The sequence below is a fragment of the Heptranchias perlo genome, chromosome 26 (assembly GCF_035084215.1).
Source record: "Heptranchias perlo isolate sHepPer1 chromosome 26, sHepPer1.hap1, whole genome shotgun sequence".
Classification (NCBI taxonomy): Eukaryota; Metazoa; Chordata; class Chondrichthyes; order Hexanchiformes; family Hexanchidae; genus Heptranchias; species Heptranchias perlo.
In genome coordinates, this window is record NC_090350.1 from 40,567,009 (window position 1) to 40,677,337 (window position 110,329).

General features: G+C 46.8%; 1 protein-coding gene across 4 annotated transcripts; it reads right to left on the reverse strand.

The window, feature by feature from the left end:
* Nucleotides 1-7,105: 7,105 nt before the first annotated feature.
* Nucleotides 7,106-82,326, reverse strand: LOC137342725 (arf-GAP with SH3 domain, ANK repeat and PH domain-containing protein 2-like). Of its 4 annotated transcripts, XM_068006877.1 has the most exons (28): nt 82,069-82,326; nt 68,227-68,299; nt 65,628-65,773; nt 58,481-58,555; nt 55,767-55,816; nt 52,188-52,317; nt 50,927-51,012; nt 48,517-48,592; nt 46,766-46,852; nt 43,983-44,086; nt 42,271-42,340; nt 40,685-40,772; nt 40,115-40,163; nt 37,983-38,149; nt 37,101-37,234; nt 36,645-36,739; nt 35,081-35,261; nt 33,521-33,606; nt 32,102-32,217; nt 28,367-28,434; nt 28,107-28,214; nt 26,111-26,366; nt 23,231-23,335; nt 22,207-22,441; nt 19,742-19,803; nt 14,023-14,132; nt 12,084-12,206; nt 7,106-10,796 (listed from the first exon to the last, which is right to left on the reverse strand). In XM_068006877.1, the coding sequence occupies exons 1-28, from the start codon at nt 82,192-82,194 to the stop codon at nt 10,722-10,724; spliced, it is 3,081 nt and encodes a 1,026-aa protein (XP_067862978.1). In that variant the 5' UTR covers nt 82,195-82,326; the 3' UTR covers nt 7,106-10,721. The 4 variants fall into 4 exon arrangements, with proteins under 4 accessions (XP_067862978.1, XP_067862980.1, XP_067862981.1 ...); XM_068006879.1 differs by lacking the exons at nt 7,106-10,796; nt 14,023-14,132 and having other exon boundaries at nt 12,090-12,206; XM_068006880.1 differs by lacking the exons at nt 7,106-10,796; nt 12,084-12,206; nt 14,023-14,132 and adding an exon at nt 19,263-19,497.
* Nucleotides 82,327-110,329: the final 28,003 nt, after the last annotated feature.

Here is a 110,329-nt window from a genome sequence, read left to right on the forward strand (position 1 = left end):
TGCTGCCAACTGAAAGGCAGATGTTCAGATTGTCCACATTTAACACGCAGAGGATGAAAAAGTTTGATCAGGAATTGAGAGTGTGAGATGAGGAACTCCAGTTCAATAAGAGTGAAGACGTATTTTGTACATTGGAACAGGTGAATACTTTCGCCTCTAGTTTGTTCTTATTTCTGCCTTTGTTGGGGTTCAGTTCCACAGGCGCAGGGCACTGGGCATGGCCTTGCCCAAATGGCCATTCATGTGACCCTAGACAGCAAGCATCAATTGCCTATTCGACTGTGGACAGCATCACAGCCACGCCTGTGCTGCCCTTATCTGACATCTAGACATATGTTCTTATGAACTGGAAAATGCATAAGAACATAAGAAATAGGAGCAGGAGTAGGCCAATCGGCCCCTCGAGCCTGCTCCGCCATTCAATAAGATCATGGCTGATCTGATCCTAACCTCAAATCTAAATTAGTGTCCAATTTCCTGCCCGCTCCCCGTAACCCCTAATTCCCTTTACTTCTAGGAAACTGTCTATTTCTGTTTTAAATTTATTTAATGATGATGTAGCTTCCACAGCTTCCTGGGGCAGCAAATTCCACAGACCTACTACCCTCTGAGTGAAGAAGTTTCTCCTCATCTCAGTTTTGAAAGAGCAGCCCCTTATTCTAAGATTATGCCCCCTAGTTCTAGTTTCATCCATCCTTGGGAACATCCTTACCGCATCCACCCGATCAAGACCCTTCACAATCTTATATGTTTCAATAAGATCGCGCCTCATTCTTCTGAACTCCAATGAGTAGAGTCCCAATCTACTCAACCTCTCCTCATATGTCCGCCCCCTCATCCCTGGGATTAACCGAGTGAACCTTCTTTGTACTGTCTCGAGAGCAAGTATGTCTTTTCTTAAGTATGGAGACCAAAACTGTATGCAGTATTCCAGGTGCGGTCTCACCAATACCTTATATAACTGCGGCAATACCTCCCTGTTTTTATATTCTATCCCCCGAGCAATAAAAGCCAACAGTCCGTTGGCCTTCTTGATCACCTGCTGCACCTGCATACCAACTTTTTGATCTTCTTGCACTAGGACCCCCAGATCCCTTTGTACTGCAGTACTTTCCAGTTTCACGCCATTAAGATAATAACTTGCTCTCTGATTTTCCCTGCCAAAGTGCATAACCTCGCATTTTCCAATATTGTATTGCATCTGCCAAATCTCCGCCCACTCACCCAGCCTGTCTATATCCTCCTGTAGGTTTTTTATGTCCTCCTCACTCTCCACTTTCCCTCCCATCTTTGTATCATCTGCAAACTTTGATATGTTACACTCGGTCCCCTCCTCCAAATCGTTAATATAGATTATAAAGAGTTGGGGACCCAGCACCGACCCCTGTGGAACACCACTGGCGACTGGTTGCCAGTCCGAGAATGAACCATTTATCCCAACTCTCTGCTTCCTGTTAGATAACCAATCCTCCACCCATGCCAGAATATTACCCCCAATCCAGTGATTCTTTATCTTGAGCAATAATCTTTTATGTGGCACCTTGTCGAATGCCTTCTGGAAGTCTAAATACACTACGTCCACTGGTTCCCCTTTATCCACCCTGTACGTTATGTCCTCAAAGAACTCAAGCAAATTTGTCAGACATGACTTCCCCTTCGTAAAGCCATGCTGACTTTGTCCTATTAAATTATGTTTATCCAAATATTCTGCTACTGTCTCCTTAATAATAGACTCCAAAATTTTACCCACCACAGATGTTAGGCTAACTGGTCTATAATTTCCAGACTTCTGCCTACTACCCTTTTTAAATAAGGGTGTTACATTAGCAGTTTTCCAATCTGCCGGGACCTTTGCTGAGTCCAGAGAATTTTGGAAAATTATTACCAAAGCATCCACAATCCCTACTGCCATTTCCCTCAAGACCCTCGGATGTAAGCCATCGGGTCCAGGGGATTTATCCACCTTGAGTCCCATTAATTTACTGAGTACCAATTCCTTAGTGATTTTAATCGTATTTAGCTCCTCCCCCACTAGAGCCCCCTGTTTGTCCAGTGTTGGGATGTTCGTAAAGACTGAAACAAAATATTTGTTCAGCATTTTTGCCATCTCCATGTTTCCCACCATTAATTTCCCAGTCTCATCCTCTAAGGGACCTACGTTTGCCTTAGCCACCCTTTTTCTTTTTATATAACTGTAGAAACTCTTGCTATCTGTTTTTATATTTTTTGCTAATTTATTTTCATAATCTATCTTCCCTTTCTTAATCAATCCTTTAGTTACTTTTTGCTGTCTTTTGAAGACTTCCCAATCTTCTATCCTCCCACTAAGTTTGGCTACCTTATATGTCCTTGTTTTTAGTCGGATACTGTCCTTAATTTCTTTACTTAGCCACGGATGGCTGTCATTTCTTTTACACCCTTTTATCTTCAGTGGAATATATATTTTTTTGAAAGTTGTAAAATAACTCCTTGAATGAACACCACTGCTCATGTACCGTCTTACCCTTTAATCTATTTTCCCAGTCCACTTTAATCAATTCCGCTCTCATACCATCATAGTCTCCTTTATTCAAGCTCAGTACGCTTGTTTGAGAACCAACCTTCTCACCCTCTAATTAGATATGGAATGTAACCATGTTATGGTCACTCATTCCAAGGGGATCCTTAACTAGGACATTATTAATTAATCCTGGCTCATTACACAGGACCAGGTCCAAGGTTGCTTGCCCCCTTGTAGGATCAGTTACATACTGCTCAAGAAATCCATCCCTAATACACTCAATAAACTCTTCCTCAAGGCTGCCCTGCCCAATTTGATTTGTCCAGTTAAGATGATAGTTAAAATCCCCCATAATTATAGCTGTTCCCTTATTACATGCCCCGACTATTTCCTGATTAATACTTCTTCCAGCAGAGTTGCAACTATTAGGAGGCCTATATACTACGCCCACTAGTGTTTTTTTCCCCTTATTATTCCCTATCTCTATTCAAACTGTTTCATTATCCTGATCCTTTGTCCCAATATCATTTCTCTGTATTACAGTGATTCCTTCCTTTATTAACATAGCCACCCCACCTCCCCTTCCTTCCTGCCTGTCCTTCCTGATTGTTAAATACCCTGGCATATTTAATTCCCAGTCGTTGTCACTCTGCAGCCATGTTTCTGTAATGGCCACAAGATCATACCCATATGTAGTTATTTGTGCTGTTAACTCGTCCATTTTGTTACGAATGCTACGTGCATTCAGATAAAGAACTTTCAAATATGTCTTGTGACACTTAGTTCCTGCTTTTTCCTTTTTTAACACTTTACCTTTTACTCCATACCTTCAGTCCCTTCCTGACACGCTTTCCTCTGTCTCCCTGCTCAGGTTCCCAACCCCCTGCCACAGCTTTGATGCTGGGTTAATCGCCTTACGCCTTCTAGTTTTTATTTTATCTGTCGTGCCTAAAGTACACTTTCTTTCCACTGATCTACGCTTTTCCCTCTCACTTGTTCTTGAACAACTGTTTGTACTATTTGTATTGTAGATTTCCCCTGGGTCTTCCCCACTCTTCCTGCTCTCAATTTTATTCCCTTCTGACTCCCCGCTCAGGTGCCCATCCCCCTGCCACTCTAGTTTAAACCTTCCCCAACAGCACTAGCAAACACCCCCGCGAGGACATTGGTCCCGGTCCTGCTCGGGTGTAACCCGTCACGCTTGTACAGGTCCCACCTTCCCCAGAACCGGTCCCAATGTCCCAGGAATCTAAATCCCTCCCTCCTACACCATCCCTGCAGCCACGCATTCATCCTGTCTATTCTCCTGTTTCTATACTCACTAGCACGTGGCACCGGTAGTAATCCTGAGATCACTACCTTTGAAGTCCTGCTTTTTAATTTATCTCCTAACTCCTTAAATTTACCTTGCAGGACCTCATCCCTTTTTTTAACCTATGTCGTTGGTACCAATATCGACCATGACTACTGGCTGTTCACCCTCCCCCTCCAGAATGCCCTGCAGCCGCTCCGTGACATCCTTGACCCTAGCACCAGGGAGGCAACAAACCAGTTCGACCCCCCTCCCCCTTTAACCCAACGACACTGAGGCTAATTACAGCATTCTTGCTGCTACTCGAGGGTCAAAGCTGGAACTGTTCCCTTGGCACATAGAACGCCTCAAAAATTAAAACATTTGTTTCCTTGTTTTCAAATCCCTCCATGGCCTCACCCCCTCCCTATCTCGAACCTCCTCCAGCTCTGCAACCCTCCGAGATCTCTGTGCTCCTCCAATTCTGGCCTCTTGCACATCCCCGATTTTCATCACTCCATTGGCGGCCGTGCCTTCAGCTGCCTCGGCCCCAAGTTCTGGAATTCCCTCCCTAAACCCCTCTGCCTCTCTCCTCCTTTAAGACGCTCCTTAAAACTTGCCTCTTTGACCAAGCTTTTGGTCACCTGACCTGATACCTCCTTATTAGTTGTCAAATTTTATTTGGTAACACTCCTGTTTTGCTACATTAACAGGGCTATATAAATGCAAGTTGTTGTTGATGTCGATAGGCAGATCGGGTATGGCGGGGGAATTCCAGAGTAGGGGAGGCCCAAGGTTTCTGTGCGGGAGCCAGGAGGAGCACTCCCACTCTCTTGGCCCACATGGAAACTAAAAAAATGTTTTTAAACTTACCTGGCTGGGCCTCTTCTGTCCCTCGCTCTGGATCCCGGCAGGTTTGGCCTGCGGGCCGGGTTGGGGAGCCAGCACTGCTCTGCCCGCTCAGGCTACAGGTTAAAATTGCGGATCGGGCCCCGATGACACCAGCTTGGGGTGGGGGTGTGCTTGCCCCCCCCCCCACTGCAGAAAAGGAGTAGGTCCACCAGCTCCATTTTAACTGGCCACCACCCCCCTCCCCCTGCCCAACACTCCTCCCCCCCCACCCACGGCCTTGTTTCCGCCAAGTGGCGGGGAGGGCCAGTTAAAAATCTATCACTAGTCTCAGAACCTTCGAGTTTGTGTGTAAATATTAGCTCTTCTGTTGATGTCGAGTTTGTTTATTCTGTATCTACAGTTCTTAGAGGATCATGCAAAGTTTCCCGCCTATCTTTCAAATGATTGCCAGTAAGAACCATAGGAACAGGACTAGGCCGTTAACCCCCTCGAGTCTGTTCCACCGTTCAATGAGAGCATGACTGATCTGTACCCTAACTCCATTTACCCGCCTTGGCTCCATATCCCTTAATACCCTTGGCTAGCAAAAAAAAAACCTATCTATCTCAGATTTTAAATTATTAATTGAGCTAGCATCTACTGCTTTTTGTGCGAGAGCATTCCACATTCTACCACCCTGAATGTCCTGGCTCTGGTTAAGGTTATGTCCCCTTGACCCAGACTCCCCCTACCAGCAGAAAAAGTTTCTATCACTTAGCTGTCATACAATAGTCTAATTAGGATAAACTCTGATTGGGCGGGTAGCAGTGAATTGGAACGTACATCAGAGATGCTGCAGGAACGGTATCTTAAATTGCAACAGAAGCGGAGACTGTTAGTTCCACTCCTTCATTTGATCTCATGTCGTGCTTACAGTGGCTCTCGCACTATCTGGGCAACTCGATAGCTTTTCATTCCAGGACTTCGGTACATAGTCTGATCCAGCACTGCACTCTCAGAGGTGGCATCTCTTTGAGGAGATGTTAAACCGAGGCCCCATCTGCCCGTTCAGGTGGATGTAATAGATCCCAGGGCATTATTCTGAGAAACGCAGGGAGCTCTCCAGCCCTCAACCAAACGCCAAAAACAAAATAACTGGCTGTTCATCTCACTGCTGTTTGGGGGATCGTGCGGTGCACAAATTGACTGCCACATTTGCCTTCATAGCAAAAAAGTGAGTCGACTTTGAAATTAATTCATTGGTTGTGAAGTGCTTTCTAGGACACACGACGTGTCTAGCACAGGTGTTAAGTGGGTAGCACTCTCGCCTCGGAGTCAGATGGCGGTTGTTCAAGTTTCTCTCCGGACCATTACCCTGTCAAGGGTAATGGTTCTCCTTCCATCATAGAATCAGGATCATACAGAAGGAGGCCATTCAGCACATAATCCAGGCTGACACTCCGGTGCAGTACTGAGGGAGTGCTGCACCGTCGGAGGTGCCGTCTTGCGGATGAGATGTTAAACCGAGGCCCCGTCTGCCCTCTCAGTTGGACACAAAAAAAATCCCAAGGCACTATTCGAAAAAGAGCAGGAGAGTTCTCCCGGTGGCCTGGCCAACATTTATCCCTCGACCAACACCTAAATGGCCATGATCTGGTAATTAATTTCATTGCTGTTTGTGGGAGCTTGCTGTGCGCAAGTTGACTGCCACTTCTCCTACATTATAACAGTGACTCCACTTCAAGAAGTACTTCATTGGCTGTAAAGCGCTTTGGGACGTCCCGAGGTGGTGAAAGGCTCTATAGAAATGCAAGTTCTTCTTTATGCCAAAGTTCTCCCCTACTCTCTTGCAGGTGCTGATTTATACCCAGATATGGCTCCTTCGGTAACTCATCCAAGTGGCTAATCTTCACATTCGAACATAGACAACCTGGGACTGTGGAGAGCTGCACAGCCAAGTCCCAATTGTGGCATCACCCACTGCGCACAGACCCAATATCAGAACAGGTCATTGGGTGGCGATCAGGAGGTGGGTCCACGATTGATGTTTGACTCTCTCCAGCCCAGGGATAGGGAGGTGTATTGTCACTGCCAAAACGTGACCCTGGCTGACATCAGCTAATTCAGCATCGGCCAGAGATCGGAGCTGGAAACACATAAATCAAAGTTTTTAATGACATCATTACTACGAAAAGGGAAACTGCTTCTATACAATCGAGGCCTCCCTCGCAGCTTAACACGGACATAACTAGTCCCAATGGACCAACCCAAGACGGATGGAGACAAATTCACCCCCTTTCAAGGGTAATGGTTCTCCTTCCATCATAGAATCAGGATCATACAGAAGGAGGCCATTCAGCCCATTGTGTCTGTGCCGGCTCTTTTGAAAGAGCTATCCAATTAACCCCACTCACCCCCCACTGTTTCCCCATTAAATTGAGGAGCAACTTAGAGTATTTACAGAATCTCTCAGTACAACTTAAAAAGTGCGAACCAAATCCTTTTAATTAAAAGGGCATGGAAATCACTTCTCATCTTCAGTTCCTGAACATGTCTATTACTTAATTAACATTCTGCAAATATAGGTAACAAATGACTATACATTTAAACCTACCTCACATTCAGGACATGATCATATGTCAAAATAGAGTCACATAACCAGAACAATTTATATACAGCATCGTACAGACACAGGCCAGTTGGCAATTGCTGACAAACCATATCATGTACAGAACAGTATGGCCGGAGGGGGGGGGGGGGGGGGGGGAAGAAACAGTTACAAGGAGGCAGTAACTCACTTTGAAACAGGGCAGCCAGACAACTTGCTCCGAGGCCTCAGACACAGCGACTCAGAAACTCATCGTCGCTGGGTCAAAAATCCTGGAACTCCCTCCCTAATAGCACTGTGGGAGAACCTTCACCACACGGACTGCAGCGGTTCAAGGCGGCGGCTCACCACCACCTTCTCAAGGGCGACTTAGGGCAATAAATGCCAGCGATGCCCACATCCAGAGAATTAATTTTTTTTTAAAAACTCGCAGGATGATGGCAGGAATGGGCCAGGTCGACGTGCCTTATCCCTTCCCCTTTCTGCTCTTACAGTCTCCCCAGAAAGTCCAGCTCACAACACGTGGATACTGCGAGCAGGAAAGGGAGGAAAATTGAAACAAAACCTACATCCCAATCACCAGAGAGGGCAGTGGTAAGGCACGCAATGCACAAACTCCCAAGGTTATCCATTAGTCCCCCGTTTCACCAGCTTTGCAATATTTATTAAAAAAAGTGTAAAAAGCGCACATTAAATGTATCACTTAATACAGTCTGTGGAAGAAATTACAGCATAAAATAACTCTGGACCTAAATGTAATTTAAGCAACTCACTTTACAAATCCAGCGTTTAGTTTATATTCTAGTGCTGCAGAACACTGTGGGATTGGGTCCCCAAATCTTCCTCCGCAATATTCAACTTGCATTTATATAGCGCCTTTAACATAGAAAAACATCCCAAGGCGCTTCACAGGAGCGATTATCAGACAAAAATTTGACACTGAGCCACATGAGGAGATATTAGGACAGGTGACCAAAAGCTTGGTCAAAGAGGTAGGTTTTAAGGAGCGTCTTAAAGGAGGAGAGAGAGGTAGAGGGGTTTAGGGAGGGAATTCCAGAGCTTAGGGCCGAGGCAGCTGAAGGCACGGCCGCCAATGGTGGAGTGAAGGAAATCGGGGATGCGCAAGAGGCCAGAATTAAATACAGAATGAGTGTACGAGCAAACAAGTGCTATCCAGATAAATACTAGTTGCTAGTTTTAAGAAATAGGGAGTTACCTCATGCTGTGGTAACAATTTAATAGATTTTATTAAGTCATTACGTCAGTCTTTGTCAGCTCCCTCCCTGTGTCACTGGATTCAAACACTCTCCAATTCAGGCACATGGTGCATGGTATTGTATGTCTCAGCCCAGTACATGGCAGTGTTAAAATATTCTCCTGTTGCTTCCTTGTAAGATATTTTAACAACAGAGCTCATCAGAAAAAGATCACTTACCCGTGACCAGTTTTTCTCATTCTGTGTGTCAACACAGACGATAGCCCACTCCTCAAAACACCTTTGAACAGGGTTGTCCTTGGAAGGGAAATAGGCCAAAATTTAAACCATTCGCGACGGGGAGTGGCAAAATTACAAATGCCTTTACGATTTTGCTACAAACCGCACTCAGAGGAAATCTTGCCTCAGACCTGATTGTGATAATTTGCTCAACTTGGGGAGGAAAAGAAAGAGCTTTTACTGAGCAGCTCTCCCGATCATTGCCTGACCCTGACATTTAGGAATTGAGATTGCAAGAAGCTGGGTGACGACACTCCTCTGCTCCCACTCCACTCCACCCAACCCAACCCCCCATCCCATCCCATCAGCCAGACCTCCTCCCCCTCTTCACCCGTCATTTTATAACTCCACAGAAAGCAATATTTTGACAATATTTATTTAAATGTTGCCGATTTGATCTTTCTAGAACATTCTAAAAGGGAGACATTGCAGCGATTCCTTCAGTCACCTCTAGCTAGGTTCTTCAAATAGACATAAACAAAACTTATTGGATATAAAGATGACACTGGCATTCTCCCAAAGTCAAAATGATCAAAAAGTGTCCTTGTGTGTACAGCTGATGGGAATCAATCAGAAGGGTTCTATTTAAAAGCAGGATTTTTTTTTTAAAAAAGAGTGGTGTGTTTGCACATGTGTGCAGGTTAAGGGTGACCAACCCTCCAGGATTGCCAGGAATTGAAGATTAATCTCCAGGACACTGCTGGGAGCAACATCCAGGGAGAAAAATCACAGAGGCATTAAAAAAAAATCTTCTTTCAACACTTTTGTGTATTAGTCATAAAAATGTTGGCGTAAAGGAAAAATGGCTGTTTGGATGACTCTTGACATGTCAGTCAATCAGGTAACGAAGACGCTCTTCACATTTGATTGGCCATGGGAAGGCGGGGCACTGCGAGATTGGACATATCGGGCGACCAATTTGGGGGAGGGAGAAAGAGAGCAGTTGGAGATGGGAAGTCATGTGATGAAACCTCCAGGAATACCAGTCAGAAAGTGTGTGAGAAAGAGTGAGAGTGAGTTGGTGAGTATATATACACACATACGTGTGTGGCCGTCTCCTTGTCTTACTTTCTTACTAAGAAGCACTGAGCTGCTCCAAACACCTTTAACTTCTGTAAGGCTCCTATAGCTCGCAACAGACATTGATTGTAGTGTAGTTGAGATCTTCGATAAGTCAGTGGACAGTATTAAAAATGTGACTTTTAGATATATTTAGTTTTCCTATATTTCAGCCCCTCCTATTCTTACCGTGCAATAAACATTCAGTCCATATACTGCTAGACCCTCCCCCTTCCCCTCATCTAATACAGGGCCCCTATATTGTAATTCAATCTGTGCAATAAACATACCATCCCTACAATGTACGTTCCCCTGTCTAATCCAACCCTGGGTGCATGGAACCTGCATCTGTCCTACATTACTAAATGCACAAAGCGTGGGTCATCCTTCAGGGCCCTCACTCAATGCAAACTTCAAAGCTCCTGTATTCTAAAACATTCCCCATCATCCTTTGTTTAGTGCCTGGTCCACCCCTATGGAATGTATTGCTCAGACTAGACACTATATGGCCTGTTCAGCTGTGCCAACCCATAATCAATTGGCCCATGACCATTTCATAAAATCATGAAATTCAGATACACGAAAGGAATAGCTGAGAAATACTAAAACAAGACACGTTACTGCAGGGTCAGGAACATCCAGAACAGAAACAGTTCCAAAAGTCTGATTCAAACTCAGTTGGAATATCCATGAGTCTCCAATGATAGCAATAACAATGGGATCTTCCTGAAGACCCCAAGGGCGTCTTGCAATAAGACTGAAACTCAATAGCCAGGCTGGCATTCCGAGGAAGCTGAGGACGGACATCCAGTATTGTCCCAGTCTGACCCAAGAAACCCAAGCTTACAGAAGGGCTTTGGGTGCAGTTCACAAAGTCAACAGGTCTCAAAACTCCTTCCATTAGAGGCGGTTACGACTATTGGCTCCCACGAACCCGTCATTCGGATAAGAGGTGGACATAATCGACTGGGAAGGCGCCTGACCGTGACTTGTCTCCTTCAATGTGTCCAACCTGTGAAAAGGTGCAGATTCGAGCAATTAAAATTAGTTACAACTGCGAACGTGGAATTCATTACTGCCTTACGAAGAGTTGGAGAGTCACTGCCATGCTGCTTGTGTCTGTTGGCCTTTGCCTGAAATAGTTCCAATGACAGTAACTTCTGCACAATCTATCGGGATTAAAGCACGGTCTGGTTTAGCACGGAGTTATCCAGACCTAGAGGTTCAAGGCTCGGTTCCCAGTGCATGCTGGACTGACCATCCTCAACGAGGGCGGCAGTAGGGAGGGCAAAATTGGCCTCAGTGCCCTGAGCCTGGAAAGGTAAACAAAATGAGAAGAGGGGAAAAAAAAAACACCCAGGGGTCCTGCTCATGATCATTATCACATAGGTAGCTGTGAGCTGGTCTGTATTTCACAGTTGAATAGCCTGCTGACACTCGCCATCAAGGCTCACACATGAAGGAATGGCCACTTCGGCACATTGCAGTCACACCCCAGCTAAAGTCCAGGAGGGAGGAACTAACAATCCAGCTTTCGGATGAGACGTTAAACCGAGGCCCCATCTGCCCTCTTAGGTGGATGTAAAAGATCCCACGGCACTATTTCGAAGACGACTAGGGGAGTTCTCCCCGGTGTCCTGGCCAATATTTATCCCTCAACCAAAAATCACTAAAACAGATTATCTGGTCATTATCACATTGCTGTTTGTGGGATCTTGCTGTGCGCAAATTGGCTGCCATGTTTCCTACATTACAACAGTGACTACACTTCAAAAGTATTTCATTGGCTGTAAAGCACTTTGGAACATCCTGAGGTCATGAAAGGCGCTATAGAAATGCAAGTTCTTTCTTTCTAGTTACAAGATAATTAGCCTCCAATTCTTGCTTCTTGCACATCCCCGATTTTCATCGCTCCACCATTAACGGGCATGCCTTCAGCTGCCTGGGCCCTAAGCTCTGGACTATCTCCCCTAAACCTCTCCGCCTCTCTCTCCTCCTTTAATGCGCTCTTCAAAACCTACCTCTTTGACCGAGCTTTGTCCCAATACCTCCTTATGCGGCTCGGCGTCAAATTTTATTTCCCATTCACCCCCTTGAACGTTTCACCACGTTAAAGACGCTATATAAATGCAAGTTGTTGTAGTAAGGAAGCCAGGGTGAAAGGTGAACCTCCCTCAAATTAAGGGTATTTGCTCCCCCAGCTCAGATCTGTCCTGACTGTACGTGGGAAGCTGCAAAAGATTATTTAGCAGCAGGAAGAGTTTTTTTTTTAAAAAAGGTGATAAAACCAGATACTCACCCACCAAAATGAATCTTCTTCTCCCGTCACAACAATGACCTGCCCCTTGGTGAAAGTCAGCTCATCGGGTTTGTCCGCTCGACAGTCCAGGATCGCCTTAACTCTCCTCTGCTTTGGCTTCACCTGCGGATGCGAACACGGGCACTTTAAACAAGGCATCTCTCCCGCATCCAGAGATGCCACATCTTCTGCTACACAAGATCGTAAGGGTTTTTTTTTTGAAAATCAGAATTATTCGGTCTCGGGATATGGGCATCGTGGCATTTATTGCCCATCCTCTAGTTGCCCAGAGAAGGTGGTGATGGGTCTTCTTCTTGAACCATTGCAAGAAGTTTGATACAACTGAATGGTTTGCTGGGCCACTTCAGAGGGCAGTTAAGAGTCAACCATGTTGGTGTGGGACTGGAGTCACATATGGACCAGACCAGTTAAAGGCAGCAGGTTTCCTTCCCTAAAAGGACATTAGTGAACCAGTTAGGATCTTACGACAATCCAACAGCTTCATGGTCACTTTTACTGATACCAGTTTTTTTATTTCCAGTTTATTTTACTTTTAAAACTGAATTCAAACTCTCAAACTGCCCATGGTGGGATGTGAACTCACATTCCTCTGGATTATTAGTCCAGGCTTCTGCACTACGTAATCACTGCACTACCGCAACCGGACAGGTGTTCTTGCACTTCAGAGGGCTCCTAAACCCCATGCGCTGGAATTTGCTGGGCAAACAAGCAGGTGGCTTTACGATGACTTCAGCCATGCACATACTTGTGACCCTGTCGTGCCCTCGGGCTCCCTGCTTGTACGTTGATGTGCTGCTCAGGGAGAGAGAGGCGCCGTGTGCACTTTTGGGCATCCCAATGTGGGCCGGGGGGGTGGGGGAAGAGCGAGCGAGCGAGAAAGCAAGCAAGAAAAACAATTGGTGATAACGACCAGGTAATCTGTTTTCGCAAAGTTGGTTGAGGGATAAATATTGTCCAGAACACCGGGGAGAACTCCTTCTTCGAAATAGTATCATGGGATCTTTTACGTCCACCCGAGAGGGCAGACGGGACCTCGATTTAACGTCTCATCTTCAGAAATTCCTCCCCCTCTCTGCCCTTTACACTATTACTATCCCAGTCTATATTAGGATAGTTGAAGTCCCCCATTATCACTACTCTGTAGTTCTTGCACCTCTCTGTAATTTCCCTGCAAATTTGCTCCTCTATATCCTTCCCACTAGCTGGTGGCCTATAGAATACACTGAGTTGTATAATGGCACCTCTATTGTTTCTCAACTCTAACCAAATAGACAGTCCGACAGTGCAGCACTCCCTCAGTGCTGTACTGGAGAGTCAGCCTAGATTTTTGTGCTCAAGTCTCTGGAGTGAGGCTCGAACCCACTTTCCTTTGACTCAGAGGTGAGAATGCTACCCACTGAGCCACGGCTGACACATGCTGTGAAAGCAATGGAATAGCTGCAGCATGGGGTACCAGGGATGAGGGGTTAGAGCTGTGGAAAGACTTTGGGGTTTATTTCCATTAGAGGCAGGAAAGTTAAGATGTGACTGGTCTGGAGAGGTGTTCAAAACCATCAGGTAAATAGTGATGGACATTTCCACCGAGATGGTGAGGAGAGCACAAATTTAATGTAAAAATCACTAAAAGGATTAAAAAGATGTTACAAAAATATTTCTTTGAACTGAGCATGGTTCGAATGTGGAATTCTCTGCCACAAAAACAGAGTTCATGAATTCTGCTAAAACGGAATTAGTTGCTCGAAAAAAGAATAATATTGAAGGGTGCGGGGATGAGAATGGTATTAGACCACGTGGCTCATAGAGAGAAACACCAGCACAGACTCGATGGAACGAATGGCCTTGGTCTGTGCCAGGACATTATGATTTGACACTTCCTCTGCAGTCACACTTACACAGGACAAGACCGCCATCAACTCACCCCAACAGACTTCCTCGGCAGTGGCACGGGGATTGGTTTGGAGCTCACCGGGACAATGTAGACATCTTCTCTGCTTCCAGAAGATGAGTCTGTTGGCGAGGGGTTTTCTCCTGTTTTTGGAAAATGGGAATCTCATTTATTATCATAGAATCATACAGCACAGAAGGAGGCCATTCGTCCCATCCTGCCTCTTTTGAAAGAGCTATCCAAAGTAGTCCCACTCCCCCCCCCGACCTGCTCTTTCCTCGTACCCCCAGAATAGCTGACTGAACCTGGCATTCTCAGGTGGTCTCCCGTCAAAATACTAACCAGGCCTGACTCTGTTTACCTTCCGAGATCAGACGAGATTTAAACAACTAAATGGTGCATCATTGGTCAGGTGGTCTCTCGGACTGTGCTTACATCGAAACTACAGCACAGAAACAGGCCATTCGGCCCAACTGGTCTATGCCAGCGTTTATGCTCCACACAAGCCTCTTTCCACCCTACTTCATTTCACCCTACCAGGATGACCTTCTATTCCTTTCTCCCTCTTGTGCTTATTTAGCTTCCCCTTAAATGTATGTGCTATTTGCCGCAAATGCTCCTTGTGGTAGCGAGTTCCACATTCTCACCACTCTCTGGGTAAAGAAGTTTCTCCTGAATTCCCTATTGGATTTATTAGTGACTATCTTATATTTATGACCTCTAGTTTTGGTCTCCCCCACAAATGGAAACATTTTCTCTAAGTCTACCCTTGCGAACCCTTTCATTATCTTAAAGACCTCGATCAGGTCACCCCTCAGCCTTCCCTTTTCTAAAGAAAAGAGTCTCAGCCCGTTCAGCCTTTCCTGATAAGTATATCCTCTCAGTTCTGGTATCATCCTTGTGAATCTTTTTTGCACCTTCTCCAATGCCTCTATAATATGGAGACCAGAACTGTGCACAATACTCCAAGTGTGGTTCGAAAGTTTTTGCTTTTTTTCTCTGAGGGGGGGGGGGGAAGTCATTGAAGTCAAAGATTAATTTTTTTTTATTATAAAAAGGAATAAAACTTCACATAATGCATCTCCTGCCAGCTTACAAACGCCACCTCGTGGACTGCCCGATTCATCTGGACTGTATCTTACCAGCTCCCTACTTGATGCACTGTCTGATACTGATTGTTAAGGGAATGTCTCCAATTATTATTGGAGCCATGATGCGGAGATGCCGGTGATGGACTGGGGTTGACAATTGTAAATAATTTTACAACACCAAGTTATAGTCCAACAAGTTTATTTTAAAATCCACAAGCTTTCGGAGGCTTCCTCCTTCCTCAGGTGAATGTGGAACTGAAATCCTCGAACCCTTCGCATTTATAAAATCACAGAACTATGCCTGGTGATTACAGAGAGTCTTTTCAACTGCCCGTTGCCAAGGCAACCAAAGTGTTCAGGCAGATAGGTGTTACCTACAGGCCCACCGAATATACAAATGGCCAGAACTAAAAAGAAAACAGATGATGTGGAGATGCCAATTAAAAAAAAAGAGCGAGAGAGGTAGAAACATAGAAACATCCGGAAGGAAAAGACAGCAATTGACCCGTTATATTAAAAACGGATAACATTTGTTCGCTGGTGGGGTAACGTGTAGCGTGACATGAACCCAAGATCCCAGTTGAGGCTGTCCTCATGGGTGCAGAACTTGGCTATCAATTTCTGCTCGACGATTTTGCGTTGTCGAGTGTCTCGAAGGCCGCCTTGGAGTACGCTTACCCGAAGGTCGGTGGCTGAATGTCCTTGACTGCTGAAGTGTTCCCCGACTGGGAGGGAACCCTCCTGTCTGGCGATTATTGCGCGGTGTCCGTTCATCTGTTGTCGCAGTGTCTGCATGGTCTCGCCAATGTACCATACTCCGGGGCATCCTTTCCTGCAACGTATGAGGTAGACAACGTTGGCCGAGTCACAGGAGTATAAACCATGCACTTGGTGGGTGGTGTCCTCTCGTGTGATGGTGGTATCCGTGTCGATGATCTGGCATGTCTTGCAGAGGTTACCATGGCAGGGTTGTGTGGTGTCGTGGACGCTGTTCTCCTGAAAGCTGTAAACAATTTTACAACACCAAGTTTTGGTCCAGCAATATTATTTTAAATTCACAAGCTTTCAGAGGCTACCTCCTTCCTCAGGTGAACGATGTGAAAATGAAATCCTTGAAATTTCCACATCGTTCACCTGAGGAAGGAGGTAGCCTCCGAAAGCTTGTGAATTTAAAATAAAATTGCTGGACTATAACTTGGTGTTGTAAAATTGTTTACAATTGTCAACCCCAGTCCATCACCGGCATCTCCACATCATGACTCCTGAAAGCTGGGTAATTTGCTGGGACGATGGTCTGTTTGAGGTTGGGTGGCTGTTTAAAGGCGAGTAGTGGAGGTGTGGGGATGGCCATAGCGAGGTGTTCGTCGTCATTGATGACATGTTGAAGGCTGCGGAGAACATGGCGTAGTTTCTCCGCTCCGGGGAAGTACTGGACGACAAAGGGTACTCTGTTGGTTGCGTCCCGTGTTAGTCTTCTGAGGAGGTCTATGCGATTTTTCGCTGTGGCCCGTCGGAACTGTCGATCGATGAGTCGAGCGTCATATCCCGTTCTTACTAGGGCGTCTTTCAGCGTCTGTAGGTGTCCATCACGTTCCTCCTCGTCTGAGCAGACCCTGTGTATTCGCAGGGCCTGCCCATAGGGGATGGCCTCTTTGACGTGGTTAGGGTGGGAGCTGGAAAAGTGGAGCATCATGAGGTTGTCCGTGGGCTTGCGGTAGAGTGAGGTGCTCGTCTTTGATGGGCACCTCAGCACCTCACTCTACCGCAAGCCCACGGACAACCTCACGATGCTCCACTTTTCCAGCTCCCACCCTAACCACGTCAAAGAGGCCATCCCCTATGGGCAGGCCCTGCGAATACACAGGGTCTGCTCAGACGAGGAGGAACGTGATGGACACCTACAGACGCTGAAAGACGCCCTAGTAAGAACGGGATATGACGCTCGACTCATCGATCGACAGTTCCGACGGGCCACAGCGAAAAATCGCATAGACCTCCTCAGAAGACTAACACGGGACGCAACCAACAGAGTACCCTTCGTCGTCCAGTACTTCCCCGGAGCGGAGAAACTACGCCATGTTCTCCGCAGCCTTCAACATGTCATCAATGACGACGAACACCTCGCTATGGCCATCCCCACACCTCCACTACTCGCCTTTAAACAGCCACCCAACCTCAAACAGACCATCGTTCGCAGCAAATTACCTAGCTTTCAGGAGAACAGCGTCCACGACACCACACAACCCTGCCATGGTAACCTCTGCAAGACATGCCAGATCATCGACACGGATACCACCATCACACGAGAGGACACCACCCACCAGGTGCATGGTTCATACTCCTGTGACTCGGCCAACGTTGTCTACCTCATACGCTGCAGGAAAGGATGCCCCGGAGCATGGTACATTGGCGAGACCATGCAGACGCTGCGACAACGGATGAACGGACACCGCGCAATAATCGCCAGACAGGAGGGTTCCCTCCCAGTCGGGGAACACTTCAGCAGTCAAGGACATTCAGCCACCGACCTTCGGGTAAGCGTACTCCAAGGCGGCCTTCGAGACACTCGACAACGCAAAATCGTCGAGCAGAAATTGATAGCCAAGTTCCGCACCCATGAGGACGGCCTCAACCGGGATCTTGGGTTCATGTCACGCTACACGTAACCCCACCAGCGAACAAATGTTATCCGTTTTTAATATAACGGGTCAATTGCTGTCTTTTCCTTCCGGATGTTTCTACCTCTCTCGCTCTGTTTTTTTAATTGGCATCTCCACATCATCTGTTTTTTAGTTCTGGCCGTTTGTATATTCAGTGGGCCTGTAGGTAACACCTATCTGCCTGAACACTTTGGTTGCCTTGGCAACGGGCAGTTGAAAAGACTCTCTGTAATCACCAGGCATTGTTCTGTGATTTATAAATGCGAAGGGTTCGAGGATTTCAGTTCCACATTCACCTGAGGAAGGAGGAAGCCTCCGAAAGCTTGTGGATTTTAAAATAAACTTGTTCGACTATAACTTGGTGTTGTAAAATTGTTTATAATTATTATTGCAGCAGTGTAATCCTAAACTGTCTCGCTGCAGTTTGTTTTAAAGTCGTGTCTGCTGGAAAGAGTTAGGGAGGAACAAAATGGAACCCTGTCCGTATATGGGTTCAACGGGCTACAGCATCACTGATTGGCTGCGGGCGGATGATGTCGTGGAGTTGGGGGTGTATAAAGAACTGCCTGAAGGTGGGGGGGGGGGAAAAGGGCAGAACAGGAGCTAACAGTTTCAACAGGTGGTCACCTGCTCGCTAAAGGATTGGGGTAAAAATCCATCTTACTGCCTCGTTACTGTGTGTAACTCATTGTACTCATATAATCATTAACATTTATTGATGCCACTGTATTGGTTGTCTAGTCGCAGCAAGAAGACTGAACACCAGCACAGAACCACTCCGAGAATAAAAGTGATTCATAAAGGTTTAGCATAACTTCCTCGCTTTTTACTCCAATGCATCTAATTTTAAGGCTTTTTTAAAAAACAGCCTTCTTAACATGTCCTGCCATCTTCGAAGATTTGTGTACATGAACTTGCAGGTCTCTCTGTTCCTGCACCCCTTTAAAAATTTAGTTTCTATTGTCTTAATCTCTGAATTTAATATCAATTTTTCCTCCTCGTGTGAAGAAATACAGTCTTCAAACAGGCCAGTGATGCATGTATATGCGTTACTACAAATGTCAGCCGTGACTCAGTGGGTAGCACTCTCGCCTCTAAGTCAGAAGGTCGCGGGTTCAAGTCCCACTCCGGAGACTTGAGCACATAATCTAGGCTGACACTCCCAGCGCCAGTACTGAGGGAGTGCTGCACTGTCGGAGGTGCCGTCTTTCGGACGAGACATTAAACAGTCTGCCCTCGCGGGTGGATGTAAAAGATCCCATGTTTCGAAGAAAAGCAAGGGAGTTCTACCTGGCGTCCTGGGCCGATATTTATCCCTCAACCAACATAACTAAAACAGATTATCTGGTCATTTATCAAAAGTACTTCATTGGCTGTAAAGAGCTTTGGGACGTCCTAAGGCGCTATATAAATAAAAGTTCGCTCTTTTTACAATGGAGTTGTTGTGTATTTGCACCTCCAATGATTTTGAAAATAACAGGAGCGAACCTCCCCAGGTGTTTCTCATAGCAATTTTATAATGACAGGGATATTACACCATATAACGCACAATGTATTATTCTGCCGCTCAGGCAGAGCCAAACTCCCTTTAAGGCCCGAAAGTCTAATTGCTGTTAAGTAAACAAAGAATGATGCAAGTCTAGTTCAATTGCTGTTTGGCGAGGGAGGTCTGCAGGTTGGAAGGGTCTTGTAAATTTCAGGCTCCAGGTCAGCAGGAGCCGGGACGAAATGCCTGGCTTTCTTCCTCCGTTATGAGGCTGTAACAAATTGCGAGACACCAGACTTTTGTAACAGACAGTGGTTTGTGGGATGCAACATTAATGCAGTTGCGCTGAGTGCATCTTCCTATCCCAGCCCACATTCCTTGAAGATATTTCCTACAGTTTGTGCAAACAGACATTGAATTCAATAGGAATTACAATAACAAAACCACAACATAGCCCCCATTTGGCTGGATTATTACTGTAATACGTTTATATCCAGGTCCAACTTGTGACATACCTCTAGGTTTCTTTACCGTTTTGTCCCCGCTGGGTTTTCTGGTAAATGTTGTACGATTGGGGCTGCAAAAGATTAAAAATGGTGATTTTCTAAGAGTCACACCAAGTCCCGTTCACCCATCACCCACTGTGCTCGCTGACCTACATTGGCTCCCGGTCCAGCAGCAGCAAAATTCTCATCCTTGCGTTCAAATCCCTCCACGGCCTCGCGCCCTCCCTATCTCTGACCTCCTCCAGCCCTACAACCCTCCGAGGTCTCTGCGCTCCTCCAATTCTGGCCTCTCGCACATCTCCAATTTTCACCGCTCCAACATTGGCGGCCGTGCCTTGAGTGCCTGGGCCCTAAGCTCCGGAATTCCCTCCCTAAACCTCACCGTCTCTCTCTCTCTACCTTTCTCCTCTAGGTCGCTCCTTAAAACCTACCTCTTTGACCAAGCGTTTGGTCATTTGTCCTAATATCACCTTATGTGGCTCGGTGTCAAATAGTGTGTGCGGTCACAAGAGGCATGACATGAATTCTGCATTGTGGCGACTTTGCAGTGGTCCAGGCGTTACTTCCCGTCCCAAGTGGAAGACCACGGCTGGGCCCCATTTACATTCCCCGAAACGAGATTTCCAGAGCACTTAGAAATACGCCCGAGTCTCAGCGCCTCCAACCAGCTCGCCCCCCTCTCAGACCTCCCGGTCAAGCACCGCGCAACGCTGCGACGGTGGCCCCCGGTGGCGGTGTGAAGAATGCAAGGATCTCAAACACAAAGCAGCGACCAGTCGCGCGATCGAAATAAAAAAAAAAAAAATCACCCAGCAGAACCTCATGACGAGAAACTGAGCCTGCGATTTCCCAACGTCCATTTCCAGCAGATGAGGTTCTGCGGCCCTGAGAGTGGGCACGGTCCCAGCCGCTTATAGATGGGAGCATTGGTGCTAACGCCATTTGCCCTCTACACTTATTGGGACGGTTTTATACTTCAAAGTTTTCCGTTTAGCGCCCGTTAATCTCTCTCTTTTTCATTGGTCAGAACATTGAATACAGGAGTTGGGATGTCTTGTTGAAGTTGTACAAGACATTAGTAAGGCCACACTTGGAATACTGTGTACAGTTCTGGTCACCCTATTATAGAAAGGATATTATTAAACTAGAAAGAGTGCAGAAAAGATTTACTCAGATACTACCGGGACTTGATGGTTTGACTTATAGGGAGAGGTTGGATAGGCTGAGACTTTTTTCCCTGGAGAGTAGGAGGTTTAGGGGTGATCTTATAGAAGTCTATAAAATAATGAGGGGCATAGATAAGGTAGATAGTCAAAATCTTTTCCCAAAGGTAGGGGAGTCTGTAACGAGGGGGCATAGATTTAAGGTGAGAGGGGAGAGATACTAAAGGGTCCAGAGGGGCAATTTTTTCACTCAAAGGGTGGTGAGTGTCTGGAACGAGCTGCCAGAGGCAGTAGTAGAGGCGGGTACAATTTTGTCTTTTAAAAAGCATTTGGACAGTTACATGGGTAAGATGGGTATAGAGGGATATGGGCCAAGTGCAGGAAATTGGGACTAGCTTAGTGGTATAAACTGGGCGACATGGACATGTTGGGCCGAAGGGCCTGTTTCCATGTTGTAAACTTCTATGATTCTATGATTCTTTCTCTTTCCCCCCCTCCCCCGTCACCAACTACACCCAGACTACCCCCCACCAATTGGGTGTAATTCTCACACTGACGGGGACAGGACAACAAACCACGGACTCCTCTCTTGCACATCTGTAGCGATGTCATTCTCTTCACCTGGATTCCTCGCATCACTCCGCAAACCCCAGAAGTGTAATTAGTAACTGCACCTCAAGGAGGTGAGAACTACTCGCCTGTTTCTGTCTCTAAATAGCCGGCAGGCTTTAACACACAAGCGGCAACTTTGTAATTGACAATAACGGTGATGGCAAACGGTTAGCGCCATTTGGCGGATTTAAAAAGGTGGGCGGTTTAAATGGTGGGGACGGTGTTCATAAAAAAGGCAGTCCACAGGGAAAAGCAGAGATCTCGGTGCAGGAACTAAATCTAAAGCCTTAAAATAATTGGCAAAAGAACCAGAGGGGAGATTAGGAGAATTCTTTTTTAAACACAGCGAGTTGTTATGATCTGGAATGCGCTGCCTGAAAGGGCGGTGGAAGCAGATTCAATAATAACTTTCTAAAGGGGAATTGGATAAATACTCGAAGGGAAAAAATTTGCAGGGCTATGGGGAAAGGGACTAATTGGATAGCTCTTTCAAAAAGAGCCAGCACAGGCGCGACGGGCCGAACGGCCGCCTTCTGTGCTGCAAGATTCTACGATTTTACAAAAGCCCACCAGCCACACTGCCACCATCGTGTGAGAATCGGACACAGGGTTAAGATTCCGCCACCAAACCGGCTGAGGTGAAACTCGCTTCGCGAAAGGGGCAACGTTGACCGCGGTGTTGCGGAGAGGCGCTCCTACCTCACTGGCGGTATTGGCTCCTGCTGTGGCGCTGGCTGGGCGGGCGGTAGAAGCTGCTCCGTGTTCTGATGGGGCGCCTCGCTCGGTGGCCCGTGCCGCCTGCAGTCCGGCGGTTCCGTCTGTGCCTGGGTGCCCCAGTATTGGGACATCCTTTTCTGAGAGCTCGACTTGCTCTGCGAGCTCAGGGCCTCTGCAGCCCCACCGATGGAGTGACGCCAAGGCAGATCTGGGCGGCCTGGACCAAAAAGAGAAAATGGTGGCGTTGGCGTCCTTCGCTGAATCAGAGCGGCCATCACGATATTATAATGCAGCCATTCTCTTACCTGAAGGCGCAGGAATCTTGTGGCGGGTTTCCATTACACAACACATCTTCCATTTACATTGGAACATAGGAATAAGGGGAGGCCATTCAGCCCCTTGAGCCTGTTCTGCCATTCAATTAGATCATGGCTGATCTCTACCTCAGCTCCATTTACCCGCCTAGGTTCCATATCCCTTGAAACCCTTACCCAACAAAAATATAGCGATCTCAAGTCTTGAAAGCTCCAAATGACCCCCAGCTTCCAAAGCCATTTGGGAATGTTCCAGATTTCTACTACACTGTGTGGAAAAAGTGCTTCCTGATATCACACCTGTGGGTTTGGATTAGATACTGGTCTCTCGATAGCCTTACACAACAAAAATCTATCGGTCAGAGTCTGGAAAATGTCATCCCAAGAATTATTGGGAGCAGGACTGGATTAATAGGCCCCCAACAAGTCTAACCTCTGGGCTGAGATCTGAGCATAGGGAGTGAGGGTGGGCCCAGCCCAATCTCCAGGCTCCGCATAGGGCCTGCATAGACCAGGGGAAAAAAACCAAGAAAAACTACGATTTCACATTTTAAAAGTAAGTTTCTTTTATTTATTGTCGTTTCCTCACAAATCCCCCCCGCCCCCCCCCCAAAAAAAAAAAAAATCCATGGGCAGGTGTACCCCGGACAAGCACAAAGAAAATCCTCAGAGTGAAAAGATGAGTTGATTACCTGGAGTTTTGGCCGGTGTCATCCCATGGCTTGGCGATGGTGGCAGCACAGGTCCATTCCCGAGGGACATGGAGCTTCGCTTGTTCTGCCCATCTGTGGACCCCGCTAAAGAGGGAAATTCAACACAACACTGTACAATGAGACTACAGGAAAGCAAAGCAGTTCCCATTTAATCCCATTTGAAAGACTAAGCTTGAGAAGGTGGTTTTATAACACGCCACAGTTACTTATTTTTAAACGTTCCATCAGTGGCTACACTTCAAAAAGTACTTAGGAACATAGGAACAGGAGTAGGCCATTCAGCCCCTCGTGCCTGCTCCGCCATTTGATAAGATCATGGCTGATCTGTGATCTAACTCCATATACCTGCCTTTGGCCCATATCCCTTAATACCTTTGGTTGCCAAAAAGCTATCTCTCTCCCATTTAAATTTAGCGATTGAGCTAGTATCAATTGCCGTTTGCGGAAGAGAGTTCCAAACTTCTACCACCCTTTGTGTGTAGAAATGTTTTCTAATCTCGCTCCTGAAAGGTCTGGCTCTAATTTTTAAGACTGTGCCCCCTACTCCTAGAATCCCCAACCAGCGGAAATAGTTTCTCTCTATCCACCCTATCTGTTCCCCTTAATATCTTATAAACTTCGATCAGATCACCCCTTAACCTTCGAAACTCCAGAGAATACAACCCCAATTTGTGTAATCTCTCCTCGTAACTTAACCCTTGAAGTCTGGGTATCATTCTAGTAAACCTACGCTGCACTCCCTCCAGGGCCAATATGTCCTTCCGAAGGTCCGGTGCCCATTGGCTTCATTGGCTGTAAAGGGATTTGGGACATCCCGAGATCATGAAAGTATCTGTATAAATGCAAGTTCTTTCTTTCCTTCAACTGCCAAGTAGAAAACTTCCTCAGAGCTCAGTTGCTAAGTGCAGCGTACGATATGGAACGGAACCAGACAGACCAAGGTGGTCCCAGGAGTACCTGGTCTGCGCCAAGAGAACTTCAGCTGGGCCTCACTTCTCTACCGAAGAGCTTCTCAACACCAAGTTATAGTCCAGCAATTTTATTTTAAATTCACAAGCTTTCGGAGGCTTCCTCCTTCCTCAGGTGAACGAAATTCATTCATTTTGTTCACCTGAGGAAGGAGGAAGCCTCCGAAAGCTTGTGAATTTAAAATAAAATTGCTGGACTATAACTTGGTGTTGTAAAATTGTTTACAATTGTCAACCCCAGTCCATCACCGGCATCTCCACATCAGAAGAGCTTCTCCACCAACTTAGGGTTGCCAACACTCCAGGATTGCCCTGGAGTCTCCAGGAATTAAGAGATTAATCTTTGGGACACTGCTGCGAGCAAAGCCCGGAAGAAGAATCATAGGGGCATTAAAGTGTGTTTTTTTTAAATTTTCTTTGAACACTTTTGTTCACCAGTTGTAAAAATATTGGACATGGAAAAAAAAGGCTGTTTGACTGACAGTCAAGAATCACCCAATCAGGTAACAAAGAGTCTATTCGCTTTCCGATTGGCCATGGGAAGGCGGGGCACCGCAAGGATGGACATTTCAGGCAACCAATGGCGGGAGTGTGGGGGCGGGGCAGTTGGAGGCAGGTGGTCATGTGACGACACGTCCAACCAGAGTTGGCAACCCCTACCTCTAACATCTAATGGGTCTAGAGATGGAGACACCCTGCACCCACAGACAGCTCCATCCACGTGCAGAGAACCCGGACAGCGTACTGTTACAAACAGGTGAACAATGATGGAATTGCTATCGAGTCCTGTTCACAAGCGACACCTTCGTGCAACGTCACCAGAAAGAGATTCGTTGGTTAGTCATCTCATTTGCGGTTAGTGGGACTTTTTGCTGTGTGCAAATTGGTGGCTGTGTTCATAGAATCATACAGCATAGAAGGAGGCCATTCGGCCTATCGTGCCTGTGCCGGCTCTATGACGGAGCTATCCAATTATGGCGCTGGGAACGGAGCACTTTCCTATTTTGTTACCATCAAGTGAAAAAAACTCATTTATTTAGTGCTTTTCACAACCTCAGGGCATCCCAAAGCTCATTACAGCCAACGAAGTACTTTTGAAGTGTGTTCACTGTTGTAAAGTAGGAAACGCGGCAGCCAATTTGTGCACAGCAAGATCCCACAAACAGCAATGGGATAAATGACCAGATAATCTGTTTTAGTGATGTTGATTGAGGGATAAATATTGCCCAGGACGCCAGGGAGAACTCCCCTGCTTTACTTCTAAATAGTGGCCATGGGATCTTTTACGTCCTCCTGGGAGGGCAGACGGGTCCTCAGTTTAACATCTCATCTGAAAGACGGCACCTCCGACAGTGCAGCACTCCCTCAGTACTGGAACCGGGTGAGTCAGCCTGGATTGTGCGCTCGAGTCTCTGGAGTGGGATTTGAACCCACAAACCTTCTGACTCAGAAACAAGAGTGCTACCCAGTGAGCCACAGCTTTCTATGATTCCTACCTCACCAGACACACAAAGCACAGCCAGCAGCAGAGCAAAGTTCCCTCTGAGCTGTCCCAACAAGGTACCATAATCCCAAATAGGACCACTAGGAAACTTTTCCATTTCCCACACCAGCCATCTCTGTCACTCCAATGAGGACAACTGCCAATTTAAGCTGAATTCTGAGAAGGTTTGCGATCTGGCCCATACCCAGTAGGAACTGGGCTGAGGCTGACCAAAGTAATCTCACGTTGGGGGGCCCTTACAGTCAGAGGTTTCAAAACCAGGTCTCCAGAGATGAAAGGTCAGCGATGTATCTAATCTCCAGATTGACAGTTTTCCTAAAGGCTGCTTTCCCCCCCCCCCTCCTCGCTCCGACCCAATACTGGTGACCCTTTTTGTTGAACACTTACCCCTGGTGAAGGTCTTGACGGGCAGGGGCGGTGGGGTGGTGTCGCTGGGTGAAGTGTGAGCAGCCGTCTTGGAGGGGAGCACGACTGCTCCATACGTCTCATTTACAACGTTGGAGCTAATGAAACTCCACCTTTCCTTCTTGGAGGCAGAGGGGCTGGAACTTACAAACAGCGAAGACGTGAAGGAAGCAGTCGAAGATCCAGGAGAGACTTGACCGAGGCCAGCGGATTTGAACGATCTTTGTAAAGGACTGATCTGAGGAGGGGAAAGAAAAAAATAAATAAACACAGCAATTTATAAGCTGCAGTGATTTGAGGAGGTCACGATGGGTAAATGGTAATACAGCCAAGGTCCAACAACATAAACCCAGGCAGACAGACATGTATTTACACAGCAGCTCAGCGCAAAGCACTTCGCACACAATGACTTTGTGTTTAAAGTGGAGAGACTTTCAATTTGCCGTCAACTTACCCACAGCAAGGTCCCACAAACAGTAACGGGACAAATGAACAGTTTGCATGGTTGGTCGCGAGGGGAACGTTGGCCAGGACGTCACAGAGTGCAGGAGGACCCTTAACGTCCACCTGAACCACTGGAATGAGGCAGACACGACCTTGGTTTAATGCCTCATCTGAAAGACGGCTTCTCCGACATTGCAGCGCTCCCTCAGGGCAACACTGAAGTGTCAGCCTGGTTTAGGTGCTCAGATCCTGGAGCGGGCCTTCAGCCCACAACCTTCTGACTTAGTTAAGAGAGCTATCACAGGGCCATGTATCTCAATGGCAACTCTTTCCTCTCTTGTCCCCCCCCCCCACCCCCACATTAGTTCCCAATGTTTCACCACACTTTGGTTCAGTACCACACAGACCAGGAAAGTACCAGGTTCAATGTGGAGCTCACCGATCTCAGCTGGGATGACTAAGCCAATGTGTGTCTTCAAGATACAAGATCAATAAGAGAGGGGAAGGCCAATCAGCCCATTAAATTCATTCAGAAAACCCTACAGTTCCCCCCATCACATCTCCCAACTGTATCCAAGATTATTGCCTACTAACCACTGACCCCTCGCCAATTTTTTGCAAAAAGAACTTTCCAATTTTGGACATTTCTTAATTATGATACTGCGCAACTAAAGGGCAGGGGAAGGCAAAGAATAGAAAATGGGGACAAGCAATTGAAGAACAAGTCACAGTCTTGAAATCATTCCTCAATTCATATTCAGGCCCAACATCTGTAATTGGATTGTTACAGTAACCTGCCACAAGAGGGCAGCACCTCCTCATCTACACCAACACGGATAGAAAGACTTGCATTTATATAGCGCCTTTCACAACCTCAGGACGTCCCAAAGCGCTTTTCAGCCAATGAAGTACTTTTGAAGTGTAGTCACTGTTGTAATATACGAAACACAGCAGCCAATTTGCACACACAAATTCCCACAAAGGTAAATGACCAGATAATCAGCTTTTTGTGATGTCGGTTGAGGGCTAAAAATTGGCCAGGACACCGGGGAGAACGCCCTTGCTATTCTTCGAAATAGTGCCATGGGATCTTTTACATCTACCCGTGAGGGCAGACGAGAGACAGCACCTCCGACAGTGCAGCTCTCCCTCGGTACTGCCACTGGGAGCGCTGGCCTAGATTATGGGTTCAGTTAGAATACAGTGTCCAATTTTGAGTGTCCTACTTTAAGAAGGATGTCAAGGCCACGGACAGGGTGCAGAAAGAAAAGATTCACTAAGGAATGGGAGGCATTAGTTTCGAGGAGAAACTTGGCCTCTTTTCATGGAGATCAGAGAACGCAGGACAAGGGAAATCAAACCTGGGATCTTCCAGGCCTGCACCACATAGGTCAGCGCATCGTCCAGCCAAGGCACAAGGAGGCACCTTCTCTCTCTCTCTCCTAAACTACAGCCCGAGGCTGAACTTTCACAGAAGCCACTGGGCGATAAAAGGAAGGAATAGAAAAAGAACACAGACAAATGGTTAGATTACCTTTTCATCCAAGTCTTCCTCGCTGTCGTAAACATAGTCTTGCTGCGTAACCCAGTCGTACTCCACGTGAACGGGAGGACTGAACTTTCCTGACGTTGCTTCATCGAGCTGCAATCAAGAGTTAGGTAACATTTCAACTTCTGCTTCAAACCCTCCCTCCCCACAATGATTGGATCAAAATGATAAGAGAGAGAGAGAGAGAGAGAGAGAGAGAGAGAGAGAGAAAGAGAGAGAGAAAAAGACAAATATTGTCACTGTACCAGTTCCTCACAGCGACAGTGGTTGAACTTCTTCGCAATGTCCAAGGCAGTTTCTCCAGCCCCGTTACCTGCAACAGGAAAGCACTAGAGGGTGTCGGTGTTACTGGGTAAAACAAATTCTCATCCTCTTCCCCCGCCCCCGCCCCCCCCCCGGTTCTTTTGCCAATTATTTTAAATCTGTGTCCTCCGGTTACTGACTCTCCTGCCAGCGGAAAGAGTTTCTCCTTTTGTACTCAATTCAAAACCCTTCATGATTTTGAATCGCTCTGTTAAATCTCCCCTTAACCTTCTCTGCTCTAAAGAGAACAATCCCAGTTTCATGGGTTGATCAATCGAAAAAGGGAAAACCCTTTTAGGCTGAGGACCTCGTGTTGTTCTTTTAAAATGTCATCGAGGCTGGACAGCACTGCCTGATCCGGTCTGACTGCACACTGGGATCTCCGAGACTCTTCCCATTCCTTAAGCCATTCAGGAGAGAAGTCAGGAGACACTTCTTCACACAAAGGGGGTCATTTAATAATTTTAAATCGAAGATCGATAGATTTTTTTGCTGGTGAAGGGCATGAAGGGAGATGGACCAAGGCGGGCGGATGGAGTTAGGATACAGATCAGCCGTGATCTCACTGAACGGCGGAACAGGCTCGAGGGGGTTAATTGCTTACTCCTGTTCCAATGTCCCACAATCCCAGTCAAGAGCCTTGCTTCAGAGCCACCTTCAGAAACAGGGCATCACACAGCGAGAGGGTCGTGGGTCTGCGCTCGTGATTCCCATCACGTCGAGCTCCGGATATCGGTCAGGTTACCGGGGTCGGTCACCGGGCAATTCCTCAAGATGGGGGGGGGGGAGGGAAGGAAAGAGGGAAGAGAAATCCATACACCTGTAGCACCCGGAATAGTTTATGACTCTTTGTGAGAACAATCCAAAATTAATCCCACTACCCTACGCCCTCCCCCCCCATAGCCCCGTATCTTCCTCTCTCCCGCCCCGTATCTTCCTCTCTCTTCCCCCCCCCCTCCCCCATAGCCCTGTGTCTTCCTCTCTCTTCCCCCCCCATAGCCCCGTATCTTCCTCTCTCCCGCCCCGTATCTTCCTCTCTCTTCCCCCCCCCTCCCCCATAGCCCTGTATCTTCCTCTCTCCCCCCCACCCCCCATAGCCCTGTATCTTTCTCTCTCTCTCTCTCCCCCATAGCCCTGTATCTTCCTCTCTCTCTCTCTCTCTCCCCCACCCCATAGCCCTGTATCTTCCTCTCTCTCTCTCCCCCATAGCCCTGTATCTTCCTCTCTCTCTCTCCCCCATAGCCCTGTATCTTCCTCTCTCTCTCTCCCCCATAGCCCTGTATCTTCCTCTCTCTCTCTCCCCCATAGCCCTGTATCTTCCTCTCTCTCTCCCCCATAGCCCTGTATCTTCCTCTCTCTCTCTCCCCCATAGCCCTGTATCTTCCTCTCTCTCTCTCCCCCATAGCCCTGTATCTTCCTCTCTCTCTCTCCCCCATAGCCCTGTATCTTCCTCTCTCTCTCCCCCATAGCCCTGTATCTTCCTCTCTCTCTCCCCCATAGCCCTGTATCTTCCTCTCTCTCTCTCTCCCCATAGCCCTGTATCTTCCTCTCTCTCTCTCTCTCCCCCCATAGCCCTGTATCTTCCTCTCTCTCTCTCTCTCTCTCCCCCCATAGCCCTGTATCTTCCTCTCTCTCTCTCTCCCCCCCATAGCCCTGTATCTTCCTCTCTCTCTCCCCCCCCCATAGCCCTGTATCTTCCTCTCTCTCTCTCTCTCTCTCTCCCCCATAGCCCTGTATCTTCCCCTCTCTCTCTCTCTCTCTCTCCCCCATAGCCCTGTATCTTCCCCTCTCTCTCTCTCCCCCCCATAGCCCTGTATCTTCCTCTCTCTCTCTCTCTCTCCCCCCCATAGCCCTGTATCTTCCTCTCTCTCTCTCTCTCCCCCATAGCCCTGTATCTTCCCCTCTCTCTCTCTCCCCCCCATAGCCCTGTATCTTCCTCTCTCTCTCTCTCTCTCCCCCCCATAGCCCTGTATCTTCCTCTCTCTCTCTCTCTCTCTCTCCCCCCCATAGCCCTGTATCTTCCTCTCTCTCTCTCTCTCTCCCCCATAGCCCTGTATCTTCCTCTCTCTCTCTCTCTCTCTCTCCCCCCCCATAGCCCTGTATCTTCCCCTCTCTCTCTCTCTCCCCCCCATAGCCCTGTATCTTCCCCTCTCTCTCTCTCTCTCTCTCCCCCATAGCCCTGTATCTTCCTCTCTCTCCCCACCCCCCCCACCCCATAGCCCTGCATCTTCCTCTCTCTCCCCCATAATCCCGTATCTTCCTCTGCTTCAAATAATTATCCCATGGGGATGCTGGGGGTCATTTGAAATTTGCCAGACTGAGGTCGAGAGATTTTTGTTGGGTGAGGGTATCGAGGGATATGGAGAAATGGCGGGTGAATGGTGTTAAGGTACAGATCAGCCATGATCTAATTGAACGGTGTAACAAGCTTGAGGGGCTGAATGGACTCCTCCTGTCTCTTCCTACTAACCTTCAACACCCCCCCCACCCCCTCAGCTGAACATCCCCCTTTTTGTTTCAAATCTGTTTTCTCCCAAGTAAAAAAAGTGAAATATTTTATGATCGAGAGTCTACGTCCAAAACATTTAACCAGTATGTTCTCTCTCCACAGATGCTGATGGATGTACAGTGGATTTCCAGCACGGTTTTATTTAAATTAAATATTACTGAATGTGAGGATTCCAATTGAAGACGGAGGCAGTAGGTGAGAAACCTGCTCAATCTAATCAGGAGTGGAATGGAATAAATATCCATAGACCGATATAGTTATATAGACAAACAGGACACATAACGTAGACACAAAGAACATGACTGGACTCACAACAGAGCCATTCTAACCAATAAACTAAGAGCTTTACTGCTGTCTGGATGAGATACAGGACAATGGAACAGCATCCAGCCCAAGTCAGCATCTTCAGGAGAGATTCTGGCCTCTTGCACATCCCCGATTTTAATCGCTCCACCATTGGTGGCCGTGCCTTCAGCTGCCTGGGCCCTAAGTTCTGGAATTCCCTCCCCCTTTAAGGCGCTCCTTAAAACCTACCTCTTTGACCAAGCTTTTGGTCACCTGTCCTAATATCATCTTATGTGGCTCGGTGTCAAATTTTGTCTGATAACCGTTCTTGTAAAGCACCTTGGGACGTTTTACTATGTTAAAGGTGCTATAAACATGCAAGTTGCTGAAAGGGGAGCGAGAGAGAGAGAGAGAGAGAGAGAGAGAGAGAGAGAGAGAGAGAATTGGAGGGCATCTCATTCTATATACGATATCTGTTACATTATCTGTGAGTTGGTAAGTCAAGATCGCAGAATGACTAAACAGTCCAGTGATGTGCAGTTAAGAGATGTGATTATTGCAACACACACAAAACATCAGCACTTGTTTTTATACAAACAGGTGTTATTAAGCCAATGGGTTCAAGAGGCCCTAAATTCACTCTGCACCATGGACACCATTGCCCCAATTCAGTTTGAACAGTGAGGTGGGAATCACGCTGCGATTTTACCTCAACAGGCCTGAAATGCACAATGGGCAGTGAAGCCTGGAATCATGGAGACAGAGACAGACCTCTCTCCTTGGAGCCAAGACTCCAGAGATCAAGTCCGAAAAGCTCTGGGTGAAGACTGGACCCATGCCCCATGTTAAGTGGCCACCTCTCTGGGCGGCATTCCTTTCTTACCCAGGTGTGGGGTGGCTTTTCCCTTCAGTAGCAGTTTCAGGCTCTCGGTCTTGTTGTACAGGCTGCAGTAATGGAGGGCGGTGTTACCCTCCGCAGTCTTCACATCTAGGCCACCCCTGCGGAAAAATTACAACCCAGTTTTACACGCGTAGGACCAAGGCACGGAAGCAATCAGCCAAATCCCCATGCTTTCCTACATGATAAAACCTAACAACCAGGAGGCTGAAGATTACATCGAAACTAGAGCGTAGAAACAGGCCATTCGGCCCAACAAGTCTGTGCCAGTGTTTATGCTCCACACGAGCCTCCTCACACCCTATCAGCATATCCTTCTATCCCTTTCTCCTTCACGTGTTTATCTGGCTTCCCCTTAAATACATCTATGTTATTCGCCTCAACCACACCTTCTGGTAGTGAGTTCCATATTCTAACCACTCTGAGTAAAGAAGTTTCTCCTGAATTCTCTATTGGATTTATTAACGACTATTTTATATTTATGACCTCTCGTTTTGGACTCCCCCCACAAGTGGAAACATTTCTCTTCACCAACTCTGGGTGGACAAATTCCTGGAGGTTTCATCACAAAACCTCATGCCTCTAGCTTTTTTTCTCCATCCCACCCCCCCTCATCTCCAATATTTTTATAACTCATAAACTAAGTAGTCAAAGAAAATGAAAAACAAAAAGTATTTTTAATGTCCCTATGATTTTTCTCCCCAGGTGTGGCTCGTCGCAGCGACCAGGAGATTAATCTTTAATTCCTGGAGACTCTAGGGCAATCCTGGAGGATTGGCAACCCCAAGGAGGCTGCCCAGTTTATATTACGGGGTGGATCCCACAGCACTGAAGCAACGAGCAACTTGAAGACTCCGCTGCTCGACTGTCTGACCTCAAAGCCATCGTCCAGCACCAAGGTTTCTTCGACAGCACCTCCCAAACCCGCAACCTCCACCCCAAGGACATTGGAACACTATCACCTCAGAGTCCCTCACCATCCTGACTTGGAAATATATCGGCCGTTCCTTCATCGTCGCTGGGTCAAAATCCTAGAACTCCCTACCTAACCGTAGACTGTGGGAGAACCGTCGCCACATGGACTGCAGCGGTTCAAGGCGGCGGCTCACCACCACCTTCTCAAGGGCAACCAGGGATGGGCAATAAATGCCGGCCTCGCCAGCGACGCCCACATCCCAAGAATTTTTTTTTAAAGACTTGGGGTACACTCGGGAATGTAACTGGAAATCATGTCGCACAATCTGGCCTCTTTGAGGTCAACGATATTGGCTGCTGTACTTTTAGGAAGCACCATCAGGTCAACGAATGCCAATGGGCGCATTCAGCTTATCCATTTTTCTCGCCATAGAAAGTTTTTGTTCATTTTCCTGTCCAGTTTCCAGACCAGACAGACACAGTACCCACCCATTCTGGATCAGAAAGTCAACCAAGGCAAGCGACGTCCTGTCTGCCAGACGCACAGCAAGGTGCAACGGTGTTTCTCCAAGGTCCTAAAAATGTAAAAACAGAAGCTGAGAACTGCTTTACACTCCATGAGGACTTTAATTCTGAAAGCAGTAATCCTGGTAACACAATAGGAATCACCAGGGGCATTCACACAGCTATCCTAATGTTAGTGCAGATTCAATGGCACTCTCATTTCAAAGTATTTCCGTCTCTCTTGTAAATTGAGAAACTCAGGTGAAGGGCCAGGACGACCCCCACCCCGTGAGGTGGATAACAGTGAGAGAGAAGGCGAGGCACATCAAGATGTAAAGGGCAAAGGCTCCAAGGTTGGGATTTATAGGCCTGTAAATTGTAGGAGGACGGAAAGGACGAGGGACAGCAGCAGTTCCACACTCCCGAGCACCTCGATAAAAGGAGCTAGAATTGGAGATGATGCAATGAGTTTTGAATGAACAGAGTTGAAGAGAGAGAGAGAGAGAGAGAGAGAGAGAGAGAGAGAGAGAGAACGAACATGAATGGAGCTGAGAACAATTGTCCATCTGATGAAAATCGCTCCACCATTGGCAGCTGTGTCGTCAGCTGCCCAGGCCCTAAGCTCTGGAATTCCCTCCCTAAGATTATTGTATTTTTGACACTAAATTGCAATTAACTAAGTCTGCGCCTCTTCTATCTCATTTTCCGATCTAGGTTTTTAATATGAAATCAAAATCAGAAGAAATTTAGTTCTAATTGTAATTTAGTGATAAAAATATAATAATTTTAAATCAAAAAGTTATTCTCCTTTTAGTTCTATTTGACTAAAACAATTCAGATTCTGTTCTTCACCCTTCACAAACAAAAAAAACACACATTGGTTAAACATGTCTTTTTCCCCAGGAAGACTGCGCCCCTTTAACTCGGCAAAAAAAACATAGCCGCAAGAATTATTTAGAACTTTTCCAGTCACAGTCAGCTGACATAATTGCAGACATGTTTCCTGTCAGCCAATCACAACAACAACCACCTACATTTATTTAGCACCTTTAATGTAATAAAAACGTCCCAAGGCGCTTCACAGGAGCGATTATCAAATAAAATTTGACACCGAGCCGCATAAGGAGATATTAGGACAGGTGACCAAAAGCCTGGTCAAAGAGGTAGGTTTTAAAGAGCATCTTAAAAAGGAGAGAGAGGGGCAGAGAGGTTTAGGGAGGGAATTCCAGAGCTTAGGACCTAGGCAGCTGAAGGCACGGCCGCCAATGGTGGAGCGAAGGAAAGTCGGGGATGCGCAAGAGGCCAGAACTGGAGGAGCGCAGAGATCTCGGAGGGTTGTACAACTTGGAGGTTACAGAGATAGGGAGGGGCGAGGCCATGGAGGGATTTGAAAACAAGGTTGAGAATTTTTTTTCCCCAAGAAAGAGCTGCCAGACCTGGAGCCAATGCAAGTCAGTGACCTGGAATGGTTCCACCAAAAGTCAGAAAGAAGATACAAAAAGGAATGGCAGCAAAAAAAAGACAGAAGCCACAGCAAGGAGTTACCTGTCCATCCGGCAGGGTGAGAGGTCCAGTGAAGTCCACTCCATCTGCGTACATCTGCACCAGAGCCAGGAGGTCCTTGTTCCGGACAGACTCGAACAGTTTCAGTCCACCTTCGCTGGCACCTTTCTTTATATATTTATGCTCCACATATTTCGCTGTGATGTATTCCTTTCGGGCATTCCTATCAGACGTAGAAGTAAACATTAAGCGGACGTTTCGCACTGCTCTCAGAGAGATTGTAGCCTGGTGGTGCCAATCGCAACGGAGAAAATAGGCTGACCTCGGCCACTTCAATACACCCCCCTCCAACTGCACCCACCACCAGTGAGAGGGGGTTTATATCAGAGCGAGGGTCAAGGGGGAAAAAAAGGTTTATATCACATCGTATCATGTCACAACGCCTCAAAGTGAATTATTTTGGGGGTTTAGTGACTGCTGCAGAGACAATACTTCCTGCTCCATTGGGTTCGGTTTCAGAATATGGAGACATTATTATTATTTTTTTTTAAAAACCCTCCCCCTCCCCCACTACTGATTAAAGCAGCAGTGCTCAGAGTTCGCGAAGACAGGGAACATTCCAGAATGGATCGCGCGTCACAACATTGAGGAGGGAGGAGGTTACACGGAGTAGCACCAAGCTCCACCACTGGACGAGTGGGGACGTGTGCAGGGGGATTACGGAGTTGTCCAGCCCAGGAAAATCCCAGATTCAATTCCTGGTCTATGTCCCTCGACGAGTTAGGGGGCAAAAGGTAAAACTGTAAGGGCTCCTAATCCCGATAACAACGATGCCAGAGAATGCGAGGATCAGGCAGAGTTGTGACGCACCCACAGTCGAATAGCCTTATACATGATATACATGAAGAGTACCCATTTGGGTAAGGTACTGGAGGGGGAGGGTGGGAAGAACGAAGAGAGGGGCTACTGATTCCCGATTAAACTCTCTTCCCCAAAAGGCTATGGATGCTGGGAGTCAATTGGAGCTTCCAAGACAGAGATCGATCGATTTTTGTTGGGTAAGGGTATCGAGGGAGATGGAGCAAAGGCAGGAAAATGGAGTTGAGGTGCAAATCAGCCATGAGCTAATTGAATGGCGGGGCAGGCTCGAGGGGCTGAATGGCCTACTCCTCTTCCTATGATCCTAGAGCAGCTGCCAAGGTACAATTCAGGTTCTGTATTTTCCCCATCCAATTTTTATTAAAATAAAGATCATAATCAAACGTGCAATATTTGCACACCACAAAACACACTGCAGCGTGTGGGTTGGGCCCCAAGAGGAGAAAGATGCCTGGCTGTGCTTAACATGACATTAATGATGATGCAGAAACACTCTAAACATGGTTTGTTTTACTTGCCAGGAGCTGTACCCTGGCAGCACACTTCAATTCCACGATGAGCGCACAGAGGTTGACATGAGGAACGGACGTAGCCCTCGTTGTGCTTCCTTCCATTCCGCAGACTTCGCACCAACAGTATTTGCCATTTCAGATGTTATTTCCAAACCCTGACCCCCCCCACCCCCCCCACCCCCGTTTTGCAGTGCTGGTCCGAGTGTGGTACTTACATGTCACTGTTTGGGCTGGGTTTTACACCGCACTGAGCGGGCAGGCTGGCCTCGAAAATCTCATTCAACCTCGTGTTGCCAACATTAACAGCAAGCTGCGGGAAACGAGATGACACGGGGTTAATGGCACACACGGAGTGCACGGGTTAGCAGTTAAACAGCTTAATGTCCTCATCATTACCCCGGTATATCACCACCTCCACCAAACCCCTCACCGTGCTACCCCCAAAAATAAATTATGGGTCCTACACCTAATCACTATTAGTGATCGTTGATTTTTTCTTTGTTTTAAAAAGTGTCAGATAACCAGAGGACCAAACTTAGCTGCAATACCCCCCAACAGTCAGATAATCTGCTGACACTTACTCCCCAGGCTCATTGAAGAAGAACGACGGCAACTTGCAGGAGAGAAAGAGAGAAAACCTGGGGAACGGGGGTAAAGAATATCTAACGTACCAAGAGTTCAGACGTGCTCAGTACATCCAACATGAGAGACTGTATCCTGGAATAATGTACACCCAACTCTCGATGAATCCCAGAACATTCAATGCAGATGACAATGCCCAGATTGATGGAGAGCCAAGTTGGATCTAGAACAGAAGCAGTGGGGTGGATTATTTGCGACACAGAACACAAGTACAATCAGCCATTACCTTTGAAGAAAGACCAGCTCCATCCAACATGTCCCCCACCCGTCTCCACCATTCTCCATTTCCCAATGTAGCCCACCACAGATATGCAAATCCATCCAAGCTCAGAGACACTTAGACCAGCTCAATTGCAGCCATCTGGTTTACCTGCTCTTTGAATGTTCCAGTCCCTCCATGGCCTCACCCCTCCCCACCTCTGTAATCTCCAGCCCTACAACCCTCCGAGATCTCGGCAGCCCTCTGACTCTGGCCTCTTGCGCATCCTCTTTTATAAAAACACAAATACATCCAAACAATCTGGACAGGGATTCACCAAGTTGGTGGGGTGAAGCCCCTATTGCCTAGAATCCTTCCTTTTGAAGAGCTCAAAAGTACTCGAGCTGAGGGTCTTATGTACTTATTTCAGACTCAGGAACATTGTCTAAGATACAACATTTGGGAACATGAGGAGACCCTGGAGTGTAATTGCTACAATATCATTACTCCCATCAGGGGGCCCTCCAGCGTTCAACTAACGATATGCAAGTACAATACACATCAGCCCACCCCAATCCCCACCAAAAAACCAAAGCAAAAGCATACATTGGGGATGGCATCCACTGGCATTAATGAAGGTGACTAACCTTACCCCCATGCCAAAAAGGGGGTAGATCAAGATGCAAAATGGCTCCCGATAGGCGACACTTACCTGCTGCCCCACAGTCGCAGCACACCTCATTTCCCGCCATCCCTTTGACCTCACCGATGACCGCTTTCGTCAGTTCCTGCACCGTGTCGTTGCTGCCGTTGCTAACATCTCCTTTAAAGGCGTTGTTGAGCGCCTCCTCTTTGCTGTTCTGCAACACCGACACCCACCTAAAGCACAAGAGCACACGCACAGGCCATCAACACTCGGGACTGGCTTCAGACTCGATCAATACCACAACGAGCTACTCCGGACAATTATCCCTTTGTAGATTTTTTTTTTTAAAGTATATTAAAATAGGTTCTTTTGCCCCTAACTTTCACTCTAACACCTGTTGGCAGGGAGCCTTGCTGGATATAGTTCTGTGCCAGTCTAGACTGGGAGTGCCAGCAAGCTTTTTAACAGTAAGGGTACAAATTTGCCCTCACTCAAGATGTATGCACACACGAAACAAAGGCTAAGTATTTTTGTCTGTGACGTATTATGCTATTGGTGTCAGCCGTGGCTCAGTGGTAGCTCTCTCCTCTGAGACAGAAGTTCGTGGATTCAAGTCCCACTCCAGAGACTTGAGCACAAAATCCAGGCGGACACTCCCAGTACAGTACGGAGGGAGTGCTGCACTGTCAGAGGTACCATCTTTTAGGATGAAATGTTTAAACAAAGGCCCCGTTTGCTACGTAAAATATCCCATGACACTATATAAAAAGAGCAGGGGAGTTCTCCCCAGCCAACACAAACAGATCATCTGCTTATTTATCTCTTTGCTGTTTGTGGGATCTTGCTGTGCGCAAATTGGCTGCCACATTTCCTACATTACAACAGTGACGATACTTCAAAAGTACTTCATTGGCTGTAAAGCGCTTAGGGACGCCCAGAGGTCGTGAAAGGCACTATAGAAATGCAACTTCTTTCCCTTCTTGATTTTCTTTCTGCCAAGGTACACGCAGAATTAAAAACCAGCTTCACTCATAGAACATGGCCCAACTTGTCCATGCATTAAGCCCTAGAATACAGACATGACATCTGCTCGATTCAAATACAAGCATCGCTTGGTGTGGGATCGTGCCCAGTCTGTTCAGCAGCTACAATCGAAAACTAGCCGAGTCAGGAATGGCAGCTCGTTACATAAACGACCAAGAATCGGAAGTACAATTTCAAAATTTGCAGACAACACCAAATTGGGGGGTATAGTTAATACCACAGAGGACATTAATAAACTTGCAAAATGGGCATGTAATTGGCAAATGAATTTCAATATAGATGTGAGAGGTATTACATTTTGGAAGAATAAGGGGGCCACATACTGCTTGGATAATAGGAGCAGAGGAATCTGGGGGTACGATACACAAATCACTAAAAAAGTAGCAACACAGATTAATAAGGCCAGAAAAAGAGCAAACCAAGCACGGGAGCTCATTTCCAGAGGGATAGAATTGAGAACCAAAGATGTTAAACTTGTATAGAACCTTGGTTAGACCAGATTTGGAGTACTGTTAACAGCTCTGGTCTCCATACTATAAAAAGGATATAGAGGCACTGGAGAAGGTGCATAGCAGATTTACTAGGATGATACCAGAACTGAGAGGTTATACCTATCAGGAAAGATTGAACAGGCTGGGGCTCTTTTCTCTAGAAAGGAGACTGAGGGGTGACCTGATAGAGGTCTCTAAGATTATGAAAGGGTTTAATAGGGTAGATGTAGAGAAAATGTTTCCACTTGCGGGGGAGACCAAAACTAGGGGCCATAAATATAAGATAGTCACTAATAAATCCAATAAGGAATTCAGGAGAAACTTCTTTACCCAGAGAGTGGTGAGAATGTGGAACTCGCTACCACAAGGAGTAGTTGAGGCGAATAGTATAGATGCATTTAAGGGGAAGCTAGATAAACACATGAGGGACAAAGGAATAGAAGGCTATGTTGATAGGGTGAGATAAAGTAGGAAGGGAGGAGGCTCGTGTGGAGCATAAACACCAGCATGGACCAGTTGGGCCGAATGGCCTGTTTCTGTGCTGTACATTCTGTGTAATTCTATGTAACCCGTGCCCTCCTGCTCTCCAACACCGCGTGCTTGTGCCCAACACCTCACTGTGCACAGTGTACAATTCCGTACAAAAACCACCCTTTTACTCACACTTGACATTCTTGCTCATCCTCAGCCTGGAAGTGGTACGTTCGATTATCTACACAAAAATAAAGAAGATGCCAGGGTTTAAAGAACAGGGTCACAGCTTCAGCTCAAATTCCATAAATTACAGCCTCATGGAAAATGCTACCATATTTAGAAACAGGCTGTTAGTGCAGCGCTCCCTCATACTGGCACTGGGAGTGTCAGAGGTGTCGCCTTTCGGATGAGACGTTAAACCGAGGCCTCGTCCGCCCTCTTGGGTGGATGTAAAAGATCCCATGACACTATTTCGAGGAAGAGCAGGGGAGATCTCCCTGTTTTCCTGGCCAATATTTATCCCTCAACCAACACCATTAAAAAGCAGGCTATCTGGTAATTATCACATCGCTGTTTTTGGGATCTTGCTATGCACAAATTGACTGCCGCGTATCCTACATTACAACAGTGGCAACACTTCAAAAGTATCTCACTGGCTGTAAAGCACTTTGGGACATCCTGAGGATGTGAAAGGCGCCATATAAATGCACGATAATTCTTTCTTTACCACGTTGCCTCCCGTGCAATAATCACACTTACGTGTTATAAGATCAAAGCATTTTTTTTCATCAGGGCTTGGCTTCACTTGGCAGGTCAGCAGGTTGAGTTTGGCCGGAGGCCTGTTGATCTGAGAGAGATTGGCAAAATTGATAAGTACAGGAACAAACAGCAATACTTTGGAGCTAACAAGGAAATGTTCCTTAAACCCCTTCCCCCGGCCGGTAGACTAAGGAACCCCACCCACCCCTGGACCGGTACAATCGCGAAATCCCACGACAGCTCAACAAGTGAGGAAAATGGGCAAATATCATGGGGCAGTGGATAGTGGGCAAATCCCTCCTGCCAATTTTCTCGCCTCCTTACTGGGGCACCATACCACAGGAACAATGTACTCTTCTGTACCTTACTCAAGAGGATTCGATGGGCCGAATGGCCTCCTTCCATGCTGTAACCTTTCTATGATTCTATCATGCACACACCTCCGGTACAGGTTGCTCCACAGCAATAATGAGCAAGGACCCTGGCTGATTTCTTTCCTCCCCCTCTCTCCAATGCCCTAGGGTGCTGAAGATAACCGTAGCAACCCCAACACCCCCGCTCAGATCAGCTAACTCCATGCAGACCGGGATCAAACCTGGAGCCTTCCTGGTTACCAAGGCCTGGCTACTCACTGGGAAAATGACCGGAGGTCAGGGGACAGAAGCACAAGTCTATGATACTGTGCGATATTGTACGGTTAACCTATTTCTCATCTACATGCTGCCGCTCGGTGACATCATCCAAATAAAAGACGTCAAGTTCCACATGTTCGCTAACGACACCCAGCTCTACCTCACCACCACCTCTCCCGACCCTTCCACTGTCTCAGATTTGTCATATTGCTTGCCTGACAGGATGAGCAAAAATTTCCTCCAACTAAATATTGGGAAGACCAAAGCCATTGTCTTCAGTCCACGCCACAAACTCCATTCCCTAGCCATCGACTCCATCCCTCTCCCTGACCACTGTCTGAGGCTGAACCAGACAGTTTGCAACCTCGGCGTCCTTTTCGACCCTGTGATGAGCTTCCGACCACATATCCACTCCATCACCAAGATCGCCTACTTCCACCTCCGTAACATCGCCCGTCTCCGCCCCTGCCTCATCTGCGCTGAAACCCTCATCCGTGCCGTTGTTACCTCTAGACTCGGCTATTCCAATGCTTTCCTGGCCAGCCTCCCATCTTCCACCCTCCATCAACTTGAGCTCATCCAAATCTGTTTCCCATTTCCTAATTTGCACAAGTCCCGTTCGCCCATCACCCCCTGTGCTCGCTGACCTACATTGGCTCCCGGTCCGGGAACACCTCGATTTTCAAATTCTCATCCTTGATTTCAAATCCCTCCATGGCCTTCTCTTTGACCAAGCTTTTGGCCACCTGTCCTAATATCTCTATGTGCCTCAGTGTCAGGTTTTGTTTGATAATTGCTCCTGTAAAGCGCCTTGGGACGTTTTACTATGTTAAAAGGCGCTGTGTGAATTCAAGTCGTTGTCGTTGTCTCAGTGCGATTTCGTACGGTCTATTTACAGCACTCAGATTTCATGCGGTTTACTTATGGTATTGAGATATTGTACGATTTACTTACGGTACTGTGCGATATCGTAAGGTAGCCGTATTTAACTCCACATTTCCTCTTCTGCCACACTCTTCGGATCCTAGCGGGTGAGAAAGGGAGAGCAGCATTTGCACCAGAAATAACAGATTTACAACTGGCCTCAGTTGATGGGGGGCACTCTGCGGGCATCGTGGGGCACTCTGCGGGCATCGTGGGGCACTCTGCGGGCATCGTGGGGCACTCTGCGGGCATCGTGGGGCACAGAGCTTTGATTTACTGAGTCAGGTCCAGAAATGGTTACCATTTCATATTGTAGGACGGTTTTCAGGGCACTGGAAGAAATATAACGGACCATGCATGGGAGTCAGAATTCACAACTCTTTCTAGCTGCATTTCTTTTCCGCACGGGTGCAGAAGGACCTTATAAGGTGGCAACTGAGAACCTGCGTTGCCACACTGTAGAAGCCGCTCAACCTGCTGGCGGCCGCAGCTTCATGAGGTATTGAGAATCCAAGTTATGAAGGCCAAGGAAGTTGGGGCTTGTTGGCCAAGAGACAACACGATAATGACCCCACTGAAGTCAACGGAAACAAAAAAAATCGGGCGAGGTGAACAATGGAGGCCCATCAGCTACCGCCCGTTTCCCACCTGGCAGCAGAAGTGAAAATTCACCCACATGAATGAAACGGACACTTCATCCAGGCCTATTGGTCACCTATGGTGAAGGGTTTCCAATACCAGGGGTCGTTGGTTAGAAATTAGGAAATGTGGAGCAAAGAGGAAAACCAGGTGGAACTTTTTCCATTCAAAAGAGTGAGAAGGGTTGTGGAATAAGTTAAGGAGTGGCCAGAGGAACAATATAAATAGATTCAAGAAACCACTGGTATCTTTCTGGAGAAGGTTTTAAGGGGGTATGGTGAAAAGATCATAGAACCATACAACACAGGAGGCCATTCGGCCCATCGTGCCTGTGCTGGCTCTTGAAAGAGCTATCCAATTAGTCCCACTCCCCTGATCTTTCCCCATAGCCCTGTAAATTTTTCCTTTTCAAGTATTTATCCAATTCCCTTTTGAAAGTCATTATTGAATCTGCTTCCACCGCCCTTTCAGGAAGTACATTCCAGATTATAACAACTCGCTGCGTAAAAAAAAAATTCTCCTCCTCTCCCCCCGACTCTTTTGACAGTTATTTTAAATCTGTATCCTTCGGTTACCGACCCTCCCGCCAGTGGAAACAGTTTCTCCTTATGCACTCAATCAAAACCTATCATAAATTTTGAACCCCTCTATTAAAATCTCCCTTTAACCATCTCTGCTCTAAAGAGAACAATCCCAGTTTCATAGGTTGATCAATCGAAAGGGGGAAAAGGCCTTTTAGGCTGAGGACCTCGTGTTGTTCTTTTAAAACGTCATCGAGGCTGGACAGCACTGCCTGATCCGGTCTGACTGCACACACAACACTGGGATCTCCGAGACGCTTCCCATTTCTTATGCCATACAGGAGAGAAGTTATGAAACACTTCTTCACACAAAGTGTGGAACTCTCCCACAAAAAGCAGTAGATGCTAGCTCAATTAATCATTTTAAATCGGAGATCGATAGATTTTTGCTAGTCAAGGGTATTAAGGGATATGGAGCCAAGGTGGGTAAATGGAGTTAGGATACAGATCAGCCGTGGTTTCACTGATTGGCAGAACGGGCTTGAGGGGCTGAATGGCCTACTCCCGTTCCTATGTTCTTACCCATCACTCTTTTTGTACAGAAAGCCGGATTTTTCCGTGCCATAAAGCCGGTTTCCTGGGAGCGGGTGTATGCTGTAGCCGGAATTTTTCCGATTCAAACATTCCTAAAAACGCAGAAATAAATGTTAAAAATCAAACATGGAAAATAAAAGAACCGAGCAGACGGCCCCAGCTCACCGAGCAGACGGCCCCAGCTCACCGAGCAGACGGCCCCAGCTCACCGAGCAGACGGCCCCAGCTCACCGAGCAGAAGAAACACCCAAGTTTTTTTTTTAATGAATTAATTGTAAAATAATTAGTCAGAATTCCAATTTTTTTTGCAACAAGTTAACGCATGAAGAACCAATTTTTTTTTTTTAAAAAGTGCCGCCACAAGGAAATTCCAACCACCCTCCTAAAGGTATCGACTCCCTCACTGGAGGGTATGGCAGTGTAGTGGTTATGTTTGGGGATAAGACCTGCCGTCCTTACCCGGTCTGGGCCTATATGTGACTCCAGTCCCACACCAACATGGCTGACTCTTAACTGCTCTCTGAAGTGACCTAGCAAGTCACTCCATTGTATCAAACTGCAGCCCAACTGGGTGGGGGTGGGGGGGCAATAAATACCGGCCTTGCCGGACACCCACATCCCAACAATAAATTTAAAATATAAATAAAAATAAAATGTTCCACAGACTCAGGGTGCCCTCCAGTTCCTCATTAGGGGTTGCCAACCCTCCAGGGATTGCCCGGGAGTCTCCAGGGATTGAAGATTAATCTCAGGACACTGCTGGGAGCAACTCAGGGAGAAAAATCATAAGGGAGTTAAAAAAAAGTTTTTTTTCCCCCCCATTTCCCTTTGAACACTTTCACTTATTAGTTGCAAAAAAATAATGGAGATAGGAAAAAAGGCTGTTTGACTGACAGTCAAGAATCATCCAATCAGATATCAAAAAGTCTGTTCGCTTTCCAATTAGCACGAGAAGCTGGGTACCGCGGGGATGGACATGTTGGGTGACCAATGGCAGGAGTGTGGTTGGGGGGGTGGGGTGGGTCCGGGGCGCAGCGTTTGGAAGCAGGAGGACATGCGATCAAACCTCCAGGAATATGTCCAATCGGAGTTGGCAACCCTATTCCTCATGCAAGTGTGAACGGTCATTATCCAGGTGTCAGCCGGGACCACAGCACATTGGATCACAGCCAAGGCTGATCCAGAGTTATTAGTTAACGATCAGCAGCAGAAACCTTGGCCAAAGATGGGGATAGGAAGCCAGTTTTCAGAGTCACAGGGGTTGGGATGGGAAGCAGTAAGCCAGAAAGGGTCATTGAAATATTAATTAGATGCAAAACCCCTAATCTGCAAATTAATCCACAAACCCCTTCACTGAACTGGGAATTCAGATCACACGACACACTGTGAAAATCTATTCATTCTGTAAACACAGCTCATGTAACGTTCCCAACGAGCAGTGAATGGGAAGCAGATAAATATCAAACATATCCATAAAACAAAAAGATTTCTAACTTTACAGAATTGTAATAAAGTGGGAGAGGGCACAAAAATGGGCGAGCTGCACGGACAGACAGATCTCGACGTGCCTCAATCCCTCGTGTGTTTAATCACAAGATAAATATGAATGACACAGGCCATTCGGCTCAACCTACCCCTTCCATCTGGGAGGAAGTGTAGCCACCCCACCCACCTCGTAGCATCCAAACATTTCTTAAATGATTCCAGTGTTTTTACCTGCATTACCTCTGGAACGCCAGCCCCCTCTTCCTCATCTACATACGTTCCCCTCAGTGATATAATTCTCTCAGTATCCATTTTTTTTTGACTATGCCTTGGTTAGACCACACCTGGAGCACTGTGCACAGTTCTGGTCGCCATATTATAAAGAGGCTATTGAGGCACTGGAGAAAGTGCAATAAAAGATTTACTAGGACGATACCAGAACTGAGAGGTTATACCTATCAGGAAAAAGAGAAGACTGAGCGGTGACCTGCTTGTGAAAAGGTTTGATAGGGTAGTGGCAGAGAAGATGTTTCCACTTGTGGGGGAGATCAGAACCAGGAGCCATAAATATAAGATAATCACTAATAAATCCAATAGGGAATTCAGGAGAAACTTCTTTACCCAGAGAGTGGTGAGAATGTGGAAGGAGTAGTTGAGGCGAATAGTATTGATGTGTTTATCTAGCTTCCCCTTAAATGCATGAGGGAGAAAGGAATAGAAGGATATGCTGATGGGGTTCGATGAAGTAGGGAGGGAGGAGGCTCGTGTGGAGCATAAACACCGGTGTGGACCTGTTGGGCTAATTGGCCTGTTTCTGTGCTGTACATTCTATATAATTCAACGTGAGTACCTTGGGGCGTTTTTCTACATTGCAAGTTGGTCAAAAGATCAAGACTCAGCACATAGAGGATTGTCCCTGGGCTGTGCCCCGCGGGGCCTATCCCTTTTGTACCACCTCATGTCATTTCCAACTGCTCGTGAATTTTCTACAGCTGCTTCTTGCACGTCAAGAAAATCACAGAAATGAGAAAGACAGTGACCAAAAAATTCACCATTAGTGGACATTGGTTCAAACACTGCAGTCCTGCCCTCGAACTCGCTCCCTAGTCCCCTCACCTTCAACCCTCCTCCCAATTCCCTTCTCTTTACTGTGTGCCTTTGGACCCCACTCTAACCCTTTCGTATCGTTCCCTTGGCCCCTCTCCCACGTGGTGTCCACTGTTTTGGTCCCACTTCGAGACATCGTCCTGCGTGTGAGGAACATGCCTGGTGCTGCCGCTACCTACCTCTTTGTGTTCCACCTGGAGCACCGATCTCAGGGAGTCCCTGATCTGAGTCAGCTGCTTCATCTCCTCATCCTGCGCTTGTTTCAGCTGCAGACCAACAGGAAGAAAACACTTGTTAAAAGCAAGAAGAGTGGTAATCTGCCCATCAGACAGGGCTCTCCGCCAGTACACAAATAGGTTAACATACAGATAGGTCATGCTTTGTAAAAAAAAAAGTTCGACTTTCTTTACTCTTCTCCTGAAGGTTTACGGTTCACAGCTCTCCGGTATTTTGCAAGTACTGTGAGCATAAATATTGAGCGTCAGTAATTGGCCATTGTCTATATAAGGGGCTCACAGCCAAACTCAATCTTCACCTCACGAGTGAAATGATTATAATATCTACATTTATACAACAACTTGCATTTATATAGTGCAGTAAAACATCCCAAGGTGCTTCACAGGAGCACAGACAAAAATTGACACTAAGTCAAAGAAGGAGACGTTAAGACCGATGACCAAAAGCTTGGTCAAAGAGGCAGATTTTAAGGAGCATCTTTAAAGGAGAGAGGGGTAGAGGCACGGAGAGGTTTAGGGAGGGAATTCCAGAGCTTAGGGCCCAGGCAGCTGAAGGCACGGCCGCCAATGGTGGAGCGATGAAAATTGGAGATGCACAAAAGGCCAGAATTGGAGGAGCGCAGAGATCTCAGGGTTGCAGGAAGTTAGAGAGATAGGGAGGGGTGCGAGCACACAGATGAGAATTTTATTGATGTAGTACTTCATCACATTGTTGCAACATCTCAACCTGCTTCCACACAAATACTTTTGAGTGCAGGGACTATGATACAAGGCCAGTTATAATATAGACAAACGCGACAGCCCATCTGCCCTCTCAGGTGAATGTAAAAGCTCCCATGGCACTATTTGAAGAGCAGGGGAGCTCTCCACGGTGTCCTGGCCAATATTTATCCCTCAACCACCACCTAAAAACAGATGATCTGGTCATTTATCTCCTTGCAATTTGTGGCAAATTGGCTGCCACGTTTCCTACATTACAGCAGTGACTACACTGCAAAAATACTTCATGGCTGTAAAGCACTTTGGGACGTCCTGAAAGGCACTATATAGATGCAAGTCAGTCTTTCTTTACGACCACATGAACAAATAGACGAGGCCTCAGTTGAAGATCTCATCTGATATATAGTTGACCCTCGGGGTAGCACTGACTGGTCGGCCTAGTCCTGGCGAGGGATACAAACCAACTGAGCCAAGGACACACGTTTGCTTTTCACTACATTCAGTCAGCATGTGAAAAGGGTGTTCCTGCCCATGGTTGTCACTTAACTGCCCTCTGAAGTGGCCCAGTAAGCCACTGAGCTGTATCAAATTTCAAAGCCTCTTAAACTGCTACAGCACTGTGGGAGAACCTTCACCACACGGACTGCAGCGGTTCAAGGCGGCAGCTCACCACCTCCTTCTCAAAGGGCAATTAGGGATGGGCAATAAATGCCGGCCTCGCCAGCGACGCCCACATCTGAAGAATGATAAAGAAAAAAAAAGGGTTAGATTACACATCATCACAAGTCCTTACAGCTGAGACAATCTTCTGTCATTTAAAGAGGGAATGTCAAACATTTGGCAGAGAAAAAAATATTAAAAAGGTGTTCAGGGAAAGAGCAGGGAGATGGGATTGGAGTCGATAACGCCCACATGGAGTAACACAAACCAACTGGCTTCTTGTAACAACATTTCTATGATTCTACAATACTCACCGAGTGTACAATCACGGCCAATTTTTGTACAAAAGGAGTCAAGCTTTCAGCTGCCTTCAGACCATCCTGGAAAAAACTTCAAAAGAAAGAAACCCACATTTCAAAATTTGCAGATGACACAAAACTTGGAAGTGTAGTCAGCAGTGAGGAGGATAGTGGTAAACTTCAAAAGGACATAGACAGGCTGGTGGAATGGGCGGACACGTGGCAGATGAAATTTAACGCAGAGAAGTGCGAAGTGATACATTTTGGCAGGAAGAATCAGGGGAGGCAATATAAACTAAATGGTACAATTCTAAATGGGGTGCAGGAACAGAGAGACCCGGAGGTGTATGTACATAAATCTGTGAAGGTGGCAGAACAGATTGAGAAAGCGGTTACAAAAAAAAGCATATGGGGTCCTGGGCTTTATAAAAGAAGCATAGAGTACAAAAGCAAGGAAGTTATGTTGAACCTTTATAAAACACTGGTTCGGCCATAACTGGAGTATTGTGTCCAATTCTGGGCGCCGCACTTTAGGAAGGATGTGAAGACCTTAGAGAGGATGCAGAAAAAATTTACTAGAATAGCTCCAGGGATGGGGGACTTCAGTTACATGGATAGACTGGAAAAGTTGGGGTTGTTCTCCTTGGAACAGAGAAGTTTAAGAGGAGATTTGATAATTTAAAAAAAATCGTGTTTATTAGTTATAAAAATATCAGACATGGTGGAAGAAAGGCTATTTGACAGTAAAGAATCATACAAATCGGGGTAACGAAGAGTCTGTTCATTTCCCGTTTCGCGGGGAAAGGCGGGGCAACGCGAAGGATGGACATGTCAGGCAACAAATGGTGGGAGTGTGTGGGGGGGGAGTGGGGAGGTCAGAGGCAGGAGGTCATGTGATGAAACCACCAGGAATACATCCAACAAGAGTTGGAAACCCTAGTGTCAAGCCTGTCGGAGAAGGGGGGGGGTGTGGGAGAAAAAAGGGGAACAGTCAGGCCAGTCGGACAAAGGAAATATAAAACAAGTCTGCTTAAAAATATCCACGGTCATATAAAGCAAATTCGATAAATGGGTGTGTTTTGTAGGGATACAAGATCAACACAATAATGCTTCCAAAAATCTGTATTTTTTTGGTGGCGATAAGGAAAGACACATTCTGCTTTTTTTTTAGGAAGTTGAATTGCTCGGCAGAAGTAACTGGTTAGCTTAGATATCGGGGAAATTGCTTGGAAAAGAACAGAGAGCTCAACAGAGTTCTCTGTCGTTCGTCACGAAATGGAGGAGCAAGTTCCGGTGTTCGTACAGGCGCAGTGAAACGCGGAAATCCGGAACGCGCTCCTATTGGTTCACCGGCGATATGACACACTTTTAATTCGAAGCTGTCACACGCTGCAAGCAGAGAAATCATTGAAAAAAAGGGCCAACCTGCTTATCTGCCCAAGCTGTAAGTAATTACACCAAACAGGTACACTTAAAAATATCAGGTCTAAACTAAGTTTTGATAGTGCAATAAGTTTATTAACTACCAAACATTTAAAAATTAACTTTTAAAAATGTGTTGTCTCATTACTCCTTATGTTAATAGTTTTTGGTCATAAAAAAAATTAAATTTTTTTTAAAACTTTTCCCTTCTGTCTCTTATTTAATTCAGTTATTTCTTACCCTCTTTTCCCCACTGTCTATAACTGTTTTTACATTGATTTTAATTAACCTTCACTTCTTGGATTTCGTGTTCCGAGTCGGCAGAGACAGCTATCGCAGCTTGTCAAAAATGCTGCGATCTGACCGGTCGAGGGGAGAGTGTGATCCTCTCACTTCTCCCAAGGGTCCGAGCTTCGCTCGAAACTAACGCTGGGCTCTTCTCCGCTTCCTATTCGAGGAATTGCGCCCAGTAAAGACAGTACGTTAGTGGGTTGGTATAAACCTATGCAGCGACGAGCACTGTTGGTTTACTACTCGGAGCAATTTCTGGGCCACTGTCTCCAGGTACAGAGCTGCCTAGTGTACAGGCTGAGTAAATAATTACCCGTGTCTAGAAATTTATATGTAAATGTGTGTATATAGCACCAGCCATTGAGAGAGACGGAGAGCAGAGAGTGAGACAGCAAGCAATGAACATGCAAACAGAACTTCTTGTAAGTTTTTAAAAAGTGTTCCTGTTTAAAACACAGCCTAAATCAGACCAGTGTTAAAATAATCTTCAATCCCATCCCCATTGAAAATTTCAAAACAGAGATTGATAGACTTTTGTTAGGCAAGGGTATTGAGGGCTACGGAACCAAGACAGGTAAATGGAGTTAAGATACGGATCAGCCATGATCTAACTGAATGACAGAAGTGGCTCATGGGGCTGAATGGCCTCCTCCCATTCCTAGGTCAGAGATGTCAACCTTATACAGGCAGGGGTCGGCAGAAAATGACTCACTTTTGTTGAGCGTGGAAGTACTTGATGAGACTCTGGAGGAGGTCCGGTCCTTCTCGAATCTTTATTTCATTCGCCTTGAGGAGATACTGCAAAACAAACAAAGTGCGAACAGTTCACATTCTGAGCAATTCCCCAATGCTCACTTCCCTAATTAAATATGAAGCAGGGATTCTGCCAAATTCCCAGGTCAACGACGTGGAGCCGTCAACAGTGGGGAAATGTCGCAAGTGACACAGATTGCAAAACCGGAGGGGAGAGCTGGAGATGGTTTGTTCCGTACTGTTGGTTGGCAGGTGGGTAGAAAGACGGAACTTACAGTTAACTTAGAGTCTGATAACATCTGAGAAACAGGTGAGAGTACTTCACATTCAATGAATTAATTACTTTACAGTGCAGGATTGTTCTGTAGGCAAATACAGCAGCCATTTTGCGCTCAAAAGATACCACAAGCATCAATGAGATAAATTCCCAGTACATTTGTTATTGGTGATGTTGAAAAGGACAAATGTGGACCAGGACAACATGAGAACGCCAAGCTTTTCTTCAAATAGTGCCATGGGATCATCACAGAAGGAGGGGAGAGAAGACAAGGAAAACATTTTTTTCCTCTTAAAAATGGTTTGCGATTTGCTGCCATTTCATAAATGACATTTGAACTAAATCAGATGCAAATGTGATACATACAAACATGCAACATTTTCTGGTGTGATACGTACTAAACACACAACTTTTGATATACATATAGTCAGTAAATAAGACTATCCAGTAAATAGGACAGCCGTGGCTCAGTGGGTAGCACTCCCACCACGGAGTCAGAAGGTTTGTGGGTTCAAGCCCCACTCCAGAGATTTGAGCGCTTAATGCAGGCTGACACTGCAGTGCAGTTCTGAGGGAGTGCTGCGTCGTCGGAGGTGCCGTCTTTCGGATGAGACGTTAAACCGAGGCCCCGTCTGCCCTCTCAGGTGGACGGAAAAGATCCCACGGCCACTATTTTGAAGAAGAGCAGGGGAGTTCTCCCCGGTGTCCTGACCAACATTCATCCCTCAATCAACATCACTAAAAACAGATGATCTGGTCAGTATCACGTTGCTGTTTGTGGGATCTTGCTGTGCGCAAATTGGCTGCCGTGTTTCCTACATTATAACAGTGACTACACTTCAAAAGTACTTCATGGGCTGTAAAGCGCTTTGGGACATCCTGAGGTTGTACAAGTCTTTATTTATAGGATAGAAAATGCACAGTAACACACATCCCAGTTTACCTCACACATTTGGAGTTGGAACATCCTTCGCTCTTTCTCCAGATCTTCTGCAATTTCTGCTGGACTGATCTCTGAACGATTCAATCCAAATTGCTTGGCACGGTCCCTCTTCTCCTTTTCAATCTTGTTACTGAAAAGCAAAAAAGCACAAGAGCGAGCTCAGCCAACTGGCATTCAAAGTTGGCCAATAGCAACTGGCTCCGCCTGTACCAAGTGAGTACAGTCATTGCAACACGAGAAGGGTTTCTGACAACCTCGAGGTGCTTACCCTTTGAGTGAAGGCCCTTGACAGCCGATACCACCTGTCAAAAATTATCCCCCCCCCCGCCAAAAAAAAAACTCTGCGCAGCCTGCGGAGACCCACAGGTCATAATCTGCCTCAGAACATCAGTCATCTCCTGTGACCAGTTAGATATTGGTTCACAGTGTTGCCTTTTGATGCAAGTCATAATACAAACCCAGTGGCATGTGCAACCAACCCTCCTCACCCCTCCTGCCCTCAAACCCCACCCCCTCCATCTCTCCCCCTCCCCCCCACCTCTTTCTTCTTTTCCTCCCCTCTCCTCTTTTTCTCCTCTTCCACCCCTCTCCTCTTCCCCCCGCACCTCGCTCTCCCCTTGTCCTCTCTTTCTTCCCACCCCCCCCCCCACCCCACCTCCCGCTAAGCTGAAGGATGTTGCACTGTATATTATGTGCAAGTTAGTAACTTTGCTGTACTGTACAGTCATGCACCACACAAACACAAAACAAGGAACATTAGTTGTTGACTGAAAGAAATACCAAGGAACTGAAATAGCAAGATTTTTTTTCTTTTTGCTCTCCTTAAAAAGTGAAACAACAAATTTTTTCAGCCTCAAGACTCAAGGCTAAATTTCACAACTGCTTCCCCTTTCTCAGTGCACCAAACATTTCTTAAACTGTATACGAGGGACAGGAAGTTTGAACAGAAAACAGGTCGCATTAACGATGATGTTTTCAGGTTTGATTTCTCTCTCCTCAAGGAACTGTACATTTCAATGCAATAAATCCGCAATTTGCAATCGCAGGCAACCTTTAACATAGAAAATATCCCAAGATGCCAAGAGAGGATGAACTCCATAATCTTCGTAACAGAAGCTCAGGTCAAAAGTAACTTTACAATGGAAAAGAAAACTCAATGTCCGGAACCAACAATGCAAATTATTCCCAATGGAAACCCTTAGAAGAGGAGGGAAAGAGTCATCCTGGCGTGAGTGGGAGATCGGCTTCCTAGGCAGGAAGGTGAAGTTATAGCATTTGGAAATTCAGGTTAAAAAAGGCACAGGAAACTCTTACTCATACCAGGTCCCAGGTGCTTGCTGGGTAGGGCTGCTTGTTAAGATTTTAGAAACTTCAAAAACTGGTTAACTGAACTCCAAATATTCAGATTTTTGAAATAAAAAACAAAAATCGGTTTTTATTCCCATCCATTTGTGATGCACTAGGGTTCCTGAAGATTCCAATCAATTAAAGCAAACATCAGAACACAAGCAGCAATTCCACCTCCTGTCTCATGTCAGACTCGGTCCGGTTCTTGGAACAGCTCAGAACAGCACTCATCATATCTCTCAGACATATCACAAGGCAGCTCACAGGACAAATTACTTTGAAGTAATTGAAGGCCTGGGGGGGCAGTGCAGAGGAGATTTTACTAGATTGCTACCAGGGATGAGGGACTTCGATCACATGGAGAGACTGGAGAAGCTGGGGTTGTTCTTAGAGCAGAGAATCATGGAAAGGTTACAGCACTGAAGGAGGCCAATCAGTCCATCAAGTCCGTGCCAGTTCTATGCATGAGCAATCCGGCCAGTCCCACTCCCCCGCCCCATCCCCGTAGCCCTGCAAATTTTTTCCTTTCAAGTACTTATCCAGTTCCCTTTTGAAGGCCATGATTGAATCTGCCTCCACCACCCCCTCAGGCAGTACATTCCAGATCCTCACCATTGTCGCTGTGTAAAAAAGTTTTTCCTCATGTCAACTTTGGTTCTTTTGCCAATCACGTTAAATCTATGTACTCTGGTTCTTGACCCTTCCACCAATGGGAACAGTTTCTCTCTATCTACTCTGTCTAGACCCTTCATGAATTTGAATACTTTCATCAAATCTCCTCAACCATCTCAGTTCCAAGGAGAACAATCCCAGCTTCTCCAATCTATCCACATAACTAAAGTTCCTCATCCCTGGATTCATTCTAGTAAATCTCTACTGCACCCTCTCTAAGGCCTTCACATCTTTCCTAAAGTGCAGTGCCCAGAACTGGACACAATACTCCAGGTGTGGCTGAATCAGTGTTTAACAAAGGTTCATCATGACTTCCTTGCTTTTGTACTCTCTGCCTCTGTTTATAAAACCCAGGATCCTGTATGCTTTTTTTAAAACCACTTCCTCAACCTGCCCTGCCACCTTCAACGATTTGTGTACATATACCCCCCGATCTCTCTGTTCCTGTACCCCTTTTAGAATATATTGCCTCTCCTCGTTCTTCCTACCGAAATGTATCACTTCGCATTTTTCTGCAATAAATTTCATCTGCCACGTGTCTGCCCGTTCCACCAGCCTGTCTATATCCTCTTGAAGTCTATCACTATCCTCCTCACTGTTCACTACACTTCCAAGTTTTGTGTCATGAGCAAATTTGGAAATTGTGCCCTGTTTACCCAGGTCCAAACTATAGATCAAGAAAAGCAATGGTCCCAGCACCAACCCCTGGGCAACACCAGGAACCTCCTCCAGTGTGACAAACAAACGTTCGCCACTACTCTCTGCTTCCTGTTACTTAGCCGATTTCTGTATCCTTGCTGTTACCTGCCCCTTTTATTCCGTGGGCTTCAATCTTGATGACACTTTATCAAACACCTTTTGAAAGTCCATATACACCACATCAACTGCATTGCCCTCATCTACCCTCTCTTACCTCATCAAAAAACTCTATTAAACACGATTATAACAATCTTATTCCAGTGTTCAAAATCATGAAGGGTTTAGATAGTTAAGGAGAAACTGATTCCAGTGGCTGAAGGGTCAGTAACCAGAGGACACAGATTTAAGGTAATTGGCAAAAGAGCCAGAGGTGAGATGAGGAGAATTTTTTTTTTAAAAACACAGCGAGTTATGATGATCTGGAATGCGCTGCCTGAAAGGGCGGTGGAAACAGATTCAAGAGTAAGTTTCCAAAAGGAATTGGATAAATACTTGAAGGAGAGAAAAATGCAGGGCTACGAGGAAAGAGCAGGGGGAGCGGGAGTAATTGGATCGCCCTTTCAAAGAGCCGGCGCAGGCATGATGGGCCGAATGGCCTCCTTCTGTGCTGCAAGATTCTATGATTCTAAGTACAGCGATTTAAAACAAGGTAGTCCATCATCAGCAATGAGCTGAGTGACCAATTAAACAGTTTCAATTTTGGTCAAGAAAAGTTGGTCAACACACCAGGAGAATTCCCTACACTGATCTTCAGTCAGAAGACAGAGCCTCCGGTTTAGTCTCATCTGAAGAATGCTAACCAAAGGATGGACCTTCATACATTCCTTGATCAATAGCTTCTTCTGTAAAGCCGGTACTTACACTTTGGTTTCATAGTCCTTCCAGGCTTTTTCAATGAGTTTCTTCGGGTCCTGTAAATATAGAATAAAGACCAGTTTAATTTACCTCTGGAGGGGTTGCAAAGTGAACATACATCTGCCACACTGGATGATGTCAGCCACTACTGGAATGGGTAGCCTGTAGAAGTGTGAAGGCGACTCGCACTCCCTCTCTCCGTCCCCCTTCTCTCTCCCTCCCCCTTCTCCCTGCAATCACAGCCACAAAGCACAGAGGTCAGGGCTGAATAATTTAGGCAACTGATGAAGCAGACAACTCAATGGGGAGTCTGTGTTCAAGCTCAGTTCCCGAAAACACACTCCAAAAATACCACAGTTAGACAATGCTGCAACACAATATCATTAGAATTTCAGAATAAATACATTCATAGTAGCAGGCTCAATATTACATTGCTGACCACATCTTTTCATCCTCCTCTCTTTGCAAGCACAATCACTTCTCTCAGTGTACTTTATCTTAACAGCTTTTCTCCAGAGAACAGACAGAGATCTTTGATGTTACTTTCATAACATAGCCCATCACCCGAGAAACCACATACATGGAATCAAGTTATAAGTCGGGTGGAGATCAAAGAGCCAGCACGGGCACAATGGGCCGAATAGTCCCCTTCAGTGCTGTATGATTCTTATGAGATGGGCCAGTGTGGTGTTCCTTGGACTGCAATTCAATCCAGACTGACTAAAGGGGGCATTAATTCAATAGGAGACTAAATATCTCCCTCGCTTGTCAGCTGTAAAGGACCCCAACACATGACAACATTAAGCAGACTCAGCTCCTTTCTTAGTGGCCATGAATTCACAACATGGATCAATCCAAACCTCATCAAATTAGCAATCTTACTCAAGACAGGTCATCGGGAATACTAGTGCACAAAATGGAAATGTCACACTGGTGGTGGAAGGAAAGCTCATAGGAGGCATGGGGTTAAGGCACATTGTTGGGTCACAGTAATGGGAACATCTGGCCACAATAGATTGGACATGGAAAGCCTCAATACTGACATTAAATGGAGTAGGAAAAGTGAGGAAAATGTTCCATGTCCCAGTGGTGACTTTCACTGAAATATTAAAACAGATATAATTTCCATTTGTGTTGCCATTTCCAGTGATGTAACAGATAGTGCACATAGCTGTCTAACCAATAAAGAATGGACATCAAACATTGTATTACAGGCACACTGAGCCATCTCAGGCCGTGGCTCAGAGAGGCGACAATTTCATTTCGGAATTCTGCCCAAGTACAAAGCCTTATTCATTTCATTTTATTTAAAAAGGGGTGCCATGTTTCAAGTTAAACCCAGAGTATGAGTAATATCACTTTCACATCGGTACTCGGAGTGACTCCAGAAGACGGAGTCCAGGTGCTACCCGAAGACTGGCAGCATTTCTCCCCGCACCCCCACACCATCCCCCTGCCTCACACCATCCTCTTTTCCCCCTCCCCCCAACCTCATGCCAAGTCTACTCCAAAACAAAGTCTGCTACAGATTCACTCCAATAAAGCGTTGCCAGGGTGAAAGGGATATACAGAGGGAACATAAAAGAGCTCCCAATGGCTCAATAAATCTATGCAGTGAATAGCTGACACACACACACACACATACACAAGAAACAAATATCCTCTGTCTGGGCCAAGTTAGCTTAGCTGGGACTGCAGTAGGTTGTGATATAATTGGGCTCAACTCCCTGAGCTAGGGAAGGGCAGAACTAATTGCTGGTGTAGATTCTACACAGTATCCTCCACTCAATAAAGGAAGGCCAATAGGTTAGTGGGATAGTTCTCTCCACCTACCACCCGCTTAGTATCACACTTGCGGCAGCAGACTCTAAGCCTCTGTAAGCCACTTAGTTAACCACTGAGCCTCTCAGAGGTCCTGAAATTTGCAGGGCTGGAGAGGGCGGAATATTTAAATTCCACCCGGGCCGCGGTGGGCAAGAATTTGTAGCGGAACCTCGCTACATGCCCCGATTTAGGATTTAACCACCAGTGAGACAACAATGCTACAAATAGTCCATTTTCAAACCTCCAGGCCCACAAAATTCAACCAGACCAAAAAAAATATTAGCATACATAGTGGGATGGCCCAACTCTGATTGGACGTATTCCGGGAGATTTCATCACCTGACGTCCGCCCCTCCCGCCATTGGTCGCCCAACACATCCATCCTCGCGGAGCCTTGCCTTCCCGCGGCCAACCGGAAAGCGAACAGACTCTGGATGATTCTTGACTGTCAGTCAATCAGGTAACAAACAGCCTTCCCCTCTCCCATCTGCAATATTTTTATAACTAATAAACAAAACGTTCAAAGAAAATGAAAAAAAAAAATGTATTTAATGATTTTTCTCCCGGGTGTTGCTCGAAGCAACGTCCGGGAGATTAATCTTCAATTCCTGGAGACTGCAGGCCAATCTAGGAGGGTTAGCACTCCTAGGTCCAGAATGCCAAAGCTACTGTATTAGATGGGGGCCTGCAGCCCATAATTTGGGCACCCTGACTCACAGGACAAAACTTAATGGCATCTCACGTAGTATGAAATCAAAGATCCAAAATCAAGTCTCCTAACTGCACGGTCACTGTTCTCCTACACCACAGCCAAGATCAGTTACACAACTTGGCTGAACACCAGTAGTAAGGTTACAATCCTTCAAAAGACAAGATAAAAAGACAAGTAACTTCACCCCTTTTCCTTCTTTCAAATCCCCCTTGAGCAGACTGTCCAGCGGAAAGGAAAGGATGTTGTTCATGTTTTGAGTCTGTAAGCAGATAATCAACTACCATTAGAATCCTTCATGGAAAAAGGACAATACAGTTTTTAAAGACAAGGTTTCACAGCAATAAAGCATTTTGCAAAATTGCCTGACTCTGGACAAAACCACCACCTCAGGATGCCCCAAACCCTAACGCTGTAGTGTAGTCACTGTTGTAATGTAGAAACGCAGCAGCCAATTTGCGCACAGCAAGATCCCACAAACAGCAATGTGATAATGACCAGATCATCTGCTTTTAGTGATGTTGATCGAGGGATAAATATTGGCCAGGACATCGGGGAGAACTCACCTGCTCTTCTTCGAAATAGTGCCGTAGGATTTCTTATGTCCACCTGAGGGGGCAGAGGGGCCTCGGTTTAACATCTCATCCGAAAGGCGGCCCCTCAGACAGTGCAGCACTCCCTCAGTACCGCACTGGAGTAAATGAAAGGCAAGCCCACCTTTAAATGTCAACCGTGGCTCAGTGGGTGGCACTCTCGCCTCTGGGTCAAAAGGTCGTGGGTTCAAGTCCCACTCCAAAGACAGGAGCACAAAATCTAGAGTGACACTCCCAGTGCCAGTACTGAGGGAGTGCTGCACCATCGGAGATGCCGTCTTTTGGATGGGACGTTAAAACAGAGGCCCTGTCTGCCCTCCAGGTGAACGTATAGAATCATAGAAAATTTATGGCACAGAAGGAGGCATTCGGCCCATCGTGTCCACACCAGCCAAAAATGAGCCACCCAACCTAATCCCACTTTCCAGCACTTGTAGGTTACAGCACTTCAGGTGCATATCCAGATACTTTTTAAATGTAATGAGGGTTTCTGCCTCTACCACCCTTTCAGGCAGTGAGTTCCAGACCCCCACCCACCCTCTGGGTGAAAATTTTTCCTCAACTCCCCTCTAATCCTTCTACCAATCAGTTTAAATCTATGCCCCCTGGTCACTGACCCCTCTGCTAAGGGAAATAGGTCCTCCCTATCCACTCTATCTAGGCCCCCTCATAATTTTGTACACCTCAATTAAATCACCCCTCAGCCTCCTCTGTTCCAAGGAAAACAACCTCAGCCTATCCAATCTTTCCTCATAGCTTAGATTCTCCAGTCCTGGCAACATCCTTGTAAACCTCCTCTGTACCCTCTCTAGTGCAATCACATCTTTCCTGTAATGTGGTGACCAGAACTGTACGCAGTACTCAAGCTGTGGCCTAACCAATGTTTTTAAACAGTTCTAGCATAACCTCCCTGCTCTTATATTCTATGCCTCGGCTAATAAAGGAAAGTATCCCAAATACCTTCTTAACCACCTTATCTGCCTGTCCTGCTACCTTCAGGGATCTGTGAACATGCACTCCAAGGTCCCTCACTTCTTCTACACCTCTCAGCATCCTCCTATTTATTGTGTATTCCCTTACCTTGTTTGCCCTCCCCAAATACACGTAGAAGATCCCACGGCCACTATTTCGAAGAAGAGCAGGGGAGTTCTCCCCAGTGTCCTGACCAATATTTATCCCACAACCAACATCACTAAAAACAGATTATCTGGTCATTATCACATTGCTGTTTGTGGGATCTTGCTGTGCACAAATTGGCTGCTGTGTTTCCTACATTACGACAGTGATTACACTTCAAAAATATTTCATTGGCTGCAAAGCACTTTGGGACATCCTGAGGTCATGAAAGGCACGATATAAATATAAGTCTTTCTTTACTGGATTATTAAGAACCCCAACAAGATCAATCATGTGGTTTAAAAAAATGCCGTGAGGATGCTGCACTCTGATATTTGAGAGAGATCAGTCATAGTTTGGCCATTCCTAATGAAAGGGAAATATAAGCCTGTTGCTGTAGCAACCATGACCCATGTTCTAAGAAATACAGTCTGAAAGGACTTTCTTTTTAATGTGGAAAACAAGATTCATTTTTTTCCCCCAAACCTGAAGGACGTTATTGTGCTTTAAAAATAAATATCTTCCTGAAGTCTCAGGCCATGTGAATTGTGATGTTTACACAGTTCTCCAGCTGGCTACATTATGGATTAAAATGTGTTTTTGAAACCTGTAAACTTTAAACAGTTTAACTAATGCTATCTTCGCGCAATTGGTAACTGGAGCTGGGCGCGATCCAGCAAGATGACTCCAAAAATACGAGGAGAGACTATTCACTGCAACAGGAAAGGCCAAGAATGAATGAGATAGAAATGCACAAGATTAATCAGGGGTTTTGATAAAGGGAGAAACCAGTTCCACTGAGTCAGTAACGAGAGGGCACGTGTGAGAATGTGGAACTTGCTACCACACGGACTAGTTGAGGCGAACAGCATAGGTGTACTTAAAAAGGGAAGCTAGATAAGCACGAGGGAGAAGGGAATAGAAGGATATGGTGAGATGACGTAAAAGATGGAAGGAGGCTTGTGTGGAGCAAAAAGACTGGCATAGATCAGTTGGGCTGAATGGCCTGTTTCTGTGCTGTAAATTCTATGTAAAATTAGGATCAAAAATAAAATGAAGCGAGAGGTTTTTGCCTCAACTGCTCTATTCGGGAGCTCATGCCACCTCTTCATCATTCTTTATGATGAAGAGATTCAGCCCCAGATTTGCCTGGTATTACTTTGATCCAGTGTCCACTTTTCAAACACTCAGAATTTAAAGTAATTTCCCAAATTTACCTTTCTGTATGGTTTGCTGTCTCATCTAATCCAAGAACACCTCATAGACATCTCTATTCATCGGTCATTAATTTAACAGGGCAGGCCACAGAGTATGGAAAGGGTTAATCAGACTGTCCTGAAGTCTACCAATGTTAGACTACGATTGATTTCTCTTTATGTTGTAGTAATGCTAACCTTCAACCTTGGCCTGTTAAGCAGGGAGGTCCGAGTCAGCTTGGAGTGGTGACCACTGGGCTATTGGGCCTGCACTGACCCTGTAGCAATGGTCAGTTTCAGGATGAAGTAATAAGATATTTAATTAAAAACATGCCATTGCACACTGGTTCATAAAGTTTCAGGGAACATTAATCATTGGAGGAAGCACTGAGGTTAGCAAGGGCACAGAATGTACTCTGGGTGGGGGACTTCAATGTCCATCACCAAGAGTGGCTCGGTAGCACCACTACTGACCGAGCTGGCCGAATCCTGAAGGACATAGCTGCCAGACTGAGCCTGCAGCAGGTGGTGAGCGAACCAACACGAGGGGAAAAACTTACTTCACCTCGTCCTCACTAATCTACCTGTCGCAAATGCATCTGTCCACGACAGTATTGGTAGGAGTGACCACCGCACAGTCCTCGTGGAGATGAAGTCCCGTCTTCGCACTGAGGATACCATCCAACGTGTTGTGTGGCACTACCACCGTGCTAAATGGGATAGATTCAGAACAGATCCAGCAGCTCAAAACTGGGCATCCATGAGGTGCTGTGGGCCATCAGCAGTAGCAGAATTGTATTCCAGCACAATCAGGGCAGTGTCCGAGGCCCAACCATCTTCAGCTGCTTCATCAATGACCTTCCCTCCATCATAAGGTCAGAAATGGGGATGTTCGCTGATGACTGCACAGTGTTCAGTTCCATTCGCAACCCCTCAGATAATGAAGCAGTCCGAGCCCGCATGCAGCAAGACTTGGACAACATCCAGGCTTGGGCTGATAAGTGGCAAGTAACATTCGCGCCAGATAAGTGCCAGGCAATGACCATCTCCAACAAGAGAGAGTCTAACCACCTCCCCTTGACATTCAACGGCATTACCATCGCCGAATCCCCCACCATCAACATCCTGGGGGTCACCATTGACCAGAAACTTAACTGGACCAGCCATATAAATACTGTGGCTACAAGAGCAGGTCAGAGGCTGGGTATTCTACGGCGAGTGGCTCACCTCCTGACTCCCCAAAGCCTTTCCACCATCTACAAGGCACAAGTCAGGAGTGTGATGGAATACTCTCCACTTGCCTGGATGAGTGCAGCTCCAACAACACACAAGAAGCTCAACACCATCCAGGACAAAGCAGCCCGCTTGATTGGCACCCCATCCACCACCATAAACATTCACTCCCTTCACCACCGGCGCACTGTGGCTGCAGTGTGCACCATCCACAGGATGCACTGCAGCAACTCGCCAAGGCTTCTTCGACAGCACCTCCCAAACCCGCGACCTCTACCACCTAGAAGGACAAGGGCAGCAGGCGCATGGGAACAACACCATCTGCACGTTCCCCTCCAAGTCACACACCATCCAGACTTGGAAATATATCGCCGTTCCTTCATTGTCGCTGGGTCAAAATCCTGGAACTCCCTTCCTAACAGCACTGTGGGAGAACCGTCACCACACGGACTGCAGCGGTTCAAGAAGGCGGCTCACCACCACCTTCTCAAGGGCAATTAGGGATGGGCAATAAATGCCGGCCTTGCCAGCGACGCCCACATCCCGTGAACGAATTTAAAAAAAAATTTTTTAAATCTAACCTCATGGCCCGCAATATTCCTCACTCTACCATTACCAACAAGCCAGGGATCAACCCTGGTTCAATGTGGAGTGTAGAAGAGCATGCCAGGAGCAGCACCAGGCGTACCTAAAAATGAGGTGCCAACGTGGTGAAGCTACAACTCAGGACTACATGCATGCTAAACAGCAGAAGCAACATGCTATGGACAGAGCTAAGCGATTCCACAACCAACGGATCAGATCAAAGCTCTGCAGTCCTGCCACATCCAGTCGTGAATAGCGGTAGACAATTAAACAACTAACAGGAGGAGGAGGCGGCTCTGTAAACATCCCCATCCTCAATGATGGCGGAGTCCAGCGTGAGAGTGCAAAAGACAAGGCTGAAGCATTTGCAACCATCTTCAGCCAGAAGTGCCGAGTGGATAATGCATCTCTGCCTCCTCCCGATATCCCCACCATCACGGAAGCCACTCTTCAGCCAATTCAATTCACTCCACGTGATATCAAGAAACGGCTGAGTGCACTGGATACAGCAAAGGCTATGGGCCCCGACAACGTCCCAGCTGTAGTGTTGAAGACTTGTGCTCCAGAACTAGCCGCGTCTCTAGCCAAACTGTTTCAGTACAGCTACAACACTGGCATTTACCTGACAATGTGGAAAATTGCCTAGGTATGTCCTGTCCACAAAAAGCAGGACAAATCCAATCCGGCCAATTACCGCCCCATCAGTTTAATCTCAATCATCAACAAAGTGATGGAAGGTGTCGTCGACAGTGCTATCAAGCGGCACTTACTCACCAATAACCTGCTCACCGATGCTCAGTTTGGGTTCCGCCAGGACCACTCGGCTCCAGACCTCATTACAGCCTTGGTCCAAACATGGACAAAAGAGCTGAATTCCAGAGGTGAGGTGAGAGTGACTGCCCTTGACATCAAGGCAGCATTTGACCAAGTGTGGCACCAAGGAGCCCTCGTAAAATTGAAGTCAATGGGAATCAGGGGGAAAACCCTCCAGTGGCTGGAGTCATACCTAGCACAAAGGAAGATGGTAGTGGTTGTTGGAGGCCAATCATCTCAGCCCCACGACATTGCTGCAGGAGTTCCTCAGGGCAGTGTCCTAGGCCCAACCATCTTCAGCTACTTCATCAATGACCTTCCCTCCATCATAAGGTCAGAAATGGGGATGTTCGCTGATGATTGCACAGTGTTCAGTTCCATTCGCAACTCCTCAAATAATGAAGCAGTCCGAGCCTGCATACAGCAAGACCTGGACAACATCCAGGCTTGGGCTGATAAGTGGCAAGTAACATTCGCGCCAGACAAGTGCCAGGCAATGACCATCTCCATCAAGAGAGTCTAACCACCTCCCCTTGACATTCAACGGCATTGCCATCACCAAACCCCCTACCATCAACATCCTGGGGGTCACCATTGACAAGAAACTTAACTGGACCAGCCATATAAATACAGTGGCTACAAGAGCAGGTCAGAGGCTGGGTATTCTGCGGCAAGTGACTCACCTCCTGACTCCCCAAAGCCTTTCCACCATCTACAAGGCACAAGTCAGGAGTGTGATGGAATACTCTCCACTTGCCTGGATGAGTGCAGCTCCAACAACACTCAAGAAGCTCGACACCATCCAGGACAAAGCAGCCCGCTTGATTGGCACCCCATCCACCACCCTAAACATTCACTCCCTTCACCACCGGCGCACAGTGGCTGCAGTGTGCACCATCCACAGGATGCACTGCAGCAACTCGCCAAGGCTTCTTCGACAGCACCTCCCAAACCCGCGACCTCTATCACCTAGAAGGACAAGGGCAGCAGGCACATGGGAACACCACCACCTGCACGTTCCCCTCCAAGTCACACACCATCCCGACTTGGAAATATATCACCGTTCCTTCATCGTCGCTGGGTCAAAATCCTGGAACTCCCTTCCTAACAGCACTGTGGGAGAACTTTCACCACACGGACTGCAATGGTTCAAGGCGGCGGCTCACCACCACCTTCTCAAGGGCAATTAGGGATGGGCAATAAATGCCGGCCTCGCCAGCGACGCCCACATCACATGAACAAATAAAAAGTGTGGGAAAACAGTTAATTCTGCAAAGGAAAACCCCTGGACATACATCATCCTTTTTAAATGGTATCAATGATAAAGAAACAAAGACAGACTTATAATTAAAGGTTTCACTTGGTAGAATAAGATAACAAAATATGGGAGTTATACAGATTGAATTAGCCCAATGGTAAATGAGCTCATTAAGGAAAATTTAAAGTTATTGATCAGGGATACGTCAACTAAATTCTCCTTAAACGGAGTTGTATTTTAACTTTTATATAATCATGTAATGCAGAAATATGTAGAGGGGAGTGAGAAATGTATAAAAACTGGCTGTAATGAATATTTGGATTCGTAAAGGCCTGAGGTACAGAGCTCAGAACACGTTTGAATCGCCAACCAACCATCATCAGGGGTGGTTGTAAGTACGACCTTTTAAGTGTATGTTTAAGTACTATTGCACGTGCTGTGTGCTCAATAAACCTGACACCTGACTTCAATGTTCAAAAATCTTACGCTTACAACCGCACTCGATAAACTCCGTGGTTATGGAGAGCTCAGCCAGCTTACCAGATTCTTGAAGAGTGCCGTTACTTCACGCGTGAACACGCCCAGGTTCAGGAAGCCCGTGGACAGCTCGTTCTTGTTTTGAGATAGATGGTGGTTCCCAAAGCTCTCCAGAACTTCAATGTACTGCTCTTCATTCTCCACATGCGCTGGACACCAACACAAGAAAAAACAAAAAAGGAGAGAGAGAGTGAGAAAGAGAGAGATTCACTGGATAGCCAGGCACACCTGTGATAATCCCCATGTTCAAACAGCGAATCAACAGCCAGTGTTGGAAGGTCTCCCAAGCGTGCACTCTCCAGCAGCTACGGTGGAGAGGGGGAACCCAGGTCAACTCATCTCCTCGTTGGTCCAGGAGCACAGAGGCCAACTCTGGCATCACTACATCTAGCCCAGCTCAGATCAGTTAACTCAGCACAGGTCAGGGATTAAATGCTTGGGCCGGGAGGGGAATGGGAGTGGGCAAGGTGAGAGGGGTCTCAGTACCACAGTGTATTGACCAACTGGACCATCAAGGAAGCTAGCAAAGAATTTCATCTATATTTTATAGAATTTCTATAGCGAGGTAACGGGACTAACTGATTGCTCTTACAAAGAGTCGACACAGGTTCGATGGGCTGAATGGCCTCCTTCTGTGCTGTAACCATGGTAGGATTCTTCTATTTTATTATCTGAAAACACTTGAATATGTAAATGATATCCCCCATTAAAAAGTCAATTCAAAATAAACGTTACATATCAACTGTGACAATACCCCCGAACTGAGCCGTGGCTCAGTGGGGCGCACTCTCCCCTCGAGTCAGAAGGTCGTGGGTTCAAGTCCCACTCCAGAGACTGGAGCACAAAATCCAGGCTGACACTCCCAGTGCAGTACTGCGGGAGTACTGCACTGTCAGAGGTGAGGTCTATCAGACGAGACGTTAAACAGAGGCCCCGTCTGTCCTCTCAAGTGGACGTAAACGATCCCATGGCACGATTCAAAGACGACTAGGGGAGCTCTCCCCAGTGTCCTGGCCAATATTTATCCCACAACCAACATCACAAACAGATTATCTGGTCATTATCACATTGCTGTTTGTGGGATCTTGCTGTGCGCAAATTGCCTGCCGCATTTCCTACATTACAACAGTGACTACACTTCAGAAAAGTACTTCATTGGTTGTAAAATGCTTTGGGACGTTCGGAGGTCGTGCAAGGTGTTCTATGAATGCTATTTCTTTCTTTTATCCTAACAGAAGTCATAGAACCATAGAAGTTTACAATGATTGAACAACATTGCATCAAGAAATTGCTCCTAAACACGCTCAGTGAAATCACTGAGTCAACAGCTTCAGGAGATAACATTTGGGTCCGAGGCAAAAGTGGGGATTTTAAGAAAGTGAAATTAGGGCAGCCCCACTGGGTTCATCTAAAAAAAAATCATTAGCTGTCCACGGTATAATAGGGAAAGAGAGCAAGAGAAGTTTCAGGAGGTCGTCAGGGAGCGGAAATCACTTCAACAATTGGATGATAATCCATTCACCCTTAAGCCAATGTAAATATAATTCCCACCACCAAGGCTCAGATGATTGACATCCCATCGTTCAGTTTCAGCTGTGCGGTGGGATTAGTCACATTTTTGACTGGCTATGGGCCTTACGAGAAAGGAAAGCAACACATTTTTCCCCCAGTACAACACAAACGATGGGCCTCCCGCCAAGCAACAGTTTCATTCTTGGAAGAGAATGCCATGAGGCTAAAGGAAAGGGGGTTAAACTCTAGATCGCCACAAATTCTATGGGGGGGGGGGGAAAAGAGAGAATTAGCCCCCAGGTCATTTGAAGTTTGTTTTATTGGCCCAAGTCTTGCTGGAGTGGGGCATCTCACAGCGTGCTTGGTTAGTCAGACTTTTTCCTGCACCATTAAACTCAAAAAAAAATTTTGCGCCATAACTGGCTGGCAGTGCGAGCTGGTAACAGGGCATCTGGGACCTTAGTGAACGATGGGACCAACGGTCTCTCTTCTTAACCAATGAGATTTAAGGATCGAGAAAGAAACAGGAACGACGGAGGAGGAAATCTGGTGAATCAGAGTCAAATCAGAATGAGAAATAAGAGAGAGAGAGGGAAAGAAAGATTGGATCAAGAGAGAGGGGAAAAAGAGGCAGAAAGGAAAAAGGAGATTATAGATGACGAAGAGAAAGAACCTTCATCCAATGACCTGCTGAGGCCTAAAGAGAACATCAGAAGATGTATGCAAACAGGAGACACAGGAGTTGATGGGCAGGGAAGGACATTTATCTAGGTTAAAATTCACCAGGAGGTTATCCCTCAAGTGGCTTCACAACATTAGAACAGTCCATTGCTGACTTGGCTCAATAAATGGCAAATCACTGAGGCTAAATGTAATACTAAAGATTCATTCACTCTCCCCTTTGGAAATGTTTTCACACAAGAAACTCTTTTGAGGTAATTACCCTCCATTTCTCTCTTCCCACCCACTGTACCCGAGAGGAGAGGATTGCCCCCTTGCAAAGTGCAGCTTTAGTCCATCCGACCGTCTCAAAAAAATCAACACGTTTGGATTGTGATCCCATCACCAAAAGTTTTAATTTGTGACTTACAGAGTCCAGAGGAGTGGATGGCTTTAACCAACTTCTTCATCTTCAGCAAGATAGTCTGATCCGCCTCCAGTGACTGCAAGGCAAAAAAAAAAAGAGCACCATCAGGCCACTTACAGCAAACCCAGCAACACAGAGAAACACCACTCCAACAGGCTGGACGCACAGCAGACCTCAAAACCAAGCGCAAATACAACAGAAGTGGCACAGACACGATGGGCCAAATGGCCTCCTTCTGTGCCGTAAATTTCTATGAAAAAAAATTTCTATGAGAAGTGACTGAACTTAACCCATAATCCTCTAGACACCCGCTCTCAAGATTCCCCAGTCTCTCCTTGTGGCCTTTCTCAGCACAATCTCTAGTTCCTGAATGTAACACAAGGAGACAGTGACCAGAACTGGACAGTGACCAGAACTGGACAGTGTACTCCAAGGTGCAGTCTGACCAGAGCCCTGCACAGTTTGAGTAAGAACTTCCTGTGGCTTGTACTCTGCTGTTTCAGTTACAGAGTTCTGAATTCTATTTGCTCTGTTGATTGCTGGGCAGCGATTGGACACATTGAGAAATCTCGAAGCATCGGTCGCTCAATATCTTTAGCGATTTTGACACTGTTCACGGTGTGACTTACTATCCTACACCAGTCAGTACTAGGGGTTGCCAACCCTCCAGGATTGGCCTGGAGTCTCCAGGAATTAAAGATTAATCTCCAGTACACTGTTGCAAGCAACACCCAGGAGAGAAATGGTAGGGGCATTAAAAAAAAGTGTTGTTTTCAATTTCTTTGAGCACTTTCATTTATTAGTTGTAAAAATAGTAAGATGGGAAAATTGGCTATTTAACAAGTCAAGAATCATCCAATTGAGTAACAAAGTTCAATTTGCACTTGGTGTGGGAAGGCGGGACATCACAAAGATGGACGTGTCGTGCGCCCAATGGCGGGGGGTGTGGGGCCAGGGTATTGTGAGGATTGACGTGTCGTGTGACCAATGGCTGGGGTGTGGGGGCGGGGTGGTTGCAGGCGAGCGCGCGGGTGATAAAACCTCCAGGAATACGTCCAGAGTTGGCAACCCCTAGTCTGTGCTAAATGCCCTCCGGTATTGATCTACCCACTTACATATTTGGCCCAACTCTTTCTCCAACCCCCAAGTTGCTTTCTTAGATTCAATTGCCCCTTCAAATAAAGCTGAGCCCAATCCACCCAGCACCCAGACGTATTGAGAGCAACTTAACGACATCGCTCAAAGTAATATGCAAATGACTAGATTCAGTACTACAGCAAATATTACATAGAAATTACAACAAGGAACCAGACCGTTCAGCCCAGCCAGTTTGTGTTGGTGTTTGATTACCATCTATACTCAGGCGGAGAACAATCACCTGTTCTCATTTAGCAAAAATTTTAAAAGACTTGCATTTATATAGCACCTTTCACGACCTCAGGACGTCCCAAGGATGCTTTACAGCCAATGATGTTCTTTTTGAAGTGTAGTCACTGTTGTAATGTAGGAAATACAGCAGCCAATTTGTGCACAGTAAGATCCCACAAACAGCAATGTAATAAATGACCAGATAATCTGTTTTAGTGATGGTGGTTGAGGGATAAATATTGGCCAGGACACGGAGAACTCCCTTGCTCTTCTTCGAATAGTGCTATGGGATCTTTTACAACCACCCGAGGGGGGCAAACCGAGCCTCGGTTTAACATCTCACCCGAAAGATGGCACTTCCGACAGTGCAGCACTCCCTCAGTACTGGTACCCGGAGTGTCAGCCTGGATTTTGTGCTCAAGTCTCTGGAGTGGGACTGGAACCCACAACCTTCTAACTCAAGAGGCGAGAGTGCTACTCTGAGTCACTGCATCCCATTTCCAGCAGCAGTCAATAGTCGATGATCAAGAATTTCCAGTGCTTGGCCCCCTTCCCAACACAGAAGGGCCGCGGCCAATTGCAACCCAATTACTGTCGAGGACCGACCACCGGCTCATGGCCAAGCCTGGGAGTCGAACCAGTGACCTCCTGGTCTAGTCTGCTCGTGTCGCTTCTAGGAAGGTCAAGCAGTGCAATAAATAACAGCTTTTATATTGGTGACGTGCAACTGATAGCTGGAGAATTGCAAGTTTGCTATCAGCTGTATTTGGAACTGTAAATAAACATGGAGAACGAAGCAACTCCTCCTGGTTAAAATCCTTCTGCCCTCATCGTCACTGCACCTCCCTCGCAGGTTCCCCCCCACCCCGACCCAGATGCTTCCAAGCAGATTATTCCCTGACAAAATTACATTGTTGTAAAATGATGTGAATTTTAGAAGGGTTCTGACTGTGTGCTTTGCAAGTCAGCAATAGCATATGCCATCTAATTTGCATATTGGGATGTCCCTGTGCTCATCTCCGGATATCAACCTTTGTTCAAAGTTCCCACGTTCCTTACTCCCATTGAATTGAAAGCTAAACAAACAAACAAGAAACTAACATCTCATAAAAAGGAATAGAATAGTCTCACACAGGGAGAACGCACCACTCCATCGGAACATGCCAACCTCTTGCTCCCTGCCCACCTCTCATTCCCAATTCTAAAATCCTATAGTTGATACCAGTTGGAGTGGCAGTGATTGGGAGGGAGGGAGGGGTGCAAAAATCTCCAAACCCCCAACAATGGGAGAGGACCATTTCATCCAGAGTTCACGTTACTGACGGAGATCCAGCAATCCCTGCTGACCGTGTACCTTCACTGGTTTCAGACAAGAGTTTAGCGTAGGTCAGGTTGATAGCAATGATCTAGGCTCACACGTGAGAACGGCCACATCAGGAGGGCACTAGAGGGCTACCAGCATCCACTAAACATTACCCAGTCAGTGCTTTCAGGAGCGAAGGAGAGAAGACTGCAAAAAAAAACACAAACTAACATTCCCTTTATTATTTATTGTGCGTCAATAAAGAATTACTGGCAACAGCCTATTGCATCAACTTGGAGTCCATCCAGATTCATAAAACAAAACAATACAGAGCTGCCTTTGTCCCACAGTCACTTCCCCGAGTTTAAAAGAAACACTTGTCCTTGAAGCGCGATCTGCTACCAGTTTTTTCTTGTCCCCTCCTGACTTTTGTTAGTGCCCTGGAACTGTTACCCTAACAGTCCTCCTGTGCCTCACCCGAGCACCAACTTCTACACGGGCAAGGTTATTCAACCAAGGCGGCTTCACAGCTGAATGCAATACTGGCGTGCCCTCCCCCCCCAAACACACACTAGTCACTGGGTAGTAAATCAGGAGCAGGAACCCTCGCTGATTTCCTCCTCCCAGACCAGGGCTGCTGAGGGCAATTCCAACGCCCCAGCTGAGATTGCCGAGCTCAGCCCAGACTGGGGGAAATCAGATGCAAGTGACTCTCGGGTCAGTGTAGCTCAGTTTCACGCCAGGCAGCGATGTAAAACAGCCAGCAGCTGCAATCAGTGAAGTTCAGCTACAAGGGCTAGTGCTGCATTCCTCTCTGCTCTTTCAGGCAGACACGAACCCATTTAAAATGGGTTAACATCAACCTTAAAGCAAACAAATTATGAGTGCAAGGGTTCATACACGAACTTCACTGGCCAGAAGATACCTCAGCAGGATATTTTTTAAAATAGAAAACATGCAAAGGCATCACATCTCCAATAATGTCTGCTAATCAATAACGTTTTACTTATTAGTTCAAATTTACAAAACCAATTAAGGCAGCTCAAAGTTAATCTAGTGTCCTCTGTGGATTGCTCTCTCACAGATGTCAGCTGCTCTAAAAGCAGAATTATCAGGACCCGAATCTGCTCAAAAGTTCCCCCAAGGCACTTCACCACTGGGGATATGGACCGACTACTGTCTACGGTACAAGTAAGACGTAACTTATCCTTCACAGAACCCTTGTATGGTATATTACTGCATTGTAGTCCACAACAGGACCATCTTAAAGAAAGAACTTGCATTTATCTACCGCCTTTCACATCCTCAGGATGTCCCAACGCACTTCGCAGCTAACAAAGTCCTTTTGAAGGGTCGTCACTGCGGCAGGGAAACACAGCAGCTAATTTTTGCACGGCAAGATCCCACAACGAGATTAGCATCCGTTTTAGTGATGGTTGAGGGATAAATATCGGCCATGACACCAGGGAGAACGCTCCTGCTCTTCTTCGTATAGTGCCATGGGATCCCCACCCAGATCCAAGCAAAAAGAACATCCCTGGCCCCTCTGCAGCACCCCCACCCTCCCCCCATCCACACCCCTAAATTGCGACACAAACGTCAGAATTTACATTATAACGAATCTGCCGACTCTGCCTCCTTCCGACAGTATTTTTAAATGCTAGAAAAATATTTTGATCCAGCGATTGTACGCAGTTTTTCTGTGTTACAGAGAGTTTGACCTTTTTCCAAGGGGTCCTTGGGTTAATCCGCCCCGTCCACCCGAGACGACAGGCAGGGGCCTCAGTTTAACATCTCATCCAAAAGGCGGAGAAACTTTTTCAAATTTGCATTTTTACTTATTAAAATGTTATCGCTCACTTTTTTTTTAAAAAAAAACCTTTTGCTCTCTCTTACATCAACTTGCATTTATATAGCGCCTTTAACGTAGTAAAATGCCCCAAGGCGCTCCGCAGGAGCGGTTTTCAAACAAACTTTGACACAGAGCCACATGAGATATTAGACGACCAAAAGCTTGGTCAAAGAGGTAGGTTTTAAGGAGCGACTTTAAAAAGGAGGCGGAGAGGTTTAGGGAGGGAATTCCAGAGCTTAGGGCCCAGGCAGCTGAAGGCACGGCCGCCAATGGTGGAGTGATGAAAATCAAGGATGTGCAAGTAGCAGCGCATTTTTGAGGTGCTGGAAAAGAATGCTTTAGAGTAGGAGTCAGTGTGATGAGTTTTAATTTCAACATAGCGAGCGTGTAGGGAGGAAGGAATTGTATATTCGGAACTACGATGAAGCAAGAGAGAAGTAGCTGTAGGGAACATCCATAAGGCATATTGAGGCGTGGGTAAGGGATAACAAGGAGGAGGGGAAAATGTTTAAAACATAAATACCTTACTTTCAACAGATGTTTTGGGCCTGGCATGCGAGAATGGTCACTGAGCCGATCGGGTACCAATGTGTTCATAGAATCATAGAGCACCGAAGCAGGCCATTTGGCCCATCGTGCCTGTGCCAGCTCTTTGAAAAAGAGCTATCCAATTAGTCTCACTCTCCTGCTCTTTCCCCATAGCCCTGCAATTTTTTCCCTTCAAGTATTATATCCAATTCCCTTTTGAAAGGGACTATTCAATCTCTTTCCACCACCCTATCAGGCAGTGCATTTCAGGTCATAACAACTCGCTGCATAAAAAAAAAAATTCTCCTCATCTCCCCCCTGGCTTTTTTGCCAATTATTCAAACTATTAATAAAATCAGACCTCCATTATAGTATCAGTGGGAGAGGAAGATGGCTATAGAAGACAATTGCCAAGATTTAACATTCCAATCTCATCAAAGGCATTTTCTGCTGATGCAAATACATTGATAACCTTTAATAACTGACACTGTGGGACACAGAAGTAGAGAGATAAAATGGACTTATTTTTTAAAAATGCCCTGGTAGCTCAACAAATCTTATGAACTGCGCACTCAACCACCTCAAAGTCAGCCTTTACTTCACCTGAAGCAAATGCCATGCCTACACGGAGAAAACATCCATCTCCTTGTCAATTCTGACAAAAGGTCAATCGACCTGTAATGTTAACTCTCTTTCTTTCTTTCTCCACAGATGCTGCCTGGCTTGCCGAGCGTTTCCAGCATTTTCGGTTTTCATTTCAGATTTCCAGCATCCGCAGTATTTTGCTTTTCGATTCATCTCCTTGCCCAGTTTGCAGAGAATCTCACCGTAAACCAAAGCCTTCGGGCAAACGCTGGGGACTGGCTTTTCAGGACGAGCGACAAATTCCACCCGCGCTCCAGCAATAGAGAGGGCCATTTATAATTTATTTTTCTAAGAATGGCACACGTCAAACCGGGTCAGATATCGAACCAATCAGCAGCGTACTTGGGGAAACCAGGCTTGGAAAATTGGGCGCCTCGATATGTTTGTGTACTTGCGGTCAAGCCTCTTAAAGAGTCAGTGTGCCAGAGGAATCAGACTCTGTACGTGGTCAATTTTCAGATGAGGAATCCAAAGTAGCTTTGGTGGAAAATATTAGGCAAAAAACTTGATACACAAAACTAATTGGAAAGGTGAATAAAATCAAACATTGATTAGGTTTTTCTTTCGTAGCAATAATACGACCAGAATCTTTAAAGAGGGGCTATTCCCATAAGGAAGTATTTTTTTTTAAATCAGTCATGTGGAGAAACTAGAGGAGTTGCAATTAATCTTCTCTGCTCTGAGTAGAACAAAGAGAGATTTAATAGGAGGCATTCAAAGTCATTAAGGATTTTGATAGAATAAATAAGGAAAAACGGTTTCCACTGGCAGGAGGGTCGGTAACCAAAGGACCCAGATTTAAGGTAATTGGCAAAAGAACCAGAAGGGAGGAGGGAAAATTTTTTACGCAGCGAGTTGTTATGATCTGGAATGCACTGCCTGAAAAGGAGGTGGAAGCAGATTCAGTAGTAACTTTCAAAAGGGAATTGGATAAATACTTTAAGGGTAATGATTTGCAGGGCTATGGGGAAAGGGAATAATTGGATAGATCTTTCAAAGAGCCGGCACAGGCATGATGGGCCGAATGGCCTCCTTCTGTGATGTATCATTCTATGATTCCATGAAATGCATCTTATTATTCCATAGTCCCCTATTCTCTCCTGAAGGTAGTGGCCCTGCCTGGAGTACAGCGGCAGCGATGCCAAAATCTCACCCAAGTGCCCATTCTCCATCTGCAAGAAAAGGGGCCGGGGGGGAAAGGCAGGGAGGTGGGACAGGCTATTCTACCACGGAAAGCACCACAGTCGAGAACAATCCTGCCCCCAGCTGACATCCACACTGTTCAGTGGAAGTCACAGGATTACAACCCTCACCCTATCCTTCACTCCTCCCTCACCCCCACCCCGAAAGTAGAGGAGTGTTGAGCCAATGTATAATGCCCCCATCGCTACCCCAGAAGTAACTGGCTCAGCACCGACCTATAACCGATGGTGCATTCACACACTGAGCTATCCAGACACTATTATTTTTATTTGTTCTTACTGTACACTTGTTCAGGCGGGTTAGAATTAATGACGTCATAAACTCAATTAGTGTCAGCGGTGGCTCAGTGGGGCGCACTCTCCCCTCGGATTCAGAAAGTCGTGGGTTCAAGTCCCACTCCAGAGACTTGAGCACATAATTCAGGTTGATGCTCCAGTACAGTACTGAGGGAGTGCTGCACTGTCAGAGGTGCCATCTTTTGGATGAGACATTAAACAGAGGCCCCATCTGCCCTCTCAGGTGGTTGGAATAGTGCCGCAGCATCTTTTACAAGGAAGAGCAGGGGAGTTCTCATCGGTGTCCCTCAACCAACATCATTAAAACAGATTATTTGGTCATTTATCACGTTGCTGTTTGTGGGATCTTGCTGTGCATAAATTGGCTGCTGTGTTTCCTACATTACAACAGTGACTACATTTCAAAAAGTACATCATTGGCTGTAAAGCATCTTTGGGACACCCCGCCGCGTGAAAGACGCTATATAAATGCAAGTCTTTTTTTAAAAAATGCTAAATATTGTCCTCCATGCGAGTGTAGATAGTGATCAAACACCAACACAAACTGGTTGGGCCGAATGGCCTGTTTCTTTGTTGTCATTGGCTGTGAAGCACTTTGGGACATCCTGAGGTCATGAAAGGTGCTGTAGAAATGCAAAGTTCTTTCCTTTCCATTCAATTGTTTTAGAAGAATTATCTGAATCAGACAGCGAGACATATCCACAAATGACAATTGCTGAAATTCCCCAAGTCAGTGACCATATCTGTTCCGATGTTAGTTCAGCTCCCTGAATTGTTGGGCGCTCATTATCAGCCCAAGCCATATTCTGGGAGTTGGCAAAGTCTGCTTTTAAATGTGCTAATCGTGTAACTTTAGGGCTTTCATACACAAACTGCAATAACCAATGATTTTAAATATTTGGAAATCAAACAGCCTTGCTCTGTTCAAATGTACTAGACAGGTGTGTCTGAGGTTTATGCCACTGTTTATCTGGAAAAAATGGGCCAAGGTGGAGGAAATTAAGTGACTGAATGTCATGTTTGAATTTCGACTACATAAGGGCTTTCTTTCAGCCTGTTCCCCAAGACAGGCCCATGACTCATGTCTCCCCCGTGCTAACTAATCATCCTTCCTCAATTGGACACGACCGAGATCACTGCTTGGCTGACTAGGAAGGAGAGGGACTTTTAAATGGACCTGGCCAATTTCCACTGCCCCTCCCAGAAGATCCGACTAAAGCAAATAACTTGCATTTATACAGCACCTTTTAACGTAGCAAAACAAGCCCAGAGCGCTTCACAGGTGCGTAATCAGACAAAAATTAACACCGTGTCAAAGGAGGCGACATTGGGGCAGGTGACCAAACACTTGGTCAAAGAGGTAGGTTTTAAGGAGCATCTTAAGAGGACAGAAAGGTGGAGAGGTTTAGGGAGGGAATCCTAGCGCTTAGGGCCCAAACCAATGGAAATGATCCTAGAGAAGAGAAACCCCAATGTAAAGGTCCAATACGACTGCCATTTGTTCTCCACTTTGTTGGAGGTATCCTCCAATATTTCATTGGCTGTAAAGCGTCTTTGGGTGTCCTGAGGTCACAAAAAACACTATATAAATGCAAGTCCTTTCTTTCTTTAATGCCTCACCTAAGCCGGCACTCTTCACGCGTGGGCTGGTTCAGTTGAGTGCCAGCAGGATATCTGAACTGCAGCCGAGCCCAAACTCACCTTCACCCCAGCACATACGCACTCTTTCCAGCAGGAGTCACTGCACAGCAAACAGGAGCAGGGTTAACTTTCTCCCGTTCCTTACCTCAGTGGCACTGAGGCCAACTGTAGTGTCCCAACCGCTGCACCAACTAGGGTTGGGTGCATCCCAGGGAGGTTTCACCCCAGTTTCTCTAGTCTTGCCACGTAACTGAAGTCGCCAATTTAGCTGCAGCGAGCCAAAAGCCACCCAGCAGTCTACAAGTAACCCCTGTGTATTTTAGTCTCCATCTCCGGTCCTTTGTTCCGACTCAGCCTGTTCCCAGCTGTGACTAGGGGTTGCCGACTCTGGTTGGGTGTATTCCTGGAGGTTTCATGACCTGCTGCCCCCGCCACACCCATACTCCCATCCTACAGCCGCATTGCCTTCTCATGGCCAATTGCAAAGGGAACAAGCTCTTGTTACCCAATTGGATTAATATTGACTGGTCAGCGAAACAGCCTTTTTTCCCCCCTCATCTCCAAAATTTTCTGTAACTAATAAATGAAAAAGTGTTCAAAGAAAATGAGAAACCACTACAATTTTGTTTATTGTTTCTATGATTTTTCTCTCGGGTGTTGTTCGCAGCAGTGACCTGGAGATTAATCTTCAATTCCTGGAGACTCCAGGCCAATCCTGGAGGGTTGCAAACCTCTAGTACCAACCGAGATCGTCCAACTCAGCTCACACCAGGGATGGGCCCCTGGCATTTCCTGGTCTGCAAGGCTCAGTCCCACACTAAACAACACTTTCAGCACATCAGCTAACGAGGGTGGATTTCTCTTTATTCCAGACACGATCCCCTATCCCCAATCCTCAGTGTTTTCTGTGCTCCCCCCAGCACCTCCCTCCCTTACCACACCATGTACAACGTGAGGAAGACGACAGTCAATCTGCCCCTACCTTTCACTAATAGCACTGTACGGTCGGCTCGCTGGTCTGGGGAGGTGGGAGCTTTCTTTTCTTTCCCCCGTAATACACAAGGGGTATTAAATATCTTCATGATCTTAATGCTTTATTCGATCTCAGCCATTTAATAACGCATTGGGAAGTGAAAACACAAAACCATTATGAGTTTATTTTCCCTTCTTCAGGTTCTGTGGTGCAAAAAATCAACGATTCTCAATCTTAATAACGAGACTCGATGGGAATTTGCTCCACCGGGTAACCAGCGTCTAGGAGAAACACAAGCGGGCACGATGGAGGACTGTCCTCTCTGCTCTCTCACTCCCCGACCAGCATTCCCCCACGTGGTAAATATCTCACTCCACCGTGTGGCGGCTTAGAATCAGAGAATAATACAGCGCAGGAGGCCATTTGGCCCATCGTGCCTGTGCCGGCTCTTCGAAAGAGCGATCCAGTTAATCCTACTCCCCTGCTCTTTCCCCGTAGCCCTGCAAATTTTTCCCTTTTCAAGTATTTATCCAATTCCCTTTTGAAAGTTACTATCGAATCTGCTTCCACCGCCCTTTCAGGCAGCGCATTCCAGGTCGTAACAACTCGCTGCCTAAAAAAAAAAATTCTCATCTTCCCCAGTTCTTTTGCCAATTACTTTAAATCTGTGTCCTCTGGTTACCGACCCTTCTGCCAATGGAAACAGTTTCTCCTTGTTTACTCTATCAAAACCATTCATGATTTTTTTTATATCAGGAGACCACAATGGCAGGAAATCAAAGACACGAATAGACGGATGTTTTGAATCAGTTGATTTATCAAACGCAGATAGTCAGCCTCTGCCTCAGTAGTGGGCAGAGTATGACCACTGCAATTGGTCTCAGCAACCCCTGGGCTGGGGAAATGGGGGGGGGGGGGGGGGGGGGGTTAAAAAAAATTCCCACTCCCAATTGCTATCCAGTTGACCTTTGCTGTAAGTGCAGGTTCAGGTACGGTCAGGAGACGATCAAGCGTCGCTGTGACGCCCCCTGTGGTTGAATAGTCCAGTGCCACTCTCAGCCTCGGTTGGCACATAAAGAGCTTTGGCATGGTACTGCAGGGCTGCCAATGGCCTGTGGAACTACACCCAATCACGAGTCAGTGCCTTCAGGAAAGCACAGATCAGCTAACTCAGCACAGCAATTTCAACGAGGACCAACACATCGCTCTGGTCGCTGAGGTTTCCTTAGCTTAGCTGCTCTGGGCTGTATAGGAGGCATTCCCCACAGGGAAGGGACCAGCAGAGGAAAGTCATCCTGCTCCTCCCACATAGCTCTCCTTGATGTCGTTACAAAGCAGTTCCTTTCTTTAGCACAGACGGCAGTGCTGCTGCAAAGTGTTTTCACGTCACACAGGGAGCCTCTCCCTGCAGTTGGGTCAGGCTCCAACAGCAACAACTTCCATATCCAGAGACTGGCACACAAAATCCAGGCCGACACTCCCAGTGCAGTACTGAGGGAGTGCTGCACTGTCGGAGGTGCCGTCTTTCGGACGCGACATTAAACAGAGGCCCTCTCGTGGATGTAAAAGATCCCATGGCATTATTTTGAAGACGATCAGGGGAGTTCTGCCCAGTGTCCTGGCCAATATTTATTGGTGTGGATTATTGGATTAGAAACCGGACTGAAATGATGACATTCGAGCTGCAGTACATAGTTTTAAGATGTTCTTTGCGCTTTTTAATTTGCACTATGGGTAGGTAGAGGTTTTTAAAATCACCGTTCTCACTGATGATGTCAGTTGCAGGGAAATTCCACAGGCACGGAACACATAAAGCTCGCTATTTGCCGTCTGCTGGTTGGCCGCAGCGATGTCAGAGGTCTGTCGCACGCACAGACGTGCACGCAGTCGCAGAAGTGGATCACGTGACAGATCACCACTCAAACCAACCTCACATGAAAGGGGGGGGAAGACACCTTTTAGTGAACCCTGAAAATTCAATGGCAGAGTGTGACAACAGGAGCCATGAAGACAGCCCGTGTCAGCACCCCATGTAGTGCTGAGTGGGCAGGCAATTGAAGTTTTATTCTCTTTAATTATTTATTCTTGGGACATTCTCCTTCATTTATTTATCGCCCATTCTTGGGTTCTTTAGGTGGTGGTGGGACCCACTACAGAAGAGTGTATTTTAGAGTCAGCACATACTGTAGTCCGTTTCTGTAACCTCCTCCAGCCCTACAACCCTCCGAGTTCTCTGCTCTCCTCCAATTCTGGCCTCTTGCGTATCCCCGATTTTCACTGATCCACCATTGGCGGCCGTGCCTTCAGCTGCCTGAACCCTAAGCTCTGGAATTCCCTCCCTAAACCTCTCTGTGTCTGTGTGTCTCTCTCTCTCTCCTCTAAGACGCTCCTTAAAACCTATCTCTTTGACCAAGCTTTTGGTCACCTGTCCTAATATCTCAACGTGGCTCGGTGTCAAATTTTGTCTGATAACGCTCCTTTGAAGCACCTTGGGACATTTCACTATGTTAAAGGTGCTATATAAATGCAAGTTGTTTTGATATGCAGTCACATGTAGGCCACATCAAGTAAGGGTCACCTGGCTCTGTTCCCTGAAGGAACTTAGTGAACCAGTTGAGTTGTATATCATTTTCTGGTGTCAGCCGGCAAATTGCCAGATTTAATGAATTCAGTTTCACAACTTGCTGTGGTGGAATTTGAACGTGACCTCTTGGTTGCTAGTCCAGTACCATCACACTGTATACATTTCAAGTTTCATCAATAGCTCCTGATGGTTCAATTGGGAATGACACTGCCCCAGCACGGAACTGAACCCCAAGACAGAGCAGGAAGGCTCCAGGTTCAACTCCCGGTCTGAGCTGAGCCAGGAGACGCCACTGGCTTCAGCAGCGCCCGAAGAGGTGTTCAAGATAATTAAAGGATTTGATAGGATAGACAGAGAAATTATTTCCTCTGGTGGGAGAGTCCAGAACAAGGGGGCATAAGCTTAAAATTAGAGCCAGGCCGTTCGGGGGTGTTGTCAGGAAACACATCACACAAGGGGAAGTGGAAACCTGGAACTCTCTCTCCCCCAAAAAGCTATTAAGGCTGAGTTGAGTTGAAAATTTCAAAACTGAGCAATAGATTTTTGTTAGGCAAAAGGTATTAACAGTTACTGAACCAAGGTGGGTAGATAGAGTTAGGATACAGATCGGCCATGATCTAACCGAATGGCGGAACAGGCTCGAGGGGCTGAATGGCCTCCTCCTGTTCCTAGAGAGAGAGAAAACAAAAAATAAAGATAAATCAGGCAGGGTTCCTGCTCCAGGCTGTTATCAAGTGACTCGTGCATGTGCGGACGGGAGCACGCTCGGCTGCGATGCCCCCCAAGGTCGGTTAGCCCTCTGACACTCACTGTGCAGGGTCACAAGTGAAGAAGGGCTGAGACACCAGAGCCCATAGAACAGAATACCAGCACCAGGCAGAACACTTTGGGGAGGAGGAGGAGGGGGGGGAGGAGGAGGAGGGGGGGGGGGAGAAAGAGAGGATGTGGGAGAGCACAGGAGGGGGAAAACACAAAAGATAATATTAACGGTGATGACTTCACCTTCTGGCTCCTGTTTCTGAACAAGGTGAGCTCACCAGCCTTCAATGTGAGCGGAGGGCAGGAGTGCAATCACTCGGTGAAAGTGGAACAGGAGCTTTCGATCACCGCTCCGCCCCTCTTCCTCTGCCATTTATTCCCGATCGCAACTCAACACGGAAAGTTTCCCGGAGACGGGCACCTGCCCGAGGGAAAGTTTCTCAGAAACGGGGTCATTGGAGACCTTGATCCCCATTCACCTGACCCGGTCCAGATTAGGAGGGGGGGGGGGGGGGGGGAAATGATCCAACCTAAACTCGGAACAAAAATCACACGATCCAACACAAAGAATCGGGAGATTCACAGAACTGGGAAATACACTGACGCTAAATACTATCCCGCTGGAAAAAGACCTGGGGTTTTTTTTTTGCTACTTTTCTCTCTCTCTCCCTCTCTCTCTGAAATCACACCCACCTCTTCCAGGGCAGTCACCGTGTTCCTGCAGTTAATCATTTTCGAAGTAAAGTTGGAGGTGATTGGGGAGCTGATGTCCTCTAAAGTCTCTCTCACAAACTCGGAGACGCTGATCTGTTCCGGCATCCTCACAAGAAGAGATACAACTTTTGCTTTAACCAAAAAAAGAAAGTACAATAATTTTCCTGCCCGGACAGGCGCAGAGCGACGAGCAGCGAAAGGATCCGAGTTAATTCCAGCTCCAGGGTCACTTTGTATCAAACTCTTCGCCACAATCACGTGGGGTCGAGTTGGATCCAACTTAAAGCAACACTGTGCCGGGAGGGGAGGGAGGAGAATCAGGGAGTTTTTTTTCTCTTTGTGTGTGTTTTCCCTTTTGTTTGGTTTTTGTTTATATCTTTCTCTTCACCCCCTCCCCCCCCCACCTTTGCTTCCCAGCATCAACTTTTTTAAAAACTCTTTTAAATACAGTTTCAGCTTTAATATTTGTAAAACGCAGTCCATTTTTTTAAAAAACACAAACTCTTTTTCCAATGTTTCCCTCCCCCCTCCTCCTCTCCTGACTCTTGTTGGGGTACGGTTCTTTGGGAGGGGGGGGGGGCAGTCTGCAGGTCCTCGGGTCTCATCTTCAGGCGTGAGTTTAGGCAATGATGCTGATTGGGGCTATTCAACTGCAGGGGGAATCGCAATCGAGTCTGACCCTCTACAGCAGGGGGGGGGGGGGGGGGATCGCTGAATAGTAAGCAGGAGCCCCGGCTGATTCTCTCCCCTCCCTAATCCAGGTGCAGTTTGATCAGCTCTCCAACTAGGGCTAAAAACTGGGAGACCCTCTGATTTACACATCTCTGCACTGCACAGGGTGGTGTCATTACACACCAGGCCACCGGGAGAGCTGAAAAGGAATTTATTACAGCGAAGCAGCACATCAGACAATGCAACATGTCAAGCTCTCTCGTGATAATTTCTCTTTTCCTACCGGAAGAATTGAGAGTTTTTGCGGAATCTGCTACTTTTAAATACCGTTTCACCATTTTCCTACTATGTCTCATTCATAAATGTTATTGTAACGTTAATTGTTTCCCTCTCCTGTCATAAAAGCAGTAATTATATTATTGCTTCTAATTAAATTCCTTTTTGTTTAATGTGTCGCTTCCGATATTAAAATAATAATTTATGTCAAATGAAAAGAAAGGCTTGCATTTGTAGAGCACCTTATCACAACCCTCAGAGACATCTCCACACACTTCACATACAATGAATTACTCTGCAGTGCAGCGGCCTGAGTTATGGAGACGTTATCTGCACAGCAAGATCCCACAGGTAGCAATCTTTTATTTTGATGGTGCTGATTGAGAGTGGAATGTTGGCCAGGGCACCAGGAGAAACTCCCTGCTCTTCCTCAAATAGTGCCATAGACTCTCTAACCTGAACCACTGGAACAGGTAGACTTGGTTTAACATCTCACCTAACGGGAGGCGCCTCTGTCAATGGGGGCACTGCAGTGCCAGCCTGGGTTACGTGCTCAGGTCCTGGGCTGGTGTTTGAACCTTCTGACTCAGAGGAGAGAGGGCGACCAAATCCCGTGGGTTTCTGAGCGGATTTCAGAGATGCCCTGGCTATGGTTTTTAAACCCACACTTTGACCTTGTGAAGTGTTTGGAGGATTTCGCTACAACTATAGCCATGTAAGGAAAGGGTTAATCAGGCTGTCCTGAAGTCTACCAATGTTAGACGACTATTATATACGACTCTCTTTATATTATAGTAATTTTAACCTTTAACCTTGGCCTGTTAAGCAGGGAGCTCTGAGTCAGCTTGGGGTGGTGAGTGGGCTATTGGACGAGCACTGACCCTGTAGCAATGGTCAGTTTCAGGATGAAGTAATAAGATATTTAATTAAAGACGTGCCATTGCACACTGGTTCATAAAGTTTCAGAGAACTTTAATCATTGGATAAAATTGTGGGCAAACAGTTAGTACTGCAAAGGGAAACCCCTGGACATACACCATCCTTTTTAATTGGTATCAATGATAAAGAAACAAAGACAGACTTATAATTAAAGGTTTCACTTGGTAGAACAGCAATTATATGGAACAAGAGTGAAACTACCAATAAAGATAATGATGTTAGGGAATTTATACTTGTTAACCCAATGGGAAAAGAGCTTGTTAAGTAACGAAAACTAAAGTTATTGATTAGGGCTACGTCAACTAAATTCTCCTTATATGGAATTGTATTTTAACTTTTATATAATCATGTAGTGCAGAAATATGTGAATTGTTATGTAGAGGGGAGTGAGGAATGTATAAAAACTAGCTGTTTATAATGAATCTTACAACACCAGGTTATAGTCCATCAATTTTATTTGAAAATCACAAGCTTTCGGAGGCTTTCTCCTTCATCAGGGTGCTATATAAATGCGAAACGTTCAAGGATTCCCACATTCACCTGACGAAGGAGAAAGCCTCCGAAAGCTTGTGATTTTCAAATTAAACTGTTGTAAGATTCCTTACATTTCTATTTCTAGAGAAAAGAGCCCCAGCCTGTTCAGCCTTTCCTGATAAGTATAACCTCTCAGTTCTGCTATCATCCTTGTGAATCTTTTTTTGCACTTTCTCCAGTGCCTCTATATCCTTTTTGTAATATGGAGACCGGAATTGTGCTCAGTGCTCCAAGCGTAGTCTAACCAAGGTTCCATGCAAGTTCAACATAACTTCTCCGCTTTTCAATTCCATCCCTCCGGAAACGACCATGTGGCTGAGATAACGGAAAAAAATTGTAGGGAAAACTTTAAGGGTAAAAATATACATATTAAAAATGTGGCATCAATAGAATGTTATAATTAGTATTGAGGAGAGAGCATCCGCACCCTTGAGGCAACTAGACACATTCCCAGGGATAGTTACCATTTTCACTGTCGGGCACAGTACAGAGAGTTGAGGTTGAAGTTATCATATTCCTTTACTCTGCTAAGACTCCACAGCTGAATAGAGGCTGAGGCATCTCTCATTAGGAGGGAGGGAAAATCAGAAGAGGAGAGACCACCTGGGAGGTCCCCGGTCCCAGCTGGTTGGGGAGTGGGAGGGGAAATTGTTGCAAAAGCCCAAGGTTGTACACACGCCCACTGGGCTGCGAGATATCTCAATATCACAAGACTGATACCCATGAGAAAGACTATTTGGTCCATCCACAAACGCCCCACAGTCCCCACTCTAACAGAATCTTACTATTTCTTAAACTGGGAGGTAATAGTCTGTGTTGGTTCAGCCAATCCCGGCCAAGGCAGCATTTAATGCCCCAAGGTAGAGAGGGGATAAAGGTCAGGGTTCCTGCAACCTGATCATTGTCCAGTGGTTGCTCTGTGTGTGGAAATTGGGTGAGGACAGTCTGCTAAGACCCCAATGGTTGAATAGCCCAATTATTCACACAAGAAGAAATATAGGTGTGCAGTCGATGCCCGTGGAATCACAAGAGTCAGCGCCTTCAGGACAGGAGGGAAGAAAACTGGATAAGAAAATAATATTCTGAGTCCAAAGTTTAGCTTTCAGCCGTGGCTCGTTGGGTCGCACTCTCGCCTCTGAGGCAGAAGGTCGTGGGTTCAAGTCCCACTCCAGAGACTTGAGCACAAAATCTAGGCTGACACTCCAGCGCAGTGCTACATTGTCAGAGATGCCGTCTTTCGGACTCAGACGTTAAACTGAGGCCCTGTCTGCCCTCTCAGATGGATGTAAAAGACCCCGTGGCACTATTTCGAAGAAAGGCAGGGGAGTCCTGGCCAATATTTATCCCTCGATTAATATTACCAAAAATAAACAAATTATCTGATCATTTATCACATTGCTGTTTGTGGGACCTTGCTGTGCGCAAATTGGCTGTTGCGTTTCCCTACATTACAAAAGTAAATACACCCTGAAAAGTACTTCATTGGCTGTGAAGTGCTTTTGGGCGTCCTGAGGTCATGAAAGGTGCTATATAAATGCAAGTTTTTCTTTCGTCTTTAAACTTGGATTGTTATGAGGCCCAGTTCTCTCCCAGTAGAGGCCAGTGATGCAAGAGTTAAATCTCTCTGTAATTCAATTCAGCTCCTCTCTCCCGACTTCCCAACTCAATACGTGTGGTCTTGGGCCTGGAATAACACTACTCATATTTCCACACTTATTACAGTTCTCAGCTGCAGGAACTGCCGTTACTTTCAGAATCACCCCCTGGTCTCAGTAAGTAGATCTAAGCCCGTCCACCCCCCGCAGGCCCCCTCCTTCAGTTCCTGGCAACCCGACTAGGTCATGGCCCCGAACACAGAATATTTCAACAGTCAGCCACACAGATGGTGTGCCGTCACTATATAAATAAATACCAAAAAAAAAAGGCCTCCATTTGCTGCTAACAGCCTTCCATAAACAAACGCGTGCGTTCTGCTTCTGTCCCTTACACCATGAGCGTAGCACTGACGATGGGAGACTTGCAGCAACATCAGCGCTAATTATTGAATCACGTGTGAGTACGATCTTCACCTAGTTCCACGGACCAGGCAGGTCAGGGGGTGATGTCAGAGCGGGAATATGATATTCAGCTGGAGGATCAGCCATGATCATATTGAATGGCGGAGCAGGCTCGAAGGGCCGAATGGCCTACTCCTGCTCCTATTTTCTATGTTTCTATGTCAGGAAGCACTTCTCACACAAAAGGTAGTGGAAATCTGGAACTCTCTCCCCCAGAAAGCTGTTGAGGCTGGGGGTCAATTGAAAATTTCAAAACTGAGATCGATGGACTTTTGCTAGCTAAGGATATTAAGGATTACAGAACCAATGGAGTTAAGATACAGTTCAGCCATGATCTCATTGAATGGCGGAACAGGCTCAAGGGGCCGAATGGCCTCCTCCTGTTCCTATGTTCCATCTCCAATAGAAAGAAAAGAACCTGCATTTACATAGTGCCTTTCATGACGTCCCAATTAGCTTTGTTGCTGTGTAGTCACTGTTGTAATGTAGGAAATGCAGCAACCAATTTGCACACAGCAAGTCCCACAAACAGCAATGAGATAGATGACTAGCTAATCTGTTTTATTGATGTTGCCTGAGGAATAAATGTCGGGCAGAAGACTGGGAGAACTGCCCTGTTCCTCTTCGAAATAGTGCCATGCGATCTTTTGCGTCCACTCGAGAGGGCAAACTCAGTTTAATGTCACATCTGAAAAATGGCACCTCCAACAGTGCAGCACTCCGCCAGTACTGCACTGGGGGTGTCAGCCTAGATTACGTGCTCAAGTCTCTGTAACCCATCAACCTTCCGACTCAGAAGCGAGAGTGCTACCCACTGACCACCTACAATCTGTGATGAGTCAGCTGATCTCACCCAAGGCAGCAGTATAGGCACAGCATTCCAGAGAATGGAAAAATAGTTAGCAGGCTATTGCTGTGACTCCTGCTGGTACCTCCAGGTGTGCGTGCACTTTGAGCGAGGACAGGCTCTGGGCTGAGCTGTGAATTCCCCCTTCCTCTCTCTCCACCCCCTCACTGCCCACCACCCCCCACCCCATTCCCCGCCACCCCTCAGTTCAACAGCCTGCTGGCACTCACCGTGTAGGCTGACACAGGAAGAATGGCCACTTGAGTGAAATATGGGAGGGCAGTCATCATCGAGGGAGCCATAGCCCCAGCAAAGGTCAGTGCCTTTAGACGAGGGGAGGAAACTAGAAAGCAAGATAAAGAGATGACGTAATTCTAATATGGTAAGAATCTGTACAGTGCAATGACTTAAGTCAGAACTGCTGATTAGTGGGACTGCATACAGTAAACTCTACAATGGCTCCAAACCAGCTGGAGCTGTGCTGATCATTCTGGATGGGAGAGGGTGGGGATATCAACACTGGTGGGTGGAATTCTAGGAAGGAATTCGTGCAAATGATTCAGCAATTCCAGCCCAGAGTCTTCAACAAGTTAACAAATGTGTTTTAGATCGTTTAATGAGTGGCAGTGAGAGCACTCACTTCTGCATCAAATAACATGCCCCCAGTAACCAGGAGCAGATTAACACTCGAGGGTCTGTGCCCAGTAACCAGGGGCAGATTAACACACGAGGGTCTGTGCCCATTAACCAGGGGCAGATTAACACACGAGGGTCTGTGCCCAGTAACCAGGGGCAGATTAACACACGAGGGTCTGTGCCCATTAACCAGGGGCAGATTAACACACGGGGGTCTGTGCCCAGTAACCAGGGGCAGATTAACACACGGGGGTCTGTGCCCAGTAACCAGGGGCAGATTAACACACGGGGGTCTGTGCCCATGTACACTGGCCAAATATGGGAGCCCCCAGTAAAACTCACCACAATGCAGTAAAACTACATAAAACCACTGGATCATTTAATTTAAGCACAGTATATTGTGATACAATTTGCTTTATTATCAACGCAGTGTTTAAACATTCTACAGGCTTATTTCTTCATGTATTTTACTAGTTTTGTGTTTACTGGATCGGGGGCGGGGTTGTGTGTGGGGGGAGGGCTGGGGGAGAGGGGGCAGGGATGCGGTGGGGACCTGAATGTTCCTGCTGCCCAGGACCGCAAGAATTCTTAATCTGGCTCTGCCTGCACCAATCAGCAAAGTCCCAGTGGAACAACATTCCAGCTGGTGGAGGATCCAGCAGAGAATAAACGACAACAACTTGCATTTATATCGGGCTTTTAACGTAGTAAAACATCCCAAGGCGCTTCACAGGAGCGATTATCAGACAAAATTTGACACTGAGCCCCATAAGGAGATATTAGGACAGGTGACCAAAAGCTTGGTCAAAGAGGTAGGTTTTAAGGAGCGACTTACAAACGAGGAGAGAGAGGTAGAGAGGCGGAGAGGTTTAGGGAGGGAATTCCAGAGCATAGGGCTCTGGCAGCTGAAGGCCCAGCCACCAATGGTGGAGCGGTGAAAATCGGGGATGCGCAAGAGGCCAGAATTGGAGGAGCGCAGAGATCTCGGAGGGTTGTAGGGCTGGAAGAGGTTACAGAGATAGGGAGGGGGCGAGGCCACGGAGGGATTTGAAAACAAGGATGAGAATTTTAAAATCAAAGTGTTCCCGGACGGGGAGCCAATGTAGGTCAGCGAGCACAGAGGTGATGGGTGAACGGGTTTTGGTGCGAGTTAGGATACGGGGCAGCAGAGTTTTGGATGAGCTCAATTTTACGGAGGGTGCAAGGCGAGAAGCCGACCAGGAGAGGATTGGAATAGTCGAGTCTGGAGATAACAATGGTATGTGCCTTTGGCATCTGCCAAAGGAAAGTGTTTAATGACAAGGCATTCAGCACCTTACACAACAGGCCTGTGCGCACACCTCCACTAAATGCGGCTACAGCGTATCGCCCTAGTCACACCGCCCTTTGGTGAGACACTCTATTAATTTAATTGCTACTTAATTGTCTGACTGCTCCGGGGTATGGAGACGATGCTTTCTTCTGCTGGAATGCTTCTGCTTGTTACAGAATTCTAGTCCCGCCCATCGCCCGCATACTCCCTGGGTCAGTCCTGACTCCCTGCTTCCCAATGCATCAAATTTAATATATCTTATCTTCAAATCCCTGCACAGCCTTTTCCCAGGAATACTGTGGAGGCAATTGAAGTTCCCTCCATAATATCCACAACACATCCGCAGTATCCACAAGTGGCAAGTAACATTCGCGCCAGACAAGTGCCAGGCAATGCCTATCTCCAACAAGAGAGTGTCTAACCACCTCCCCATGACATTCAACGGCAAAATATTCGTTCATGGGATGTGGGCGTCGCTGGCGAGGCCGGCATTTATTGCCCATCCCTAATTGCCCTTTGAGAAGGAGGTGGTGAGCTGCCGCCTTGAACCGCTGCAGTCCGTGTGGTGAAGGTTCTCCCACAGTGCTGTAGCAGTTTAGGAGGCTTTGAAATTTGATACAGCTCAGTGGCTTACTGGGCCACTTCAGAGGGCAGTTAAGTGACAACCATGGGCAGGAACACCCTTTTCACACGCTGACAATGTAATGAAAAGCAAACGTGTGTCCTCGGCTCAGTTGGTTTGTAATCCTCGCCAGGACGAGGCCGACCAGTCAGTGCTACCCCGAGGGTCAACTATATATCAGATAAGATCTTCAACTGAGGCCTCGTCTGTTTGTTCAAGTGGTCGTAAAGAAAGACTGACTTGCATTTATATAGTGCCTTTCAGGATGTCCCAAAGTGCTTTACAGCCATGAAGTATTTTTGCAGTGTAGTCACTGCTGTAATGTAGGAAACGTGGCAGCCAATTTGCCACAAATTGCAAGGAGATAAATGACCAGATCATCTGTTTTTAGGTGTTGGTTGAGGGATAAATATTGGCCAGGACACCGTGGAGAGCTCCCCTGCTCTTCAAATAGTGCTATGGGAGCTTTTACATTCACCTGAGAGGGCAGATGAGCCGCCTTCTTGAACTGCTGCAGTCCGTGTGGTGAAGGTTCTCCCACAGTGCTGTTAGGAAGGGAGTTCCAGGATTTTGACCCAGCGACAATGAAGGAACGGCGATATATTTCCAAGTCGGGATGGTGTGTGACTTGGAGGGGAACGTGCAGGTGGTGGTGTTCCCATGTGTCTGCTGCTCTTGTCCTTCTAGGTGGTAGAGGTCGCGGGTTTGGGAGGTGCTGTCGAAGAAGCCTTGGCGAGTTGCTACAGTGCATCCTGTGGATGGTACACACTGCAGCCACGGTGCGCCGGTGGTGAAGGGAGTGAATGTTTAGGGTGGTGGATGGGGTGCCAATCAAGCGGGCTGCTTTGTCCTGGATGGTGTTGAGCTTCTTGAGTGTTGTTGGAGCTGCACTCATCCAGGCAAGTGGAGAGTATTCCATCACACTCCTGACTTGTGCTTTGTAGATGGTGGAAAGGCTTTGGGGAGTCAGGAGGTGAGTCACTCGCCGCAGAATACCCAGCCTCTGACCTGCTCTTTTAGCAACAGTATTTATATGGCTGGTCCAGTTAAGTTTCTGGTCAATGGTGATCCCCAGGATGTTGATGGTGGGGGATTCGGTGATGGTAATGCCGTTGAATGTCAAGGGGAGGTGGTTAGACTCTCTTTTGTTGGAGATGGTCATTGCCTGGCTCTTGTCTGGCGCGAATGTTACTTGCCACTGATCAGCCCAAGCCTGGATGTTGTCCAGGTCTTGCTGCATGCGGGCTCGGACTGCTTCATTATTTGAGGGGATGCGAATGGAACTGAACACTGTGTAATCATCAGCGAACATCCCCATTTCTGACCTTATGATGGAGGGAAGGTCTTTGATGAAGCAACTGAAGATGTTTGGGCCTAGGACACTGCCCTGAGGAACTCCTGCAGCAATGTCCTGGGGCTGAATGATTCGGCCAGCTCGGTCAGTAGTGGTGCTACCGAGCCACTCTTGGTGATGGACATTGAAGTCCCCCACCCAGAGTATATTCTGTGCCCTTGCTACCCTCAGTGCTTCCATCCAAGTGGTGTTCAACATGGAGGAGGACTGATTCATCAGCTGAGGGAGGACGGTAGGTGGTAATCAGCAGGAGGTTTCCTTGCCCATGTTTGACCTGATGCCATGAGATTTCATGGGGTCCAGAGTCAATGTTGAGGACTCCCAGGGCCATTCCCTCCTGACTGTATATCACTGTACTGCCACCTCTGGTCGGTCTGTCCTGCCGGTGGGACAGGATATACCCAGGGATGGTGATGGAAAAGTCTGGGACATTGAAAAGTATGATTCTGTGAGTATGGCTATGTCAGGCTGTTGCTTGACTAGTCTGTGGGACAGCTCTCCCAATTTTGGCACAAGTCCCCAGATGTTTGTGAGGAGGACTTTGCAGGGTCGACTGGGCTTGGTTTGCCTTTGTCGTGTCCGATGCCGGGTGGTCCGTCCGGTTTTATTCTTATTATGACTTTTTTCGCGAGATTTTACAACTGAGTGGCTTGCTGGGCCATTTCAGAATCAACCACATTGCTGTGGGTCTAGAGTCACATATAGGCCAGACCAGGTAAAGATGGCAAGTTTTCTTCCCTAAAGGGGATCAGTGAACCAGATGGGTTTTTATGACAATCCGGTAGTTTCATGCCACCATTACTGATACTAGTATTTTAATTCCAGATTTTATTTAATTAATTATTAATTGAATTTAAATTCCCCAGATGCCATGGCGGGATTTGAACTCATGACTCCAGATTATTAGTTCAGGCCTCTGGATTACTAGTCCAGTAACATAACCACTATGCTACTGTACCCTCCTGGTTAATAATGAACAGGGGGTGAAATCCGCCTTTGGGCAATGACGCAAAACGAGCGACAGTGGATCGGGAAAAGCCTGTTTTACATCCCGTTCTGATTTTCTTTTCCATTGAAGTCAACGGGACAGAGTATTTCTCCCCTTGGGTGTTCACCTGGCTCAGCTTGGTCCCAGACCCAGACGCCATGCTGAGACGTAAGCTACTGAAGGTGAGAAATGGCAAAAAGACGGTAGAAAAGGACAACTGCATTAAAATAACACAGAAAGCAATTTAATCTGAACGCATTAACCAATGAACAAAGGAAATGAATCCCCATGGAGTTCAGCAGCGAACAGTTCGTGGTGAGAGTCTCAGCAGCTTTCACATCCTTGTGTTTAAATCCCTCCATGGCCTCGCCCCTCCCTATCACTGTAACCTCCTCCAGCCCTAAAACCCTCCGAGATCTCTGCGCTCCTCCAATTCTGAACTCTTGCGCATCCCCGATTTCCATCGCCCCACCATTGGCGGCCGTGCCTTCAGTTGCCTAGGTCTTAAGTTCTGGAATTCCCTCCCTAAACCTCTCTGCCCTCTCTTCCTCTCTCTCCTCCTTAGAGACGCTTCTTAAAACCTACCTCTTTGACCAAGCTTTTGGTCACCAGTCCTAATGTGACTCGGTGTCAAATTTTGTTTGATAATTGCTCCTGCGAAGCGCCTTGGGACGTTTTAGTATGTTAAAGGTGCTGTATATATCAAGTTGTTGCTGTTTCACACGCACAGTGCTGTCATTTTATAAGCTGTGAATTTCTGCTGGAAGGTTTGTGGTTTTTGCTGGGGTTGAGAATGTGTAAATTTACCTTCCTGTAGTAGCTGGTTGCTCTTCACACTTGTCAGCACCCAATGCCCGGCCACTTGTCTAATTTGGTTTGGTAATGAACTCTCTCATATATGATAGAATGACTCATTAACCACACCCTTCACACTGGCGTTTCCATGTTTGAGAACACGGCCTACGCCTTGTGCTTTGAACAACTGATGTCCTGCAGCTGGAGTTCTGGTTACTCAGGTAGACCGGTTAGGTTGACGGAACGCCCAATTCAGCTTTACCCAATCTTATCCCCATCTCTCTTGAAGAGACTGACTGATGTTGGTGTGCAGGTGCCACGTAGAGTTGCCAACTCTGGTTGGACGTATTCCTGGAGGTTTCATCACATGACCTCCTGCCTCCAACCGCCCCACCCCCACACTCCTGCCATTGGTCACCCGACACGTCCATCCTCGTGGTGCCCCGCCTTCCCCATGGCCAATCGGAAAGCGAACAGACTCTTCATTACCCGATTGGATGATTCTTGACTGTCAGTCAAGCAGCCTTTTTCCCCCATGCCCAATATTTTTTATAACCAACAAGCAAAAGTGTTCAAAGAAAATTTTTAAAAATACAATTTTTTAATGCCCCCATCATTTTTCTCCTCAGTTTGTTCGCAGCAGAGTCCTGGAGATTAATCTTTAATTCCTGGACACTCCAGGCCAATCCTGACACCATGCTACCAAGACACCAGCTGTCTTCTGGCACCTCACTCAAGTACCCAGACAATGAGTGTCAGAAGGTTGTTCGATTGTGGGTCCATCACGGAGGTTCTAGACGACAGCAAGCGGGAGAGTCTGGATCACCCGCTAACTCTGGACGAACTGACAAAGGCCGTCCGTTCCTTCGAGAAGAGTAAGACTCCCGGAAGCGACGGCTTACCGGTGGAGCTGTACTCGGCTCTGTGGGACTGGATAGGCCCAGACCTGCTGGAAGTGTACGGGGCTATGCTCCTGGCAGGCAGCATGTCAGACTCCATGAGGAAAGGCATCATCGCCCTCATCTACAAGCAGAAGGGGGAGAGGGAAGAAATCAAAAATTGGCGACCCACCTCACTACTTAACGTGGACTACAAAATTCTGTCCAAGGTCATCGCCAATCGGGTCAAGTCAGCCCTGGAGGTGGTGATCCACCCCGATCAGACCTGCGCCGTACCCGGCAGGAAGATCTCTGATAGCCTGGCGCTACTCAGGGATACGATCGCCTACGTACAGGACAGGGGGGTGAACACCTGCCTGATCAGCCTGGACCAGGAGAAGGCCTTTGACAGAATATCCCACACGTACATGATGGACGTGCTCTCCAAAATGGGGTTTGGGGAGGGAATCCGCAATTGGATCCAACTGCTCTACACAAACATCAGTAGCGCAGTTTCAATCAACAGGTGGGAATCAGAAAGCTTTCCGATCAAATCTGGAGTCAGGCCGGGCTGTCCTCTCTCCTCCGTCTTGTTCGTGTGTTGCATCGAACCCTATGCCGGGTCCATCAGGAGGGATGCAGGCATAAGAGTGGTGACGATCCCAGGCAGCGGAGGCACTCAGGTCAAGGCCTCCCTGTACATGGATGACGTCACCGCCTTATGCTCAGATCAGCTGTCGGTCCGCAGATTGATGAGCATCTGCGACCAGTTCGAACTGGCCTCGGGGGCCAGGGTAAATCGTAGCAAGAGCGAGGCCATGTTCTTTGGGAACTGGACCGACCGATCCTTTGTCCCCTTCACCGTCAGGTCGGATTACCTGAAGGTGCTGGGGATCTGGTTCGGGGGGGCCGGGGCGTGCACCAAAAACTGGGAGGAGCGTATTTCCAAGGTTAAGCAGAAACTGGGACTGTGGGATCGACGATCCCTCTCAATCGTGGGCAAGAACCTGGTCATCAGGTGCGAGGTGCTCTCGGTGTTGCTGTACGTGGCGCAGGTCTGGCCCATACCTCACTCGTGCGCCGTGACAGTCACCCGAGCCATCTTCCACTTTGTCTGGAGATCAAAAATGGACCGTGTCCGCAGGGTCACGATGTACAAATCTCCAGAGAAAGGGGGGAAAGGCGTGCCCAACGTGGCCCTCATCCTGATGGCCACCTTTGTGTGCGGCTGCATCAAGCTGTGCATTGACCCTCGGTACGCAAACACAAAGTGTCACTACGTGCTGAGGTTCTACCTGTCCCCGGTGTTGTGAGGGATGGGCCTGGCCACGCTGCCACGGAATGCCCCGTCCAGTTGGACCGTTCCGCCCCACCTGTCCTTCGTGGAAAAGTTTGTGCAGAAAAGCACCTTTGACCACAAGGCGATCAGCGAGTGGTCCGCACGTAACGTCCTCGAGACCCTGCGGGAAAAGAAGATGGTGGATCCTGTCGGTTGGTTCCCTGAGCAGACTGTCAATGTCATTTGGCAGAACGCCTCATCGCCAGAGCTTTCAAACAAGCACCAAGACCTAGCTTGGCTGGTGGTGAGAAGGGCCCTTCCCGTCAGATCCTTCATGCACTCCCGGACTCTCAGCGCCACCGCGCGCTGTCCCCGAGGAGGCTGCGGTGGAGACGAGACCGTCAGCCATCTCCTTCTGGAATGTGCCTTTGCAAAGAAGGTCTGGAGAGAGATGCAGTGGTATCTGTCCAGGTTCGTCCCGAGCAGTTCCGTAACACAGGATTCTGTGCTCTACGGGCTGTTCCCGGGGACGCACACTGAGACGGACATCAGCTGCTGCTGGAAGACCATCAACTCGGTGAAAGACTCCCTTTGGTCTGCCCGCAACCTGCTGGTCTTCCAGTGCAAGGAGCTGTCCTCGACCGAGTGTTGCAGACTGGCACATTCCAAGGTCCAGGACTACGTGCTGAGGGACACACTGAGGGTGGGTGCGGCCGCCGCAAAGGCTCTGTGGGGAAAGGCAACCGTTTAGAGCCTTCCCGCCATTGTATACCGAGGGGCTGCAATCAGAGAAAAACCCCCTCGGGCAGAATGTAAAATTTTAATTGATGTAATGTAACTGTAATGAATCTGTAATGAACCTGGAAAGAATCTGTAACGTACCTGTTATCAAAAATGTGTATTGAGTGTATTGCAATGAGGCACCCTAGAGTGTCATGAACTGTAATTATGTCCAATGTGTTCATTGAACTGTACTTGATGTAACCTGCAAATTGTATAATCTGTATTGTGTACGTTTGGAATGTGATATGACAACTGTATTGTATGTATTGCTGCAAATTTTATGAATAAAGTATATTTTTTGAAAAAAAAAAGATTGTGGGTCCATCATGGCTGAATCCAATTTCAATCTCACCTTGATGTCCACATCTATCCTGGATAGTGATCTGGAGTAGGAACCATGGCCATTTTCCTTCCCAACCCTAGCTACTTTAAAGTGGATAAAATTAAGGACAGGAATTCTTACTTCTGTTAAAGAGGCCTTCCCCTAACTGCAGGGAGCTGTTGCTACCAGAAAATTGGTCGCAAATTTAACCGTTCAAGAACTGCTCATGTGCAGTTCTTTTAGCACAGCTGCCTAGGCCCTAAGTACTGGAATACCCTCCCTAAATCTCTCTGCCTCTCCGCCTCTCTCTCCTCCTTTAAAACGCTCCTTAAAACCTACCTCTTTGACCAAACTTTTGGTCACCTATCCTAATGTCTCCTTTTGTGGCTCGGTGTCACTTTCTTTTTGATAATCGCTCCTGTGAAGCGCCTTGGGACATTTTACTATGTTAAGTGCACGTTGTTGTTGTTGTTGTTACTGCCAGTCCTGTAAAATCCTAAGATACTAAGGTATTGACTATCCAAGGAAGTCGGTGACAGGGAGCGTGATCCATTGGCACCACCCTCCTGCATTTGTACTGCTGCTTTGTGTTGATCTCCAGGTAAACATAGAGGTGAGGATTGACCAGGAAAGATCATGTTGTGACAGAACTACAGGTGGGCACAAGTGTGTTTGCCTCCATGTAACAACAGACGCTGCACATCAAAGTAATTCCTGGTATCTGAAGCACTTTGGAGTTGTTGCTGAGAGACGCGATTAGGTGCTACATGAATGCAAGTTCCTTTCTTTAGTGTCAAACCTCCATGGCTGCCTTTGTATCACTCCCTGCTTTGCTCACAATACAAGCGAACCAGAGGTTAAGAAGAGAATGCAAAGACAAGAACGTTCCATACTGAACAAGCTTTCTTCGTGCCCCTAGGAAGATTTTTATCATTACAGTATTTGTGAAACAAGAGAGTTTCTCTGTGAGAAGATTCCCTCACCTCAGGTCGAAAAAATATCCAAATACCTGAGTTTGGATTTTGAAAAGTGGAAGTAGTGAGATTATATTTTATTTAATTTTAGAAATAAATTTAAAGTCCCTGAGCTTGTTTTTGCTATACTGACAGGTTTATGGGAGGCATGTTCTCAATTTAAACCTATGTCCACAGGAGTGTTTAGACATGCTGTGGCTGATTGAATAACGACAACAACTTGCATTTATACAGAGCCTTTAACATAGGAAAATGTCCCAAGGTGCTTCACAGGAACGTTATCAGGCAAAAATTGACACCGAGCCAAAGAAGGAGATATTAGGATGGGTGACTAAAAGCTTGGCCAAAGAATTGGGTTTTAAGGAGGGGCTTAAAGGAGGAGAGAGAGGTAGACAGGCGGAGAGGATTAGGGAGGGAATTCCCTCCGCCGCCAATGGTGGGGTGAAGGGAGCGGAGAATGAACAAGAGGCCAGAAATGGAGGAGCGCGGAGATCTCGGAAGATTGTAGGGCTGGAGGAGGTTACAGCGATGGGGTGGTGTGGGGGGGGGCCATGGTGGGATTTGAACACGAGGATGAGAATTTTAAATTTGATGCATTGTTGGACTGGGAGCCAATGTAGATCAGCGAGCACAGGGGTGATTGTTATAACTGCAAGCAGCTCCCTACTTTTCAGGGTTAAAGTTATTGATGCATCAGCTGAGTTAAATTCATAAACACAACTCTGTCCTGAAACTCCCTTGCTGACTGGGTGGGTAAAGGTGTTACCAGTTGGGATTTAGCCCATCTTGTATGACTAAGATGGGCTAAATCAGCATAGACCAAAGAACCTGTGCCTTCTGGTTACTTGGACAATGTACTGGAGAGTGTGCCTGTGGCCTGTGGAAGCTGAACTCTGGTGAAACAAAGCCTGCATTTAAGGTTAAACACAAGTTCTTTCTTTCTGGGTGTTAGTTTATTGCTCTGTCCTGAGCCCACATGGACTGAAAGCTCCCAGGTTCCATCCCTGGTGTGATCAGTCGGAGGTAGGGCTGTTCTGATCCGTGTCAGTGCTCCTGGGCTAGGGAGAAGGAGATTAGGCCAGGATTTCCCCTCCTGCTCTCTCTCCGGTCACTCCTGATGCCAAGTATGTGCGGATCATGACTGTGATGCACTCCACAATCGAACAGCCTGCTGAAACTCAGTCTCCTGACATGAAGAATGGTCACGTGGGCAAATTAGTGGAGGGTTTGCAATGTCTGAACTCCTCAGCCCTGGTCTTGACTGAATAAGATGCTTTTTGCACTGGTTGGGATTAAAACACCCTGTCCAATTTATGGACACAAAGGTGAGGAGAATTTTTTTTTTAACGCAAAAAGTTGTTACGATCTGGAATGCGCTGCCTGAAAGGGCGGTGGAAGCAGATTCAATAATAACTTTCAAAAGGGAATTGGATAAATACTTGTAAAGGGAAAAATTTGCGGTACTGGGGGGAAAGAGCAGGGGAGTGGGATGAATTGCTTAGCTCTTTCAAAGGGCCAGCACAGGCACAATGGGTCGAATGGCCTCCTTCTGTGCTGTAAGACTCTATGTTTCTAAAATGACAGTGGGCAAGGAGTGTCTGTCTCTTGAGCAGGGTGAATTTCCCAGAATAATTCTGTGGTTACTACACTCTGACATCTATTTCCAATAAGCCCGACTGGTTATTCTGGAATTGTGTCTGGGCTTGTGTTGTGGGCAGTGCAAATATGAGACACAACATGTGTCAACATCTGCTGTACAGTAATAACCAGCAACAGGGAATCTCTCTGTTGTTGTTTTACCCCCAATCCTCTCCTGGAGGTGTTGACTCCAGCTGGGGTCGGAGTGCTGGCCAATATTTATCACTCAACTGACATCATTAAAAAAAGATTGTCTGGTCATTTATCACATTGCTGTTTGTGGGATCTTGCTGTGCGCAAATTGGCTGCTGCGTTTCCTACATTACAACAGTGACTACACTTCAAGAAAAGTACTTTGTTGGCAAAGAAGCACTTCGGGATGTTCCGAGGTCGTGAAAGGCGCTATATAAATGCAAGTTCTTTCTTTCTTTTTACTATTCCAAAGACAGCAGGCGCACTTTGTTACTACTCCCACGTGGTGACCTTAGGCAGTGAATGCAATGCGGGCTGACCGACTGTGGAGGGCATCACATTCTGTCGGACCTTTGCAGTACGGTGGAATATATCAGCCGTTTTTGCAGACCGTCAGTTACACGTGTGGAACGATGCTCTTGTTTAGGTGTCAGCCACGGCTCAGTTGGTAGCTCTCGCGCCTCTGAGTCAGAAGGTCGTGGGTTTAAGCCCGCACTCCAGAGACTTGAGCGCATAATCCAGGCCGACACTCCCAGAGCAGTACTGAGGGAGTGCTGCACTGTTGGAGGTGCCGTCTTTTGGATGAGACGTTAAACCGAGGCCCCGTCTGCCCTCTCGGGTGGACGCAAGAGATCCCATGTCACTACTTCGAAGAAGAGCAGGATTGGACTAGGCAACGCAGATTTAAAAGTTTACGTTTTTTCCTCTTCTAACAGGCCTGTCGGCCAAATGACACGGTGACATGTCCATCTGGGATGTATCAACAGGAGACATAGGCACAGGAGGAGGCCATTCAGCCCCTCAAGCTTGTTTCTCCATTCAATTAGATCATGGGTGATCTGCACCTCAGCCCCATTTACCCACCTTTGCCCCATAATCCCTTCATACCCTTACCCAACAAAAATCTACCGATCTCAGTCCTGAAAATTTCAATTGACCCCCAGCATCCACAGCCTTTTGGGGGAAGAGAGTTCCAGATTTCCACTCCCCTTTGTGTGAAGAAACCCCTGAACTACCTAGCTCTAATTTTAAGGTTATGACCCCTTGTTCTGATCTCCCCCCCACCAGAGAAAAGAATTTCTCAGTATTTACCCTATCAACTCCTTTTAACATTTTAAACACCTCATTTAGATCACCCCTCAAACCTTCTAAACTCGAGGGAATTCAAACCAAGTTTATGCGAACTGTCCTCATAATTTAACCCTTCAAACCTGGGTATCAATCTAGTGAATCTGCACTTTACCCACTCCAAGGCCAATAATTCCTTCCTGAGGTGCTGTGCCCAAAACTGAATGCAGTACTCCAGATAGGGGAGAAGTGAGACAGAGTTCCTGCTCCTAATTGCTATCCAGTGACCCCCCCCCACCTTCTCCTCTCTACTGTAGGCTTATGGCTACCAGGGAAGGATAGGGATGGGTTTTGGCTATGAGAAACCCACCCACCCACCCACCCAAATTAGCCTGCAGATGCTCACCGCTTGGGATCACATGAGGGGTGGGGTGCACGAAGAGTGGGGTGCACGAAGAGTGGGGTACCAGAGGGTACCCTTTGCCCATGTTATCAGGAGAGGAGATACTTGGCAAGAGAGCTATAGTCCACTCCTGATGACTCAGTCATTTATTGTGCTATGAAAGTTGAAGAGTGGACTGTAAAGAGAAGACACAATGATATATTCGAAGTATTGATATATCCAAATCGTTGTTAAGCTCCTTACAACTCCTTTAGCAATAAGACACATTAACGATAATGACTGTTGCTGTGAGCGTGTAAAAGGACACATTAATCTCAGCAGATAACCAGTGCTAACGGTTTGCTAAGTAAGGGGAGAGACAGTAAGAGCGGGCGTGTTAAGAGGCAAACGTGGGTCATTTCTGCGAGAGGTTCTCCCACTTCAGAAGTTACGACGGGAGATCGGGAAACCTCGCGGAAACTGGGGAGCCCAAAGTTCACCGTGGGTTTTCGGTTAATTTCACACACGGGTGGATGAATGAGTTAATTCAGGCTTCAGTTATGGGGAAAGACTATGGAATCAGAGGGCTCTTTTCATTACAGCAGAGAAGGTTCAGAAAGGAGGTGCTCCAATGGCTTTGACAAGGTAAATATGAGTCAGTAATGAGAGGGAATAAATTTAAGATATTCACCAGAAGAACAAAAGGGAGAGGTTAGGAGATATGTATTTAAATAGAGGGTTGTCAGGGCATGCAATGCCCAACCAGAAACAGTGGTGGAATCAGAATTCTTAAGACCTCTTAAAAGGGAAATAGATATATCAAAAATAAAAATTTTAAAGGGTTTGAGGAAATAGCAGGGGAATGGAACTAAGTGCTTGGCTCTTTCAGACAGAGGGAACAGGCACAATGGGCCAAATGGCCTCCTTCTGCGCTATCAAATGCTACAAAAATAATTAAGACAGAAAACAAGTTACTTTAGCAATACTGTACCCTTTCCACGACCTTGCATGTACTTACATAGAATCATAGAATCTTACAGCACAAAAGAAGGCCGTTGGGCCCATCATGCCTGTGCTGGCTCTTTGAAAAAGCTGTCCAATATAGTCCCACTCCCCAGCTTTTTCCCCATAGCCCTTCAAATAGCAAACAACCCTGGGTGCCTAATCCATACAGATAGATAGCATTACATAGTATTTATAGCACAGAAACAGACTATTCGGTCTATGCCGGTGTTTATGCTCCACACGAGCCTCCTCCCATCTTACTTCATCTCACCCTATCAACATATCCTGCTAATCCTTTCTCCTTCATGTGCTTATCTAGTTTCCCCTTAAATGCATCTATGCTATTCGCCTCAACCACCCCATGTGGTAGCAAGTTCCACATTCTAACCACTCTTTGAGTAGTGGCATTTCTCCTGAATTCCTTATTTGATTTATTAGTAACCATTTTATATTTATGGCCCCTAGTTCTGGTCTCCCCCACAAGTGGAAACATCTTCTCTACGTCTACCCTATCGAACCCCTTCATAATTTTAAAGACCTCTATCAGGTCACCTCTTAGCCTGTTCAGTCTTTCCTGATAGTTATAACATCTTAGTTCTGGCATCTTCCCTGTAAATCTCGTTTGCACCTTCACCAGTGCCCCTATATCCTTTTTGTTAAATGGAGACCAGAACTGTGCACAGTACTCCACATGTGGTCTAACCAAGGTTCTATATGTTTAACATAACTTCTGCTTTTGAATTCTATCTCTCTAGAAATGAACCCATGTTTTGTTTGCATTTTTAGGATAGGAAGAGGAAGCCAATCAGTCCCTCAAGCCTATACCACCGTTCAGTAAGAGCATGGCTGATCTGTACCTCAGCTCCATTTACTCACCTTCAATCCATTTCCCAGATAGTTGCTGATGACACCAAGTTAGGAGGCACAGTAAGTAGCGCAGACGGGAGTAGAAAGTGCAACGGGACATTGATAGATTAAGTGAGTGGGCAAAACTGTGGTAGATGGATTTCAATGTGGGGAAGTGTGAGGTCATCCACTTTGGACCCAAGAAAGATAGATCAGAGTATTTTCTAAATGGCGAGAAGCCAGGAACTGTGGGGAAGCAGAGGGATTTAGGGGTCCAAGTACAGAAATCGCTAAAAGCTAGTGGACAGGTACAAAATATAATTGAAAAGGTTAATGGAATGTTAGCTTTTATCTCAAGGGGGCTGGAATACAAAGGGGTGGAAGTTATATTACAGTTGTATAAAGCTCTGGTCAGACCTCATCTGGAGAGACTGCATTCAGTTCTGGGCACCACATCTCAGGAAGGATATATTGGCCTTGGAGGGGGTGCAGTGCAGATTCACCAGAATGATACCAGGGCTAAAAGGGTTAAATTATGAGGACAGGTTGCATAGACTAGGCTTGTATTCCCTTGAACATAGAAGATGAAGGGGTGATGTAATTGAGGCGTTCAAGATGATTAAAGGATTTGATAGGGTAGATAGAGAGAAACTATTTCCTCTGGTGGGGGGAGTCCAGAACAAGGGGGCATAACCTTAAAATTAGAGCCAGGCCATTCAGGGGAGATATCAGGAGGCACTTCTTCACACAAAGGGGAGTGGAAATCTGGAACTCTGTCCCCCTAAAAGCTGTTGAGGCTGGGGGTCAATTGAAAAACTTAAAACCAAGATCGATAGATTTTTGTTAGGCAAGGGTATTAAGGGATATGGAACAAAGGCTTGTAAATAGAGTCGAGATACTGATCAGCCATGATCTAATTGAATGGCGGAAGAGGGGCTGAATGGCCTCCTCCTGTTCCTATACTCTTACCCAACAAAAGTCTACTGATAAGCAGAAAACAAAATCATCCTGCCCACTGAGCCCAATCAGAACACCTCTAAGGGTTGCCTCAGGCAAGGTCAGACAACTACAACCAAGGCCGGGGGAGATCAAAATCAGGACATCCCAGGTCTGTATGGTTGGGTTGCCAACTCTGGTTGGACATATTCCAGGAGGTTTCATCACATGACCTCCTGCCCCCACCATTGGTTGCTCAACAAGTCCATCCTCACGGCCCACCGCCTTCCCACGTCCAATTGAAAAGCGAACAGACTCTTTCCTTACCTGATTGGATGATTCTTGGCTGTCTGTCAACAGTGTTTTTTCCTCCCCCCGCCCACCATCTTCAATATTTTTATAACTAATCAAAGAAAATGAAAAAAAAAACACAATTCTTTTTAATGCCCCTAATGATTTTTCTCCCTGGGTGTTGCTCGCAGCAGTGTCCAGGAGATTAATCTTCAATTCCTGGAGACTCCAGGACAATCCTGGAGGGTTGGTAACCTTACTCTATGGGTCAGTCACACACTGGGTGATGCATTAACCTGTGGAGATAGGAGGGCCAGTACTGAGAAGCGAGGTGGAAGTGCCTCCCTATTGCAGGTGTGGTGAGAATTGCACCTTACTGGCAGGTGTGGAAGAGAAAGCGATTAGTCACAGCTGTTACGAATTTTACTTTAACATGCCGCCCTTTTTGCTGAGTGACTGCACGCTGACCTCTGACCTGCAGTCAAACCTGTTCCCAGCCTTGATTCGGCACTCGCTGTTTTTGTGTCTCTGCCTGTCTTTAGTCCTCCTACGCAGCCTTTATGTCAAAGTTAATACATTCGTCTCACCTCCCTCTCCCAAGTCTGGTCACGGCAATGCTCCTGGTCATCCAAAACTCTGCTGCCCGTGTCCTAACTCGCACCGAGTCCCGTACTCCCATCATCCCTGTGCTCGCCGACCTATATTGACTCCGGGAACATCTCAATTTTAAAATTATCATCCTTGTTTTCAAATCCCTCCATGGCCTCACCCCCTCCCTATCTCTGTAACCTCCTCCAGCCCTACAACCCTCCGAGATCTCTGCACTCCTCCAATTCTGGCCTCTTGCGCGTTCCTGATTTTAATTGCTCCACCATTGGCGGCCGTGCCTTCAGCTGTCTAGGCCCTAAGCTCTGGAATTCCCTCCCTAAACCTCTCCGCCTCTCTCTACCTCTCTCTCCTCCTTTAAAACATTCCTTGAAATCTACCTCTTTGACCAAGCTTTTGGTCACCTGTCCTAATATCTCCTTATGAGGCTCGGTGTCAAATTTTATTTGGTAACGTACCTGCGAAGCGCCTTGGGATGTTTTACTACGTTAAAGGCGCTATATAAATGCAAGTTGTTGTCCAGTTGACTTACAGGCCACCAAGACCAGCACAAGAGCAGAGAGAGAGAGAGAGAGCATAGAGAGAGAGAGCAGGGCTAAAAGGAGGAGCGGAGAGAGAGAGAGAGAGAGAGCGGGGCTAAAAGGAGGAGCGGAGAGAGAGAGAGAGAGAGAGAGAGAGAGCGGGGCTAAAAGGAGGAGCGGAGAGAGAGAGAGAGAGAGAGAGAGAGAGCGGGGCTAAAAGGAGGAGCGGAGAGAGAGAGCGGGGATAAAAGGTAGAGCGGAGAGAGAGAGAGAGAGCGGATAAAAGGAGTGGGGAGAGAGAGAGAGAGAGTGGGGATAAAAGGTAGAGCGGAGAGAGAGAGAGAGAGGGGATAAAAGGAGGAGCGGAGAGAGAGAGCGGGGCTAAAAGGAGGAGCGGAGAGAGAGAGAGAGAGAGAGAGAGAGAGCGGGGCTAAAAGGAGGAGCGGAGAGAGAGAGCAGAGAGAGAGCACGGAGAGGGAGAGCGGGGATAAAGGGAGGAGCGGGCAAGCAGGTAAAAGAAAAAACCTAAAGTGACGTCAGCACAAGGAAGGAGCTGATTGGTGAGTAGCTGGTGAGTGGGATTTTTGTGTTTTTCGTAGGCTTAGTAGTAATCTAATGAATGGAGGTGAGGCAGGGACCTCCGTCCCATCAAATACACATCCTGTGCCATGTGGGAACTCCAGGACACTTCTCGGCCACGTGTGCAGGGAGTGTCATCAGGTGGAGGAGCTCGAGCTCCGGGTTTCGGAGTTTGAGCAGCAGCTGGAGTCACTGCAGTGCATCCGCGAGGCTGAGAGCCACGGGGATAACACGTTTCAGGAGGTGGTCACCCCACAGATTAAGAGAGTGCAGGCAGAGAGGGACAGGGTGACCGCCAGACAGACAAGGACCAGGCAGGTAGTGCAGGAGTCTCCTGAGGGCATCTCGCTCTCTAACCGGTGACACTGGTGGGGGAGAGGGTTCCTCTGGGGAGTGCAGCCACAGTCCACAGCACCATGGGTGCCTCTGCTGTACAGGGGGGAGGAGAAAGGTCATGAGAGCGATAGTGATGGGGTTTCAATAGTTAGGGGAACAGGCAGGCGGCCGCAGACGTGATTCCAGGATGGTATGTTGCCTCTCTGGTGCCAGGGTCAAAGATGTCACTGAGCGGCTGCTTAACATTCTGAGGTGGGGGGGGAACAGCCAGAGGTCGTGGTCCATATCGGTACCAATGACATAGGTAGAAAGAGGGATGAGGTCCTGCAGGCAGATTTTAAGGAGCTAGGAAAGAGATTAATAAGGAGGACCTTAAAGGTAATAATCTCCGGATTACTCCCGGTGCCATGCGCTAGTGAGTATAGAAATAGGAGGATAGAGCAGATGAATGCGTGGCTGGAGAGATGGTGCAGGAGGGAGGGCTTTAGATTCCTGGGGTATTGGGACCAGTTCTGGGGGAGATGGGACCTGTATAAGCCAGACGGGTTGCATCTCAACAGGGCCGGGACCAATATCCTCGCAGGGAGTTTTGCTAGTGCCGTTGGGGAGGGTTTAAACTAGCTTGGCAGGGGGATGGGAACTTGAGCATAGGTTTCGAAGGGAGAGAAGCAGAGTTGGAAATGGAAGGCAGAAAATTAGTAAGCGAGCTTGGAAGGAAGAGGAAACAAAGGTTAGAAAAAAGACATCAAAGGAGATTGGCAGTGCTTAATGGTGTATACCTCAATGCAAGGAGTCTGGTGAATAAGGCAGATGAGCTGAAGGCACAGATAGACACGTGAAGTACAATATCATAGCAATTACTGAAACATGGCTTAAAGTGGAGCAGGAATGGCAGCTTATGCTGAGAGGTTGTTTCCCCTGGCTGGAGAGTCTCGAACTAGAGGGCGGAGTGACAAGGTTAAGGGGTCGGCCATTTAAGGCTGAGATGAGGAGCAATTTCTTCACTCAGAGTTGTGAATCTTTGGAATTCTCTAGCCCAGAGGGTTGTGGATGCTGAGTGATTGAATATTTTCAAGGCTTTTGACAAGGTCCCACGTGGCAGACTGTTCAGAAAAGTAAACGCCCATGGGATCCAAGAGAAAGTGGCAAGTTGGATCCAAAATTGGCTCAGTGGCAGGAAGCAAAGGGTAATGGTCGACTGGTGTTTTTTGTGACTGGAAGGCTGTTTCCAGTGGGGTCCCGCAGGGCTCAGTACTCGGTCCCTTGCTTTTTGTGGTATATATTAATGATTTAGACCTAAATGTAAGGGGCATGCTTGAGAAGTTTGCAGATGATACAAAAATTGGCCATATGATTGGTACTGAGGAGGAAAGCTGTAGACAGCAGGAAGATATCAATGGACTGGTCAGGTGGGCAGAAAAGTGGCAAATGGAATTCAATCCGGAGAAGTGTGAGGTAATGCATTTGGGGAGGGCAAACAAGGCAAGGGAATAGACAATAAATGGGAGGATACTGAGAGGTGTAGAGGAAGTGAGGGACCTTGGAGTGCATGTCTACAGATCCCTGAAGGTAGCAGGACAGGTAGATAAGGTGGTTTAAAGGCATACGGGATACTTTCCTCTATTAGCCGAGGCATAGAATATAAGAGTAGGGAGCTAGAACTGTATAAAACATTGGTTTTGGGGGGGTGGTGATGATAAATGGGTAGGAAAAAAAAAAAAATCAACTCAATTTCCTGTTTCTGATCACAATCTGGTGACACCCCCCCACCCCAGAAAGTGTGCGCCTGGTGCAGATATTAGGTGAGAACAGTATTGTGTCAACCATGGCTCAGTGGGTAGCACTCGCATCTCGGAATAACGAAGGCCGTGGGATCAAGTCCCACTCCAGAGACTCAAGAACAAAAATCTAGGCTGACAGTCCCAGGGCAGTACTGAGGGAGTGCTGCACTGGCAGAGGTGCCGTCTTTCGGATGAGACATTAAAGCGAGGCCCCGCCTGCCCTCTCAGATGGACATAAAAGATGCCACGTCCACTATCTGAAGAACAGCAGGAGAGTTCTCTCTGGTGTCCTTGTCAATATTTATCCCTCAACCAACACTTAAAACAGATTATCTGGTCAATATCGCAGTGCTGTTTGTGGGATCTTGCTGTGCGCAAATTGGCTGCCACGTTTCCTCATCACAGCAGTGACAACACTTCAAAAAGTACTTCAGTGACAGGAAAGTGATCTGGGATGCCCTGAGGTTGTGAAAGTCGCTAGATAAACGCAAGCCTTTCTTGCTATTGGGCTAGGCTTTGAAGCTCTTTCCCCATCTCCCCAGTCAAATAAGATTTTGATGCAAAGCATCTCAGTTGACACACGAGGAATCACTTAGTGAGAGCCGGGGTGGGAGGGAGAGAGGTAAATCAGTGCCCGTGGAACTGCAACCTCAGCAAGGAGAGTCTTCAGGAGATGCGAGAGATAAGGGTAGGAGACAGAGATAAACAGGTCTGAGCATGAGAAGGGACAAACAAGTCTCCCAAATTGGAGGCTCAAAGACTTGGAGAATCAATCTTTTATTTTCAATTTTTTTTGTACTAAATCAAGTGCCACACTTTTTTTTTTCCATCTTAAAAACACGCACACAACTTTTACACATTCAATATCCTAGCAGTCCTTTTTTTGTTGTTTAAAAAGGAAACCAAAAAGATTTAAATACATTAGTGGAAACTAAGGCAACAGTTCAAACCTGGGTAAATATACAGTCATTCCTATGTACAATTTTACAATTACAGGCCTCCTTCACCTCCATTAGAGGGAGAATCCATTCTCGTTTACGCAAAAAGACAAATTCAGGCCAATCTGTGATCTCCCAAATCGTTCCGTTCCCGTCTCCCTGCGTTTTGTTAAATAGACAAGTCTCTCCTTTGTCGTCTCACGTGGGCACAGACTGAGTGCTGGAGTCAAGGCAGTGCCCAGCCCTTCAACTTGGAAAGTCATTTGTACTAAGGTGCAAAAAGCTGATGGGACAACAAAGAGTTTCCAGCCACTCCCCGTTCTCATTCTCTCCTCTTCCAACGCCCCCCCCCAACTTCTAAAAAGGTGCCGACAGGTCTCGAGTTGGTCCTCGAGTCACTCCTCAATGTGTGAGCCTGGGTGTCGAGCGTCAGCAGGCTGTTTGACCACGAGGTGATCACAGTTCGTAGTAGCTCCAGCACAGAAGAGGCCATTTGGCCCATTGCGCTTGTGCTGGCTCTTTGAAAGAGCTATCCAATTTAGTCCCACTCCCCTGCTCTTTCCCCGTAGCCCTGTAAATTTTTTTCCCTTCAAGTATTTATCGAATTCCCTTTTGAAAATTATTATTGAATCTGCTTCCACCGCCCTTTCAGGCAGCGCACTCCAGATCATCACAACTCGCTGCTTTGTTGCCTCAGTGGCACAGCGCCTTTGTGTGCCAACACTCTGTGCCCACAATTTGAGAGAGCGAGTCAACGTCGCGCAACTTTTGTACGGCTCTGAACAGGCCGGCCGGGCACAGAGCTCGCATCTCCCCCACCCGACAGCGGAATGGAATCTGCACACAGGGGAGAGGGGCCTCGAAAAGAAAAATATAAATATGCATTAAGTAAATGATGCCAACAGCAGGATATTGATTAGGGAGTGCGACCAGATGCACAATTCCAATCTGCAGCAGCGCTGGATTAGACCCTGCATGTGGTGAGCACAGTAGCAAGAGACCAATTCACCCCAAAACACGGCGTGGTTGGTAGGTAGGCCATGGATTGGGAGTTTCAGCTTTGATTTCCAGTCCAAACTCTCCCGAGAGAGCACAGAGGATGCTTCAGGCATTCTTTAGTGAATGCCAGCTCCTGGGCATAGATACAAGATCCGAAAAGGACGATTAAATTTCAATTAGCCTCAAATTACTTTTTCTTTCAATTTGTTTTTAAAAAAAATCACCGTGATTCAGTCAGCTATAATTTCATCGACACAAGAGGTGTACAAGAACCTGGCTGGAGGGGAGCGAAGGAAAGAGGGGAAGCCACAAAAACCAGGACAAAAAAATTGATCACTCAAACAACACAGTAATGTAAGCAACTCGACTTGTGATGCAGCGTGGCTATGAGATTCGTCAGTTAAAACTGTCCAAGGTCCAGCTACAGCAATTAGATCGCACTCACTATGCCCCATTAGCTTTATAATGCATAGGCGGCAACAGCTGATGACAACACACTATCAGCACTCCTGCCTCCGTACAAAAAATTAGACCACAAGAGGCCAAATGCTACGACAGGAAGCAGTGGTAAGGTCCAACCAGCATCAGTCTCCAAATAAACATTGCATACTCTAGATACCACAGGAAAAAAAAAGTACAATAATTGGACAATCTGCCAACAAGTGTCCTGCCAAATAAATAGAACGTACAGCACAGAAACAGGCCATTCGGCCCAACTGGTCTATGCCGGTGTTTATGCTCCACACGAGCCTCCTCCCTCCCTACTTCATCTAACCCTTTCTCCCTCATGTGTTTATCTAGCTTGCCCTTAAATGCATCTATACTATTCGCCTCAACTACTCCTTGTGGTAGCG

Excerpts from the sequence above, each read along its gene's own strand:
- LOC137342725 (XM_068006877.1), bottom strand. The coding sequence starts at position 82,194 with ATGCCGGAACAGATCAGCGTCTCCGAGTTTGTGAGAGAGACTTTAGAG. Across the intron at positions 55,817-58,480 it reads ATTTGAAAGAAGGAAAAGGG|GACCCGAAGAAACTCATTGA; the intron begins GTGAAGTTACTT and ends CTATATTTACAG. Across the intron at positions 37,235-37,982 it reads CTGCGACTGTGGGGCAGCAG|ATCCAACTTGGCTCTCCATC; the intron begins GTAAGTGTCGCC and ends CTTCTGTTCTAG.